At 44.4% G+C, this 144,179-nt stretch overlaps 1 protein-coding gene across 1 annotated transcript; it reads right to left on the minus strand.

The window, feature by feature from the left end:
- Positions 1-22,493: 22,493 nt before the first annotated feature.
- Positions 22,494-107,088, minus strand: C1QTNF7 (C1q and TNF related 7). The gene is made up of 3 exons (XM_087817054.1): positions 106,848-107,088; positions 29,600-29,845; positions 22,494-23,483 (listed from the first exon to the last, which is right to left on the minus strand). The coding sequence occupies exons 1-3, from the start codon at positions 106,867-106,869 to the stop codon at positions 22,852-22,854; spliced, it is 900 nt and encodes a 299-aa protein (XP_087673180.1). The 5' UTR covers positions 106,870-107,088; the 3' UTR covers positions 22,494-22,851.
- Positions 107,089-144,179: the final 37,091 nt, after the last annotated feature.

Raw genomic sequence — 144,179 nt, forward strand, 5'->3', positions numbered from 1 at the left:
GGCAGGTAGTCGTTGCACTGTTATCTGTTTACAGGTCTGTCTTCCTGTAAACTCTGAGCTTCTAAGCTGGCCTGCGCAGTTTAAGCTTCGGTGCCCTGCCTGGTGCACTGTTCATGCTCGATGCATGTTTAATGGATGACTCCGCAAATGAGCTCTAGGAGACAGATGCAGAGCCCTTTGCTCTGGTGCCGTTTATCTGCAGAAGTTGTATGAAATGTAATATCATACATGTGTCTTCCATTAGACTGTATGAGCTTTTCACAGCACCTCTTTGCAGTGGATGGAGGCAGTCTGTTTAAATCGCAGCTGGCAGATTTTCCTGTCTTGTTTGGGGGGAGAGCAGCGATCCTCACTCAGCCCTTTGTCTGTCGAGGGCCCTTCTCTGTCTAGTGCCAAGAAAAGGGCAGTTTGCAATAACCGAAACTCAGCCCCTTGAACCAATCTGAGCTGAAAGGCCCAGAACGCAACGTGCCGCAAATGTTTCCGGGGCTGGGATGCAACAGGCTGGCTGGAGGCCCTGGGAAGGAGGCGGTGACCGTCCCCCGAGGAGGGAGGCGCTCTCTCAGGGGCTGTGATGAGCCGCCTGAACGTTTCCGCAAACCAGCCTCCAGGCAGCAGCTCCATCAAAGCGACCGCAGTCCTGCTCCACGTTTCCATCCCGGAAAGTAGAATGCGGGGCTCATGAGGGGGCCCTGTCCTGACCACTCATTAAATCTGCCCAGGGCCCCAGGGCAGAGGCTGGGCCCGAGGCGGGAGCTGGGAGCAGGACCCCGTGGCTGCAGCCCTGCTGGGGGGCTGATTACCTGAGGAAGCTTTAGGGGGCGCCGGCAGGTCCCGCCTTCTGGGAGCCAGGGGGTGCAGGGAGCGGTCTCCCCCGCGTCTTCGGAGCCCGAAGGAGGAGGCTGAGCGGGACGGGGCGGGCTGCCGGGGGCCGCCTCCAGCACAACTCCCACTTGGCAACCCGTTCCTAAGGAAGGCCACTCGGTGGCTTTTTTTCCCTTTAAAGCGACAGGTTTCCCCTACCAGTGGGGCAGAAACACGCTGAGCAGCGGGGCACAGCCTGCACCCAGGGACAAGGAGACACGGGCCTGGGGGAGGAGCTGGGCAGAAAGTAGGTCAAGCTTCAAGAGCCAGGGCGCCCGTGTCCTGTCCCCGGGTCACTGGGAGCTTCTGGTGGGAGACAGGCCACGCTCGGGGCGGGCAGATTAGAATCCTGACCGCAGGGTGAGGGTGTCCTCTCTGCAGCGAGGGCTCCCCAGGGGGGCTCGGGCCCCCGGGAATGTTGCTCTGGAGGGTCTTTCAGTTAAATGTGGGAGGCTGAGTCTCCAAAATTAATCTCGGCTTACTCTCTGAATCCCACTGAAATAGGATGGAAAAGTTATGGCTCAGAAAAGCAGAGCGGGTGAGAGCAGAGGCAAAGCAGGTGGGAGAGTGTGGAGTGAACAGACCGGGGGAAGCTGCACGCCAGGTACCCGTGTGTGTGGGGCGTCTATGCCTGTGTGTCTCTGTGTATCTGTGTGTCTGTGTCCGTGTCTATGCATGCCTGTTTCTGTGTATCTTTGCATGTGTACATGTACATACGTGTCTCTGTGTTTGTGTCTAAGTTTCAGTGTACCTGTGTATGTGTGGTGTGTCTGTGCATCTCTCTGTTAGGTGTCCATCTGTGTTTCTGTGTCTCTCTTTGTGCGTTTCTGTGTGTATATCTCTGCATGTGTGTTTATCTCTCTGGGTGTGTCCCTGTACATGTGGTGGGCAGTTCCACAGACGTGAGCAGAGCAAGGACAATGGGCCAGGTACAGAAGGTCACCAGGGTGGAAAGCCCCAGGTGCCTAGCAAAGGACAATTGTAGGGTGGGACCTCGCCCCCAGGGTGAACTCCCCTCCCCTAGCATATCACAGGCAGTTTGGGCCCCCTGACCTTTCCTCCCTGGAGATAACACCTAGGCCTCAGTTGTATTTCAGCTCCAGGCCCAGAAAAGCAGCTAAACCAGCCACAGCTGCCCTCAGGCCCAGCTGCCTTGGATAATGACCCCTGCCCTGGCCCCAACCAATCAGTGGGGACCCAGACCCTGAAAGGACACACCTGGAAAGGTGCTGAATATTCTATTGAGATCTTCCCCTGGGGCCTCCCCTAAAATCTCCCTTGAAACCCTTAGGACGGGGCCCAGGGTCCTCTCCCCCTTTCCCTGGCCCCTCCTCCTCCCATCCCCCAGGCGCACTAGCATCACCTTCCTCACTCCCAAGCTCCAAGGGCCCTTCCTTTGCCTCTATAACTTGTTTCCTAAGCCTATTTCTTCTAGGAATTACTTTTTCTACCTCTGTGATTTACCAAATAAATGTTCTCCTGTAGTTTGGGTCTTGGCTCTGAATTCTTTCCTAGTCAGAACCCGAGTACTGAGGTTGCTGAACCTAAGACCAGTGTGACCCCATTGGACCAACCCCCAGAGCCGTCCCCTGCTGCCTACGACATAGTGGCACCGAGACCCGGGTTGCGTCATCACTGGTGAGCCAGTCCTCGCCACCCTGGCGTGAAGAGCATGGCTGTTCCCTGTCCTCCCTGCATGTTCTCCCCTGGCCATGGGGTTTTCTCTCTCTGTGGTTTGCCGCTCCGTGCCGGGTCCTCCCTGCTGGAAGGCTCCTGTGACTGGAGGAGTTGGTCCTGCAGAGGGAAATTTGCACTCGGTACCTCGCTGACTGCGAGACAAAGTCCCTGAGCCCAGGAACACTGTAAAGTCACACAAGGCCCTTCCCCGCGGCGTTTCCCTGTGAGGTTACTAGTTCCAAGGAGAGAGAGATCCTCGCCGTTTGGCTGGAAGGGTGCTCTTTTCTTCCCTCGCCCTTCCTTTGTGTCTGGAGTTAAGCTCAGGCTGACTTCTTTAAGCCTTTTTGAAATCCTCCAGGTGGAACTAAGGGTTGTGGTTGAGGGACCCTGGGCTCTAGGTGAGGGTAAAGATAACTAAGGACAGGAAAACAACAGATGCACGGCTGCCTTTTAACTTTGGCTTTTCATTGGAATTGCTTCCCGAGGGTCTAAACAAAACCTTTTGCTGGGTAAATGAGCCCAACCTCATCAGGCTTGGAAAATAAGGGACACCTGGCAGTTTCTAATCTTCCTAGGGAAGGCGACAGGATTTGTCCTCAGGGCTCGAGGTGCTGTTTCTGCCTGGCCGGCCCAGCTACCACACATAGGTCACCAGGAAGCTTCTCTGGTCCCTGAAACCAACATCTAGGAGAGCCTCAGGGTTAACTTAACAGGGACTCCCCTTCCCTTCGAGAGGCGGCTGCTCTCTCGCTCTCCTCGGCCTCCTAAAGCATCGGGGCTTTGGGGAACCTGAAAGGCAGGGCAACAGGTCACTAGCCCAACAATTGGAAACCAGAGTTGTGGGATGAGAGTTCTCCATTTGAGGGGACAAAGGTACTAGGCACCCCTTGTATGGACAGATACGATAGGGGGGACCTCTGGTAAGGCTGGCTAAGGCCGGAGGCAGACAAGCAGGGATGCCTGGCTTGGGACTGGCTTTGTGCAGAGTGGAGCCTGCCTGTCTGAGCGGAGTGAGTCCATCATTACAGTGCCCAGCCACTGTAATCCTTGGTAAGCCTGCCCTCAGGACACGGGGTCAAACTCCACACCCTGGGTATTTCCTGGGCGAAAGGGACCCTGCACTACTGAGGTGCTCAGACCACAGGATGACGGCCTGGGACAGCCCAGAGTCTAGCGAGGACCCCTCCAACTCTCGGCTGGGAATTCATCCGCCTTTGTGTGTTTCTGTGTGTATATCTCTGCATGTGTATTTATCTCTGTGTGTGTCTGTGTACATACATGTGTCTCTGTGTGGGGGGCAGGTAGGCATTAGAGTGAGGAAATGAGCTGGTCATTCTGCAGAACCCCAGGGAGGCCCAGGATTGGGCTGAATGTGTGATGGGCTGGCTGTGTCCCTCTAAAGAAGGTATGTTGGTGTCCCAGCCCCCAGTCCCTTATTTAGAGATGGGGACTTGACAGAGGGAATCAAGTTAAGATGAGGTCATTAGACTGGATCCTAACCATTATGACTGTGTTTTTATGACAAAGGGGAGTTTGTGCACAGAGACAGACACAGGCAGACAGAGGGCGATGTGAAGACGCGGGGTGGGGAGGGGCACATCTACCTGAGGCCACCAGAAGCTGGAGAGAGGCACAGGCTCGAGTTTCCCTCACTGCCCCCAGGAAGAACCAACCCTGCCAATGCCTGATTTCTTACTTCTAGTCTCCAGAATCGTGAGACAATACACTTCTGCTGTTTTAAGCCACTCAGTGTGCAGTACTTTGTTATAGCAGCCTCAGGAAACTAATACAGTCAGATACCAAGGAGAGTGGGGAGAGAATGGGGCTGAAATGCAAGAAGATTTGAGTCTGTTACAGAGGGGCTAGATCCTCAGGACCCTCCCTTACTCCCGGCAGCCTGAGGAATAATGCCCATCCCCCCACCTCTTCTTCTGCCACTTGAAGGAGAGTAGAGGCTTCGAGGAAAGTTGAATGACAGACACTCTGGCCCCAAGGTCCCAGGTATGGCAGAGGCTGGGTGTGTTTCAGCGCTGAAAACTGAAGACTAAGTGGAGAGGTGGACAGGGCACGCTCCTTCTCACAGAACCGAGGCAACCAAAAATACACCTTACGCCCCCCTGTCCCACCTCCACCAGCATCGCACTGGAACACATGGAAAGTTATTTTCTGGAGAAAATGAACAGTCACAAAGAAGAGATCTCAGATATTGACATTTCTAGATCCTCCAGTGAAGAAACTAGCATATCACCCTTACAAAACAGCATTCCAGAGAAAATGAGAGGATCTCAGGTTAAGAAATTCCACACCTGTAGCTATAGAGAGAATAAAAATGAAAAGGTAGAATTTATCAAAGAGATAATATAGGAAAAACTCTCAAAAGTGAAAGAATAAGTCTTTAGATTGAAAGCTGACACAAGGAGGCAACAAACACACTTGTCTGTCTCAGTCTGTGCTCCAAATGTGGTGAGAAAAACATTCTCCAGGGAATTTATAACCACTGGCTGTACTATGCTGTCTGTCTTATTTATTCTACTTACGTCTTTTAGGAACCCCTGTGTGGTGCCGGGCAAGAGCAGACGCAAAACATTTCTGGAGAGACATACCTTCAAGGAGTCAGTTCAGGATGGCCGCAGCTAAACCTGGCTGAAGATGAGCTCACAATCCAAAATTAGACAGCACAGGAGGAAACAGTCAGATCTGCAGACCACAGGAGGGCACTGTTTGATACCCGAGAACTTCTGATAATACACGATCAGAGGGTGAACGTAACAAAAACAATGACCATAAAAGAACTTAAAAGGAGGCTTTGAAAATATGAAAGAAGAGTGAGATACCATCAGAAAAATCAGGCAAGTGGGAAAAAGAACCAGCTAGAGTTTTTAGAAATGAATAATACAGTTGTGATTTTTTTTTTTTTTTGAAGCAAAGCATGGGTTAAATTTCTGATGGGAGAGCTAGAAAGAGAATTAATGATGTAAAGAAGAGATTTTAAAAAATTAAAATATGACACAGAGAGATGGAAAATGGGAACGAGTGGATGAAAGTCATGGGGGAGAAATTGAGGAGATCTGTGGAGTCCCAGGAGGGGAGAAGAGAGAAAGAAGGTGAATGCTGGATCTTAAAAGTTGAGGGATCTTTGTCAAATTCCTTAACTTCCCTGGGTTCCAATTTCCTCATCTGTAAAATGAGATTAATAATAGTAACTACTGCAGAAAGTTGTTACGAGGTTTATTAAGTTAATGCTTATCAAGTCCTGGCAGACAAGAAATGCTATGAGATTTATTAAGTTTTAAAAAAAGATGAATGTTATCTTAACTCAGAGTTTTACTAAAATACCATAGACTGGGTGGTTTAAACAATAGAAATTGATTTTCTCACAGTTCTGGAGGCTGGGAAATCCAAGGTCAAGGTGCCAGTTGATTCGATTTTTGGTGAGGGCTTTCTTCCTGGCTGGTCGATGGTTCTCATCTGGCTGTGTCTCCACACGGCCTTTGCTTGACACATTCAGATGGAGAGAGAGATAACTCTCTCTTCCTATTGGGCATCCTCGATTGGATTAGTACTCAACTCTCATGACCTCATTTAAACTTAATTACCTCCTAAAATCCCTCTCTCCAAATACAGGGCAGCAACCTGTGAGTTTGGGGGGTACACAGGTCAGTCTGTAGCAGATGCTTACTGTAGGAGATCATTCACTTGAAGTGATCAACCGTTGTAAGAGATGGGATTTGTTTGCCACTCTTGTGCTTATTAACCTTCTGATTATAACTTTCTTTATCTTTTAACATTAACTAAGCTAAACCAGTTCATAAGAATTATAAACCTCTTCATAATGTTCTGAAATTAGTAAAAAGCATAATTCAAAAACATAATTTCTTGCAAATATTCTTATGCAAGCAAAATAAATGAATCTAGCAGATTTGCTTTAAATCAAAATGCAAAATTCTCATTCTTATAGGTTAAGTGTTCCTAGCGGGCTAAAGCGTTTTTAATCAAAAACAAGTGTTGAATCACATAGCACAAGCCCTTTTCCCTGCATCTTCTGAGATAATCAAATATGATTTTTCTTTTTTCATCTTTTAATGTGGTGAATTACATTAGCAGGCTTTTTGATGTAAAACTTTTCTTGCATTTCTCGAATATACTAAACTTGGTCAAAATATTTAAAACGGGTTTCAACACCAAAAGAAATATTTAAAAAATAATTGTTGGATTTAGTTATTAATATTTAGACCTTTTATGCTCATAACTGAGATCGTATTATTGTTTTTTCCTTTCTTGTATTGCTCTTATTTTAGTATAGAGGATATTTCAATCTCAAAAAGCAGATTAATCTCTTCCTCTCTTTGTATCTGGCCTTCTGTCTCTCTGTCACTATGTCTCTGTTTCTCTCTCTCTCTCTCTGTTTCTCTCTCTCTCTCTCTCACACACACACACACACCCCTGTACCGTGAACTTGTCTATAAAACTGTGGATCTGGTGAGATTTTTTTTTTTGGTGGTGAAATATATATAACATAAAATTTGCTATTTTAGTAATTTTTCCAGATAAAATTGACACATATTGTATTAGTTTTAAGTGTACAACATAAAGATTTGATGTATGTGCATATTACAAAATGATTTCCACAATAAGTTTAGTTAACATCTGTTGCCTCACATAGTTACAAATTATTTATTTTGTGCTGAGGACATTCACAACATTGTACAACCAGCCCTACTACCAATTTCCATAACTTTTTCATCACCCCAGATAGAAACTCTGTAGCCATTAAACGACTGTACATTCCTCCTTCTGGTAATCCAGCCCAACCCCTGGAACCTCTAATCCACTTTCTGTCTCTATAAACCTGCTTATTCTAGTTATTTCATGGAAGTGGAATCATGTAATATCTGCCCTTTCATGTTTAGCGTAATTCACTTAGCATAATATTTTCACAGTTTATCCATTTTGTAGCCTGTGTGGGTACATCATTCCTTTTTAAGGCCGAATAATATTCCCTTGTATGGACACCACATTTGCTTATCCACTTGCCTACTGAAAGACACCATCCGGTGAGAGAGGCAGGCCGCACAGAAAGGCCATGTGGACATGCTCTGTTGGCAGTCCTAGTCTTTGAGTCGTCCCAGCCGAGGCTCCAGACAGGTGCATGAACAAACCTTTGGATGATTCCAGCTCCTAGACATTGAGTCGCCTCCCAGGGTTCAAGTTTTCTCAGCTGAGGCCTCAGATATGGTAGAGTAGAGATCAGCCAACCAGCTGTGCTCTGTTCAAACTCCTGGCTCACATAATCCATGCGCATAATAAAATGATTGTTTTAAGCCACCGTGTTTTGGGGTCATTTGTTATGCAGCAATAGTAACTGTGACAGTCACATTTTAAATAAATTAATATATATATGAATGAATGAAATATAGTCATTGTTTTTTTACATGGGATTCTGAGGCATATGATTTTTACATCTTTACCTAAAAAATAGGCAACTGCCTTTAATGCCTTCAAGGGCAATGCTATGAAAGCATGATGCATTTGAAGCCTCTTTGGGAGATTAAGACACTGGAATAAACATGGAAAAATCGTAGGACCCGAAATGAGACGACAATGCTACAACGGTGTGTTATTTAGGTCAATAAATGGTAAAAATGTGCTTTTCACACCTGACCATGTGGAACATGATTGTAGCTTTAGAGGAATGTGTCCTTACTCAGTCCTTCGGGTTTTATAATGGCTTTGATTGCGGCTGATTCATTCTCCATGAAAGAAAATCGCATCACAGGGAAAAACACATCACTAAAAATAGGACTCTACTCGGGAGCTGAGGAATCACCTTTGAATCATAAATTTTATAAAACCACGCTCTTTAATATTTAATTTATATTTTCAAATTTACTGAATTATTTACATCTTCCCCTAAAACAGAACTTGAACTCCAGCAAATTGGAACCTCTCATTTCTATAGTAAATGGAGAGAAACGCTTATTGTCTCAGAGATATTGGTCGTGCAGTCTATTTTCATTTTATACATATTAAGGCATTTAATTTCCTTCCTCCAGGGCTCTGATTTTCAACTTGTTTTCATTTGTAACAACTGTCTTCTCATTTGCTTCATTTCACAACATTTTCACTTCCTAAGAGGGCCGTCTGAGCTATTGGGAATGAAATGCTATAAGATTCATTTTATTTAGAGACTCATGTCATCATCTGAAATAACGAGACACTCTTATGTAGAGGAAACTTCTGCTCTAGTGTAAGGAGTGGACTCTCGTATTTTTCTTGCTGAAAAGGTTCTTCTACAAGCTTTACTTCTCTCCAGCTACTTGCCTTAAGTGGGTCTCATTGGGACGACCTGCTTCTCCAGCTTAGGGAACAAATATCATCACAGTGCTTTCATTTTCTAATTATTGCTTGAAAAAATGCTTGTTTTTATTAACAAGACACCCAGTGCCTCCTCCTTGAAGGCTCATTTTCACATGGAGTTGTTCATGAATCTTGAGAGGCTTACTCAGTACAAAGGGTGGTCCTGCACCCAAATGCCAATGGAGAGAGGCAGGTGTGAAGCTGGTGACTGCAGGAAACGGCTCCCTAGGAAGCTGGGCATCTTTGCCTCGGGTGCCTGGTGGGTCTGAGAGTCCCAATGCTCATACCAGACTCCTCCCATTTGAGATTCTAGGGTTACACACCTCAGTTCATTCCAGGGCTTCTCAACCAGTGTGCAGTTTGTCCACCCAGGGGACATTTAGCAAAGTTTGGGGACATTGGTAGTCACAACTTGGAGGCACATGCCACTGGCATCTAGAGGTCAGAGACCAGGGATGCTGCTAACCTCCTACAGTGTACAGGACAGGGTCTCGCCCACCTCACCCCACAATAAAAAATTACCTGGCCCCAAATGTCAATAGTGTCGGGGCTGAGAAACCCTGGCTTCTCCAACATGGTTTACACTAGTGGCCATAGTCTCCGGTCCACAGTCCACAGCCCCCTCCTCACCTTGCATTCCCCTCCACGATGTCTAGTATCCCTCCTGGCTGGTCAACACAACTTTATCAGAGAGTAAGCTCTCTCTGATGCTGTTGAAATTCAGTAGGAAAGAGGCCAGTGTCTAAATTCTTTTTTCCCAGGAGGCTCCATTTTGCAAATTTATTCACGGGTGTCAAGGACTACAAGAGATATTGGAAAGAGCAGCATTAGTCTTGTCACAGAAAATCCTGTTACACCCCCATTTCCCAGGGCAGTGGGTGTCCCTTTGTCTTAATTTGCACAATCAAGAAGAGTTGCTCAGATGACCCTTCATTGAAACAAGATCTTACCCAAGGAGACGAGCTGGGCTCACTAGACAGAGGAGCAGTTTACACTATCTCTTGATAAAAAATACTGTGCTCACTGGGCACTCTGGTCTACCTCTCATTCTCTCGTGTTCTGTGATGCCACAAACTGTTCTGCATCTCCTTCCGAAGCTCCAAATGCTGAAGATACTGGGAAGCTTAGGCAGTTTGCTCGAATCAGGTTAGAAACGATTTCTCTCCTGATTGCAGGTCGAGGATGCCCATGTCTTTGCCATCTGCAGATGCAGCTCCTTGGAACTTCCTTGGACTTGCCTCTGATTTCAATCACTGTTGGTTTGTTGTTGTGTAGTTTTGTTTTTTGGTTTTTTGGGGGGTGGGGGGGTGGAAATGCATGACACAATCCAAAAAACTGTCTAGCAGATAGATTTCTGGAGTAAAAGCGCTCTGTAAATTGATAGCTGTTTGTGTTCTCTATGTTTGAGAGATGGCATTTGGACCAGAGAGGTGAAGGGACACTTGTCACTATGCACTACTCTGCTCTCCTGGGCTTGGACTCTGAAGGGCTTTGACCTACTTGAGTGTCCTGGGCTAGACAAGGGAGCAATCCTACAGCAGCCTGGCCAACCTCATGAGCGTGCACCAGGGCCCGTGGGTCCCCAGCGCCATCATATCTAGTTGTTAGCGTTTAGTAACTGATCTCATCCTCTGACCTTTTTCTGGGACGTCAGTAAAATCTTACAGTTGTTCCCACACAGTCCCATCTGTGCTGCGGGGATTATAGAAAGGGGCAGAAAGGTAAGAAGAAGAGGAATTTCAGGGGGCAGAACGGTGGTATTAGTGGAGATTGCAAATCCTCAAAAGGCAAGTGAATTCTAGAAACATAGTTGTGGGAGGGGACATGAGTTTTGTCACCACAGGAAGATTCTCCCCCTTCACTACCAACCTGGGTTAATTTCCCAAGGGGACCTGAGGTTTCTGATCATGCTCTTTGAGGTCCCAAAATACACTTGAGACCTTGAGGCCGTGTCCCGGTTCGCGCCCCCGCCACCGGGGAGGGCTCCATCGTCACTCACGGGGCTCCCCTCGGCCTCCCCCTTCCAGGGCTCGGCGCCAGCACCGCCGCGTGGCCTTGTCCTTCCCCCGGGCTCCCGCTGCTCAGGGAGGCTGCTGGCACTAGTCAGCGCTCCGTGGGTCTGTGCTGAATGGCTGAAGGAACAGAGGGAACCAGCCAGTCGCGAGCTCCGGGCCCACCCTCGTGGCCACTGAGAAGTTCCTCCTTCTGTATGTGAACCTCTTTGCTCTGCGGGGACATGAGGTGAGTGGAGAAAGGGCATCTCGAAAGCCCCTCCAAGCGCGCACCCGAGCGGTGGGAACACGTGCTCCCGGGGGGAGTCGCTCCTGCCGCTGGCCGCTCGGGGTCAGCCCCTGAGGCAGGAGCTGGCCGCCCCCGGCCGCCAGAGCGAACCTTGAAGCAAAAGCAAGAGCACCATGTTCCTACCTTGTTTGGAGAAGGAAGAATTGCTCCCAGGGAAACCGTTTTCCCCTTCGGATCTATCAGAGCCTCGGTCTTGACACCCCCAGACTCCTTCTGCTAAACACTCGCTGCAGAGTTTGCTGGCGATCTCAGTGCGAGAGATGGAAGGGACGAAGACAGCCCCGTGAGTGCAGCACTGAACCGACTGTGACACTGACGTCTGGGTGACAGGACAGAGGAGGAATGGCAAAGATCTTGGTGGCGCAGGCCCCCCGCAGATCGAGAGCTGGGCCTGCTGCTGCGCAGCTACCGAGAGTGACAGGGGGACAGCTTGCAGATCAGCTCTTCCCTCCTGAGTGTGGGAGGGGGCCGCCATCATTTCTTGTCTCCCTCAGTTCCTGCCACCCTGAAAAAGAAGAACTTCTCATCTCTTATTGGCTTTAAATCGCCAGCGACTTCTCTCTGCCTTTATGATCCCTTCCAGTGGAGGGAGGGCAGAGGGCTCATTTCTCTGACTGGAGAGATGGCAAGAGCCTAGAACCCACTGGCCTTTATGTCACTCTTGGGAGGGGGTGGCGTGTAAAGGGCTTGTTGCAGGTGCGGCCGATCAAGGGTTTTGTGAACATTTATTTATGTATTTTATAAAACAGGACCATACTGTATACATAAAAAAAGGTGCCGCAGTTTGCTTACTGCGGGTGCGAACCTAGGTAAGATCTTGGCTGTTGGAGTTGAGTCGGAATACAAAGGGGTTCAGGCTTTCGTTAGGGCTGGAAGGGGAACGGAAGGCTCATTTGATTCAGGGAAGGCAAGTAGGTTTCGTCTCAAGGGTGGACCCTTGTCTACCGCCTGGACTTCAGCTGAGAAGAATCCCAAGGCTGCCCCTGGGCCCAGTCGGGGGAAATGCGGGGATCCGTGAGCAACGTCTGCCCTGAGCTCCGAGACAGGAAGGCAACCAGTTACTTCCCACCCCAAATCTAATGTGGAAACAGACTTACAGGATGTAGGTGACTTGTCCCAAAGCCACACAAGGCTGGTTACTGGAATTGCTGGGATTAAATCTTAAGTCTTCTGACTTCCCAGCCATCTTTTCTTAGGTCTTTCTGTTCGGTGAAATTGGCCTCTCTGAAGCTGTTTCGGGGAACTAAGAATGCATTGTCCTAATAAAAGCTGCTCCTTCTCACGTGAGACATTCCACGCACAGCCCTTCTGAAGGTCACCTGAATTCATATTATGTCTTTGCAGGTGAATTCCAGGGGAGCAGAATTGCCACATGTAGCAAATAAGAACATAAGGCACCCACTTAAATATTTGGGACATCCGTATACTAAACAATGATTTCTTGTGCTATCTGAAATTCAAATTTGATGGAATGTCCTGAATTTAATCTGAATTTTATGTCTGGGGGTAGTCAAGTGGGTGAGCACTTCTTGTGTGTGCACATCTTGATACATCAATGCTCGTATGTCCTGGGTCCTGACCATCTCACCTACCAACCATATAATCTTTGTTTGCCAGTAGTGCCACCGTCTGGAACACCTCTGGTAGCTGGGCTTTAGTCTGAGTTCTGAATACAGCAAGACTGGGTGTTTCTCTAGATAATCCTTGCAGCTCCCTATCCTTGCTCCAGAGTAATTTCAGTAACGATAGGGATGCACTGCAGAGCCTGAAATGGTATCTGAAGCTGGAGAAGGGACAGATGACAGACTTTGCTCCTCCCTGTTTATCTCAGTCCAGGTAGAAGCTCACAAGCAGTCTTGGAAAAGAGGGCACTTTTGTGTTGAAGAGCGGGTATGCAATGATTTTCCCCGTTTCAGGGCTTTCAGATCATTTCCTGGAATTCTGACCAGACTGGAAAAGCTTTTTCTTTCATAAATTCTGCCACCTCCATGATGGCACTGGAGCGAAGCCCCGATTCAGCCTTTGACATCATGCTGCTTGGAAACACGTTGGCCATCCCTCGGATGCATTGGCTCTGAATGACTTCATCCTTGGCTAAGCCATCGGGTTCAGAGCTCTGGGCTAAGAACTCAATAAAATGATGTCAGTTCGAGACTCATTTCCTTCCCTATTTAAGTGAGGGTGGGATAATTTTTAAAATATATATGTAACCCAGCCGGGCGTGGCTCAGCGGTTGAGCGTGGACCTAGGATCCAGGCGATCGGGGTTCGATTCCCAGTCAGGGCACAGGCCCAGGCTGCGGCTCGATCCCCAGTTGGGGGTGTGCGGGAGGAAGCTGATCAATGACTCTCTCATCATTGATGTTTCTGTCTCTCTCTCTCCCTCTCCCTTCCTCTCTCTGAAATCAATAAAGATAAGTTTTTAAAAAAATAATAAAATGAAAGCAAAGATCAAAGGGTAGAAAATTTTAAATTCCTATTACTTATTTTTACCCAGATATTTTTTATGCACATATGCAAACACACTTTAAATATGGGATAATAATTGAAAGTGCTTTTTAGTGCTCTCTTTTGTTCTGTTACTAGCCTTGAACATCGTATGGTGCCAATGCATTTTCATTCTCATCACTTTTTTAATGACTATTGGACGGATGTCTTACAGCTCATTTAACCAATATTCTATTATCAGACTCCCAGGCTATTTCCCAATTTTCCATCTTACAAACTCTGCTGCAAGGCTCTTTCTGTAATTCAACCTTTGCTCACATTATTAATTATTTTCTTGGAATACATTCTTAGAAGTTGGAGACGCCTGAGTTTTGCATCTTAGACAAAACTAAACAGATGCATTTTGGCCTCGGAAGGGGGAGTTGGGATGAGGGCATTTCCTCCCTGCTTCTTCCAAGAGAGGGTGTGTTCAGCTGGGGGTTCTTAGAAGGGAACGGATATCCTGCCCCAAATGGTGACCAGCCATGTGGTTATGTCTGGGAAAAAAAGCAGATGGAAAATGGCTGTGGGCCAACAGGTAGATTATGGAGACTGAGTAGGCTCTTCCACCATGACCAGATTGCAGAGAAGTTCTCTGCTGGGGACAGTTTTGCTCCCCCAGGTCATTTGCCCTTGACTGGAGATATTGGTCATTGTCATGACTGGAGGGGAGGAGCTACTGGCCCCTGCTGGGTAGGGGTCAGGGATCCTGCTGACTCACCCTAAGGTGCACAGGACAGACCTGCAGAACAGAGAATGATCTTGCCTGAATGTCAATTTTGCTGAGGTTGAGAGACCCCGATGTAGACCAAAAAGACAAAGGAGGCTCAATGTGTCTTTGGAAACCCTGGCATAGCATTTAAACAATCTGTATCACAAGTTTTATGTGTGTTTTTTAAAAAAATTTTCTTCTCCAAAGGACTCTTCAGTTGTCTGAAGTATTTGGCAAGTGTAGGCTCAACCTGAAAACCACTCTGAGGGACACGTGGGGCCTGTGGGAAGTGTGGACCTGCTTGCTCCTGGCCTTTGTTAGGACTAATCCTGTGATGAGTCTGTGTGTGTGTGTGTGTGTGTGTGTGTGTGTGCATGTTTACTATAAGAACTGTTTTACTGTCATGCAAGGAAAACTGAAAGCAATTCAGGCTGCCTGATAATTTAAGCATAATGATATCACTGATGCCACTGACAGTCTAGCCTGGGTTCTTCTCGGTGCAACTAACCTAGGCTCACAGATGGGCACTGGTCCTGAGGGTCAGTCTTTGTTTCTTGGACAGAGCGAAGCAGGTCGGTGCAGTTTTGGCTCCGTAGGGTCTGCAGAGCTGCCTGGTCAAGCCACATGGAATGTTTCGATCCTGCACAAGCTGGTCCTGATCTGAGGGCCTTAGCTGCCAGCTGAGGTGAGAGGGAGACAGTGTTTACCAGCTTTGAGGGGGACGGCTGAGGGGCAGGCTTTACCCCACAGCGCAGCCGTCTGCTTGGGAAGCCTCGTCTTAGGGGCTGCTCTTGAGAGGCACGTGTGTGTGCTCACGACAGCGTGGGCGTTGGGCGTGAGTGGGCAGGCGTCAGAGCCCCACGCTTATTAACTTGACTGTGGGAAAACTGCTCAGTGGCTCGGAGCCTCACTAGTCTCATGGCTAACTGGGTGAGAGGAGCGCTTCTCTTGTGATGAGCTGAAAGCTACTTGGTTAGAACCTTGAGGCCCTGGACGCTCTACCAGCTGCCTGTGGCTGTGCAAGTTTAGGGGGGACTTCCGTGCATCACTGCAAGGCCTTGGCCCCAGACTCCCGTGGATTTTCTTGTAAGTGGAGCTGGAGCTGGACCTCTCTGAGACCTGAGGGCATTCTTGTGCATACATTACAGGCAGCCCTAAGCAGCTCTGGATGGTGTCCCTTCTGTCCTTCTCAAATTGGAGCACCAGTTTTATTGTACCTGTTGCACTAGAGAGAATCTAGAGAGAGAAGTGGTCAAGAGGGGAGCTGTTTAATTTCCACGTGCTCCCACCCTTCCTGGCTCCCCAGTTTCTGTTCTTCTCTGCACTACTTTTTGCCCAGGATGCCCATCCCTGTGCATTGCTACACTCAGCCTCCTTTGCCCTCAGAGTCATTGGGTTTGACCAGTGGGAGGTACGGATAGGAGACTGGGGGATAGAAGGAGAGTGTGGCCGGGAGATTGATCACCCTGGCCTGCTCCCTGCTTCTGCATGGCTCGGGCAGTGGCTGGGCTCTTCTCCAGCTTGATTCTTGGAGGAGAGTCCTTCCGCTAAGTCTATAGGTCTCTGCTTGACTCAGCAACCACTCAGCAGCCATGACAGCCTCCTCCCCTTCAGGCTTTAGAGTGGTGATGAGTTCGTGCTGTTGTTAATCCTTGGATACCTCAACACCCCTACTTGATTCCTTTAACCCTGTCTGCACCTCTTAATACAGTCCTTCCATTCAACTCTTCATGGTGGAAGCCTTTAGAATGTGCACTGATGTTGGACCCTGAGTGGCACGTGCCCAAGAGAGAACACATAGAGGAGGCCTTTCCTTTGATCTCCTTGTCATGCTTGATCAATACCCCAACACTGAGGCTCCTGACACATTCATAGCAATGTTCCTCCATCTAGGGGGAGGAACACTGCTCTTCCTGAGGATAAAATAAGGTACCATGCTAAAAGGACTCACTCAGCATGGTGCCGGTTACTAAGAAGGCACAGAGCAAATGGTCGCTACTGGTCACTAGGCACCCACCGCTTGATGTCTCTCAGGAAACCAGAAGTAAAACATGGCACCAGTGTAGTCCATGCCTAGGATGGCTTTTTAACCCCCACTTTCAGATCTGTGACGATGTTGGCCAAGGAATGAACTGCATTTACTGCCCCTTCTTTGGTTCCACAAAGAGACTAATTTCCAAGAATGCTTCTTTTTATAATTATCAAAGGCAATCCCATGAATTGTTGCATATTCTAGGTTATTGATGTAAAAATCAGAAAGTTGGAGGAGAGGAAGCATTTAAGTTGAGAATAATACGTTCTTTCAGGAGAAGTCTCAGTTGGGAGCGACTATCGTGACAGCCGGTAGCGTGAGATCATCGCAGATGCTGGGTCCATGCAGTGCAAAATAGTCAGTTCTGAGTCAATATTATAGGAATTAGACTATCTCAGAGAAAAGTCATCTAGCAACACGTTTATTTTGCCTCATGCAGACAAAAATAAATGTGGTTTTGATTTTATATGGAAATAGCTTACAGAGGTCACCTGTTGCTTTTGACCGTCTATCAACAAAACTCTCTTTTTCTATACCTGCCACCTTCATTTTCCTTTGGGGAATGACCTCACCCCACCCCAGCCCATGTGACTTAGGGGACTGATCCTGTTTCTAGTTCCAGGGGTAGACATGTGGCGCAGACATGGCCAATGGGAACAGCACATCCCTCTGGCCAGTCATTGATTGAGGGATGACTTAAGGGGAACCCATCAGAAGCAAAAGGCTGTCATCCCCAGGACTTTTGCCAGGACAACTGAGAAAGAGAAAGAGAAATATATATATTATTTTCCTGGTGGCTATCTTGACCTCAAAGAGTCTGCCTGAAAGTGAAGTCTGCACTGGAAAGAGCTGATTTGTGAGATGGGAGATAAAGTCCTGGTGATGACAGGTGAGTACCCAGATCTGGCTGTAGAATTTTGTTATTTCAGGGGGTGTCCTCCTTCTTGAGCCAGTTTGAGTTGTATTCTGGCAGCTGTCATCTGAAGAGTCTTGGTCAATGCACAGGGTGATCATAGGCCTTTTAAAATAATTAAAGATTTTTTAATTGATTTTTAGAAAGAAAGGAAGGGAGTGGGGGAGAGAGAGAGAAACATCAGCGTGAGAGTGATACATTGATCAGCTGCCTCCTGAATGCCCCCTATTGGGGATGGGGCCTGCAACTCAGGCATGTGCCCTGATCAGGAATTAATTGCCAACCTTTTGTGCCTGGGATGTTGCCCAACCAACCGAGCCACACCGGCCAGCGTCATAGGGCTTTTCTATTGAGAGCTCTCTCTCTCTCTCTCTCTCTCTCTCTCTCTCTCTCTCTCTCTCTCTCCCCCTCCCTCCCTCCTTCCCTCCACATGTAAAAATTGTGACTGAAAAGAACTCATCACTGATTAATTCATCACATTTTTATTGAACATATATCATGGCAGGCATTGTGTGCAGTCCTGGAATATAAAGATAAATAGAACAAAGTCTCCATCAGATGGACACATGTAGAAATGTATAACAATACAGTGATGGACTATTGTGGAATGAGAGTGAAATAGGGTAAGGACCTGGCATGATAGTTGGGAACACGGGCTCTGGAGCCAGACTCCCTGGGTCCACTGTGCCATTTACTATTTACTTAAGACATTTCTTATCCTCTCTGTCTCTCCATTTCCTCATTTGTAAAATGGAGAGAATATTTGGAAGATCGAATTGAGCTAATACACATAAAACACTTGAATAGCACTCGGTAACTGTTCACTGTTGCTACCGTGACTATGTTCTAAACCCCAGATGACAAGGGGACACACAAGGCCACCTGCGATTCCTGTGGGGCACAGGGCAAGAGAAAAGGGAGTAACTCTTTTTTTTTTTTTTTTAATCCATACCCAGGGCCTTTTTCCCATTGCTTTTCAGAGAGATTGGAAGAGGGAGAGAGAGAGAGAAAGAAACATCGATGTGTCATTGATTAGTTTTTCTCCCACATGTGCCCCAACTGGGGCTGGGGATCGAGCCTGCAACCCAGGTACGTGCCCTTGGCCAGAATCGAACCCCGGACCCTTCAGTCCACAGGCTGATGCTCTAACCACTGAGCCAAACTGGCCAGGGCTGGGAGTAACTTTGAGCTGATCCTTAGAAGGCGAGCTGGTGAGGCAGCCAAGGAGGCGGCACGCGGGGAGGGTGCGAGGCGCCGAGGGGGGCGCCCGGGACGGCAGTTCTCGGCAGCCTCTTGGCCTGTGGGTTGCATGTGGGTGACTTCTGGAGATGTGACTGTAAAAATACGCAGAGGCTAGATCCTAAAAGGTCTAGTGTGCTTTGCTAAACAGTGTTTGTGTTAGTATTAGGTAGGATAACATTTTTTTTGCAAATGACAGAAGACCCACCCACCTCAAAAAAGCTTAAGTAAAAATGGCATTTAATGAAAAGTCCAAATGAAGAGATGGCTGCAGACATGTGTCGATCAGGGTTCACAGGATGACTCCAGGACCTATCTCCCACCTCCCTTATCTCTGTTTCTTTGCCTCACCTGTCCACGGCTCCATTCGCAGGTGACACTATGCTTTGTGATGGCAGGATGGCTGACCGAGGTTCACAGGCTCAAGTCCAGTCGAAAAGAATGAGACTCTCTTCTATAAAAGTCCCAGCAAAGTCTCCCCAGCTCCGATCGAGTCACCTGAGCCAGTCATTTTGGAGACTGGGCGCTCTGCCCTGCTAGATCAGGCCTGAGGGTTACATATGGCGGGAGTCAACGCGTTAGAAGCCCAGAGGCGCAGCGTGTGCAGGAGGGTGGGCCTTCAGGGGGAGTGGGGGACGCGTGCCAGGGAAGCAGATATGGAAACCGGGCTCCATGGAAAAGCCCGGAGAAGCTCTGGGCACCTTTTTCCGTGTAGGCACTGGAGGACCCCTGCTGGCTTTCAAACCGTGGTGTGACATGACCAGATTAGCACGTTAGAAGGACAGATCCAGCCTAATGTGCGGTGTGGACTGGAGGGCTGTGGCTGAAGGCAAAGGTCAGCCAGAAGGTTTTTTACTAGTCCAGGGAAGGGATGCTGAGTATGAATGAAACCTCGGGATTGGGGGCAGAAAGGTGCAGTGATTCAGAAATGTCCACGTAGGGTCTAGGGACATAAGGATTTTATGCTGAATGAATTCGGTGGGGAAGGGAAGGAAGGCTTCTAGAATGGGCTTTAGGTTCTGCTTTGGGGACAGTGTGGGTAGGGATGCCGTTTACAGAAAGTGGAGCTACCGAAGGCGAAACAGAGGAAGGTATAAAACAACAGATAGCTGACATCTAAAGTGGAGTTATGTCCACGATCATTTTCACAGGGTGGCAGAGAAAAAGTATATTCAGAATTTATGGAAACTTTCGCACCATAAATAATGTTATTCACATGATAAATGATCTGGACACGCCCTTGGCGTGGACAGGTACAAGGAAACACATGTGTCCTATAAGTGTGTAACACAGGTACGTGTGCTCCTGTACACGCAGCTTTGTATTACCCTCGCTCTTTCCTTTTTTAGCTTTGTGCTGCTAATGTATTCTTCTCGTCTTTTGTCTATTTTTGTAGGTGGCTTTAGATCATTCTGGAATGAGGTGGCATCTAGTCAATAAATGTTTCTTAATGCATATCCATTCCAAGTCAGCCCTTACAAAGAATGATCGGAATGAGGCTTGGAACGTTTTAAACCAAAATTGCTCTCCTGTTTCCTTTCCACAAATATCCATAAATGTGGATAAATTCTATTCATTCTTTTTTTTTTAAGGAGTAAAAGACACCTGCATTTGCTTAAAAGTTTATCACTTTAATATTAAAATAGCTTTTCATTTTTCATGTTAGTGCTCTGAGCCCCGTCACCATCATATCGGGTACTTCAAAATGAAACTTATCTCTGGGCCTAGAACCAACTAGTTTTTAGTTTTAAAAGCTACTCAAAATAGGCTTTATAATGAAAGACACATGTAAAAGTTAAGCAAGTAAACAATGTCCCAAAAATAAATGCATCAATGGATCATGATAAAAAAATTTAATTGCATAATAATCGTATGGGTCATGACTATCAACAAAAACTTCTCCATTGCCAGTTTCTCCAGCAAATTCCACAGTCTTCAAGCGGCCCATGTTTCCACGCTCCCCAGATTGGCTTCTTCTGTTGGCTGTTTTTTATGTTTTCTAGCCTGGAATTCCAGGTTCAGGTGCTATCAGAGGCCGGTGACTACCTCAGAGCCCCTTTGCTCAGTGCTCTGTCTCAGGGTTATTGCTCTTGGTCTGCCAGACCCATGTCTTGACTCAGAAAGAGAGCAACCAGTGGACAAAGGAGAAGAGGCAAAAGCAGGTGCTGGAAGCAAGACAGGTCTGGGAGGCGGGAGAAGCAAGCGTGGCCCTTGCACACAGCTCCTTGGTAATTCTGGATTCCACCCCTGGTCATGGCGCCCAGCTCTGGAGCACACAGAGGCTCCACACCCTCTCAGGAATAAAGTCCCCAACCCTCAGGTTGGCGTTCAAGGTTCTTGCAAATATGGCCCATGGATTCCTTTTCTGGGTCTCCGTCCTCACTTTCACAATTTGTCCCATGATTACCTCTGTCTAAAGTGCCCTTTCCCTCATTTTGGCCACTGCAAGTCTCACCCATGACTTCAGGCCCAGGGAACAGAGAATTCCCCAGCTCTCCTCTCCTCCGAATTTGGGAGTAACCCCCCCCCCCCAGCCAATTCCTTCCACAGCATTGTCTTTATCTCCAGGTTAGCACTTGGCATATTTTAGCAAGTTTGCTTTCAGAATTCTAGGTGTCTTGTGTGTGTGAGCATGTGTGTGTACGTGCACGTGTGTGTGTGTGTGCGTGCGTGTGTGTGTGTGAGCATGTGTGCACGCGCATACCATTGCCTTTCTTGTCTCCTTTCAAATTGTCTCCTTTCAAAGTTGACGGCAGGGCCTGTGCCATATTCGCACTGATGTTCCTTCGCCTTCAAAGAACGCGCCGCGGTGACCCACACATAGGAAGCACTAGGAGCTTTATTGAATGAATGATCAGAGAGAGGAACGCCTGGGAGGAGGCTGGAAGACACCAAAAGGGAGAGGATCTGGGAGCACTGTGACTACCAGCCAAGGGAGCGGCGATGACAGAGTTATGGGCGAGTCAGCCGAGGGACTGCAGTTCACTGGGGAACAGGGGGCTGACACTAAGAGCGTGTGGGACTAGGGAGGTGGGAGACTTGGGAGAGACAGACGCCTGGTCTCTCCCTCTCTCCTGTTCACTTCTCCCATCAGCTCACTCGTGAATCAGTGGGCATGTGCTTTGCTTTATCTGAATTCGATACCTAGACAATCCACCAGCCACAGTGTCCTTACCATAGTGTAAAGTAGTTTCCTTATTTGGGAAAGCTGAGAGGACAAATATTTGTCTTGGGAAACTATCAAGTGGACGGATTTAGGAGAACGACCTACTGGTCGGCCTCAGTAACTCGATTCTTTTTATTGCCATTTGGCCTCCCAGGCTCCTCTCTCTCCAGGTTTTCAGCCCTTCCTGATTGCAAATATCAGTGTGTTTTGAAGATGGTCGGGCAGAAAGCCACCCCTGAATTCTTTGTTTTCTTTGCATATCTCCCATCTGCTTGAAGACACACACCTCAGCACACATCACATTTGTCCATGTTCTCTGGCCGCACTGAGCCAGTCTGTTTGCCTTGGTGCTCAGTGCTCTGAATGGGGACACTATACACTGGCCTGTGTGAGGGGAGGGACTTGGTCTGAACTCATTAAACCCAAGCCAGCATCATAGTGTCTGGTTTACACAGGCTTCATTAAAGAGTGGTTGAATAAATATACAAGGTAGGGCAAAAGTAGGCTTATAGTTGTATCGACTTTTGAATACAATAATTAATAAATACATGACATACAAGAATAAACTTTGAGTTTCACGTGCAAGCATGAAGGAAGAAATAATAAAAAAAAATTATGACTTCACTTTAACTTGCTTGGAATTACTCAGCATCACTTACCTTTGGTTTCTGACTAACTGCAGCCTTTTGAGAATTATCAAAGACTTTGTCTGGGAAGTTATGATTCTTTTAAATAATAGGCAAAAATGTAATTTCATAAAGATTTAATGAGACAATATCATTGCTGGCTAGTTTTATCACTCAGGGAATTTAATAAAAAAAATTGTTAACGTTGTCTTGACTTTGTTTAAATATTTATGAACACTGCTTTCAAGAGAATTCATATCTGGGGTTATTGTTTTATATAATTCACCTTGGTGTGGTTTCAACAGTTTGCTGTCTCATCTTGTTTTAATCGATGTTGCTAGAACTGCCTGTAAATACTCTGGCATCTGAGTGGTAGTGTCTTTGGATCTTGTTTCTGTGTGTTCCACCTTCCAGGGTCCCCAGATTAAATCAAAGAGTCTCCCAAAGGGTTTTGGCACATGCTGGTCAGCTGTCCTGGTCACAGCTCGTCGTCTTCTGATATGGAATCCAGATAATCTGTGTCAACGTACAGGAGAAACCCGGAGAACAAGCTGTCCGCCCAGCCTGGGTCCGAGAAGAGGCCGTTCTGGTCAGTGAAAAAGATCTCCAGCCAGACTTCATCTTCTGGCTGTAGATAGATGACCGTGGACCCAGAAGCCACGTCGTGGTTCCCTGTGTTGGCGTCGAAGGTCTTTATCCGGTACTGCCCATTGTGTACCAGCCCGATCGCCAGGTGCTTGTTTGCCAATGTGATATCATAAGAAAAGTAATAGATCCCTGGGAAGGCGCAGATGAACTTCCCCGTGGCGGGGTTGTAGTGCTCTCCCTCATTGAAGAGGACCTTGTTGAATATAATCGGTAGCCTTTCTTCTGGGTAGCTGGTTGTGATGCCAACAGAAAAGGCAGATTTGAGCACGATGCTTCCACATCTACAAACTCCAGGCAGCCCTGGGTCTCCTTGTTCTCCTCTGTCTCCCTTCTGTCCAGGAGGCCCAGCTGGACCAACTTCTCCTTTCTCTCCCTCTGGTCCCATGGGTCCTTTCTTTCCAGTTTCTCCTCGGTCCCCTTTCTCTCCAGCAAGGCCCAGTGGTCCAGTCTTACCTTTCAAGCCTTTAAGAGAGAGTTTGCAGTTTAATGAACAGCTCTTCTAAATACAGAGTGACTAACAGCCCACATAGTCCCAGCATGCCCAAAATTTGTCTTTTCAGACAACTTTCAACTGTGTACTACTAAACAATGAACCTTTTACGTAAACACTGATACACTAAAATATGGAAATAGGAAATTTTCATCAGAATTTCAAGTAAATTTTCCAGAGTATGTGAGAAATCATTTAATCCTGACTAATTTAAAATAATTAATTATCATTCTGACGATGGATCTCCTGTCACTAAATTAGTTACAAACAGGTAGTCATTCCTACAGAAAGAGCTGAAGGGGAGTGATGTTGGTATCATTCCCCAGAGTGGGGTCATGGGAGCAGACAGAACCAGGCGTGTCCTTAGAGGCTGTTTAATCCCATGCCCCATTTTTTTTTTTTTTTTTAAATCCTCACCAGAGGATATTTTTTCCATTGATTTTTAGAGAGAGGGGAAGGGAGGGAAGAGGGGAATAGAGAGAGAGAAAGAGAGAAACATAGACATGAGAGACACATCGATTGGTTGCCTCTGGCATGTACATACCCTCGAAGGGAATTGAACCTGAGACCCTTCGGTCCAAGGGTCAGCTCTCTAACCACTGAATCAAACTGGCCAGGGCTCATGCCTCATTCTACTATTAGTTTTGATAATAAAAGAATTAATCAAAATGAGATTAGCTCATACTTATTGAATATTTACTATGTACCGGGAACAGCATTTTATTTACGTACATTACCTTCTTTAAGTTTTGCAACTAGGAATTATTATTACTTCCATTGTAGATGAAGAAACTGAGCCATGGAGAAGTTCTTTGCTCAAGGAGACAGAGCTAGTGAGGAATGGAGCTGTGATCTGAACTCGCGTCTGCCTGACTCTGGAACCTGGGCATTTCTGGGCAGTGGCTACAGTGTAAATTGGAAAGGGCTCCTGGCACCTCGTGAGGGCTCAATATGCTCCGATATCCCAATAACAGTGACTGTTACCACTGAGCAGTCAGTCTTTTTTGGAGGAGAAAACTGAGCCCTGGAGAGGTGGAGCAAGGCCAGGACTGGAATCCAAGTCTCAGCTAATGATGCTTCCCCGTCATCAAAATCTCTCTCACCTTTGGGGCTGGAATCAAGAATCCTAAATTCTGTCTGGCTCTGTAGCTAAGTAGGCTTTATCATTTTTGGCAAGTCCCTTAATTTCTCTGGGTCTCCTTACATACAGAAAAGACATAATAGCTGTGAAAAGATTTCAACAAATTCAAAATCACCATAGTGGAATATTTTCTGTTTGTCCAATTTTTTATGTCTACAGATCAACCATAGGCTAAATGCAGAGAAATAGTGATAGTGGCTCAAAAGCAATAAACAACATCTATTTAATTTTTAAATCAACTGTGTAACAGCAATGACTTAGTAGCATAAAAAAGGTCATTCAATTTCATGGCCAAATCCATTCCGTAAATAGTGCCTGTGTAATGGTACATTCTCAAAAATCTCCAAGTTATTGGTCATTTGTAATGTACTTTTGTAGTCAGGGAAAATATATTGTTGATATATGGTGCAGTTTATTCTCAGAAACTTTTATTAAGCAAAGCCTTTTTACCTTGACAGTGCTTTGATATCATCTGTTTGAATATATTACATGTGCATTGGTGTATGAGTTTGATAATTTTTCATTTATTTGGCAAATTTAGCAATAGAATGCTCTGGATAATGTACATTAGAAAAGAATTAGAGCTTTATTCTTAAAACATCAAATGTTTTGTTTCTATAATTTTGGAAAGACACTGACAATTAATGCTGCATAAAAGATGCTAGTAATGAAAGCAAGTATTTTTTGGCAACTAAGATCAGCATTATTACTGCTTATAGAACTGTTCTCTAGCTGTAGATGACATTTGTTCTTTTCTTTCTTTTTAAAAATTCTCACCCAAGGATATGATTTTATTGATTTTAGAGAGGAAGGGGGAGAGAAAAACATTGATGGGATAGAGACACATCTATCAGTGGCCTCCTGTATGCACCCTGGTAGGGAATCAAACCTGCCACCTTTGGGTGCACGGGACAGCACTCCAACAAACTGAGCCACACCAGCCAGGGTGACATTTGTTCTTAAACTGAAATTCCACTGACTCCAGCCAGAGCACAATCTGGTATTTATTTCTTGAAATAAGGTGATAATAGTCTGACTTCTTAATGATTGCTTTTTTTTTTTTTTGCTAGAAGTATAATATATCATTTTGCTAATAAGTTAATTGTTGAACCAAAGTCAACAACTTCTAAATTGTCATTTTATCTTCAATAGGAGCTTAACTTTTGCTGTCTTCACCGGTTGACTTTTGATGCATCAATTAAAAAAAGACATTTGGCATCAGTAATAATTTGACCATTAAGTTTCATTATGTACTCAAATCCCTTTGCCTCTGTGACTTTGGGAAAGTCAATTCTTGTCTGAATTTCAGCTGCCCCATTTGTACTATGAAGAAATTGGATCCAAATCCACTCCAAATCTGGTGGGAAAAGCAGTAAACAGTGACTCAGCAGGCCAGGGAGAAGAGCCTCGTCCAGCCAGGAGTGAGGAGGATCTGACAGAGGGGCTTCATCTCTCCAGCTTCAGTCTCCCAGAACTGAAAATTCTTTGAGATCGAAGCATAAGTACTAAGGTGCAATTTTACAATGCGAAGGTCTTCACAATTTCAGCGTTTGGATTTCCTGTAGCTGTTTACTATTCTTCCTGCTGGGAGTTAGGTAATCGGGGACTAGCTGTAATAATTTAGTGAGTCTCCCTGCTGGGAGTTAGATAATCGGGGACTAGCTGTAATAATTTACAGCGAGTCTTCCTGTTTGTGTCGCAGATTTTCCCTGTGCTAAGGACTCATGAATAAAGAATAGAAAGAAGGGACAGATCATTCTCTCTCCCCACTCAGTCAGAAATATGACTGTGTATAGAGAATTAGGGAGAAAATATTATCTATGCTTAAGTACTGAAGCTTGGAGAGAAAGTATTTCTTCTTAACTCTCCATCAGATGGGCTTACAAAGATTTTTTTTCAGTGCCATTTCTTTCTTGCATCCCACCCACCCATGGGAGGACTTACGAATGCCTGCATGCACCTGGACCATCTAATGTTGACTGACCATCGCCACAGGCCAGGCACTGTACTAGGGGCTAAGTGAGACCTTGACATGAATGACACCTTTCCCCGCCTTCGAGTTAGCTGTCATTGTGTATTAGACTGTCACCTGCAAATACGGGTCTTAGCTAAGTTCATAAGTATCCAAAGCCATAGAATAAACCAGCATTATCTACTTCATGAGGGGCCTCTAGTGTTATGTGAAGATATTCATTCGGATGTGTATTCAGATTAAATTAAATGTTAATAATATGACACAACAGTAATTGCCATAGACCAGTAAAGGAGACACATATTTTAACGGAAAATGTATAATTCAGTATAATAAGTTCTGTACTTGTAATTTGGGAAAGTGGGCGAAAGTCATGCTTGATCCTGCGTGCACTCGGTAGGGGTAATTGTGGCAAAGAAGACCTTCGTGGGGTAGCAAACGCGGGAGGAGGGAAGAGAAGCTGCCAGCTCCGTTGTGTCCTGCTCCGGCCACTCTGAAAGCATGTCCCCAGAGCCCCAGGGCCTGTTCCTGCAGTGTGTCCGTGAGGTGTGCTTCCCTTCACCCATCACAAGGCATCTCTACTTTTCCTTCTTTACTGGCATATATCCTTACGTATGTGTATGTGGATATTGATTTAAACAATCTCAGGTTGGGAAAGTCATTTTAGTTTTAAATCTCCATTTTTTTTCATTTGTGACATTGTTATTGCTGATTATAATAATTGCCAATAGGGTTACAGTGGACAATGAGTATTAGTGTAAAATTTCTGATCATAGGTGTAGTGAGTTCTTAATAAATGGCTATGATGATGACATACAGGGTGGGGCAAAAGTAGGTCTACAGTTGTTTGTATGGAAAACAATGCAATAATTAATAAATTATACTACAAGAATAAACTGTGTTTTGCATACTCACAACTGTAGACCTACTTTTGCCCCACCCTGTATTGTGACTGTATTTTTCTGTCTTGGCCTCCCCCACCCAGTGCTTGCTTATGAAGGCAAGGCCAGGCCTCATTCAGGCTTGTGTTCTCAGGATCTAGAACCAGGTTCTCAACCAGAAGCAATTTTGCATCGCCCACCGAGGGAGAGTTGGCAACTTCTGGAGACGTTTCTGGTTATCACAATAGGCAGGTTGTCACTGGTATGTAGTGGGACACTGCTGAATGCCTCACAATGCACAGGATGGTCATCCCACAGTAGATAAGTTTTCAGCCCAAAAGGTCATCAGTGTGGAGGTTGTGAAACACTGGTCTAGAACAATCCTGGTAGCCATAGTTGTGCAAAAAGCTTATGGAATGAATTATACACCAGTTGGATGGGCGAGTAAGTGGGTTGATGGGCACGGGGTGTAGCTGGCCTCATACGTGGTTGAAATTGTAGCAATCATGAACATTTGATGTAATCTGAATGCACACCCATAAACACATCCTTAAATAACCCTAGAACTAGCTTGTAAAACAGAGCACTCATTTCTAGTTCATTATGTAGCTTTGGATATTCACGAACTTAGCCATGACTCACATTTGCAGATCACAATGCCATGGTAAGAGCAGCTAGCATTTACTGAATGCTTAGCACATGGCGCTCATTCTAGTGCATGTTTTACATGTATTATTGTCCTTAATCTTCACAACCACCCTTACTACCCCCTGTTTACAAATGAGGACACTGAGACTCAAAGAGGCTATTTGCCCAATGATACTAAGTAGTAATGGAAGGAGCCAAGATTTCAGCCTAAGTCTTTCTGACTCCAGTGCATGTTAGTTTAATCACTATATCATTGCTCCCAGGCTAGCAAACGAACAGGGTTGGCAAGACCTAACTATGACCCTCGTGTTGCGATGGTATCTCAAGGCCATTCACGATCATGACACAGCCGTACGTTGTGTTCACAGGTACTGCTTTTAGAAGGATCTGAAAGGTAAGATTTAAGCTCCAACGAATGGTTTTTTACCTGATGTTGAACTTCCACCTAAAGATTCTTTATCTAATGTTGAACAGCATTCATGCATTTGGTAGCTACTGATTTGCCAAGTATATTCAGCATGGCAAATTCAGAAATGAATTATTAGCCAATAATTTGCATATATATATTGTTTCATATACTAGCACTAGATGAGGTGCAATGACTAGAGAGATTCACATTTCTTACATCTCTTGACATTGTCTGCCTATCTTTTGTCCCAATTTTTACATTCAGACACGTGTTTTTGAAGATTGATTCTAAATCACTCCCTTTCAGGGTTAACACCGCCTCTCTAGAATTTTAATCTGTTTTACTCCGAAGGGTCACAGAATCTGGCAAGCTTCCCGGGCCAACTTGTTGTGGGAAAGAAGTGAAAATTACTGAAAGGCTGGGGGGCGTTGTGTTGCTGTAAAGAGCAACATGAAATCTAGTTTTTCTAGCTTTTACGGGACAGGTATGAGAGTGGGAACCAGGAAAGGAGGCTACACAGTACTATTGCCATTTCATCTTTGAAGGAGAAAACCTAGAGCCCCTTTTTGTGCCTTTGTTCAGGATTAGTGCAGAACAGGATGCGTTGGGCTCCTAATCCTGCCTCCGCTTCATCTCCCCCCGTCCACCCGTCTGTCCATCCATCGCGCCCTCCCGCGGGCAGCCACTGCCTGCCGCTGGCCCAGCCCGGGGCGCACTGGCATCCGAGCTGGACCCAGCTCTGCCTGTCACTAGCAGCGCCCGCCCTCGGCGGTAACTCATTTGGTCCTGGCGCCGCTCAGTGTCCCCATCTGTGAAGCGCGATGGCTTCCACCTGGAGGGCTTGTTGTTTCAATAAAACGAGAGCCCACGAGCAGAGTCAGAGCAGCGCCTGAAGCAGTCCAGGTGCAGTCAGTCCTTATGATCGAGGAGGGTGAACAGGGGAGGGCCTCAAGGGACAGTTCCCGCAGGAAAAGCCGCAAGGAAAGGGAGTTTCAGGTGGAGGGAAGGAGGGGGTACGGAACCCCGTCGCTCGTTACCTGCAGCCCCCTTCTCGCCTTTCTCGCCTTTCCTGCCATCTCTCCCGTCTCGTCCTGGAAGGCCGATCCGACCGTGGGGCCCCGGGGAACCGCTCGCTCCAGGGGGGCCCGGAGGCCCGGGTAAGCCAGGGATGCTACAGATATATCTCGGGGAGTAGCTGTCTCCTTTGAACTGGTTACCTCGAGGTTGTCCACTTGCACAAATGGCAAAACTTGTGACATAGAGCAAGACAAACATCTTTGGCTCTGCAAGAAAAGCACACAGACATGAATGCAGCCTCTCAGGTGGGGCTTTAGTGTAACTGAACATGAGAACGGGCATTTACAGGCAGCCACTGCAGTGCTCACCTTTCCATGGATGTAAAAAATCACTGCTCACCCTCATAATTCCATTAGAAACGATTAACCAGTTACTGATCAAGTTCTCAGTGCCCCACACAGGGTTGGCGAAAGATTGATTTTAAAAGTTTCAAAATAATCCCTTTGTTGCATATTTTCTGCAGGAATCAATGATGGACTTTGCTAAAATGTTTTCTTTTTGCCAAAGTAATGCATGGTTTTTGCAAATTGGAGATACCAATGAATAAGCTAAACATGAATATATTCTCACCACCCTAAGATAATTACTCTTTACATTAAAAAAATTATCTTTATTGTTGAAAGTATTACAGATGTCCTCTTTATTTCCGCATTGACCCCTCTACCCTGCACTCACCCCCTACCCAGCCTTCACCACACTATGGTCTGTGTCCATGGGTTGTGCATATACGCATATAACTTCTTAGGTTAATCTCTCCCTCCCGCCCCCCCACCTTCCCTCTGAGATTCGTCAGTCTGTTCCATGCTTCCATGTCACTGAGTCTGTTTTGATACCTACATCCTTCCAGTCCTTTTTCTATGCCGTAAAGAAAAGTGATAGCGTGTCATTCCTGCTATTCTTCAACTTTTTCCAATTAACAAGATATCACGAGCATCTTGCCACGTCAAAACTGATTCATAACATTAAAAATTGTTGGATTGTCTCTGCTACCCTTTATGTACAGAATTCCCCACCATGGACATTTGTTTCCAGCTTTCTGCCAATATAAACACCACGCTAGAATCCTTCCATCGAGTCTTTGCATGCATCCCTGGTTGTTTTCGTAGAATTTCTGGGCTTTTTAAAGCAGCAGAAAGAGGTATTTTCAGGAAAACCATGTTTTTCACCAAATAATCACGTGCAATGCCAATTAGTGTTAATTGGAGTACTCTTCATGTCCTGAGGGGGGTCTCAAACTTTAATTTAAAATCTGCAGGATATAATGCCCTGCTGTCCCATTAAAGCTGTGAGCACTGGGACTCAGTTAAAGAGCTGAGTGAAATCAAAGCATGCTTAGTGCCACGTGCTCTGAGTGAAGCAGGCGACGGGTCTCTTCAGCTGTGATCTGATAGGACTTGATTTTTCCCTCCATAAAGCCTGGCAGCTGAGAATGATGGATCATTTATTGATTGATTTATTTAAATGTCTTTATTGATTTCACAGAGAGGAAGGGAGAGGGAGAGAGAGATAAAAACATCAATGATGAGAGAGTCATTGATCGGCTGCCTCCTGCACACCCCCTACTGGGAATCCATCGAGCCTGCAACCCAGGCATGTGCCCTGACAGGGAATCTAACCTCCATCTCCTGGATCATAGGTCCACGCTCAACTGCTGAGCCATGCTGTTGGGGCTGATGGACCATTTATTACCATGACATTTGGCATATGGTCTGAGGGGTGGCCAGTGTAGGCTGGGGACACCTGATTTTCTATGCTAAATGGTCTTTAGCATCAGCAGAGTCTTGGGTGGGAGAATGTATACATGTCATTCTGGGGCATGAATAAGTAGTTTTTAGGTAGTTGGGCCTCTGCTTTAATAGGAAATCTGTACGATGCTTGATATAGATGCCTGATCTATACTTACCCAAAGGAAAAAATTATACAATGTGGGAACAGCAATCAGATAAAGCTTCTTTGTTTTTTTTTTGATAGTCACATTGGAAAATTAACCAGGCACACTATACCACTTTTATGGTACCCATGGGGAATTTGAAACATCTTGGAATTAGACCCAGAAATTTGCCAGAACAAAGGAATGACAAACTGAGAAAAACAGTGTGCACATATGGTTTGAAACAGATCTGATTCCTAGAAATCTTATTAGTAAAAAACTGAAGCAACTTATCCAAACATAGGCTCTATGTCCTTGACCAAATCTCCATGTTACCAGTGGGCCCTCCCCCCAGCATCAAGGAGAATATCCTTGCCATACCCTGTCTGTTTGATTTGTCATGTGGCACAAACACAAAATTACTGATCCTATGGCTCAACTGGGATTAAGTCACTTTCTGAAAAGCCTAGAGGATCTGATAAAAATGTAGTCCTTTCAAACATGTCTCAGATGAAGGAAATGGAAAGAGCCTTCTAACCCCCCCCTTGCCACAATTAAAACAAGATGCAATAATTACATTGCTAGTTCTTCTTTCTTGTAAAAAACAGATCAGAGGAGGCTTTGAGAAGGGTTTTGAGAAGATGCTCATACAAGACAGTCATAAAAAGGCCTTTCAACCAGACATTGGATGGGAAGCTGTAGCTCCTAGGAGCTGGTTCTAAGAGGGACTTGACATTATCTGGAGAGAAGTCGCTTTGGGCAGTGGAATCTCAGACACTCTGATGAAGCTGACATCACAAGTTAGGGGCAAGTCTATGAGGAAGCGCGTGGTGAGGTCTAGGTTATGGTGGATGGAGAAAGCAGAAATTTTAGATGTACTTGGAAGAAAGGGTATTAATATTTCCAATAGCCAGACACCAAAGTGCTCAAAAGAGGAGTACATTAAAACAGCGGAAACAAATGCATTCATGGAACAAATGGGCTGCTTTCATTGACAAGTGCACTAGGATATTTTCTGTCTAGTAGTCTAAATGCTGGAAGAATCCTCGGTTAGAGTTTTCTGAAAGGCACTCAGAGTGATTATCCATGAACAGTCCTCATCAGAAATGAGGAACAATGGGTTGTGGTGCCTGATGCGTGATGATGGCATGGTTATGAGTGGCCGATAGAGTCTTGGGACTCAGTTTGTCAGGATGACAAAGGGGTATGGATTATAATGGGAAACTACAGTGGCATCACCCTGTAATGGTTCTTTATTTCACTTAGAAGTCAACAGCCTCATGGTAGATGGTCTACAAGGCCCTACTTGGCCTGGCACTGTACCTCCCTCTTCCCTGAATTTATCTTCTATTCTCCTTCCCACTTTCTCAGCTCCAGTCACACTGACTTTCTTGATGTTCCTCAAATAGACCAGGAATGCCTTGCCTTAGGGTCTGCCCACTGTCCTTCCTCTCTCTAGAACTCTGTTCTCCAGATGTCCATATGTCTCCCTCTCTTATGTCCCTCCTCAAGTCTTTGCTGAAATGCCACCCTCTCATTAAAGCCAACTCTTACCACCTTATTGAACATTGAAATCCACCTCCTCCTACCTCCTGACCCTCGCTCATTCTGCTGATTTTTTATCTTCTCTATTGTACTTGTCCTCTAACTCATTAGATTATTTTTTATACTTAGTGTTCTTTTTCACACCATGTACTTTATCTGCTAGAATGTAAGCTCTGTGAGGGCAGGATCTTCGAGTCTTTAACATCTCCAATCATCTAATACAGTGTTTGGCACAATCTCAACTCAGGCTGGGGGCAGAGGAGAAGATATTTTTGGTGGAAGATATGACTTTTGTGAGAAAAAAAATGAAACAAAAAACAAAACAAAAAAACAACAACAACCAGAGAGAATGGGATATGACAGTATTACAAGAGAAGAAGGAAAGAGAGGGTTTAAGGAGACATTCCTGAAGTCTATGGGTCCCTTCTCCAGAGTTTGAGAAACGCAAATAAAAGACTTGAATTATTTTAATTTTTTATAATCTAAAGCATTTAAAATATTTTCAATATGTATTTTTGTATAGGTAGAACATGCACATTCATAAATTTAAAAAATAGAGTATGTAATGAAAGACAAACTTCTCCTTCCTTCCAGCCTCCCAGCCCTGCAGTTTCCTTTTCTAGGGGCAGCCGCCGCTGCTAGTTTCTCGTGGGCCCTCCCTCCCCATGTTGGCCTACGGTACGCAACTTTCTGTACTTTGGTTTTCCACATGGCGCGGGGATCTTTTTGTTATCAGTGTGTATAGTGTTGCCGTTTCGTTTCTGTTTTTTAGTGGCTGTGGAATATTCATCGTATGAATGTGTCGTATTTAACTAATAGTACACTGATGGATATTTGGGATATTTTCATTCTTGTACTGTTACTAACATAGTGCAATAGTGCAATAACTATCTCTGTACAGTGCAATGGGTATTTCCATATATTCTTTACACATTGTTTATGACATGAGCATTAAGAAGCTTTGCCTAGTTTGCCTTTTATTTTGTTCATGTATTTAAAAAAACATTTTTATTGTGAAACCACGTTTTTGAGGTTCAATTTATTATGTTTAAAAGACCCTCCTTACTTAAAAATAACAAAGAGAATCCTCCCACTTTTCTTTAAGTTATTTTCTTGTTTTATTTGTTCATATTTAAAATTTGATCCATTAGATTTTTTTCTGATGAAATATATAAGATAGGGATCCAACTTCAGATTTCAATTTATGTGGAATAATTCCTCCTTCACCCACTGCCCCACTGGTTTGCAATGAACAGGTTATTTTTGGTGGGACTGACCTTTGCGTGTCATGGCTTTATAAAGATCACAATATTTTTTAACAGCTTTATTGAGATTTAATTTACACAGCATAAAACTGACCAACTTAAAGTATACAACTCAATGTACATCACAATCTAATTTTAGCACATTTTCAGAAAGACTCCTTATTCGCAAGAGATTGCATTGAATTATGCAAATTGATAGACAATGTGCTAAAATGTATTTTTCCCACCATTGTGCTTCTTTGGAGTTAGAAAATCAAAGCTCTACAGACATTGGCCTTCTTGAACAGATCTGTCCTTGATGTTAACTGTAAATGACCTTCTATTCTACTTTTCTGTGGAGATTACAACGTAACAGGTTTTTAGTTTTTTAAAAGCATATTGAAAAAAATTACTTCGTGGTACTGTGGATTTCAGAACCTTCATGTTGATGTGTGTTTTGAATCTGTAAGACAGGAATGCAGTATACAATGTTTTGTAGATATTTTTTAGTGATGAGACCCTTTGTTCTTGCTAAGCTAGCCATGGAAAACACTTGGAGAAATATTGAATAAGTCAGTGCAAAAATTGAACTTCTAGGAAATGTGTCCACAGATTGAGATACTTCTGTAAACAGCATTTCTTCCATTTATTTAAAAAATAAAACAAACCCACGCATGTAGAGTCAACTAATATTTGACAAGGGAGCCTAGAATACTTAGTGGGGAAAGGGTAGTCTCTTCAGTAAACAGTGGTAGGAAAATGATATTCACATGCGAAAGGATGAAACTGGGCCCCTAACTTAAACCACTCAAAAAGGTAACTAGAAATAGACTAAAGACTTCAGTGTAAGACCCGAAACTGTAAAACCTTTAGATGAGAACAGGAAAAAGAAATCCTTGACCTTGGTTTTGGCAACAATTTTTTTAACATAGCATGAGAAACACAGCCACAAAAGCAAAAATAAACGAGCGGGGCTACAGCAAACTAAAAAGCTTCCACACAGCAAAAGAAACAATCAACAAGATGAAAAGGCAGCTTACAGAATGGGAGAAAATACTTGTAAACCATGTATCAGGTAGGGCATGACTATCCAACATATGTGAGGAACTCATACAACTCAACAGCAAAAAACAAGTAATCAGATTGAAAATGGGCAAAAGATCTGAACAGACATTGTCCCAAAGAAGACATACAACCTGCCAACAAGCACATGAGGAGTTGCTCGGTGTCACCAACTGTCAGGGAGATGCAGATGGGAACCACACGCGGTATCACCTCGCACCTCTCAGGGTGGCTCTTATCAAAATAGATGTGATAACGAGTGTTGGTGATGTGTGGAGAAAAGGAAGCCTCATGCATTGGTAGAGCCACTGCGGGACACAGTAGGACAACTCAAAAACTATTCAAAAAGTTAAAAATAGAGCCCTCACATGACTCAGCCAGGCTGCTTCTGGGATGAAGTGAAAACAGAATATTTAAGAGGTATCTGAGCTCCGTGTTCAGAGCAGTATTATTCACAGACGCCCAGGTGTGGAAGCAACCTAGGTGTCTATCGACAGACAAATGCGTGAAGAAATGTAGTATATACATACACAGGAATGCTCTTCAGCCAGAGAAAGAGGGAAATCCTGCCATTTGTGACAAAACAGATGAATCTGGAAGGCAGTATACTAAGTGAAATAAATCATACAGAAAGACAACTACTGTATGATGTCACTTATATGTGGAATCTAAAAAGCTGAACTCAAAGAAACAAAGAGTGTTGCCAGGGGCTGGAGGAAGGTATTGGTCAAATGGGCAAGCTTCCAGTTATAAAATGAATCAGTTTTGGGGATCTAATGTACAGCATGGTGTCTATTATTAACAATCCTGTATTACATACTTGAAGGTTGCTGAGAGGGTCAATCATTTTTTTTTTTTTTTTTAATATGTCTTTATTGACTTCAGAGAGAGAAAGGGAAAGGGAGAGGGAGAGAGAGAAACATCAATGATGAGTTATTGATCGGCTGCCTCCTGCACCCCCCCCCCCCCCCGGGGATCGAGCCCGCAACCCAGGCACCTGCCCTGATGGGGAATCGAACCTCGATCTCCTGGGTCCTAGGTCGATGCTCAACCACTGAGCCACACCCAGACGGGTGAGAGTCCATCTTAAATGTTCTCACTATACACACAAAATGATAATTATTGGAGGTGATTTGATGAATGTGTTAACTAATCTGATTGTGGTAATCATTTCACAATAACCAGGATTATAAATCCACAAGAGACTGTATCAAATCTTCACATTGTGCCCGTTACACTTACACAATGTTATATGTCAGTTATATCTCAGTAAAGCTGGAGAAAAACCTGTAGTTGGTAGATATGTACAAGGGCACAGCTGCTGTGCAAAACAGTATGGTGATTCTTGCAAAAATTTCATCTAGAATTACCGTTAAGAGCCCGCAAATCCCCTTCTGGGTATGTACCCCAAAGAAGTAAAAACAGGGACTCCTCAAAAAGATATCTGCACACCCATGTTCCTAACAGTGTTATTCACAACAGCCAAGAGCTGAAAGCAACCCAAGGGCTACCAACAGATGAATGGATACACAGAATATGGTACATGCAAAACAATGGAACATTATTCCACCTTTAAAAGGAAACAAATTTTCACACATACTGCAACATGAACGAATCTTTTGTAAAACTGAATTTATTGGGGTGACACTGGTTAACAAAACTATACAGGTTTCATGTGCACAATTCTGCAGCACATCATCTGTACACTGTATTGTGCGTTCACCATCCCAAGTCAAATCTCGGTCCATCACCATTTATCTCCCCCACCCCCTCCTCCCCTCCCTTCCCCACTCCCCCTGGCAATTGCCACACTGTGGTCCTTGTCCATGGGCTCTTTCTCTATTTTCTTATTTTTTTGCTCAATCCCTCCAGCCCCCTCAGCCTCCCTCCACCCTGCCTGCTCTCTATCTATGAGTCTGTCTCTCCTCTGAGGAAGAATTTTGAAGACTTTATGCTAAGACAAATGTTGTATGTTTCTACCTACATGATGTAACTTGAACAGTCAAAATTGTAGAGACCGGAAGCAGGGTAATGATCGCCCGGTGGTGGGGGAGGAGGGAGGGAGGGGCCAGTGTTGAAAGAGTATGGAGCTCTAGCTGGGAAAGAAGAACAGGTTCTGGGGATGGACGGTGCTGTGATGGTTGTACAGCACTGTGAATGCCCTTAATGCCACAGAACTGAACACTTACATGGCAAATGCTCTGTTCTGCATATTTTACCACAATTAAAGATACTAAATAAGAAATATTGGGGTGGTGGAGAAAACATACTGGTTTTCTTCTTACTGTGCTAGGTGTTTTAGAGACAACATATTCATAATCCCAGCACCACTTTCATTTTACAAATAAGAAAGTGGAGACTAAGAGCTCAAGTCCACACGGCCATAGACGCGGCCCAGGCAGGATCCCAAACTGAGCTCTTTCTGTTTCCTAGCACTTGAGTTCTGGCCTATATCACGTGAGGGAAACTGTAGCATTGCTTCACGACAACGGGCTGGACTTGATTATTAATTCAAGTTGAAAATGTGTTTTGTCTGGAAGTTGTTAGGAAGAGGAAAGGTAACCAGGGGCAGCCAAAATGAGACGTATCCTTGGCCTGCAGAGAGAGAGACTTCACAATAGCAGGCTTTTCCTTCTCTAGCTGCATGGGGAGTGGCCCTGGGAGAGAGCCAGGGTTGGGGCCTTAGGTGTTCGTGCCCTTCTGCCTTGTGGTCCCTCATCGCCGATTGCAAGGCTCCCGCTTTCCTCTCCAGAGCTGCTCCTCCTGTTGGCCACGCACCACCTCCCCTTGCCCTGTCACCACGCCTCCTGCAAGACCACTCACCACACTGTTGTGGCTCTTTACCTGCTTTTTCTCCACCCACATATCAACTCTGTATCACCAACCTCTAGGACAAAGACTGGCCTAGAGCAGAGGCCCCACAAAGGTTGAATGAAGAAAAATATTCATCAGCATTTATTTTTATCAACAGCGTTGGCTGCTTTATGTAAAGAGCCATGATGACACACACGGCAGTGATAAATATTGACATCTGCCCAACATATTGTAGTCAACAGAGCAACATTAAGTCCATATCATCTTCCCAAAGACCCTTTTGTGGTGGATTGGACAGGGAGCTGATGTCCAGGGAAGTCAGGTCACTTCCTTATGGTCCCAAAGCCCGTGTCAGACCATAGATTTGAACTCAGGTCTTCAGTTTCATGGCTTGCTCTTACAGAGCTGTCTGTTAAATACACTCAGAAGCTCCCATATGACACGGGCATGGTACCTACATTTGCAGAAATTCCCAAAGAAAGGACAAGCACCATACCTTGCGCTGGGATGGTGGGTCGCTTCAAGATTCTAAATCCACAGGAGACCGAGGATCTTTTCATGAGAGCTCAGCGAGAAACTTGCTCTGGTACCAGACAGAAAAACAGATCCAAGTTCTCAGAGGTTTCCAAATAGTTGTGCTAAAAATAATGTTCTCCTTTAGTCCCAAAGAGTCAGAGGCCCTGGAAGTCATTCATCAAGGGAGGTGCAGCCCAGGGTTGGTTAAAACTACGGTTTTGTTTGACATAAATCTTGAGTGCCTGCTTTTGTTGACCAAGTTGAGAGGCGCCTTCATTGCTGTGTGCAGGGGCCCCCTGTTCAGATTTGTTTACCTAATTTTCACAGCTCTTCATTTGTTTTCCACGGAGTGGATGTTTCAGGAAAAACATTACTCACTGACTGGAAATTAGTCATTAACTTAGAAAAAAAAGAGTCATTTTCTATTTGAGAATTTTCAAGGTAGGACCTTCAGACCCTGGACGTGGGGCGGTGTCTCGGGCAGTAACAAGGAGAGGTGTCCCTATTCTGGTAAACGTGGCAGGAACATGGCCCTCGCTCTACATGCTGCAAAGTGAAGCAAAGTTATGAGCACGGTGCTGATGTTTTCTTTGTTCTCTGCTGAATGGAGAAATAATCGGGTGCTCTTAGCAGACTAACACGTCTTTGTTCCCCTAGAGAGCTGATCGGTACAACTCCCAGGCAGGCTGGTGCCTCAGATCCTTTGCCGACTTGTCCCTGATGCCCTCGATTTCTTCGTTTCCTTCTGATCGGTACTGAGAGCTCCTTAGCCGCAGCGCTGCGTAATCCATGATGTCATTTATGGAAGTGAAGTGACTGAAAAATCTTGTTTTTATCTTGCTTTTCCCACCACTTTTTCTCAAGCAATTGAGAATGCTAATTGGGAGAAATATTCCCAAAGTTGGGGAAGTGGACACGGGCCGCAAATTTGACCCCGAAGCTCGGTGGGCTCCCCGTTCCCACGAGCTTCATTTCCTTTGCTGTCCACCCTCCCCCTGGAGGAAACGGCCTCGTGAATTTGTGGGCCGACCGCAATCTGAAGGCCATCACAGGGTGGCAAAAACAACCCCTTAAACACAGAAGTGAGGCACAGGTTTCTGTCAACTTAGAGTAAGGTCTTTTTTATTTCTTAATTAAATATATTTGACATGTAGCCTTATATATGTTTAAGGTGTGCAGAGTGTCACCTTGAGAAAAATTTATATATTGTCACACGGTTGCCATTGTAGGCTGTTTATCAGGTTACGCAATTATAGGACATCATTATTGTCGACATTCCTCATGCTGTGCATCAGATCCCTATGGCTTACTTACTACTCATTACAAGTTTGTGCCCTTCAACCCCATCCACTCATCTTCGCCCCTCACCCCCTGGTAACCACCATTTTACAGAGTAGGACCCTAATCCGAAAGAGCCCTTGGTGTGTTTCCTCACTGTCAAAATACAATGGCTGTCCTTGATTATATCTAGCTTCCCTCACAGCTCTGAATATTCTCCAACAGAGTGCTTGTGCCTGATGCGGTGGGATTTAGGAAACGGAGGCACCGGTCTCCTGGAAGGAGATTTTTGTTGTTATTGAGAGAAATCCCTCCAATGAGTTCTCGTGAAAAGCCCACCCCTGGAGTTTGATGTCTTATGTGATCACAGAAACTGGAGATGTCTGAAGGCAGGGGGCTGCCTGGAGAAGGGGAGCGGCCTAGTGGCAGCTGGTGGGGAGACGCGGATGCGTAAGTTTCCCCAAGAGGCAGGTGGCACCGAGGCTGGCAGCTGGGGTTGGGCCATTTATGGGAACCTGTTGAGCCAAGAGGGAGTCTTTCCAGGGTAAGAAAGCCAGTAAGAAGCCACTGAGTACATCCCTGAGTACGGAAGCTGAAGCTGGTGTGGGGACAACGCAAGGTGTCAAGGAGTGACTCACCCATGCCAGGAAACTGTGCAGGGCGGAGGTCCCCCAGAAAGCCCCTCATGACCCTGGGAATGTGTTCGACCAGAGAGAGGCAGCATTTAAAGATCTGGGGCACACAGCAGGCATCGGCAGCCAGGGGAGAGCCGTGCAAAGAGCAGCTATTCAGGAAAAGTACTTTGGTCATGTGTTTCTAATTCCCCTACCCCCATCTGACTCTGCACATGCACCAAGTGGAAGGAGGGTGGGAGAAGGTGAGCATGAAAAGCGCAGCACAGCCTGAGCTGAAGGCATGAAAAAACAAAAACAACAACAGGCTTTGCACTGGATGTGTAACTGAAGTCTCAGCTTAGATTTATCGTTTTTAAATATCTGAAAATAAGTCACAGTTGACTAATACGATTGTTCATGTGCCTGAAAGCGACCAGATAGTAAGGAATTTGCCCAAGATCTCATGAAAAGGCAGGAAAGAAAGGTCCAACCGAATTTGACCAGAAGATTGATAGGAGAAAAATGAAGTTGTTTCTTACTTACATCCTATGAGACCATTTGATAAATTCAGTAAACTCTGGAGAGTGTACTAAGGAAAAGCAAAGGGTGTTATGCGAGCGTTTAGCAGGAAGACTTAGTTGAGACTATGGGTCCAGCTTGCCTAAAGAAAGGACATCTGACCTGAAACAAGAAAGCGGAGCAGGCGTTAGCCAGGAAGAGGGGTGGGAAACGCCTCCAGGCTGCGGAAATGCCACGCGCAAAGGCCCTGAGGTAGAATGGTTTTGAAAGAAGGCCATTCATTGAAAGGAACAAAAGAGAACATGTGCCTGGACCAGGCAAGGCTCTGCTCGCCATGGGAGGTTCTGGTTTTGATCCTGGGGGTAGTAGTGATACCACTGTAATTAACCAACTTGTTAATTAATTAAGAAGAAAGGAGCAAATAGAGGCATACCATTTGTGCCAGAAAGCTGCAGTTTAACACTCCCAGGTCTGTTCCCCGCAGATCTGGGGGAAGGGCCTGGACGAAGGAATAATAGACACATGCCCGGTAATGAAGTTTAAAGGACCCAAAGAAGGTGCTTGTCTGTCAGTCAGTCCCACCTGGGAATGGGTCATTGGCTAGAACAGATGTCGCCACTGCAAAGGTGCAAAATCTGAGATACATAAGCTCCTAAACCAAAGGAATTTCCTCTCTAGACCCTCTTGCTCCCTTGGGTCTCTTGTCGCAGGGGGTGGCTCTCACACTCGGCACCTGCCCACATGCCCACAGCCATGTGGACCCCCGTACAAGGGACTAATGGATTACAACTAGCCTGAAGCTCTGCCAGACTCAGCTTCACCATGGCAGGGGAACTGGACACGGGCTTTGCTTTTAGCTCTGCTGGATCCCCAGCTGCACCTTTTCCAGAACTGGTTTAAGGGAAATGGGACTTTGGAGACTGAGGGATATAACCCTACACAAATAAAAATCACCCATTCTCCAGTGCGAGTCTTAAAAAATTCTTTTTCTCAAGATATTGTATGAACCCCACTCCCATTAGCAACAGATAAATCCCACCCCTGCAATTCTCTGATCACAGAAGGAGCCCCTGAAAAGCTGTAAGTGAAGTTTTACGGGTCATGCTATCAACTCCCCCTTAACCCTAGTTCAGTTACAATAACGAAGATATAAGTAGAGGTGATGCCTGTTTCCACTTTCCTGGCTTTTCAAGGTGAGTTAAAAAAGATATAAAGACTCTGTGTGGTTTCTGAATGGAATCTGCTTTCATTGTAGGGAAAGATGTGAGTCCTTATGAGAAAAGCAGTTTGCATATTTAGAAAAGAAACTTCACCCATTCTTCCAATGAACAAATGTCACAGCCCTGCCATGTGCCAGGTCTGCCTCACGTCCCGGGGGGATTTCATATCATTAGGGAAGGAGGAAGGCTCCGAGGTCATCGGCCTGATGTCCCCATTTTGTAGATAGGGAAACAGATTCAGTGAGAAATGATTTGCTCCAAGGTCACTTTTATACACAAGGCCATAGGTAGGTCTTGGGTCTCTTGTATTATTTCTAAGATTCCTCTGCAGAGCAGAGCAGAGCAGAGCCTCTCCCCAAGACCCGATTCCTAACTTCACACGGACAAGACACCACAGTATCTATTTAAAGACATAAATATCCATTATTGTGCGCAGTTGGGAATTAACAGTATAGCATCATCCCAGATATAATACTCGATCTTTGTCTTTGTGCCCAAAACATCACTTCTCATATTTTATCTCATAAGAAATTTTTAAAAATTACAGACAGTTTCAAACATATATCAAAATAGAGATCAAATGAACGGTGGGTTCCCATGAACCTCCCACCCAGCTTAGCAGTCGCCCACGGGAAGTCGTGTTTCATGGATGCGCCCATTTACTGGTCTTCCCTTTCCCCCCAAATCCCACACATCGTATCATTTATTCTGTAACTATTTTGGGAAAACCTAGACATTTTATCATCTTGGATAATAACAGAATGATGGACACCATCCATCTCTGACAGCCCTTGAGGCCTTTTAACCAAAACGATGGGCATACTTTTCAGATCAGCAAAAAAATGTCTTAAAAGCACTTTAACACAAGCTGCTATATTGTGCACTAAATGCTCCAAAATGTAATTTTATGTGGCTGTCAAGATGTGTCAGTGAAGTTTCCAGAGAGCAGGGGGAGCTCTCCAATGGCTTGTTGCAGAAATTCCAAGAAGACCCGGGTCCTGGGCAAGAGGCTGCAGAGAGGCCCTCAAGGTCGCCCTGCGAAGATGGGGGGTGGGCCCGGCGCTCCGGCTGTGGGCTCACTAACAAACCTGCCTCGCCGCCAAGGTTCTTCAGGAAACACTGCAGAACCGGGGCTTCTTCAAACTCCTAGGCAATCCTGGAGTCTTAGAATCGGAAAGCTAGCAGGAGCATTTTCCTGAGAAATGTTTGGCACTTGAGAGAGAACTTTGTTATGCATGCGTGTGTTCTTTATTTTTTAAAAAAGAGAGAGATAATCAGCCTATAACATTATATTAGTTTTGGGTGTACAGCCTCTTGGGTTGATTTTGTGTACGCTGCGAAATGATCACCACAGTAAGTCTAGTTCCCATCTATCGCCTCGCATAGTTACAATTTTTTTTCTTGTGAGGAGGATTTTAAGATTTACCTTCCTGACAACTTGCAAATATGCAATACAGTCTTATTACCTATAGTCACCATCCCGTGCATTATGTCCCAATGATTTTTATAATTGGAAATATGTTTCCTTTGACCACCTTCACCCATTTTACCCCACTCCCTCAGCCCTCCCTCTGGCAACCACCCATCTGATCTCTGAGCTTGGTTTTTGATTTTTAAAAAAGATTAAAGATTTAGCATGTAAGTGAGATCATATTGTATTTGCCTGTGTCTGACATTTCACATAGCATAACGCTCACAAGGTCTATCCGTGTAGTCACAGATGGCAAGATTTTATCTTTTTTATTCAGACATCTATTGAGGGACTCTACGGCTGTTTCTGAGTTGCTGCATTTTTTTTTTTTTTTTTGAGTTGCTGCATTTTTGAAGGATGAAAAATAAAAAGTAGTTAGCATTCATCAAGGTTTTATCATGGCGAGACACTTTCCATGCATTTCTTCTTTATTTTTACCATGAGCCTATGAGGTAGCTGCTACTGACACAGTTGTAATTAGCTAATTATTAATAACAGGAAAAGAGCAAAGGGAAGGCCAGACATTACAGGCATGTTCCCTGCAAAACACTGGGGGAAGGGGACTGGACAAAGGGAAGATAGACACATGCCCAGTCAAGTTGTGATGACTGGGGATAGTGTTCGCTGTCAGGCACACCTGGGAACAGAGGTCATCGGCCAGGATGGGCTTGGCCACGGCAGGCAAGTAGAAATTTGGGATATATAATCTCCTGAACAAAGAGTTCTCTCTTGTTTCCTCTTGATATGCTTGGCTCATGGCTCACACTTGGTTTCTTGCCATTCTCCTGTGTGGCCCACAGCCATGTGGACCCCCTCCCCCCACAATCCACTAATGGACTGAACTAGCCTGATGCTGAACTGGACCCGTCTCCAACCTGGAAAAAAACTCTGGACACCGGCTTTGCTTCTAGCTGTACTGAAACCCCAGCTACACTTCTATGAATGGCCTAAGGGAAATGGGACTTTAGAAATTCAGAGATTTAATCCCACACAAACCAAAATCATTCGTTCTCCTGTGTGAGTCTCAGAAAATTCTTTTTCTTGGGATATTGTAAGACGTGCACCCCCAGCAGCACCCAGTGGGATCAAGGACCCCCGCCTTACCACCACTTTGTCCGATATCGCTATGACTTCTCCATGATAAGTGAGGGGCCTGAGGTTAGGGACAGGTTGGCACCACAGGTAAGGGCAGAGGTGGACTCCAAAACCCTAGTTTTAGTTTATTTTTTCTGTCATTTTTTCTTCTCTCTGTGTGTGTACATAGATCTGTTGTTCAAATATTTGTAATGTTGCTCATATACGGTTGCTGTTTGCTTTTTCTTTCTTTTTTAAAAATTGAAATATATTGATATATAATAGCGTGCAATTTAAAGTATACAACACGTTGATTTGATATTTATGTATTACAATATGATTGCCATTGTAGCAATAGGGCCTCTATTACATAATTACCATTTCTTTTTTGTAGTGAGAATAATTTAGTTCTAGTCTCTTAGCAAGTTTGCTGATACAAGACTGTTGTCTATATTTACTAAACTGGGCATTAGATCTCAAGGACTTATTTAATTAGTTGGAAGTTTGTACCCTTAAATAACATCTCTCCTCTTCTCACAACTCCAGACACTGGTAACCACCACTCTGCTCTCTGTTTTTGTGTGTTCTTGGCTTTTTAAAATATTCCTCATATATGTGATATCATGCACCATTTATCTTTCTCTGCCTGACTTATCTCACTTAGCATAATGCCCTCAAGGTCCTTCCATATTGTCACAAATGGCAGGATGGCCTTCTTTCTCAAGGCTGAATACTATTCCATGACAGAGACCACCTCTTCTTTACCCATTCAACCGCTGATGGGCACTTAGGTTGTTTCCGTATCTTGGCTATTGTGAATAGTGCTGCAGTTGACATGCGGGTGCAACTATCTCTTCAATACCCTATTTTCGTTTCATTCAGATATATACTCAGAAGTGGAATTGTTGGATCATCTGCTTGCTTTTTTTTTTAACCTAATATTACATCATAAGCATTTCTCCTCTGTTATCTTCTGGAACCATTAATGGCCAAACAATATATCAATGTACTATAATTTATTTAATCTCTTTCACTCTTATTATTGGACAATTAAGCTATTGTCATTTTTCTCCTATTATAAATGAGATTACATTGAAAATTTTTGTGCATAAGCCTTTATTCCTATTTAGGATTATCTCCTTAGGATAAATTCCCAGAAATGGAATTACTAGGTCAAAAGATGTGGATATTTTATGTCTCTCTCGGTACATGCTGCCAGACTGCTTTCCAAAAAGCTGCATTTACACTGCCCATCCTGTGTGAAAACAGAATCTAGGGGCAAGTAAGCTCCGCAATAGGCAACAAGTAAGCTCCACAATAGGCAACAAGTAAGCTCCGCAATAGTCAGCCACATCCCGTGGCTCTAGAACACAGACAGAGCCACGGGATGTGTGGTCTGGAAGTAACTTCAGAGGTCGATGAAGCCGACCTCCACTGATGCTTGACCACAGATGTGTGTTTTGTGGAGTAAACATCAAAACTTGTTCCCAGAAGTATCGCCAATTGTACTGCCTCTGGGTTGGGTGGCTCCAAATTCTCTGCACACCCTCAGCCAGGGGTTGAGCCCTGTTCATTGGTAATTTCACAGAACTAGTTCTGTGCTAGGAACATTAAGGTGCTCAACCTACCTTGTCAGATTGGAGATAGGTGATGAGACACCCTGCCTGGGTTGAAGTAATCTCATTGTGTCCCTGGGTAGACAGCTCAGGAGGACACGAGAGGCAGCTTGGTGTTGGGACAAAACTATCACCCCCTGGTGTGGCTGGGGCTCAAGGGCACCAGAGACTCTCTGTCATCAGGCTCCTCTTCTATGGGGTCTTCGAAGTGTGGAACATTATTTTTTCCCCCCTTACTATGTTTTTTGGTTTGTTTTTTATTTGATAAGTATTCTTTTTCCCCCCTCAGTTGATGGGTTTATTAAGATTTTTTAAAAATTTATTTTATTGTTGAGAGATCTATAGATGTCCCCATGAGTGGATAAAAAAGCTGTGGGATATTTACACCATGGAATACTATGCAGCTGTAAAAAAGAAGAATCTCTTACCCTTTGGGACAGCATGAATGGACCTGGATAATATTATGCTAAGTGAAATAAGTCAGTCCGAGAAAGGCAAATTTCACATGATCTCACTTATATGTGGAATCTAAGGAACAAAATAAATTGACAAGCCAGATAGGAACACAGACATGACAACGTGAAACAGATTGACAGATCTCAGAGGGAAGGCGGGAAGAAGGGAGGAAAGAGATTGACCAAAGAAAATGGGGGACATTCTTAAAAAGCTTTCCAGGAGTCCTTACTCAAGGATCAAAGAATCACATGACCAAGGAGGTGGTAGAATCCATTTCTATCTCTTCCGCACCCAAGCTGTCAGCCCTACTAGTCCTCCACTCAAGGCTCTGCACTGACCCAGACCTACTGGTCACCTTTTCCCTGGACATTTGTTGCAGTCTGAACTTAGGCTGTCTAGGACCTACCACTTCTCCAGGTCCAGCTGAAAGCCAGTTCTGCTAACTCTAGGTGGTCTATTCATTCCATGCAGGTCTATCCAGCATCTCCCTGTCCCAGGCACTGACCAGGCGTGGAGGCCCAGAGTTAGATAAGACCATTCTGGTCCTCACACCTACTTCATTTTCTAGGAGCTCTGTGACTTTGCATGTTGTTGCTCTCTTTCAACCTGCAAGATCTTTCTCTCTGTTTCTTCACCTGGTTCAACCCCACACTCATTTATAAAATCACCATTAATCTTCGACTGTGTGCCCAGGCATTAGCCAATACCTTTGAGCAGACTCGACGAGGCCTCTGAGTCTGCAGTGGGCTAGGGAGCTAGACAGCAGTCAGGATTTTCACTATTATTAGTTTTGTTTTATACACAGAAAAAACTGAGGCACAAAGAGTATCTGTCTGAGACCACACAGTGTTAGACTCTTAACCACAACATTTTATGACCTCTTTTCATTAATTTTATACACACAAAAGACAGCAAGTGCTACAAAGAAAAAGAAGAGGGTTGGAGACAGAGACTAAAAAGGGGGACCTAGTTTAATTTCAGGAATCTGGGAAGGCCACTCAAAGGAAGGGGCATTTAATGGGATTCCCTAGGATGACTTAGCCAGGTGAAGACAGCAGAGGAGCTCTCCAGGAAGGGAGAACAGAGCAACATGTGTAAAGGTCCTGGGGCAGGAGAGGGCTTTGGGAATTCTAGAAAATGAAAAGACAGTGGGTTGGCACTTTAGTATAAGGTGATCAGCAGAGGAGGTCAGAGAATTAGGCGAGGTAAAATCACTTCAGTGCTTTGAAGAATGTAGATTTTATTTTAAGAGCAATGGGAAAGGAAATCATCATCTTTATGCTTAAAATGGTGGCTTTGGCTGGAGCACTGAGAATGGGCTGGGGAGGCTGATGCAGCCAAGCAGGCAAGAGATGATCATGGTTGGTCACTGGTGGCAGGAGATAAACAGAAACATAGAGAGATTTTGAACATATTTTTGTTTAAGTTCTGATGGATCAGATAGTTTCCTATGGGAAGCCCCTTCTACACTCATCAACGCCAGCCACCTCGAGAGCACCTTCTCTCTGTTCTTGTGACCTCCCACCTTAGATCTTATGGGTGACAATCTCCATTTATCTCGTCTGCTTCCTCTCCAAAGCAACCTCTTATGAGGTTTCATCCCCATTTTGCAGGTGAAGAAACAAAGGCATGAAGGGCCAGTTGCCTTTATCTCACTCATGTAACTATAATATGCTAAACCTCTGGCTTGAATCCAGTTCCAAAACATTTTCATTATTCCCCAAAGGAAACCCTGTACCCATTAATCTGTCCCTCCCCATTTGTCACTCTCACCGCCAAGCCTTGGCAACTACCAGTCTGCTTTCTGCTGGTGACAAAAGACTGAGGGAGAACACCCAGCTACGCTTTCTGTCTGCACCTCCTACCAGCTTGCACACTAGAGGAGCAGGGCCTCAGTGTGGATCATCACCGAGTTTAAAATCCTGGCACAATGCAGGCAGAGCAGGTGTGCAGGGAACTGCACCAAGCCGTCAGACGGCGGGGACAGACAATGGGATGCTGTTCCGCCAGGAAAACAAACAGGGTGCTGATGCAAACTGCAGCATGGACCTCGAAAATGTTATTCTGAGCGAAGGAAGCCGGACACAAAGGCCACGCAGCGCAGGAGTCCATCCGTGTGAAATGCCCGCAGTCGGCGGATTGGCAGAGACAGGAGGCAGGCTGGTAGCTGCTGAGACTGGCGGCCGGTGGGAGTGAGCAACGGGAGGGTCTGCTCCACGGGCCCGGCTTTTCCCTGGGGCTGAGGAAAGTGTTTCGGAACCTGATGGGCGTGGTGGTTGTTCAACATTGTTAATGTGCCAAATGCCACTGCAGAGTACTCACTTTAGGATGGTGCATCTTCTGTTATGCGAGTTTCACCTCAATAAAAAATAAAGCATTGGAATGAGCTGCACTAGCTTCAGATTAGTGTTTGAGGAGAAAGGAAAGGGTCAGTATGGAGCTTTAGCTAAGCCTATAATTTTTTATTTCTTTATAAATAAATAAATAAATATTTTAAAATTTCTTTATAAAAGATCACAAGCAAGTCCCCCAAACCTACCATTACTTGGATTATTGCTGAAAATTCTCTGTACAGAGAAAGGTAGCTAAGACAGGATAGGGCGCAATCGCTGAGCGTGAAGGCCAAGTTGGCCAAATTTCAGCCTAATTCTCCTTCCACTAGAGCCTGTGATGTTAAAAGGAGGGGCTTCAAAGTCGTGAGAGCAGATGCGCTGTGCTGTGGCCACCCTTCCTGTCTTAGAATGAACGCCATGTCAGGGTGAGCTCTAAGAAGCCGCAGAAATCAGCTTCTCATAATCAGTCTCTCTTCCCTCAGATGGAAAGGATGCGCCTGAGACGCCGGCGCCCCCCAGGGTGGAGGGGGGCCCCCAGCTGAGGCTGATCTGAATGCCATGGGAAGAGCTGGGGCTGCGATGGGGGAGTTGCCCAGGCTTGCGGGGAAGTGGAGCTCAGGCACCGGGGCTTACCGCGAGGCCCCTGGACCCTCCCCTGTGCACCTGTCCAGGCAGCTAACTTTCCGAATCGCCTCTTGGGTGAGTGTGTTGTAGCTGAGAAAATAGAGGCTCAGGTGAGGAACATGGCCAAGGCCACAGAGGGACCAAGACAGAGCTGGGACTCCAACCTGGCTTGCCTGGCGCCAGAGCCTGTGCTCACTGCGGCGCCTGCGGCCCAAGAACAGACCGTGGCACATAGAACGTGCTGGGTAAGCACTTGCTCAATGAATAAATGAATGTAGCGAAGTGAAATAATCCTTTAATGGCTCTGTAGTTGGGTAAAGATACACAGAATTCAAACCAGGTAGGGGGCAGGCATGTTCCCAGGTTATTTGTGCAAACACAAAGTGACACAATCTTTTAGCAGTGCAAAATTTATATTGACAAATACGTATGAAGAGTCTGAAAATTGCGCAAGCCCTTTGTCTCAACAATTCCACTCTTATAATTTAATTTGAAGAAAATAAAAAGAATTGTAGGCAAAGCTACATACACAATGGTGACGATCACAGCATAACCTACCTTTTATTTTTCCCTTATAAATGATTTGTTCTATATAGACTGGTTAACTCAATGGCACATCAACTGAAGGACTATTTTACAGCCATTAAAATTTATATTCTGTAAGAACAGTTAATGATGAAGGCAAATGTTTATAATATATTAAAGAAAAAAAGTAGGCTACCAAACAGTGTCTCTAGTGCTGGAACATTCATTCCGGCTTAAAAAATAATAGATGTATCAAAAAGATGAGAAGCCTCAATACCAAAATATCAATGTGGCTATATCACCATGTGAAGGGTTATGGATCATTTATATTTTCTACTTTCATTTCTATTGCTTTTCAATTTTCTGCCAGGGGCAATAAGCATTTTTCTTTGGGGTTCGAAAAGTCAACAAATGCTACATAAAAACAAACAAACAAAAACAACCTTCGCTCTACCCACCCAATGGACAATATCCTGTGTAAATGAAAAAATACCCTTTTTCTCAGAAGATAAAGCACTGATAATATAAAAGATCATTTTGTGGATATGTATCTCAGTGTATTTTCTCTCTCTTTCTTCCCCTTTCTTTCTTTCTTTGTTTGTTCTCCAATGTATAGTTTTAGCTCCCCTCTTCCTGTAGCCAGATTTAAGCATTTGGTGAGAGTCCCACATTTCTCCCCTCCCCCTTCTCATTAAGGAATCTGAAAGCTAATGGTCTTGGATTGTAGACGTCTGGGAATGGCCACAGCTTTGAATTTGTTTTGTGAAAAGATGTATTTGTTCAGTGGAGCGAGTGTGAAGCAAATGCTTTCAGCGTGTCTATTAATCTTAGTGGCCTGAGTGATGTAAGGCTATGCTCGCTCATGTTTTATGATGTTTGGTTTCATGAAAATATGTTTGGTTTCAAGGCATTGGCCCCTGTTCTCTGTTGACGGGAAACGAATTTGGAGTATGGAAGGCATCTTGATTTTTGCCCAAACCGCGTTTGGTTTTTAATCATCAACTGGAACTCTGTGATGGTTATGACTAATACATTTTGTGAGTTCATGAAAACATTTATTTTAATCAAAAAACCCCAATAGAGCAGCATTAGAACCGGAATGTTCGACACTATGTTTTGCCAAAAGACTCCCCCTGGAGGGTGCTAGGGATAGATTTGGACGCCTGTTGCTGCTTATCACTGAGGAGAGGTGGAGGCATCTCCATTTAGGCCGCAGATCTAAGGGGTAAAGGAGGGAAAACTAGGGGAGATTCTAGTAGAGCTGAGGAACGGAAGGCTGGTTTATAATGGCTGAGACGCAGGTGGAATTCTCTTGGAATTACACCAGAGTTGAGGTTACTAATGTGCATAAGGATATAAAATTTGTTTGTATCCCCAAGAGTCATGTTAGAACATTCTTTATCTTCAATCGGCTTCAGAAATATGAGATGGGGCAAAGCTCGTGTTACAGTGTTTAGTGAAAACGTCCTAACACACAAATATGCTCACAGGATTTTGTAAGGAGAAAAATTAAAAGAAAACACACACACAAAGAAGATCAGAGAGACATGTAATAAAATACTTTGTTGTATGATCATAAAAATATTTGTTGCTCTCTACCTTTCTCTATTTTCTGAAATTTTAATAATCACGCACCCTTTTTTATAATAAAGGACTCGTTCATTCATCCAACAGGCAGGTGCCAATCCCTAAGGTTAGAGATTAAAAGTTGATTAAGCCCCTTATCTGCCATGAAGAAGCTTTTATTGCTCTTGGGGAGAGAGACAAATAGATAAGAAGTGAATGGTTACCGGGGTGGGGGGAGAGGTATATTTGAGGTCAAAGCGTGAATCACAAAAAGCAGTGGCCATTATACTTATGTGCAGAGACAAAACTTAAAAATAATTAAGTACACATGACCATCATGACAAGGTCCTGTGCGCCTGAAAGAATATCATCCCTTGGAGTCTGGGTTGTTCTCTTTAGTTACGTGTGTTTCAGAGGATGCGACCTAAGACTGAAGATGACCCATTTTGTGGGGGGCTGAGGGAGGAGCCTCAGTTTCCTCGGCTCTGTTTCTCAGGCAAGCGCCCAGAAATGTGGTCCTTCAGCCCCCTGAAGCCTTGTCTCCCTCTGCAGCGGCTGTCATTTCGCCGACCACTCCCTGGGTTCTGTGGTGTTGATGCAGTTACCTCGCCCCGCAAATCATGTTTTAGGTGATCTTCCTTTGCAATCTTCACTATAGCTGGAGGGTGTCCCTAATGGGAGGAAGCTGAGTGATAAAGGACCAACAAATTGGTTAGAAGAGAGAAGAGGGATCTGGGCTGGGCCTCCAGGGGTCTTCCAAAGAGAGAGTGCATTCGCTTGGACTTAGAGTTGTTTATTTTGGATGGTGAGAAGTCTTTTTGGGGTGACTGTTCATTTTCAGCATTCCATCCATGTTGTAAATGGTTGATTTTGCTCACATGGGTTATCTCCGGGTTAAAGGCGTGCTCTTTGTTTCTTACACAAACATTTATTTAGTCTCTACTATGTCCCTGGCCTGTTCTCAGGGCGGGAGGGATAGCAGTCCACAGCAGATAAGGTCCTACCTTCATGGAGAGATGGAGGATAACTCCCTAGGGAAACCAGTGATAAGGTGCTGTGAAAGGGGTGGTGACGGAGGGGCTGCATGTGGAGGCCGCCTCCTCTTACTGTAAGTCCCCAGTGCTGCTGCTGCTCGTTTTCACCCGTTTTGGTGTCTGTTGTCTGGGTAGGTGGACACCTGGGCTTTGGAGTCAGAGCCACCTGGGTCCTAATCACAGGCCTGGTGCCCACCAGCATTGCTGTGTGACCTCAAGGGAGTCACATAACTAATCCGAGCCTCAGTTTCCTCATCTGTTTTTCGGGCAAGCATGCCCCCTGCCAGGTTTGCAGTGATGGTGAAATGAGTTCAGGCAGGTGAAGTATGTGGAACACATCAGGTACTCAAAACTAAGGGGGGTTGGTATTTTTTTTTTTTTTTAGTGCTGTTTCCGTTTCCTATTGCTGGCTCTGTGGGGACTGCTGGGATTCTAAATATATCAGCTTTCTCCTCCTGTATTATCTCCAGAAAAGTAGCCATACAGGTACATAGTGTCTTTGCAAGCTGTCTTACAGCTTTATTCACGTCCAGGCATGGTAAGCTGAAGAGTGTCCACGGCCTAACCCCCAGCGTCTGTGAATATGGGCTTTGCAGATGCAGTTAAGGTTCAGATCTTGAGATAGGGAGACTCTCCTGGCTTATTCAGGTGGCACCCTGATCTTATAAGAGGGAGACGGGGGTCAGAATTATAGAGAGAACGTGATGTGAGGGCAGGGGCAGAGGGAAACAGAATCAGAGAGAGAAGATGCTACCTGATGGTTTGAGTGTGGAGGAACGGCCCGTGAGGCAAGCAATCTAGGCCCCCTCCACAAGGCAGAACAGGCAGGGAAACAGCTTCTCCCGAGGGAGCCCAGCCCTGTCACCCATGTTAGTCTTCTGACCTCCAGAACTGTAGGCTAAGAACTGTGTTGTGGTAAGCCACTGTGTTTGTGGTGATTTGTTACAGCAGCGATAGGAAACTAACAGGTGAAACCAGGAGACCCTGCCTGAGCCCCAGGTGACAGTAAGAACGAGGGTGGGGGGATCTCTGGGGCTGGTTAACAATGATTTCTAGGTTGGTAGCCCTACTCTCCCACTTACTAATTGTTGATCTTGAGAAAATGACACTCTCTCTGTGCCTCAGTGTGTCTTCTATAAAATGGGATGAAAGTTAGCATACGTTTAGGATATATTAGGAAATTGTCATGTGGTAAGTGCTCAAGGAATATACATTGTTATTAATAGAAATGAGTTCTGGCTGAAACGAATTACCTTCTCTCTGGAGTAATGCAAGATGAATGAATTATTGCCATCAACTTGCTGGTAGAAACTTACCAGATAGTGGCTGAGCGAGATCAAAAGACTGTTTTAGTTAGTATACATGTTCATTTCCATGGAGACTTTCTTTTCATGGGGACCAATGGCAGTTTCTTTCCCTTCCTGTTCACATGTGGAAAAATATGCAAATTGGGTGACAGCCACAGATGCTTCTCAAAACTCTGTTTCGTCTCTTGGTTATAATTCAAAATTGATGTTGAAGCTGTAGCAGCCAAGTAGATGGTGTCCTTTGAACTTTCTGTAATTCTGTTCATCCCTGTTAGAGCACAAGCCGCCTTGTTGCTGCTTTGCTAAAAGTTATTCCCCTGATAATTCTGAAAACCAGGGATAAAGCATGTTCATGTGAAATCTTTATGACTTCTCTCAGTTTATCTGGTTAGGGCAAGACTGTTCTCTAATATAATTTTACATTTGAAAACCAGAAAAATTGCCATTGTGTGAATTTGGCCTAAGGATATAGTTTTTAATTCCACAAAAATATCTACATACAAAGACGTTCATTGCAAGATTATTAAAAACAGCAAAAAAAAAAAAAAAAAAATTTGGAATAAATAAAAATGTTAGAAAATAGGGAAACTGTTAAATATATTGCAGAACTGTCACTCAGTGGTTATAATTACTTTACTATAATAGGGAAAATATTTGCAATATACTTTTAAGAGAAATTGAGAGACAAAATTGTGTTCATTGTAAATATAATGCTTATAATGTTTATAACTCACATGTTAACAGACCAGCAGAAAGTATACCAAAATATGGACACCCATTGGGTTAAGATGGTGGAATTATGATTTTTCCCCTATTTTCCAAATATTTTGTAATGTACTGTTGTTATTTATATATCTAAGGAAAAATAGTTTAAGAAATATAAAGCAATAAGCCAAAGCTTCAGAATAGTGTGGAAAAGGTCCAAGAAAATTATGAATGCATCATTTACAACTTAAATGAAACTGCCTAAGGAATTCTAATTTCCTAGATCCATGCTAAAGCCAAGAAAATCAGGGTGGGAGATCTTGGCCATTAGTACTTAGCAGTGCATGTGGAGACCTTTTTAGCACATGTGCTTTCTTGCTTTAAGTTAACTGATTTGGCTTCATGAAATAAAGAGGAGTTTTGCTTTCCAAAATAACTCAGTTCTGATGGTATCAGTGACCTCCATCCCAGCACAGGGACTATTACGGAGGGAAATAAACACCCAGAATAATATTTATTATTTATTGACCGCTCGCTCTGTGCCGAGCTCTGTGCTAAGCGCTCTACATTTATTGTCTTCTTTCATCCTAACAGGTCTGTTAGGCAGGTCTTACTGTGTGAATTTTACAGACAAGAGATACTCAGAAAAGTGAACACTAGTTGTTGGGGGCAGAGCAGCTTCAGGGCCTGGGCTGTCCGGCTCCACTGCTCATTATTGCAGCTGGACCTCTAGCTCGCTGGGCTGCCCGAGGCCCTCAGCTGACTCTCCATAACGCTCTATTTTAGGAGATCCAACAATGTGTCACTATATTTGTAGCTGCCTACTATGGCTGTGCATGGGGAATTTTTAAGTTTAGGTTAGTTGTAAATACGCAGTACAGAGTGGTGTTTGAAAACGTCATATAATAAAAAGCATATTACTCTATAAATCTTTCTTTCACATCCACCCATCATTCCTCAGTCTGTCTTCCCTCAGAAAACCCACTGTAAATGGGGATCCATTCTCAAGTTTTAATGATGTAGAATCTCCTAGGTTTCCCCCGGAACCTGGACTTTTAACAAGCTTCCCAGATAAATTGGAGGCAGGCGTGGGGCTGAGGACCATTTGTTCAGTGATGCCCAACTGAATTAAGAAAACACACCCAGGAGATTCATTTTGTTTATGTGAACAGTATCTCAGTCAGCCTTTCTGGAATATAAATGTTTAATACAGAAGTTTACCTTTTCTTGGTTTTGTAAAATCAAACAGTTTTGGAAAGTGGCACATTTTAGTTGAAAATGTTTGAAAGCAGAAGTGGAATTGAAAATCAATCTGAAAATTCCATGTGTCCTCGGGCCCCAACTGGTGAACTGGAACGAGCGCTGGCCTGGGGGAGACGGGGTATCTTAGCTTGGGCTGCTATAACTAAACATCATAGACTGGGCGGTGCAAACAACACACAGTTATTTCTCACAGTTCTGGAGGCTGGAAGTCTAAGATCAAGGTGGCAGACAATTGGGTTCCTGGTGAGAGTGTTCCTCCTGGCTTGTAGATGGCTGCCTTTTAGTTATATTGTCCCATGTGGAGAGACTCAGCTCTGGTATCTCTTCCTTTTTTTATATAGACACTAATTCCATCATGGGGACTCCACCCTCATGACTCATTTTAACTTAATTGCCTCTTAAAGGCCCCACCTTCAAATACCATCACATTGGGGGTTAGAGCTTCAACGTATGAATTTGGGGGGAACTTGTTCAGTCCATAACACTGGGCTTCTTGTCCACTCTGCCAATGTCCAGCTGAGTGCTCTTCGGTAAGTTATTTCAACTGTTGGGCTTTAATTTCTCCATATAAAAGGTAAGCTGGTTGGATCAGCTCAAGAGTATTCAAAGTGTTCCCAAGGAGATCCTAGAGCTCTCTTTGGGGCTGAGATGGAGTGAAGTGTTGGTGATTGAGCAATCAGGTTTCTACCTCAATAGGCCAGTTCCCTCCTCACCATCATCATTTCACAAGAGAAGCTTCTATCTATCTATCTATCTATCTATCTATCTATCTATCTATCTATCTATCTATCTATCTACCTACCTACCTATCTATCTATCTATCATCTATCTATCTATCTATCTATCTATCTATCTATCTATCTATCTATCTATCATCTATCTATCAATCTATCTATCTATCTATCTATCTATCTATCTATCTATCTATCATCATTGATCATCTATCTAATCTATCTGCTTACCCATCTATCATTATCTATCATCTATTTATCTATCTATCAATCAACATTTTAGTATTCAATTCCAGACTGTCTAGATTTATCAGCTTTTCCACTAGTGTTCTTTGCCTGTTCCAGGACCCAATCTAGGAGACCACATTGTATCTAGTGTCTTATTTGACTTTGTCTCTGGTTAAAATGTTGTTCAAGCCAATGGTTCCAGAACAACAACAAAAGTATATGTTTGATATCCACTGGGTTAATTGCTTGCTAGATGCCTTCCACTTGCTTGGGCTTGAGGCTGACATTTTATGCGAGGGTTAACTGTGGTGCGGAGGATAAGCAAGGTCTTCAGAGTCAGGCAGGGCTGGTCTAACTTTTACTTTCTGGAGGATATCAGACAAGCCACGGAGACTCCCTGAACTTCAGGGTTCTCGTCTGTGAAATGGGAAAGGAACATCTAAGTTGCATGTTCTGAAGATACAGTGTGTTTGACAGAAGGCGTTTGCTTTCTGGCTATGGTGATTGTTTCCTAGGTCCATATGGTGTCATTGGCCCTCAACTGAAGGGCTTCCTAGGCCACCCAATGGCTGTATCAATGGTACTGGCTTCCCAACACTCTTGCCCCATGCCTGGTTGAGCTTTTTAAACATTTGCATGTGCCTGGAGTGAAATTTAACAGCAGCCTGCTCTTCTGCTCCAAGGAAGGACCCTCTGATATGTAGTGTTTTGATCATACTGTTGAGATGGAATTTAAAACACACATCACAGTTTAATTATTCCAAATTGGAAAAAAGACTACACTATTAATAATGCATGCTATTCATAAGAAAAATTAGACTATATGGATGACAAAAGGAAGAAAATAAAAACCGGCTGTAATCAGACCACCTACAAATAACCCTGTTATCATTTTGGGATCTACATTTGGAAGGGTGCGCATCTTCTCTGTTTCTTTCTTTTGAAATTGCACTATCCTATGAGTTACTGTTTTTGGATCTTATTGTCATTACTATGTACGTGATCATGTTTCCATGTAATAAAATACAATTCTGCAATGTAATTTTTAAATTGCATTATATAGATGTATTGAAATTATCTTAACTAATTCCCCATTGTAGGACGGTTGGGCTGTTTTTAATTTTTGCTTTTGCCAATAACATTGCAATAGGAATCCCACCGGTGAAATCTTCATGCACCATTCTCCAGTTTGGAAGCCGGCAGCTGGCAGCTGGCAGCCGTCACAGTCTGCCCACACCTTCTTTCCCTCTCCCTTCTCCTTACAGAAATCCTGTATTCTTCTGGCTTCCTGCATGTGCTGTGTTCCCAGGTGGACTGTGTGCTCCTTTGAGTGAGCACACGTTGTTTATCCAAATCTCTTCTCCAATACATAGCACCGTGAGGGGCCCTCTGTGTTTCTGCTCTCAGCCTGTTACCCTGAGCTTGCACCCCTGGTGCTGGTTCTGCTTGGATATTTGACATTTGGTTTCCTAACTCTGGTCCATACCTCAGTCACTCAACAGAGATCTACTGGGCACCTCTGACATGCAAAGCGGGGATCCAAGCACTGGGGAAACAGAGAGCAAGTAAGAGAGAAATTAGTCCTGTCCTCAGGGACTGGTGTTGTAGAGTGACGGGCAGACATCCACCAAGAGAACAAATGCAGAGATAATTTCCAGTGAAGGTAAGTGCCAGGAAGACTGGAAAGCAGTTAGGTTAGAGGGATGGCGAATCTTGGGGAGGAGATGAGAGGAGGTTCCTCAAAGGAGGTGTGACCAGGGAGGGAGGAGAGGTCCCTGCGTAGGAGTGGCTGCTGTAAGGACACTGCGGCTGGAACAAGCCCTGGAACAATCTGGCTGTTTCCAAAGCAGCAAGAAGGGGATGAGTGGACCAGGGGGAGAGGGGGAGAGGGAGTGGGAGCAAGGGCGAAGGTTTTAGGATGAACCCTGAGGGGCTGGAGAGGGGCTAGATCGCGCTGGGTCTCTGAAGCCATGGAGAGGAGTTTAAATGTTATTTGAAGTTCAATGGGAAGCTCTTAAAGGAAGCAGGAGAGAAACATGATCTCATTTTCATTTTTTTTAAAAGGCCACTCTGCTCAGATTTTATCCTGAACCCAAATTAGCCGGATGATAAACTCTCACCGGGGAAAGTGGTAGCCTCTCAACAGATATAGGCTGGGAGGAAGGAACATGGTTTCCGAATTTTAGTTTCCTGAACTTTTCACGTTTCTTTATGCAGCAGATACTGTTATTAAATCAATACCCATTCCCCTCTACCTTTGCTGCCAGAATTCCGATTTTGTCAGGTGGCATTATTATATGCCCACTTCCCAGCAACTTTTGCAGATGGCCTGGGGAGGCCTGTGGCATAATTTTAGCCAACCAGGTATAAGAAAACATTACGTGGAGAATTCTGGAAAGGCTCTGGCTTTCCCAATGAAGGGACACAGACAACTGGCTGACAGAGGTGCTGTCTCAAAGCACAGGGCCATCTTGCTATCCTTTGGTGACAAGCATGAGGATGAAAGATAAAGCGCTAAGGGTGAGACAGTGCGAGGAGAGAAGCAGCCTGGGCCTCTCGTGGTGTAGTGAGCAGGGGGACCAACGTCAGCGACCCCCTGACATTCTGTTATGTGTAGAAATAAAAAGCCTGTTAGTTTAGGCGGCTATTGCTCAGGCATTCTGTTGATTGCAGCCAAAGCATTCTTAACCAATGTGTTTATCACAGAGGAAAAGTGTGAACTGACTCCATTAGCAATTCCACAGAATATTCGGCAAATCCTAAAAATTCTGACAATCTCAGTGTATTTTTAAATTGAAATGATTACTGAACCCAACTTGGGAAGCCTGTGTGTTGTGGATTAGAGCTCATGATCTCAATGCTATGGGGACGTGCTATTAAATGGTCACGTAATATAGGAAAGATTTCTATAGTGCTCTGCACACATGCTTTACCTGAGAGGTGAGTCCTGCCAAAGGTTTTGCTGCAAAGACGACTGGGCTTTCTTTCTCTCTCAGATTGCTTGGTTCCCATTATCTCAGTTCCCATGAAAGATGGAATGACACCCCTGCTTCAGGCACCTGCCCTGACTGTGCCAATTTAAAGTCCCAAGTGCATACCTGAGATCAGAGAACACACTGCTAAGTGATCCTGATCACTGGTTCATTCCAATACCTTCGAGTCTCAGCCATCCCCTCTTCCATGATCAAATTACTGAAGTGGGTCCCCTGGATAATCCATCTAAAGTATAACTTTCGATATGAGCATCATAAACACCAACTATAGCCTAGGCAATTTATGAAGCACTTTATAAACATTATCTCTAAAATCATTTAATCTTTGCTATGATTTTCAGGCTAGAGAAGATTTTCCTGGTAAAAATCAACACTTACAAAAGTTGTCATTTGCCCCAACTCATATAGCTAAGTAAGTGGACAAAAAGAGCTTAAACTCAGATAGACCTGGCTCCAAAGCCTGTGCTCGTTAGAGATTCTTGGGCCCTATGCATTGTGTGAAACCCTCATCTAGGGGGCTTCTCAGTGCTTCCATGAACCACAGAAGCAGCACATGGTCTTGGTTTTCACATCACTCAGAAAGCATTTATAGGGGGTTGAATGGTGGCTCCCAAAAAACATGTCCACCCAAAATCCATGAGTATGGAAAAGGGGTTTTGAAAATGTAATTAAGTGAAGGATCTTCAGGTGAGATTGTCCTGGATTAGGGCAGTCCTGAAGCCCAATGTGTCCTTAGAAGAGAAGGGGAGAAGAGGGTGGAGGCGGAGATTGGAGGGATGCGTCTACAAGCCAGGGACTGCTGGTGGCCACCAGAGGTTGGGAGAGAGTCATAGGAGGGATTCTCCCTCAGAGCTTCCAGGAGGAACCAAATCAAGCCCAAACCTTGATTTTGGACTTCTGGTCACTGGAACTGTGAGAGAATAAATTTCTGTTGTTTTAAGCACGAAGGTTGTGGTGATTAGTTATGGCAGCCACAGGAATAGAAAACCACACTACTTTTGTAAGAGGGTGAGACAGGATGAGGCCAACACTCAGCATCTGAAGTGAGAAACTCAGAGCTGAACTGTTGCTCACTACAGTAAGGAAGAGCTCTGCTGGCTCTTCCCAAGCCGAGAGGACTGCTAGTCTTGTATAGGGTTTGGGGGACTCATGGAGCTAGGAAAGAGGTATCTGTAGATGCCTGCTTACGTGGTTGAAACTGCGGCAATCTTGTGAAAATGTGTGTGCTTTTTACAAAAATTTCAGAAAAATTTCAGGAGAGCAAAGGAAAAGCAAAGCAAAACAAAACTTCCATCTCTCAGAAACTATTTTGCTGACATTGATGAACATCACCCCACACTTCCCTCTAGGCACATATTTAGCTAGAAGCCTTGGTAGATGTAATTTTACAAAAATAGATTTAGGCTATGCGTACTATTTTTTATAAGAATTATTAAACATAAGTTTACTTGAATTTACCAGAATCGAAAGAACTGGAGTCAAACTGAAGGAATTGTTGAACGTCGGATATTTGTTTTTAACAAGAGATATTGGTTCCTAAGAGATGTTTCTAAGGTTAAAAGGCAATTATGAAACAAATATTAAGAGTTTGGCAGTATTTCACTTTTAAAAAACTCTGTTTTTGCTTAATACGATATGCGTTTACTTTCTGTCATAAAAAAGGATTTTATGCGCTTTCTTTTTCCTTCCACCCCAGCCTCCCAAGTTTTGCTAGTTACATTATTATTTTTGGATTGCCTGGAATTAGAACATTTATATTCTGTTCTGTCAGCTCTTTCCCACTGTTACTCAGTCTCCGTTCCGTGTTTAAATGGATCCAGCGCTTACTGCTGTCCTTTGTGGTGAGGTCTCCATTGCTGGGTGTTGAATTTTGATTCATGCCTTATTATACTGGATTTTATCATCAAATGTTTTTCACGAAGGGCTTTGTTACCACGGTCTCTTTCACAGTCGCAGTACAATTTAGCCGAGTGGAAGGCTCTTGGGTCACCCTTTCCTCCCTTGGAACCTGGCCGATGCTCTTGTCTCCTAGTGAGGAGTGCTGCAGCGAGGCAGGGGGACCCGGCGACCCTCGGCCCTGCACCGATGGCCTCGACATCTCCCCTTGAGTTTCAGTGTCCTCACGGCACGTTTACTAAAGTTGCCAACTTCGCTTGTTTTTCCTGGGATACGGCGTGTCCTTTAAAGGCAGAGGTGTCTGGCTTTCTTTACTCCTAGAAACTGCTTTGGGTTGTCTTGTTTCCTCTGTCCCCTTCTGCTCCTCTGTGCAGGGCCCCGATCCGTGCGGGCCGCGGCCTCTCCTGCGGCTCCGTGGTCTCTCTGTCGTCGCCTCTATCTCACGGTTCCTCCCGTCTCCTTTCCTGTGATTTGCAAGCTTGGCACGTGCTTCCAGCAGGATTTACCTGTTCTCTGTTGCTTCCGAGTTGACTTTCATCTCTATAACTGCTTTTTTATAATCTTTTGTTTCTTTCCTGAGCTCTGCCAGTCTACTTCTCGACGGCTTTGTCTTTATTTGTTTTTTGATCCCATATTTCTTCTTTGCCCTTTTCTGCAAAGCCGTGTTGCTGATTCACTTAGGGGCGGCGAGACTGATCTCTGTGCTCTCAGGAACGGGTCATGTGTGACCTGTATGTTCTGCGCTCTGCCGGAGGCATTTCTTTCCCTTTCTATTTGCCTGCTGCTATAACCCACGCTGGGGCCCTTGGGGCCGGGTGTATTATTTCACCACGAGCAGGTGCATCCAGCTGTTTGACCAACAGCAGTCCCGGGGGGGGGGGGGTAGAGAGGCTGCTTAATTGGGCTCCAATTAGCTGGTGGTCCCTGCCCTCCTATTCAACCCCGAAATGCCTCCCTCAGGATTTGGCCTCCAGGGGCTCAGTGTGGCTGAAACCCATGAGGTTATGGGTTCTATCTCCCCAGCCCTATAGATGCCTTTTTCCACCAGACAGGTTCACCCAACCAGAGACTGTTCCTAAAACACAAACAAGCCGTGTCTCCTTGCTTCCTCCCGGTTCGTTTGCCACTCCCGCCCCCCAGCTCTCTGCAGTGTGGAAACAGGCTTTTACAGGGATAGCCCGACTTGTCCTATGTGAGACGCACAGCACTGGTGTCCACCAGTGTTTCTGGTTCGAGCCTCTTCTGACACCTGCCCACCTTCCTCAGCAACTGTGGGTGGAAGTAGCCTGAGCAACCTGCCTGCTCTCTTCCCTTTCCGTGGGAGCAAGGCAGCCTCGTGGAATGACGGTGGCACAGGAAGCTGGCAAAGTTGGCCAGGTTCCTGAGCGCCAACTCTATTGTCCCACGTTAAGCATGTTACAATGACAATATTGTAGCAACAGCAGTAGGTAGCAGTGATAATAATAAACAGTGCATAAACTTTTGCTGTTTTAAGCCACTGAGAGTTGGGATTTGCCTGTACTCTGCTTAGCTTAGCTTCTTTGACTAGTATAAGGCAAGAAAAGCCAACTCTTTCCGTTTGAAACGTGAAGCAGCCTGGATATGAAGGCGATCGGAGGGCTGGCTGGAAGGTGTGCCTCAGGGCAGACCACTGATCGCCCGTGTGGGAAACGGACTGGCTTCAATGGCTTCCCTGAATGTCGGAGGGGAAACCTTGTAGAATCTGCAAAGTGAAGGCGCCTTGTTGCATCTTCTCACTTGCATCAAATTGAGTGCTGTTGACAGCATCAGTTTCTACTTCTGAACAAGCTCTGCTCCTCTCTGATGGGCTTCACTGATCATATACCCTTCAAAGAGCCTTGGGAGCTGCTGCCTTCAGGGCCTCTTGTGATTTACAGCCCAGAAATGTTTTCTCTTTTTGAGTTATTTCTTTTCTCTATAATTAAAAAAAAATGTGTGCACAATCCTGCACATTTTCTAAGCGTAAAACCTTACATCTTTGATTTGCTGTTCGACCTCACGACAGCAGAAGATGGCCCAGCTCTGGTCTGGTTTTCCTAAGACCCAGCATGCGTATTAGCAACAGGGGCGTTTCCTTCCCAGAACCCGACAATCCAGGCTCAAATCCCTGCCTTGCCAGTCTCTAATGGCAATGGCCCTGGAAAAAACTGCATAAACTATCTGAGCTCATTTTCTCATCTGTGAAAATGTGATAACAACGGTAGACGGTTTAATCCCACAGGGTTGTTGGGAGCAGCAGACAAACTAATGCATGGGGAAGCCTCTGGAGCAGTGCCTGCTTTCACATGAGCCCTCAGTTCATGTTACTTGTGAGCACCTTGGGACTCTTGCAAGTGACATTATCAGTTAATTTATCCATGAGCTTAACACCTACGTAGTTAACTATAGTTACGCAAGACATATGTAAGGAGGTGAGAGTGAAATGAAGGGAACAGTTGGAATAAGTGTCACCTATATCCTGAGATGACAGTAATTCACATCTGAGTTCTCACTATGTGCTCAAGCACAGGGCTAAGTTTTTACATGGGCCACCTCGTTTAATCCATGCAACAGCTCTACATGTATTATAGCATTACCCCTGCTCTCAAGAGAAGGAAACAGGCCTGAGCTGTGAAGGACCTGGCCCAGGTCACAGAGCACAGGGCTGGAAGGGGCACTTCAGGCAGCGTGACCCAGAGAGTATGTGATCGACCCTCATGTAGAGTGCCTCGAGATACTCACAGGGGCTGGGAGCAGGCTGCTGCCTCAGGATGGGTGGTGAAGAAGAACTTTTGGAGGAAAGGATGCCTGAGCTCAGTCCAGACATTTGAGTAGGGGTCCCACTCACAGGAGAACTGAGCATGAGCACAGATCCGCACAGAAAAGCCATGCTGCAAGCAGTCTGTGAGGGTCAGCGTCAGAGGCAAGGCTGGAGTCCCACCAAGAGGCTTAGAGGCCAAATACAGGAGCCTGGACCAATGAGTGATGTTAAGCATTAGTCTGATATGATTGGGTGCAGGTTTCTTAGCTAAGGCCCTTTGGGTACCTTGGGTAAGAAAGTGCCAGAGCCAGTTTTATGGTTCATGATCCATGAACTTCCCCACAGTCCCACCTCTCATCCTTGAAATGTGAAATTTGGATCAACACATATTTTGTATTTTTTTAAAATGATAAAATAGATATATTTGCTGTAGAAATTGAAAATGATATAGAAGTGTGGAAAGCAAAATGAGTCCCTCTTCGCAAACTTCCTCCTTTGAACTTGAGATTTGGAGTCAGTCAGACCTTATCTTATCTTAATTTGATTCCTTTATGCTTCGGTTTTTAAATCCAGAAAATAAAAATGGGGAAAAGAATACCTTCAAATCCTGCTGATTTTGAGGCCCAGTAACAATAGTTAATATGTACAGAACCCTTCGTGGACGCCTAGCGAGCTACCTGTATTAACACGTAATCCTCACAATTTTCCTGTGAGGCAGGCACCATTATTATTCCACTTTACAGATGAGGAAACTGAGACAGCGAGAGGTTCAATAACTTGCCCAAGGTCACGCAACTAGTAAGGAACACACCTGTAACTCTCACTACTCTTACCTCAATTCATTCTCAACAGATGGGAATTCCGAATATACAAGGGATCACCTGCCTTGACTATGTTAACAGAACAGAACAAATCTCTCTTTCCATGTGGGTAGCTTTGCCCAAATGGTGGGACTGTTCCCTGCTTGTTTTCTTTCTTCCTCTTTGCAGTGCAAACTCAAGCCTCACCTTAATAATAAAGCTATAATCATAGTAAATAACATAATGTTTATTATTTATAAGGCACATTTGCATATGTCTCATTTGATTTTTTTAAAAAAAATATCTTTATTGTTGAAAGTATTACAGATGTCCCCTTTTTTCCCCCCATTGATCCCCTTCACCCCAGATCCACCCCACCCTCAGGCCTTCCCCATACCAATGTCTGTGTCCATGGGTTACACTTATAGACAAAAAAGTTCTTTGATTAATCTCTCCCCACCCACTCCCCCACCCCCACCTTTCCTCTGTGATCCCTCAGTCTGTTCCATGCTTCTGTGTCTCTGGATCTATTTTGTTCATCATTTTATTTTGTTTATTATATTCCACATATGATTGAGATCATGTGGTACTTGTCTTTCTTTGACTGGCTTATTTTGCTTAGCATAATACTCTCCAGTTCCATCCATGCTGTCCCAAAGGTAAGTGATCCTTCTTTTTCACAGCTGCATCGTATTCCATGTTGTAAATGTCCCACAGCTTTTTTATCCACTCATCTACTGATGTGCACTTGAGAAGAATGTATATTCTGCAGCTTGGGGTGGAATGTTCTGTAAATGTCAATTAAATCCATCTGATCTAGTGTGTCACTTAGGATCATTGTTTCCTTGTTGATTTTTTGTCTGGAAGGCCTATCCAGTGAAATCAGTGGGGTGTTTAAATCCCCCAGTATGACTGTGTTGCTATCGATGTCTCCCTTAAATTCCTCTAGAGGTTTTTAAAATAAATTTAGGTGCTTCTGTATTGGGTGCACACATGTTTATCAGGGTTATATCTTCTTGTTGGATTGATCCCTTTAGTATTATGTAGTGACCTTTCTTGCCTTTTGTTATGGTCTTCATTTTAAAGTCTATTTTGTCTGATATGAGTATTGCTACCCCAGCTTTTTTTCATTTCCATTTGCATGGAAAATTTTTTTCCATCCCTTTACTCTCAGCCTGTGTGAGTCTTTTGTTCTGAGGTGGTCTCTTGTAGACAGCATATATTTGGGTCATGTTTTCTTATCCATTGAGCCACCCTATGTGTTTTTATTGGAGCATTTAATTCATTTACATTTAAGGTCATTATTGATAGATACTTAACTATTGCTATTTTAATTCTTTATGCCTATGTTTCTCTTTCTCTCTATTTCTGCTTCTAATTACAGCAGTCCCTTTAACATTTCCTGCAATGCTGGTTTGGTGATGATAAACTCCTTTAGTCTTTTTTTGTCTGGGAAGCTCTTTATTTCACCATCTATTTTGAATGATAGCCTTGCTGGATAGAGTAGTCTTGGTTTCAGATCCTTGCTTTTCATTACCTTGAATACTTCATGCCATTCCCTCTTGGCCTGTAGAGTTTCTGATGAGAAGTCAGCTGACAGTCTTATGGGAGCTCCTTTGTAGGTAACAGATTGCTTTTTCTAGCTGCCTTTAATAGTCTCTCTTTGTCTTGAATTCTTGGCATTTTAATTATGATGTGTCTGGGCGTGGGCCTCTTTGGATTCTTCTTTCTTGGGACTCTCTGTGCCTCCTGAACTTGTGTGACTTTTTCCTTCACCAGGTTAGGGAAGTTTTCTGCCATTATTTCCTCAAACAGGTTCTCTAACACTTGCTTACTTTTGACCTCTTCTGGCACTCCTATAATGCAAATATTGTTACATTTCATGTTGTCACACAGCTTCCTTAGACTGCCCTCCTGTTTTTTAATTGGTTTTTCTTTTTGGATCTCTGATTGAGTGATTTTTTTTCTACCCTGTCTTCTAATTTGCTGATCCAATCTTCAGCTTCCTCTAATCTGCTGTTTATTCCTTCCAATGTATTCTTTATTTCTGCTATGTCATTCTTAATTTCCTTCATAGTTTCCATATCTTTTTTCATGCTGTTGAGCATTCTTACATCAGTATTCTGAACTCTATATCTGATAGACTGCTTATCTCCATTTCATTTAGCTCTTTTACTGAAGACTTCTCCTGTTGTTTCATTTGGGGCTTTTTTTTTTTTTTTCTCTCCTCATTTTGGCTGCCTGTTTGGGTTTGTTTCTATGTATTAGGTAGATCTGCTAGGACTCTCAGTCTTTTTGGAGGGTCTCTGGTACATGCCAATATCAGATGCAGTTTGTGATTGGCCCTGAGTATCATTTAGAGCTATCAACAACCCAAGGCTTGAGATCCCCTCTCTTGGGGCTGGGTGCATTTGGACAGGACCAAGACGCACACCAAAGTCTTCTTTTTCAAGGCTCAGTTCCAGAAGCAGATCAGGCAAAGACTCAAAGCACCCTGAGGTCTGCCTCTGCTTGCAGGCTGATTAATCTGATTCTCTTAATGAGCCTCAGGCTGTAGAAACTCCACAGGGTGGGGCAGCTGGTTGTTATCAGTCTCTTAATGAGCCTCAGGCTATAGAAATTCCTCTGGGCAGGGCAAGAGGTTCTCCCCAGGATGGGGCAATTGCTTCCTGCCTCAGGCAAAAGCAGTAAATTGTCTGCCTGAGAAAGATGTCCTCTGCAGTATGGGGGAATGACTTGGCACAGGAATCCAGACGGGTACCTTCTGATCTCAATCTCCAGAGCCCACAAGCCTAGGTTCTCCTCACGCAGCTCCAGTCCACTCTACCCTCCCTCTGCTGGAGCCCAAGGTGAGTGGCTGCACATGACACTTTGTGGGTTAGCTCTTTAAGAGGGTTTCTGCATTTCCAGCCATCTCTCCCTGGCAGACAGAAACCCAGTTGCTTTTCACAGCCAGATGTTATGTGGGCACCTTTCTCAGTTCTGGTGCTCTTGGCTCAGAAGCCCAGCCTAGGGTTTAGGCCCCAGAGTTCTCAGTGGGAACCCCCCACAGCTGAGATATCCCTCTGGACCTTCAGCGGCTGCTTGTGGGACCCAGCCAGTCCTCTCGCGCCTCCCCATGTCCCACCAGTCTCTATGCAGTCTCCAGTTTTCCTCCTTGGTTATGAGAGTGCTCTCCAGCTCGTCTTCAGTTGCAGTTGATTATTCAGGATGGTTTTTCTATATTTTAGTTGTAATTCCAGTTTTGTCCTGGGAGAGTGTCAGTGTAGCTTTCACTCAGTGCACTGCCATCTTTAATCTCTCCTATCTCATTTGATTTTTAATAATATTTGTTGTAGCCATGAGACAGACATGCTAAGTTTTGTTATTAGCCCCTCTTTACAGATGGGGAAACTGAGCCCTGAAGTTAGGACAGGACACCAGATGGGAGTCTCAGTGCTATTCTGACCTGTACTAGTTTCTCGACCTTGAGTTGGGATGTTCCTGTAAAGGCCCTGACTTTTGTTGTCTACTCAATAGCTATTCCTGCTTCTGGAATAGCGTCTTGGGGATCTTTTCTTTACTCTTCTTAGAACTTGTGGGTCAGGTGGGGTCTCCCCAGCCATGCTCCAGGCCCTTGAGGTTACCAGATGGTTCTGATCACAAGGATTCTTTCATGGAAGAGCTAGTGACTTAAATGAGTCCAGTGAAACTTAACCCTGAAACTTTTCTGCTCCAGGATATATGCCTGGAGCTGTTGGTGACCTTCTCTGCCAATGTAAGGAGATACCTGACCAACAGTGAAGCCAGCTCAGAGAAGAGCAGAACCAAGAGATATAGGAAGACGAGAGTTCAGAATATATTCTTAGAGTACCTGGAGCCAATACAACCTGAAGCCAGCTCTATCCTAGACTTTACTTCTATGTATTAATGAATCCCCTCCCCATATACCACCTTGGTTTTTTTCTTTGCTTTGAAGCATCTTGAGTTGCTTTCAGTGGAAAGAATGGAAACTGATGGACTCCCTAAATGGGCTGCCTCTTGGGGAGGAGAAGGAAATGTGGCTATTTTTTTTTCTATTTTTATTAGAATGCTAATTAGGTGTCCATAAATATTTGTGAATTCATTAATCATGGATTCAGCAGAATTAGGATGGAATAGTTATTGGGAATTTTGAACTATTATTTAAGAATCCTTGCACACTAGACAGATATCTTCTTTCTTGAAACATGCAGGGAAGTTTGGAATAACTTTTCTTTGGGGTTATTTCCAACTTGCTTTACTTTCCACTGAGACCAACTGTAATTCACATGGACTTGCACTGGAGAAAGTCATATTTTATTTTTAGTACTGTCTGCTGGAGTTCTCTTCGAACTTTGACCACGTAAGCATGACCTGATCTTACTGAGACTCAGGGTGAACCATCTTCCTCCTTTCTCTATAAAGTTCCATGGGTTCCTCCTTGCTCCTAAAAGGAACTCCCAGTTATGGATCTTCAGGTTTTAGGGAATATGCTGACGTGATCAGTTTTATGTATCAACTCAAATTTTATGTATCAGTCCCCAGTTTTTCACCAAGCACTCATCTAGGTTTTTGCCTAGAAGGTATTTTTTAGATGTGATTATAGTCTATAACCATTTGACTTTAAGTAAGGGAGGTTTTTGTAGAAACTCTGAGTGGGCACAGTTTAATCAGCTTAAAGGTCCAGGAGAGCTGAGGCCCCCCTAATAAAGAAGCACCACCTATGCCCTTTGGCATTAGCTCATGCCTAAGAGTTCCAGTCTGTCCTTCCTGAAGGTCTCCCTGCCGATTTCAAGCTCTCTAGATAATCTTAAATTGCACAGTCCAATTCCTTACAATACATCTCTTAATGTGTATTACCTCCCACTGGTTCTGTTTCCCTGCTTGAACACTGACAACTGACAACTTCCTAACTCCCTGAACTGTAGACACAAAAGATATGAAGGGAGTAGAAAGAGACCACAATCTTCATGGTTCCCCCCAGGCCCCTGTCCCAGCTCAAAGAATAAGAACCCTGGTGTGTTGGGTGAAGGCTGAGGTCTTGAACACGATTCTCCATAACCTGCCTCCTACCCCATCCTGACCACCCCACCTGGCCCCTCCGTCCCACTTACAACCTCACCACCACCCTCTGCCTGGAGAGCATCCGGGGAATCTCATGACGCCCTTCACGTCCTTCAAGCTCCCAGGTTATCATGCATCCTGTGGACTCTCATCCCTGTGGCCCCTTCCCTGGCCCATCTCCCGCCCCTTCCTGATTCCAGAAGTCCTTCCCTGGTGTCCCTTAAAACTCAAGGTCACTCATCAGCAGAGTGCTCTGCATCTTCACCCTCCTTTCCAGATGTTCTCCCACTCTCTTGTTCTGACTGAAGCCTGGCTGTCCCCAGAGGACCTCTCTGTCCCTGCAGCCCACTCAGGTGGTGGCTCTCCTCACTCCCTGGGGGATGCCTCTGTGGTTGCCAGGAAAGGCAGGTCGAGGGAGAACAAGCACTAACAGACAGCTTTCTTTCTTTGCCTTCCTTTTCTCTTTGCTTTCCAGGTCTGGTTTTGAACACAGCAGTCTGGTATTTGAGCTTTCTGGCTGGTGAAATAGAATGCCACAAATAGAAATGTTAGACCAATTGATTACATTTTATTGCTGTGCTGGGATGGGGTTGGTCTGTCTTCAAGCTGAGCCGCGGAATGTGAAATATAAACTGTAAAAGGGATTGTCGTCAGACTTTTATGTATGTCCCTCTAATTCCACAAGCGGGTTCTTTATCACGTGAGCCTGCTATTGTTGTTGAAACAATAATAGGCCTGGCAAGCCTACTGAGAGCTAAGCCTTGCCTCTCGACAGTCCATTTTCCAAACAGCAGTCGGAGTGGTCTTTCAGAATTAGAGTCAGAACCTGTCAGTCACTCTCTTGCTCAAAACCCTGCAATAACCTCCAACATCTCTCGGGGTAAATCTCAGAGCCCTTGCAAGGCCCGAGATGTGCTGATGCCCACTCCCTTCTGACATCCTGCCCCATGCGTGCACTCCAGCCCCCGGCCAGCCTCCTGTTCCTGCGGCCGGCCCAGCACCGTCAGTCCTGCTTGTTACTGCTCAGCCCAGAGTGCTCTTCTCCCAGATGCCCATGTGGCTCATTCCTCTCCACTTTCAAAGGCCAGCTCAAATGTTGGCTTTCCGTGGCCCCAGCCTTCTCTGACCCACCTGTCTAAAGTGCACCTGCCCCTCACTTACCCCACTTCCTTCTTCATGGCCCTCCTCTCCACCCGACACACACATCTTTGGGTTGTCTTCATTTGTCTACCTCGCAACTGGACTGGAGGGGCCTGGCAGGAGAGAGTTTGTCTGCTTTGATCACAGCTGTGTCGCAAGAGCCTAGAACAGTGCCAGGTACTTTGTAGGTACTTAATCCTGGCTCCCTATGACTGTACAGGTGCTGTGGGTGACCAGAATTCCTAAGAAACAAACCAAAGAGACCCATATTTACTTACAAGAACAGAGAGAGAGAGAGAGAGAGAATCAGTCAGTGTTCAAGAAATCCCAAACTCCAACCCCTTGTTCTTGCACAAGAACTCTCCTCTTGGGAGCCCCAAAGCACTGGTTGAGCCTGGACCTGGTCCATCCATGTTCGTGGTCAAGGGCAAGGAGAGGCCTGAGCTTTCCCCAGAGGCCACTACCTGCTGTGGTCTGTCTGCCAGCTGCTCTCAAGTCTGAGCATAAAACAAACTGACCCTTATGATTTCAAACAAAGGAAGACAGGCTAAATCTGAACCATTTGCAAGCTAAGATCTTGATTTAGCCCAGGAAACCTGATGGTTATTAAAATCTTCAAAGGCAGTCCCAAACAATCCATGTTTTAGATTATCTCCCTAACATTTGTCGTGTCTGGAACCATTCTCACAACACTGAAATCAAAAGCTCCAAGAGTTCAGTGTTCTTCCGGCACACACCTCTTCGCTGGCGAGGTCCCAGAGCATTCTCCAGGCCTGTGGGTCACGGAAGGAGCTCTGTGTCGTCAGAGGGCTTCTCTGACAGTTGGCACCTGGGCCAAGTTATTTTCAAAACTGAGAAGAGTTTAGAGAGGTCATTATATTTCTGGGTTTAAATTAAGAGTTTCAAGAAGGCTTCTATGTTTCATTTACGCAAAATATATGGTTGGTGTCATGGTGGCTAATTTTATATGAGATCTCTTAGAGACAAACATTTGCTACAAATGGCAGTCTTTCAAGGGGGAAAGAAGCGAATATAATTTTTTTCTAGTGTTTATGACAAAAACTGTGCTGGGTGCTTGCAGCACGTGCTTCATCAGCTCACTCTCCTTATCTTAAGCAATCTTCCTGTCTCAACCTCCTAGACAAAACCAGAGAGCGTCATCATGACCCCCTCAATTTCCCTACCATCCCTGATTTATTCACATTTCCATCCATCATCACTTGCTTCCTAGCCATCTCAAAGAACAGAGGCGCGAGTAAGAGCCCAAGCTCTTTCAAGACCAAGCACTCTCCTTGGTGGTTGTTTTGAGCAACCTCTTTTCTCTCCTAGGTTACCTGACTTGTTGATGACTAATTGCTCTCAATCGGTACAAATGTTCAGGTCTTTTCCATTCCTAAGTAACCTTGACTTGGCTCCCTTGACCCACCTTTAACTACTATGCATCTCTGACCTTCCAAAGAAAGTGGACCTGGTAGGTTAAGGCATCTTGGAGAACCAGTGAGGGGTGAAGGAAACAAGGGAGCTTTTCCCAGGGATGCTTCAGAAGCCACTGCCATCCCTGACAGCATTTAGCTGTGCCAGGCCACTCTGTGCTTGGGAGTAGATGCTCATAACTATGTCCAATCTATACTGATTTAAAGAATTTTATTGAACTTATTGGGGTGACATTGGTTAATAAAATTATATAGGTTTCAGGTGTACAATTGTTTAATACATTATTTATTTGTATATTGTATTGTGTGTTCACCACCCCAAATCAAGTCTCCTTTGATCAACATTTATCCCCCCCGACCCTCTTTTACTTTCCTCACCCCCCTTTCCCTCTGGTAATCTCTGTACTGTTATCTGTGTCTGTGGGTTTGTTTTTTTTTCTTTGCTTAATCCCTTCACCTTTTTCACCCAGCCTCCCAATCCCCCCTCCCCTCTGACAGCTGTCAGTCTGTTCCCTGTCTCTATGAGTCTGTTTCTATTTTGTTTGTTAGTTTATTTTGTTCATTAGATTCTACATATAAGTGGAATCATACGGTGTTTGTCTTTCTCTGACTGGCTTACTTCACTTAGCGTGTAATGCTCTCCAGGTCCATCCACGCTGTTGCAAAGGGGAAGGTTTCCTTCTTTTTTATGGCCGAGTAGTTTTCCATGGTGTAAATGTCCCTCAGCTTTTTTATCCACTCATCTACTGATGGGCACTTGGGCTGCTTGCAGATCTTGGCTATTGTAAATAATGCTGCAATGAACATAGGGGTGCATAGATTCTTTTGAATTAGTGTTTCAGGTTTCTTTGGATATAGTCCCAGAAGTGGAATTGCTGGGTCATAAGGCAGTTCTATTGTAATTTTTTGAGGTAACTCCATACTGCTTTCCACAGTAGCTGCACCACCCAGAATTCCCACCAACAGTGCACGAGGGGGTCCCTTTTCTCCACACCCTCAACAGTGCTTGGTGTTTGTTGATCTATTGCTGACAGCCCTTCTGACAGGTGTGGGGTGACATCTCGTTGTGGTTTTGGTTTGCATTTCTCTGATGATTGGTGATGTTGAGCATCTTTACATATGTCTGTTGGCCATCTGTATGTCCTCTTTGGAGAAGTGTCTACTCAGGTCCTTTGCCCATTTTTTTAATGGGTTGTTTGTTTTTTTGGTGTTGAGTTGTTTTTTTTAAATTTTGGAAATTAACCCCTTGTTGGGTGTATCATTGGTGAATATGTTCTCTTGTTCAGTGAGTTTTTGCTTTGTTGTCTTTTCATTTTGTTGATGGTTTCCTTTGCTGTGCAAAAACGTTTTAGTTTGATGTAGTCCAATTTGTTTATTTCTTCTTTTGTTTCCCTTGCCTGAGGCAATATATCAGAAAAAATATTGCTATGAAAAATGTCTGAGATATTACTGCCTATGTTTTCTTCTAGGATTTTTATGATTTTGAATATTGCTTTTAAGTCTTTAATATATTTGAGTTTATTCTTGTGTATGGTGTAAGTTGTTGGTCTCGTTTTACTTTTTGCATGTACATGTCCAATTTTCCCAACACCGTTTCTTGAATAGACTATCTTTACTTCATTATATGTTTTTGCCTGCTTTGTCAAATATTCATTGACCATAAATGGGACAAAACTTTAGATAAATTGACTAGATTTTATTGGTTTCTACAGTGTTCTATCTAAAGCCAGCTAAAAGTTGGAGCTCGACTGTTAAAGGTGAGAGGCGTGAGGGCAGGTATCTGAATGGTTAAGGGGATAGATAAGGAACAGTCAGTAGAAAGTATAAAATTGTCTCTATTCTCTGGCCAGGGACTGATTTTAAGTCTTTATAAAGAGAGTTGTTAATGTCAGATGCTAAAAGGAATTTTTCCGGGAAAACTTTTCAGGAAGACATTTCCAGTCAAGACTTGAGTCTCCGGGGAGAACACAACTACTTTGGGGCCAAGTGACTTGACATGGGGCGATGGCTTTCTCTCTATCTCTGTCTGGAACTTAGCAACACTCTGGCTGCTTAAAGATCAACTTTGGGGAAGACAGGAGAATACATCCTTTATGGGAATGTTACCGTTCCCAAGAAGGACACCATTCAGGTCCATGATTTGCACAGAGGACTAGGATTGGACCATGATTTACATAGTGACTGTTGCATAAAAATTCATGAACATGGGTGGGCACAGTGTAAAAACACTTGGGGGATCTCAGTGATAGGAGGGAGCATGACACTGGTGTGTTGATGTTTGGGTGTCCATATCAGTATGCCCAGGCTGGTGAGGCCAGAGGGCAGAAATGTAATCTCCAGGAGGGCAGGGATTTTCGTCTGTTTGGATTACTCCTGATCCAATAAAATGTATGCTCAATGACCTTGAGATGAGTCTGGCTGCATTCGTGTCTGGAAAAGGTGACACAAATTCAGTCCTGCAGAGAACTGAATATTTAGTCTGAACAGCTAGAATTGGGTAGAACGCAGGAAGAATTGGCTAAATTCAGATGAAGGGCGTGGAAGAGAGAAGGAAGGAAGAGCTATGGATTCTTGTCAAGATAGTTTGGCTGTAAAACTAAGGTGAGAGTTCAGATGGAAGTCTGAGTAGGTTTGGAGATTCATCATGTGGTATAGCACGGTACAAACTGCACTGTCATCAAGGGGAAAATCCAAAATAGGTTGAGTGTAGAATTCATTATTTTGAGTGGTGCATCTAGTACATTATCTCAATGACCTTCCTATCAACCAGGTGAAGTGGGAGGGGCAGGTGTGTGCATTCCTTCTTCCAGGTGAGTATAGAAAGAATTAGGTTCGAAAGGTTGCTGAAGGTCACAGAATTCAAGCATGAACAAGAACTGGTGGCTTTGCATTGCAGCCTGTCATTTTTTCCCGCCTTACCATTGTGAACAAATGCGATTTTGGCTGATGGGTAGATTTGGACTCTGCAAATCTGTGGACTCTTTTTGGTTTGTTGTGTTTCCTCAGACTTTGCAATGGTGACACTGAGGTTAAGCTTTAAACATCTGTCTTTGACTAGAAAGGTCAGAGGGGCATGGGGAGCTCATGAAAATGGAAAGAAACCCAATTTAAAACCTGGCTTCAGGGGTTAAGATGAGGATCACGTCTTGAAACAACTGAAAGTCCCTGCGTAGGCTTCATTTCACATCTCAACAACATAGAACAAATTGCACAAATTCTAGGAATTATATCTCTTGGTAACAAACACTGAAGTCACTTTGTAAGATGTCACCAAATGGCTCTGCTGATTCTGTTTTGTAATAAGTCACAAGCAGATGGCACTTTGAAGCGCACGATGCGGTTTGGAAAACAAGATCGCTTGGACATTTTCGTCTGGCTTGCTAAGATAATGTGCTGAGGCCCCAGATGAAAGGTTCTTGGCGGGCGCTGATACAGAAACTACACACCATTCAGAGAGTTTGTTCTAACTCTTTTGCAGTCAAAGAGCTGATTCCTCTATTGTTGGCTCTGGCTGAGTTGGTTTCATGAAGATTTATGCACTTGCTGGCTAAAAGGTGCAAAGCAAGGAAAAAGAGAGCTACTATTTCTTGAATACCTATTATGTGTGAGACTCTTTCCATGTTATTTAATTCTAACGCAATTCTATGGTAGCCTTATTACCCCTATTTTAAGTATAAAGAAATTGAGGTCTGGAGACATTCCACACTTAATCAGGTCTAGAGCTGGAATTCGGATCTTGATCTGACATCCGGGTCCATTTCTTTCCACTACCCTGTGGTACTACAGCTAGAATGCTGTCCCTAACTACCTCTTATTACTTGATTTAAAAATATTTGTCTGCTCACAATTAAATATTAAAATAGATGCAGTTAGCAAAGGTCTATGTAAAATAGTCTATGTACGTATCAAATTCCAAATGTATTGCTTTCATATTGGAATCTATTGCACATTTTGACAAGTACTGTAGATTCACTCACCCCAAACTCATTCCAATCTACTTTTCCCCTGCCCTTTTTTATATTAAAGACTGCCAAGTAGAATACACAAACTCCCAGATTCCCTTGCAGCTAGGGGTGGCCATGGGACACAGTTTGACCAATAAGTTGCACATGAGAAGTCCCAGAAAAGGGCTTCCCTTCTCCACCCCCAACCCCCAGGCCTCCAAAAAGAAAAGTTTGACAAGGAGAAAGATTTTGCCTTCCTACTTGGAATATGGATTCAGCACCTGGAGGTGCAACAGCTGTCTTGTCACAATAAGGATAAAAGCCACATGCCAATCCTGGTGGAGCAGGAAGATAGGAAAGTCCAGCTCTCTGGTGACATCTTTGAATAGATACACCATCTTTGGATCACCTACCCCTGGGCTTCTTGTCATGGGAGAAAAAGAGACCCCTTAGATGTGAAGGAAACTAGGCTTTCTGATCAGATCAGTGCAACCCTAACTGTTCCACACAATAGCCAGAATAAAAAAAAATTCCATTTGTATGCTGTTTTGTTCCCAATATATAGTTCTGCAACATTGGAAGTACACTCACCAAATTAGATAAGAGTCATTGGAATAGAATTCCTTTGGTTGGGCACACACTGGCACAGAGTTGGGCCCCCTTCCTGGTTGTGGGCCAAATGGCCAGCAGAGCTTGCGATCTGAGTGACTATGGATCTTCCATGAAGTCTGGACATCCCTTCAGCCAGAGTGATCAGCACGGAGTTGGGAGGGAGAGTAGAATGGCCGGGTTTGACACGTCACCACCAAGCTGCCTGGATGTAGACTTGGTCTTTGGTTGGAAGAATGAGAAAGGAACTTGAGGAATCATTTTGTCTATCTTTTCACCCTGGGGGGGACCACGCTGAAGTCATACTAGATGTATATAATAACCGACCTGGTTTAAATAGACCTCCAAAGAAGACATTTCACAGCTTCTTCTCTCAGGAGGCTATTTCAACATTTAGAAACTTGCAGTAGATTATTTGTTTTTAACTTAAATAGAATGTCTATTATATGTGAAAAAGAGAAAACAAGCCTACTATCTTTCTAAGGTAGAGTGGAACATTTATAGGTAGAGGAGTAGGGCAGTCCTGGGTTCAAGTTGCACTTCAGGCATTTCCTAACTGCAGAACTTCACTGTTACTTAACTGCACTGAGCCTCAGTTGCTCATCTGTAAAATAAGCAGAGTAATAGGTATACTACACTTGGGTGTGGCGAGGAGCTAATGTCTTTAAAATGCAGGGAATATTATTTGCCATCAAAGTAAGTGAAGTGCACAAAAAATTTTCATTCTGGGTTGTGGATCCATCATTGAGGTTTACACTATGGTGATAAAGGCAACATGGAAGAGTAAGACCATTATCTGGATCGTTACAGTCAAGAATATTCTGACCACACATATGTGCCTGATTGAAAGACAAAGACTCCTCTGGTACAAGTTATCTGCTTTATGACCCTAACGTTGGATAGATGCTGTCTCAGACCCAAGTGATGTCTGCTGCACCATTTTAAGAAAGGAAACATTTCAGACCATGGATTGTTTTTTTAAGCCATACGCATGAATCTTGGCTAATAGAGTGTTGGATCGGCTGACTTTGGCAGCTTTGCCTGTTGGCTCCACTAACATATAAACAATTTCAGACTCGAAGCCACACATGAAGTCATTGTGAGGCTGCACAGATCATCCTAAACATCTGCCGTGTGGTGGTTCTTGTCTTCTCCAACAGTGTCGTCTCTAGGAGTTGTGATGATTAGTGCTCTTAAGGAACTATTCATTAATCTTCCTTTGCTTATAATCTAACTTATCTTTGATGAGGAAGAATATTTTGAAAACAATCCAGAAAATGGAATAAAAGAATACAATAAATGCAGTACAGTTTGGTTCAGAGATGATTTTTTCTTCTTTACATATAATTATGCATAGCATAAGATGCTGAGCCGAGGAAAGAAATCACAGGCATAAAGGGAGCCCCACAGATTCACCCCAGCTCTCTGGTTTTGAAGGGATAAAACAGACCTAAAAAGTTTCAATGGCTAGTCTAGTGTCCATGGTTAGTTGCTTGACCATGGCTTTTGTAGTTTTCCTCTTGTGACTCAAGTCTGTGCTAAATACCACTTCCTCAATGAGCTAGTCCCTGACCACCTTAGCTGAAGAAGTGTCCCCTCCCCACACCTGCCAGTCGCTCTATCTCATTACCATATTTTATTTTCCTCCAGGCACGTCAGTCTCCAAAGTTACATTCTGGTTTATGATTCTGTTGTCTTCCCCTTTAGAGGTCTGATGGCAGAGACTTTGGCTCTTGCTCACTGCTATCTCTAGAATAATGCCTGGCACATAGTAGGAGCTCAATAAATATTTGTGGCTTGAATGCTGAGTTGTTTATGTCTGTTACATGTGCTTGAGAAGTAAGCACCATATCAGGGTCTTGCAGTTAGAAGTGGGGAAGCCAGTAATCAAAGCCAGGGGTATTCCACTTGGAACCTTGACATCTGACACCACAAGAGATTGTTTTCAGCATTCAATGGTTCCTATTCCACTACGCCCTCCATGACCTCTTTCCAAGGCATCTAGCATTCCCAGTACGTTTTTGGCACCTTCTTGCTGGCTCATAACCTATCTCTGTTGTGGTAATTCTTCAGAGAAGTCAATCTGATTACATTTTATTCAGCACAGTAAAGACTGCATTGCTGGTTTCTCTTTGTAAAATTAGTTGAGTACATTTCTCATATTACAGATATCATCCATGTTACTCTAATATGGTGATGAATTCTACACAGTTGTACTGATTCACACTAAAAAGCCTACAAAGGGAAAGAAATCTACCCATCTACTGATCATTGAAGCCTGATGCAATCAAAGGGGCTGATGTCAAAAAGTTCAGATGGCCAATGGGCTTAGAAATTGACATGTGCCAAAAGATGAGGAAAGCCCTGGGATATAAACAAGACAGCAAAATATCCAAAACAGTGTCGACTCTGACCACAGGGTAATCCAAAAATTACAATTGGGGTAAACGCCCAATCTCCTGTCTTTAACAAAATTTTCACTTTTTTCAGGTGAAGGTCACATGGGATACGGCAATCCACATTTTCCTGGATTGCGGAATAGGCTGAGGAGAGTGATGGTCAAACTTGGATGCACATCTCAATCCTCTGGAGCATTATTAACAAAGGGGCGGGGGGCTTGGGGCCAAGCGCTGAGGGCTTCCTTGGCGGTGAGCATTATCAGCCTTCGCTAGCTCACCCTGCCCTGCAGGGGGCAGGATGGGCCTGGCCCTTTCAAGAGCATGGAGTCAGGAAAAGAGCACTGGACTTGGGTTTTGAAAACCTGCGCTTAGCTCTCAGCGCTGCTAATTTCTAGGTGTGTGACTTTGGGTGAGTTAGTTCATGTCTTTGAGCTTCAGTTTTCTTGCCTGAAACCTTCATGGTCACTGGTCAGTAGCATTACCTAGAAGGCCACTGTGAGCACTGGGTAAAGGGGTGCATGTGAGAGACTCAATACCAGGGAAGGAGGCGGTGGTTTAAAATGTGTACTTTTTCTGTTATGTTAAAGCCAGACCTTCTTTTACTTCCAGATCCCACCCTGCCATCACCTGTGTGGCCATGGGGAAGTTACTTAGTCATTGTTAGCCTCAGTTTCATGAGAGAGATAAGAACAACCCTTTATCTATGTTAACTTTCATGCTTCACACGAGTCCTGCTGTCATTGTCTTTATTTCATAGTAAGGAAACTGAGGCACACAGGAGTGAAGTCATCAACCCTGAATCACAGAAGGACCATCTAGGACGCGTCCCCAGGTGCTCTGGCTGCAGAGCCACCACCTCTAACCAGTGAGTCACCAGCTCTGGAGACCCTATAAGACAGGCAGTAGAGGGCTGAGCCCATGGCCGGTGCTCGGCAATGCTTCCTAGCATTTGAACAAGCTCCTTTCGCATTCCAAACGTGCCTCCCTCCAATTTATGATCCATGGCACCGCCTGGGCCCAACAGCCAGCGCCCAGACTCATGTCATTGTTGCCCATGAAAAGGAAAGCTCGCTTGGGCTGCGTAAACGACAGGCACATTTACGCTGGGGGGGCGGGGGGGACATTGTGTCACTTTGGTTTTACTGCTTTCAGAGCATTGGACATATATATTTGTTAAATAAATGGTAGGGTCACCTGAGTCTAAAAGTAGAGATGGCTTGATTAATGGAGGGCTGCATAGGACACAGGCTGTGCTGAGCTTCTAATAACTAACATCCCTTCCTGCCTAAGGCCTCCTGGCCCTCGGAAGCACCTTACATGTGGGCTGACCATCACCCACCCATCAGGAACAGGACCAGTCCTATCCTCACAGGACGTTAAAGTGCAAACCAAAGTTATTCAAGAGAAGAGAGGAAGTCAAATGTCAACTAGAGTTCAGGGCAATATTCTTGCCATTTTGGGAGCTGTCTAAGGTCTCAGGAGAATACGTCCCAGCCCGAGGAGACCAGGCCTTCGTATTCAAACCAGGAACCAGGCCACATTGGGAGAGGCATAGTCTGATGACAGGCAGAGTGTGGGATCTTGGGACACAAGTTTCCTGCAGCCTTAGGGCTCCCGGTGAAGGACCCTGGAAAAGGGCACTCAAGTTCCTTGGCAAGATTTAGGGTTTCACAGAACAAAACTTGATCAAAACAAAACCATTTCCTTCAAATTAGCTATATTTCCACAATTACTCCCTAGTCCTAAACCAATGATTTGAAATACCTGTGAAAGAAACATCCTCTAGTAGAATGCATTGTTTATGCAATTCATTCATATAGTTACAATTAATACAAACCCAATTAATACAAACACATCTAGGCTGTGTTTTAGCAGCACAGCCTAGATGTTTACCATCCTACACTGCAAGGAATGCGTTTCACCCCCACAGCCATGTGGAGTGATCAGTACACTTGTTTTTAAAAATAAACAGTAAATGAATCAGCACCCTTAACCCAAAATAAACTGAGCCTGAGATTTATACTACAACAGGGAAATCTCCAAGGAACAGCATTAGTTTCAATGTGTTCTTTCCCTCTGTTAAAATCCTGCAGCCTATCAACTTGAAAGCAACACCTTAAATTTGAATTATGTAGGTGCAGACTTGATGACAATTCTGTTTTTCTGGGTGAGGCTACCGAGCCACTTCTGTTTGCTCCAAGTGTCCCTGTCAGCCCTGCACTCTTGAATATAGATTTATAGCCATGAAGGAGCCTAATCACCCAGGGTTGTTTTCAAATCTATCTCTTCCCAGCAAGGCCCATGCTGAAGACTTTCGCTTTCAAGGGAGACATTTCGTTGAGTAAATCCCAGTCAGTAAACACCCCCAAACCTCATAGAAGAACAGAGAAAGAGTAACACCAACCTGGGCCAAAAGACTCATCTCCGGGAGAAGAGAAGCCCGAAGAAGTTCACTTCAATCGGGACGGCGCTCTCATTCCTTTTTGCTTGCAAGACCTTCCAACAGCTGGAACCCTTGAACAGCTGTGGAGCTTTCGCTTGAAATCCCCTTCCCTTTTGGCAGCAAGGCGTGCTCATAACTCTTTGGGGCTTCAGACTGATAAGTAATTTCCTGATTTGTTTCAAAAGCATTCTCCCAGGCTTTGAGCAATGGCAGGGAGAGAGGGAGCACGCAAGGCCCACAACCTGCAATGACGCTGAGGCCTACACAGATCTCCTATTTGTTTGATGGAGCCCCAAAGAAGTATTTTCGATCTCAGGAGCAAAAATAAATATCCTGCTCTATCTGTTGGCTCGTTCCCCAGATCATATTTGAAAAATAACACAAAGAATCTGGATAATATTTGTTCTAAGTATGAAATTCAAGTTGGACGTTTTCTCAATTTTCCTGTTGTTGGGGGAAATCGGGGCACCTTTGGTCTTGAAGGCACATTGTGATTGCTTTCTTACCAGTCAATGGACAGGATGTTCCTAAAGACCCTGCAGTTCAGCCCCTCCCATTTATGGTGGATGGAAATGAAGCCCAGGGTTACCGGCTTTGACCAGGCTCACACAGGAAGTGAGAGGAAGGGTAGGAACCGAAGAGCCTCCTGGTGGTCAAACCAGAGTTCCATCCCCTACAGGGAAGGAGGAGACGGACACAAAAGCCTGAGATCCGGCTCTCGATCTTTAGGAAACATGTCATTAGATGAGGTCCCTAATATTTCAGTTCTCACAGCTGCAAAATGGGGATTATAATAAGTTTCCCCTGCTTGGTCATACAATGTGGTGATTGATGAGGAAGAGCTTCATCGAGGGCGAAACCAATTATGTCATGTGAAGGAATTTTTTCAATAGGTCCCAATTTACATCTTCTCTTTTCAGACTTTCACATTCCACTTAATCTCTCTTTTTTTTTTTGGGGGGACATGGGTAAAACTTCAACCTTGGAAAACCAGATCAAGATCAGATGAAAAGGTATGTTTTGGCATTTGGCATGGAAAGGACACTGGGTCTGAAATCAGAAAATCAAGGCTTACCACTGCCCCTAACACCAGCCAAGGGAACCCTGTGTAAACACCCAAACCCATAGTGTCCTCACTGGGGGCTAGTCCCTGTCTGCTGTGCTTCGCTCATTCTGCCCGAGTGAGGTTCCAATGAGGTCTTAATTGAGATCACGCTTGTCAACAATGACAGGCTTTGAAACTGTGAAGTGGCACTTTCCAGCATCCAGTACAGAATTTCACACAGAAAACATTGTTGATGGCATGTGCCAGGACCATTTTCCATTTCATCTGTGGCGCTGGTTTACACCCCTCAGTGCCAGGGCTCCTGGGTTCTTGGCCTTCTTGCCCCCTCTTTTAAAGGAGTATTTTTCACCTTCCTTCCCTCTCATCCCAGCTCTTAGCACTTGTCTCCCAACACTAGTCTTCTTTCTTAGAGTTTAAATGTCCTTCTGTTCCTCATGCAACAGTAAAATGAAAAAAAGGAAGGAAACATTTGCTCAACCACACAGAAAAGCATCAGTAGAGTTTTGACACAGACGGGCTGTCTTTACCCTGGAAGTAGCCACAACCAACACCAAGTGTTTGAGAATGCTCACGCTCCAAATTCAGCACATATTTAATTATTCCATTCACTTCCTTTGCCCTTTTACAAATTCATCATTCAATTGTCATTGCAGTTAAGATTTGCACTTTGTTATCTATATGAGCAGTTATCTAATTCAGTCTTGTCTTAGTCGGCTTGGGTTGCTATAACAAAATACAGATTATGGGTTGAACAACAGTCCCAGGAAGCTGCCCTGGCTGCACCAGCTTAGTCTATCTAATTAAAGGAAAGTAAATTTGTAGGAAAATATTAGGTAAATACATGGCTCAGGTGATACTGTGCAATGACAAAAAAAATATGAAAGTGATGTGAATGGTAATATTTGGGAAACCCAAATGTAGTGCAAGTACCAAGTAAGGACCCTGATTTATAGATGGAAACCTTGCCGCGAGGGAGCAAACTGATTTGTCTCCAAAGTGGAGTTAGTTCTTTAGGACTTTTAATTAGGGCAATAAAATGCACATCACTCTCAAAGGTATCTTTCAGAAGACTCTGCTTTCCCCAGTGACAGCACTCCCTTGAAGACTATAAATTGTCTTCTTTCAACTTTTATTTTAAGATTTTGAGAGAAAACATTCAAATGTAAGCCTGGCTTCAAAGCATAGTTTGTAACCAAAAAGGATTTTCTGGTTTACATTGCTGAATTAATAATGATATTGATTCAAAAGAAGAAAGAGTTTCCTAATCTCAAGAATTTTTATTTTTAGTAAATGCAACCTCTATGTAAACAGTTAAACCAAAATGTCCCTCGAAAGAACTCAGTCTCAGGCTCTTTTCCAAGCTCCACTCTCCTCATTCCACAGTCATCATCTTTTTTGCCCCCACCCTCCCCAGTTTTTCATTCTTTCGTTCAGCATCATGACCGTGCAGTCTTAGGGACACCATCGTCATTGCACATGCATTTCTTATCTTAATCAACAATTAAGTTTCCACTTATTTGGTAGATTATGCAGGATAAGTGTATTTACCGAAGCCGGCTTGTTTTAGTCAAACAACACATAATAGCTCCTTGGAAGACCACAGAGGAGATCTAAGTCAGATGTTATTTGAAAGGTAAACATGTTGCCAAAGAAGAAAGTAGAGAAAAAAAGAAGAAAATGGAAGGAAGATTAAAAAAAGGAAGGAAGGAAGGAAGGAAGGAAGGAAGGAAGGAAGGAAGGAAGGAAGGAAGGAAGGAAGGAAGGAAGGAAGGAAGGAAGGAAGGGAGGAAGAAAAACAAAGAAAGCAGGGGAAAGGCAAAGCAAAGGGACAGATCCTGTAACTGCAAATGAAACACGTGGCCTGTGCGTTTTCCACGGACTCCGTGGTTTTGGATGCACCATTCCACACCATCCTTCCGTGGAGGCAGCGACTCAAAAACTGACTTAACAAGACCTCAGCTGCAGCTAAGATCTACACTTAGAAGTGCCATCTTTGGGCAGGGTGACCAGCTGTCCTTGTGTGTCTGGGACTGAGAACATTCCCCAGATGTGGAACTTTCGGTTTTAAAACTCGGACAGTTCAGACAAACCAAGATGGTTTGCTTGCGACTGAGGAGGTTTCCAGGGCTTGATTTATAGCGCTAACACCAAGAAAGTCCTGGGCAAACTGAGAAAAGTCGGTTGTGTTATCTTTGCGTGGAACAGTAAATCTGACCTCTTATGTTTGAGTATTGTGTAAGATTCCAGCTAATTTTAGCACATCTTCTGTGGGCCAGAATCTGTGTTGACTGTTGTACACAATGTAGTAAACATTTTTTTTCCTGCCTGCCTACCACCCTGATGTTCTTTGGGTAACTCTCTCCCTATCTTATGTGGCTCTAATTAGTCTTTCATGTGTAGTGCTCTTTATTTCTGCCACCTCCCCTTAGGTGAGAAAGGCACCCAGGCTGGGCCGAGCATAGTAGGCCATCTGATGCCTCTGGAAACAGTGAGTATTTGAGGGGTGAGCATGTAGCCCAAGAAAGACAGGCTTTGGGAAAGAAATGTCTATTTCACTTCTAGTGAAGACTGTCATGGGTCACCTAGTTCATCATGTATGACAAAGTCAACAGACACAGAAAGAAGTAAGCAGGTGGGTGGGAGGGAGGAAGAGAGAGAGAGGTGCATCCTTTGAGCCCCAGGATCCTGCCATGAGGAAGCTAACACCATTCATAGAATAGCAGTCACATGGGCTAATGCATTCCTCATTTCCTTAAGCTGTCTTGAGTTTGGTGTCTGTCATGTGCAACAAATGAGTTGTGACCAGTAGATATACACGGGCTTAGTCTTCTGTTTCTGAATTCAGTCCTGTGAAACAGAGATAGGTTGAGCCATATAAAATCAACAATATTCAACTTCTTTTGACTTCATATATGGCAATTTCACTGGGTTCAACTTAAGTATTATTTCCGGTTTACAGGTGAGGAGAAAGCTCTGGGGATAAGCAGTGTGCCTAGTGATGCTCATTTATCAGATAGCAGACCTGGGAATCAAATCCACGCCTGTCTGATTCTAAGGAATGCAAACACGTTGTCCGCTGTTCATGCCGCCTGAAAAGCAGAAATCTCTTGAGAGCTATCTTTTGCTATCTGACAAATGCCTTGAAAAGACACTAGATTGTGACTCACACCCTATGTATAAACTTACATGTGGTGCCAAACACCTGCTTGTTGCTCCCCAAATTCCCGTTTCACTGGATGTCTCATGAAAAGAAGTCAGATACATGAGTGTGTCAATCAAGATGGGAAGCTGCCCTCTACTCTGGTGAGTATTGAAAGTTGGGTAGGGGTCAAGCTCCAGGTGACCAGGTGTCATCTTTCTAAATTTACTCCAGCTTTAGTTTTTACTGGCAATCAAAGGATGTGATTTTTGCCTTACAAGGGAAAGATCCTTGACTCATTCTGTTCTTGGTACAGGAAGATTGTTCAGTTGTCCCCATAACTCAAACCTAATGCATTTATAATGCAGCTGTGTTGGCCAGATAAGCATTTGGGCTATTTTCTGTTATCATCACCATCCCACGTGCTTGCCCACTGATGAAACAAAATGATACTTGGCCAGAAAACATTTATTTTCCATGGTGGTGTTCCATACATGCTCTAAACCCCTCAGAGTATGATTTGGGGAGATTTGTGGGTTTTTTTGTTGTTTTTTTTAGTATTTATTGTGAGGTTATTAAAATTTAAGATTGTAAATTTTAGTGCATGCTGGAGAAACAATGTGCTTTCCTACAGCATGGATGCTCCTCTGTCGTCAATGCCTTGGCATTATCTGCTGAGCATTTCTTTTCCGTGAATTTCCCTCCCCAGGACATGATGACAGGCTGTAGCCATCGGCTATTGCAGCTCTAATACTGCACCACAGTAATAAAAACTCAGATCTCAGTGGCTTGAATATCAAACATTTCTTTTTTTCTTTTTAAATATATCTTTATTGATTTCAGAGAGAGGAAAGGGGAGGGAGAGAGAGATAGACACATCAATGATGAGAGAGTCATTGATGGGCCGCCTCCTGCCCAAACATTTCTTTTTCTCACGCAGGACAGGTTATGAAACTTGCCTAAGCTCACAGAGCTGGTGAACGGTGAGGCCAAGGTTCATTCATTCACTAGATATCACTGAGCTCCTACTAAGTGCAAAGCATTATAAAAAGGCTGATAAACCACCAAACCAAAGACTATTTAGGGTTTAGCTGATGAAAGTAAAAGTGAGAACAATTTCACTATAGCTTTGAAGAGTCCATGGAAAAGAAAGAACACATCAAGCAGGAAAGACCTGGCGGGATCTTGCAAAGTCTGCAGCGCTGTGTGTGCCATGGGTTGGAAGGGTATGGACAGAGAAGTAGCCACAATTATTAGATCATGACAAGATTAATTAGACAATATACACAGTAAGGCATTCTCAGTGAAGGCTGGTGTTGCGTCTCTAATTTCATTTGAGAGAGAAGACAAGGAGAGGGGAGACGTTTGAAACCATTTTGGGGCATCCTCTCTGTGCCAGGCAGTGGCCCATGCGAAGAATCCACATAGGGACCTTCTGAGAAAAGCACATCTCGTTTCACACTTTACAATTCTCTGGACAGCATTTTCTTTATGTCTAATGCATGGGAAGTGTGATTTCTCCCTCAGCGTGTCTCAGTCCATGCCTAACACACTGCAGGCCTCAGTGAGCAGCAGTTCTCTTGGCAGATGGTGCTGCTCCCCGATATCATTTTGTCCTATCTTACTAATAGAGGCCTCGCTTGTTTGGGGAGCCCCTGTGACCAGGTAAATAGCTACCTTCCCTGACTCCCTGTGGCCAGGGAAGGCCATGCGACCCCCAGTCTGGACAATAATATTTAAGCAGAGGTCGAATGAAGAGGTTGCTGGGGAAACTTCCTACAGGGGAAAGACAGCTGGTGTCTGTCACCTGTTCAGATTTTGTTCTTTGTATTTTGCTGTTCACCCAGAATGCAGTCTGGGCATTAATGTGGCACAGACATCTTGTGATCACCATAAGGAGAGCTACACACCAAGACTAAAGAGCAGAAAGGTAGAGGAACCTGGGTCTCTGGTGACACTGTGAAGCAATTGCACCCACCCGTCACTGCTTAACTCCATCAACTTCTTTTTAGACGAGAAATACCCATCTTGGTTTGGCCAGCTCACTGAAGCTGGGTTTCTGTCTCATGAATTAAACACATCCGCCGACAGCTACCCCACATCTCCATCCTGGTCTCAATATGGCAGACTTTCAGATTTGTATATATTAATACTTCACTGTTGCAAAAGGTTTGGCTTCTTTCTGAACAAACTTTCTAAAAATACTCCATTTTTCTTACTTGAAGAGCCATTTTTTGGCTATAATATAGCAAAGTTCTGCTCGAAAGAAAACACCAATTAAACATATCTTTAAAAAAAAAAAAAAATCGACCAACACACAATCATTACAACCTTCAGGAACAGCTTCAACCTCGCGGCCTGCCTACCGGGCTCCATTGTACCAACCATGCCAACACCAGAGGAAACAGAAAAATCAAAGCTTAAAATGAAAAGAAAATTCCAGTGGACGTGATGCAAGCAAAGAATGAATGAGGCTTCTTTTAAGGTCTGCACTCTTTAATCCTATAGCTTTAGAAGTGACATTGGGTGGGAAAAGCACAGAATTTCAAGGCAGAGACTCCAAGTTCAAGTCCCTACAGAGTCCCTTACCAGAGGCATAATCCTGGGTAAGTCTTTTTATCTGTGTAGGTTTTAGTTTTTCACAACAAATTTATGATAATAACAGCACCAATAATGATAAAACCTACTTACAGAGTTGATGTGAAGAGTAAATAAGGTGACATGTATAAGGGACCTGTGAGTATTAAAATATTACACAAGCTGTCATTGCTATCGAGAAGTAAAGAGACAAGTGAAATGTGAAATAGAGCAAGTTTGTCTAGTGACCGTCTGGCCAAGATGCATGGTCTAGAGGTGTGAGGCCGAGAGGCTGAAAGATATGCAGATTGTAAGGTCTCTGCCGAAGGTGAGCAATGAAGGCCTTTCATGTACTCTCAGAAGGATGAAAGTCTCCCTAATCCCAGGTTAAGGAGACTGAGCTCTGTTCATCTGGAGGGAGAAAGGGAATGGAATTTCTGGCCATTGAAACCGACATCAGCTCTTCATAGACACACCTCTCAGCTAACAATGAGGGGGAACATTTTGCCGTGTGGCTGGCATTGTACTAAACACTTCAAATTATTAACTTATTCATCCCTCACAACAACCTTAAGCAAGTTCTATGATTTTCCCCACTTTACAGATGAGAAAACCGAGGAACAGAGAGGTTAAGCAACTTGCCCACAGTCATCCAGTTGGACTGGAATGGAGGCATCCTGGCCTCAGGGCTCTGCATTTGCGATGATGCGATTTCACCCTTCGAGGGGACAAGTAAATAAAACGGAACATCTGTCAGACAGCTGGGCTGTGGCTCTCGAGAACTCAGCTCCTGGAGAAACTCAGAAGAGCTCATGTGTTTTCTTCATGGAAGAAAGGCTGCAGCCCAGCCCAGAGATCCTTTTGGTGTTTCAGTGAATTAAAACGTAACCATCTACCCATAAATAGCAATGTCTCTCCTATTCTAACGGGGGATTTAGGGATTTGGGAAGACATCTGGAATCTATTTATGCCATTTGGGTTTTAAAATTTAATATTAAATTTTTATAATGAAAAAGACAAAGAAGTCAGAGTAGATCATACGTATTAGCGAAATCTGACTACACAGGGCTTATGTTTGCAAACCGGGCTTTAATGTCTAGTAAAATATTGCTCCCAACACCCTAGGTCATGCCTCTCAAAAGGGAATCATTTTGCGCCTCTGTATGTAAGACAATGGAAAGGACTATATATCAGGGCTCTTTTCTCCCCCAGATATTGTTGTAAATAGCATAAGTGACTAACTTGCCTGAGATTAAATATGGTACAGAGATCTTACGATGACAGTCCCAGTTTGTCACTGTGATCCTGGGGGCGACATCGTGGGTTTCAGGGACAGATGGACTGGTTTTGACATTTTGTGATCTGTGTAATTTTAGACAATCTCCCTGATCCCATTTCTAAACCGAGAGGACATCTCAAGTAGAAGTGGGGAAGCAGTGACACAAATCTGGGGAATTTCCGAAAGTTCATCATGGCCAAAGTGGAAAGTGCTTGCGAGGACTAGTAGAGATGAAACCCAAGAGGGTAAGATTGTAAAATGTCTAGTTTCCCAAGCCAGGGTGTATGGACTCTTCCCTGAGAGCAATAGGGAACTACCAAAGGGTTGTTTTAATTTTAATTTTTTAAGCACCAAACAGAATCATTTTTCCATATTACTAATGTAATGGTTTATTGTAGGAAAAAATTGATAAAGAAGCAGGAAAACACTTGAAACAGACTCACCCTTTGAGAGCTTTTGTTAACCTCTTGAGAATGTTGTTCTTTCTTGCGGACAGATGTTTTAATAAAAAGTCTAGTCAGGTTGTGCCCACTCTTTGATAATCTTTGTTTGCATTCCGATTATGGAAATACCTATGGGAGTCAATGTATTGTCATTTTAATGGCCACCTAGTATTTAGTGGCTGTATGGATGTGCTGTCATTTCTTTAATAGGGCTTCATTCTTGGATGTTTTGATTGCTTCCACATGTTGGAATTATAAAGAATCCAGCAATGAACATTCTCCTAACTAAATCTTAGCGTGATTATTTCCTTAGAATATGTTGCTATGTGGAGGGATGTCCTTACTTTCAGGAATTTCAGGTACATTGCCAAATTAACCCCCAGTGAAGTTGTGTAAATTAACTGTCCTACCAGCTGATTTTGAAGCTACTTATTTTATTCCAGAGCCTAAGCAGAAGGTGGCAGTTAATTTCTGATAGATTAGAACATTGTTCCAAGAAAGCGACAGAGACAGTGAAATTATGAGGAATGGGGATGTCACTTATGGGCAATTGCCATCTTGGAGGAGGGGATGGGTAGGACCTCAAATATTTGAGAGACCACCACGTGGAAGAAGGGCTGACCTTGTTCTGTATCATCCCCAAGGATACAGCTCGGATCAATGAGTGCACGTTCCAGAAACAGAGTCTGCCTTCCTATCAACTTAATGCTAAAATATGAAAGTTACCAATCTCGGAAAGTTGTCTCTGTTTGGGATCTGTGTCTTTTTGAGGGGAAAAAACCCAACTCTCGAATAAAACATTTTATTTTCTTTGACAACCATGGTGTCCCCTGGGCTAGTTAATACTTGTGGTTTTTAGATATAAATGAAGCTGGTATGCATTGACTGGAGCCCTTACAGACCGTGTTTAAGTGCCAATGTTGGGTCTGATACATAAGTGTGTGAATGACTTTTGGATGCAGTCAGTGCTTGTCATTTGCAGATTCTGTATTTGCAAATTCAACCACTTTGTGAAACTTATTTGCAGCCCCCAAATCAATATTCATGGTGCCTTCTGCTCATTGGAAGATGTGCACAAGACTGTAAAAAATCTGGGTAGTCGCTGTGCACAATCCCAGTTGAGGTTAAACAAGGCAACGCTTTGCCTTCTTCCAGCTCTCATAGTATAAACAAGTATCCTTTTTACAGTCTGCTTAGTGCCACGTGTTTTGCATTGGTTGGGTTTTGTTGGCAATTTTGCTGTTAAAATAGCCCCAACCAAAGAAGTGGTGTCTAGAGTGCCTAAGTGGGTGTGGCCGTGTGCTGTGCGTCATGGAGAAAATACACGTGTTAGATAAGCTTTGTTCAGGTACTAGTTCTAGTGCTGCTGGTTATGAGTTCAGTGCTAATGAGTCAACAATATACATGAAATAAGTGTCTTTAAATAGAAACACATGTAAAACAAGGTTATATAGTGATCGATTGTTGAAAATGTTGTCACCAGAGGCTTGCAGGACCCCAGTCCTGTGCTCTCCTTACAAGCAATGGTTCAGTGTTGCTTATTCAGTCTTGAGAATGACTTTAAAGAAAACGTAGCTACCGCGAATAGCAAGAATTGACTAAATGTGCCTTTAAACTCCTTACTGTGAGTGCGATCCTGTCATCGATATAATTTCACCTGATCCTCGAGGTTTTATTACTGTTCTGCAGCTGAATGAATTTACTCACATGAACTGAGATTCAGTTGAGTTCTCCAGCCCCTTTTCTACGTGGCCTTCTGGAATTTCTACAACCTGTAAACTGTTACCCCCACCAAAAGGCCTGGTTAGGACATTCCTCAGGCACTGACCTCTGAAGATTGCTCTGATGAAAGCAAGAATCCAGGGGTGCAGGTGGGGGTACTGAGCAGGGGCAGGGGGAGGTGGCGCTATTTCTATGGAAAATCCTTTAAGTACTAGCAAAGTCCAAGTGAGCCCTTCACATTCTGACGTTTCTGCTTGGGAGCTACCGTTGAATTTTGAGTCCCACAGGATGGGAACAACTCCTTAAGAGGCAATCACACTCATTCCCACAGTGGCACCCTCTCCATCTGCTTCCTAAGGCCAGTATGCTTGTAGGGGGCGCTCCTTCTTTGGATGGGTGTCACTCTCTGCTGAAAGAGTTCTTGGAATTCACTCACTGTCAGGACATTTCACACCAAAGGCCACAGGACTTACGCCATTCAAAGTGAGTCCATTAGGTAGAGTACAAGCAGCCGAAAGACGCCCCTTCATCCCAACAGGACCCGGCAGAGCCCAAGTGGCACACAGGACGTGGCCCAGCCATGGCCTTCCGGACGTCCTGGAGTTCCCCCGAGGAAAGCCCCCAGCTGGCCTCCCCCCTACAGTCCCTCCCCCGCACTTGGTCAGCGCCATCCTCCCGAAACCGTTTCCACCTGGCTCCACTCCAAAGCCTTCAATGGCTTCCCCTTTCCCTGAGAAGAAAGCCAAACGACCTCCCCTGTATCCTGAGTTCTTCCCAGCTTGAACCCGTATCCAACCCTCATCTAACTTTTTATCTCACTGCTTTCCTTCCAGAGCGGTCTTCTCTGGGCAAGTGGGGATCCTTGGCCTTCACTGAGGACCCTCTGCGAGTCTTTTTCCCTGTTCTCCACTGGATATGGGTCCTCTCATTCCTTTGAGACCCTGTCCAAGCTTCTCTCCTTTGAAGCTGGAACCTTCTGGGCCGCGTTCTCCCTGGGCGAAGAGAGAACATAACCAGAGCTCCACAAACTGCTGTGAGGAGGGGCGCCGATGCTCCCGAGACCCACCGATGTAGGGGTGCACCTTGACTGAAGTGTTAGGCTCGCAGGAAACCTCAGCTTCCAACTTCCAAGGGTGGAATGGACAGGGGTCCATAGAGTCCTGGAAGAATCTGTTTCTTCTTTTGTTATGTTCCAGGATTCATTTGTTCACGGAATCAAACAGGTTCGGACAGAGAATAGTTTTAGCCACACTCGCCGACCCGTGTCGCACCCTGACCTTGCCCTGCTGTGTCACTCGGTGCCCTCAGCCTCTCTTCCTTTCCGCTGAGTGGAGATGATACCCCTCAAGGGGTGATGAAAGGACTGAGTGAGATCGTGTGTGTCCAGCCCCTAGTTAGGATGGATGGCACATGGCAGACACAGTGGGCATCCAGCAAACACACCACTGTTCCTTTCTTCTGGTGACTTTTGTGACCAATTAGAGCCACATAGGCAGGGGTCTTGTCTGAGTCCCTGCAAACTCCCTGGACTGTTTGGGTCTGAGATATAAATTCTCTTTAAGGTGTTCCTGTCCTATCAGTGCATCACATGGCTTCTTTCAAATGCCTGTGTGACTAAATTTTGAAGAAAACCTGAGAGTAAGAGCTGAAAGAAAAGTTCTCAGCTGGTCCCCCTTTTTATGGGCATGTTGGCAATTTGTCCGTCCAAACTAAACAGTCTCTGGTATGGTCTTACCCAAGTTTATTCTCGAAGAATCTAAAACTTGTCCTGGAATGAACTTGCCGGCCAGCTTCTTTTAAGATACATTATTCAAATATTTTCTCAAGAGGCAACACAAAATGTCACTGGCTCTTTCACGCAGACATTACATCAGCAGGTTCCAGGCTTTCTGACTGGCAGGGAAAGCCGTGTCTTTCTCACTCCCTTATCTGAATGCAAAGAGAAACTAGTAATAATATCTACAGATGGCAGCCCAAATGGAAACCATCTCTTTGACACAGATTATATAGCTATTTGTCACTCATTTAATGTTTTTATTAGATTTCACTCTCCTTTAAGCTAATATCCAGGAATCAAAGTAGCCCTCTGGACCATGTGTGCTAGGAGGAAAGCATGCTTGCAAATGGGTCTGAATCCGTTTTCAGGGGTCATCAAGGGACGTGGGGAATCAGTCTCAGGAAGAGAAGACCGCCAAGGGAGCTGACACTGGTCGGATGACGGGTCAGGCAGGAGTCAGCAAGGCCCCGTGCCCGGGGAAGGAGGGAGGAGTGGGCCCATGGCGGAGAGGAGCAGTGCTGAGAGTGGCCGGTCCCGTCCAAACCCCACTGCGCCTGGGCGTGCAGCTCAGGACGCTGCGTTTTCGGATTAGTGTCAGCTGTGGACAATCCCGATTCTGGCTGCCCCTCCACCACCTCCTGGCCATCGGTGTCCATGATGACAAAGGCCTCATGCCCACCCCTTTCAAAAATGCTCTGCACCTGGCTCAAGCCCTTGCAACCAAAGCTGGAGCAGCAGCCTTTGAAACTTTTGTACTTTTTCATTCATTTCATATTTGAGGCCCTGGTGCTGGGACGAGACCCTCCAGGGCAGTTTTTGTCATTTGGTAGGTTTCGATGGAAGCACAGAGCTCTCCAAGGACTCGATTGTGCTTTCTCTGGACGCACGTGGCCGGGGTAAAAGACCGTGGGTTTGGGGCCATTCAGGTCCAGGTCTGAATCCTGGTTTTGCCGGGACTGACTCTGGGCAAACCACCGAACCTCTGTACAGTTCATCTCATCTGAAAAGTCTCCTTGTCCATTTTATAGGATTTTGTGAGGATTAAGAGAGGGAATCGAGTGACATATTTGACACAACAGAAAATATAATAAATGGCAGTTAAACTAAAATGATCAGTGACGTATAAAACAGAGGCAGTGTTTGGTCAAGATACTGTGATGGACCTGACAGCATCGAGATGAAATGTATGGGAACAAGGAAACACTTTCTCACTAATTTCCAACATTGAAATTGCAAGTACACAAGGTACGGCAGACTCGCCTTTGGGTGGAGCATGCTCAGGTCTCCCACGTCCTAAAACTCGATTACTGGGCTTTCGCTAAGCCCTCAGGCTGCCTCCTCACTGTCCCCCGCAGGCTCCAGGTTTGTGAAGCGTCAGCCATGCCCGCTGTGGCCGTGTCCTAACCACCCAGCCCTCCCTTCCACAGCCTAATTTCTGTTTCACAGGTCTCCTGAAAGTCCTTCTAGAGCAGCGATTTTCAACCGGTGTGTCTCAAGAATTGTTAAAACATGCAACACCTGACTCTTTAGTCAGGGGCACCGGCCTCTTTTCCCTGAGACTGTCAAATAAAAAAATGACAACAGCCAACACAATAGCCATCCGGTGGGAATGAATAAAGAAATTATACCTTTTTTTTTTTTTTTTTTTGTCAGATGGGCAAAAAATATAATATAGTTTTTGGTGGGTATTGCAGAATTTTAGTAATTAGTTTATGGGCCATGAGATGGAAAAGGTTGAAAATCGCTGCTCTAGAGTCAAGAAAGCCAGGGAGGTGCTCACGCTGCGCATACGGCCTTGTCAGCCCTGCGGCTTTTCACCCCGTCAGCCCCCACTTCCTCTACAACAGTGATCTCGGGTTCGACAGAATTATTTACGCCTGGATCCCACCGCCAGAGAGTCTGATGTAATAGTCTTGGGTGCAGCCTGGGCTCTGGGATTTTTCAAAGCTCCCTCGTTGCTGACTAAGGAGCAGCTAAGTTGAGAACCACCTCTAAACTCCTCTCCTTGATTTATGTGCTGTGGCATCGCTGCCTCTCCCGCTCGCCAAGCCTTCTGCATCTCTTTCCGGGGCCTCACTCGGACCCTGTGTCGAGTGCGGCCTTGTGCAGTAGAGAGTGCAGATGCTGGATTAAGGCACCTTAGAGCTGGAGCTGTTGCTGCGGTATCCTTAGGGGATTCTGCAGCTTGGTGGGTGGGAGAGCCTACCGAGCGTCGGCTCAAGGTGCGGCTGGCCGGCTGGGTGTGGGAGAAGGGGGAAGGCAGGCAGGAGGCAGGCGGGGAGGGACGGAGGGGCTCATGCTGTGTGCTCCCAACAGCTAAATAACCTTGTGTGTCCGATGCGTTCTCTTGTATTGTATTTCATTAGAAGTATCAGGAATATTAATCTTAGTGATGGTTGATTGAGCACCACATTCTAGCCTCACGTGGACGGATCACATGCATGCACAGCTTTAATGAGATGGGAACTCTTAGCCTTGTTTTACAAGAAATGGAGATGGGGAGAGCTAGTTATCCAAGGACACAAGCCTGGAAAATGACAGAGCTGCGGTTTTAACTCAGGTCATATCCTCTCTGGATTAGAATCTTAAGTAATTGATGCCAAATGTTGGGGAATTGCTCAAGAAGCCCTACTTGAGGGAGATATTCAAACACTCGGAATCAGTCTTGCCTCTGCCTTCAGTGTTCCCCTCTCCGGGCAGGACCCTGCGATCTTTCTTCCTGTGCTTTGGTTTTAATGCTTCTCAACTTCTGGTTGCCTGGGCCACCCTTAGGTCAGCTTGACAATGGCCCTATTGGCATGGGTGTCCAGAGTGAGATGACAGCGAGAGTCTTAGGCACTGTCCAGTTATCAAGTGCGTTCTGGGAAAATGGCGAGGTCGGTAACAAAACTAAATTTGTGATGGTGGTTAGATTTCTCCATTCAGGAGAAAGTGTTGGAAATAAAGCACTAAGTTTTCACTGGGAAGGAGTGGCCAGGGATGGAGATGTGGGTTTCTCTGCAGGCCTCAGAGGGAAGGCGATGGTGACGGGAAGAGGGAAGAGCGCAGTGTGAGGAAAGCGGAGGAAAATGGGCAACTCTAGGGGAACATAGAACAGGATTTAAAAAACCCTTTCCTTTCTCCCTCCTGCCTTTCTTTCCCTTATCTGATACCTTTCTCCCAGAACCACCTGGCTGTCACTTGAGCCTGCATTCAGCAAGCTTTCTGATTAATCAAAAATTTCAGATGTCCTCGAACAACACCATAGCCACAGCAACTGAAAATTGCCTTAATGATAAGATCTGCATTCTTCACTACACAAAACGACACTCTAAATAGGATCTGGGTGAGATTTTCATGCAGCACTGGATAGGCAGGGGGAGATCAGCGAGGTGCTGAAGAGCACGCTGTCAGACCGGGGAAACCAGTTGTTCAGGGCAGGACCTGGTCAGGGCGACAGCGAAGGAATCCAGTTCCTGCCCTCTGGCCCTTCACCCTGAGCTCAGCAGAGAGCCCCCGGGTCACTGTAGGTCTGAAGAGGCTCCGGGGTCTGGCTGCCAGAGGTGAAATTTCATGCTCAATCGCAGTCACCCTGCGGAGCCTTGTGCTTCACATATTTTGTTCTTCCTCGGTCTCATGGCTTTGATATTCTTCCTTCCACTTCCACAACTTTATCTTGAGCATTTCTCTGCCCTCGCCTGGAACTGCGTGCGGAGGGGCCCCCGGCATTCTCGGGGCTCCTGCTGTGGGGCGGGCACTGCGCTCCAGCTCTCGGGGCGCGTGCACCGCAGGGTATAGGGTGTCAGGACAGAGAGGGCGTTTCAACTTGAGGGGTCTCAGTGGAGAAGGAAGGGAGAGGGAAAGGCTTCGGAGGAGACGATGGTTTGGAAGGAAGGGGTCGGGAAGAGAAAGCAGAGGAAGAGAGGAAGGAGGCTCTGCGAACAGAGGGGCTCATGGACAGTGAGAAAGGAGGCGTGGAGAATGGTACGAAGAGTGGGGTGAAAGGAGGGAAGTGGCTGAATGAGGGGGACCTGGGGGGCGAAGACTAAGGGCGAAGGTTGGAAAAGAGAAGAAGGCAGGAGGGGCTGATTCTCCATAGAAGGGATCTGGGGTGTTATGGATGCTTAACTGTGCTCCCCCAATTCATATGGTGAAGCCCCAGCCCTCAATATGACCATCTTTGGAGATAGGACCTTTCAGGAGGTAATTGAAGTTAAATGAGGTCATGAGGGTGGTGGCCTATCCAAAAGGACTGGTGTCCTATAAGAGGAAGAAGCGCCAGATCCCTCCCCCCCACCCTCTCTCTCAGGTATAGCTAGAAGGTGGCATCTGCAAGGCAAGAAAAGGGTTTTCACTAGGAACCAATCTACCGGCACCTTGATCTTGGACTTACACCCTCAGAACAGTGAGAAGATTAATTTCTGTTACTTAAACCACCCAGCGTGTGGTTATTACTTTGTTACGACAGCCTGAGTGAACTCGTACAAGGGATATGAAGATGTCAAGTGACCCAAAGCGTCCAGAAGGATCGATGTTCTACCGCTCGCCCCCTCTGGGGGTTGGCGGTGGGCGTGGGCAGTCACATGCATTCTGGACACAACATTCTGCTTCTAACACAACAGGCACGAGGGCACCGGCTCTCTTGGCAAGGGGATTACATATTCATGTACATTCGTGTCACTCCTAGCTGACGGTGAGTCTTTGGGTCTCATTTGAAAAGTAGGGACAAACAGTGCAAATTTTATAGGGATGCCGGGAAGGTTAAATGAGGGCTTGCCTACACACATCCCTTCTGTGTAGGGAGGGTGCCCTGCCAGCTCTTGCTGTTAATACCGTGTAAGCATGTATGTGCATGTTTATTCAGGACAGCTTTTGGAAGGGCAAGGAAAAGGTGAGCCACAGGCTCGTTCCCTCATGCCCGGGTCCTGCTTTGTCCTATGAGAGTTACAGCTTCGGACTTAGTATACTGCCTGGAACTGTGGCAATGCGTTGCTAATGAAGTACCCTGAGAAATGGGTATGTTTCTTTTGCAGGTAAAAGCAACGTAGATTTGAGTTAGCAAATGGTGAGCGCAAAGCACCTCAAATCCAATGTCTGAGGCCCCGGAGAGTTAAAATAAACCAGGGAGCGCCACTCTGGATCTGGTCATTCCGCCTTGAGGCATCATGGAAACACTTCCAGCTAGGCTGAAATTGTTCCCCTCGATGTGTTTACATTCACACACAAGTCCACTCACTGTGTGTTCTTTTTTCCTGTGCATACTTTTCTTTTTAATCATCTACCAGATGTCAATTTGTCCAGTGAGAAGAAATCCCCTAAAACAAAGAGGTCTATGAAAATATTAGCCAGCTGGCTGGCCAAAAATATCAGGCTCTTACCAGCAACTGGCATTAGTATTTCACCTTCTAGCTTGTGTACTTTTTCTTATCTAATATCTCATTTAATACCACCGATGGGTCTAGTGAACTAGGTAGGGATTATTCTCATGTCAGTGATAGACTCCAGAGGCTCGGAGAGATCAAGTAACTTGCTCACAATCACAGCACCAGGAAGGGTTCGTGCTGCAGCTGGCATACAAATAGATTATAATTCCAGATTCTTGATTCTTTTTGGTTAACTATGAAGAAAAGCTGCGCCATAACATGGGTGAAAATAGGCTTTGCTACAACTAAGTTTAAAAAAAAAAATCTGAGCGTCTTAGTTTGTCTTTTTATGAGATGAGCTTACTAGCAATGCAAATTTAGCATTAAGAAAAACAAGGTATTTAAATCAGAGACAGCAATAGTTCCCCTGTAGTCTGGGGGTCAGGCCGTATCCAGATCAGCAGCGAGAGCAGCCCTGGAAAGCACCTGGTTCTCCTTGGGTGTCACTAACTGAACTCTACCTTCTTTCTTACTAACCCGAGGCTGGGTTCAGGTTCTTTCTCAATACAGGGCTCACAATCCATCCCGGGAAGCTGACGTGGAGTGAGCAGTAGGTGTGAAGTCACCTGGAACAAGAGGGGCGCGGCTATTCCTGGTGAACCACATGGTGTCCAGGGGCAACTCCTCCCTGTAAGTCAGGGAGACCCTGGGGAGCTTTGGGAAGACAGACGGTGACCGTCTTAGGGTATTTAAAATGTCAGAAAAAAGAGGTGGACTTCTCCTTGCTCCTTTCAAAAGCAGAACAAGGACCCATAGAGAGACATTAAAAATGGCCAGATTCTGGTATAATAAAGAACATTCTGGAGGCCAGTTGTGTTTTAATGGAAGGGGCTGCCTTAATAAGTATGAGCTGTGTTGTACTGTCGGCATTGAGGCTAAACATGAGATCTGCAGTGTAGATAAATTCTAGAAGCTGGTTTGAATAGCCTTCCATCTCAGCCTCAGGGACAAACAGGAATCTGATCAACAATTTCTGTGACATTTTAAGGGCCAGGCACATAAATTGTCTTCAAGAAATGAGAGTTTTTGTTATGTCTCCTCACTATATTGGAATCATATAAATTTGCTATTTTTTGTAGGTAGTAAAATGGCTGAAGGTCAGCAGTTTTACATAGTTCAACATAATTCATACAAAAGCAAAGGAATAGAGTTGATTCTTTAGACTTGTGTTACACAGAGAAAAGAGATGCCCAAGGAACCGTGAGGAGTTCACTGTGCATAGGTGTTGTGTTGTTCTGGGCTGAATTGTGTCCCCCAAATTCATAGTAGTGGGGATAGGAGCCTGATAACTTCTAAAACTGAATTTCCTGCAGACATAGACTCTTGGACTCAGATTCAAGTTGCATGAAAGAAAAGAAATGTGGCATTTCTTGCAGACCTGTGTTTTTAGATTGGGTGACACCTGCTATAGTTGTAAGGCACTGGAGAATCTAAAGATGAATGAATTTCTCTTTAGAAACTTACCACCTATTTGGGGCTGGAGGAGTTCATGAGACACCTAGTGAATAACTCTCATTCAGAGCAGGGCAAGGTCCTGACGAGGTGTGAACTATAGTAAGACTTCTCGGTCACAAGAGACAGACGGCTGAATGTTGCAAAAGGCAGCCAGCCAGGGTGATGGATAAGACTGTCTCCTGCAAGGATGTATTAAAATACACTCTCCTGATCAGCGCATGCCAATATCACATTATGTAACTGTCATAGCTGTAAGCTCATAAAATTTTCTAGACCCTAATGTTCTTTTGGAACTATTCCCTCTTGATGTGAAGGAGAAGTCCAGAAACTGGTGACGGAATAAAGAACTGGAGAGTTAATGATCTCCATTAAAGTGCTCAGGGCTTTATCTTCATGGAGCCTGAGAGCTGAGAAGGCCCCCGGAGGTCAGCTAGCTCTTCCCTTCCCATCTCTTCCCTTCCCCACCCCCTTCTATTCACAGGGCCTAATGGGATTTAGCGAGGCTATTTGAGAGACCGCTATCATGGACAGGGCCTTGGTGTAGCGGGTTTAGGAGACTGGGCCCGATGTTCATTTCCACTCCTGAACTGCCGTGTGAACAAAGGCCGCTATTATCTCTTGCTTGGACAAGTATCTCTTCCTAACTGGAGATTTCATTTCTGCTCCTCTTGTACACTCATTAATCATCTTAAATCATTGTTCTAATGAACTGCCCAGGAGTTACTTTCTTGTTTACAAACTCTTAATGATTACTCTATTAAAAAATCCAAACTTTGTGGTTTGGCATTCAAGGCCTTCTTATGACCTGATTCCAACCAAGTCTTTTTTCTTTTTTCCCCCCCAATCAAGCCTTTGAAGCTTATTTCCCTTTGCTCTCTATGCCTGCACTTGTTGTGCCAGGGAAGCTCTCCTGCTACTCCCCACACTGGTCTCTCTCATGGTTTTCCTAATATTCTTCTCGCTGCTTGGAACGCCCCTGCCACCAATCCTTGTCTATCCTTCAAGGCCAAATGGCATGTTACCTCCTCTGAAGAGCTGCCCTGAGCATCAGATGGACCCGAGTTTGAGATCACCCTGTGCCACTTACTTCTTAGAAGACTTCAGGTAGTTACTGAATTTCTAGGGCTCAGTTTTCTCATCTGTGAAGTGGGTAAGTTAACCCACCTTATAGCCTTACAAAGTACACATGGGTTAGTCATATTGTAAAGTACTTAGCACAGTTCCTTGACCATGGTGAATGTCAAAGAATGTTGCACATTACTCTGATTTTTCCAGGGACCCGAAGTCTCCTTTTCTCTGAATTCCCATTCACTTTGAGCCTCTCTTATATTCTTTCTTGTAGACCTAATTTACGTTTTACATGTTTTATTTTCCCCATGGGAATGATAACTCCTTAAAGGTGGGATCATGTTTTATTCTGGCTGGTGTCCTTTGCAGGGCCCTCTATACAGCAGGCCCCCACACTACCCGCCAAGGCTGACCTTTAGGGCGTGAGACTGCGAATGAGAATTTGCTTAGCTGTCACTTTTCCTTCTAAAAGCTGGCAATGCTCGAAAAAAGCTAATTTCCTTAGATATGAGAAGCCCAGTGGTTGGGTTTCTGTTTTGTAGAAATACGGGAAGTCAGTTCGTGAAGTGCCTGGTGGAGATGAATAAGTTTTAATTAAATCTTGAGAAACGTCATGGGCTGGGAGGCCATGTGGCCTGAGCTCAACCTCACGTTTCCAGCTCGCGCTCCACATTCCAAGGTGTGTATGACTCTCCTTGGGAGAAACTGGTTTCATGTTCTAATGAGTTTGGAAAACATTAGAGTCTAATGACCCACTCATGGAAAAACAGACTTAGGAACCTCAGAGGGAAGGCGAGGGTGGGATTAACCAAAGAACTTATACGCACAGACGCATAACCCATGGACACAGATAGTGTGGTGAAGGCCTGGGGCGGGGGATGGGGGTGGAGTAGAAGGGGTCAATGGGGAAGAGAAGAGGAAATCTGCAATTCTTTCAACAATAAAGATAAATTAAAAAGAGACAGAGGACACATTAAGGAACAGAAACATGGGAAAATCAATAATGCTCTAGCATGTGTGATGATCAGAAAGCTTTGATTACTGGTGCTCCTTATGAAGTTACTAACAGATAAATTTGAGATAAATTTGGGCTACAGTTTTCTCAAAGTATAAAGCAAAGATTACAGTAAAATCCGGCTAACGATAGTCCCAATACATTGTGAATTTTAAATGAAACTATTCAAATAAAGTACCTAGAATGGTGCTTGACACAAAATAAGCGGTCAATAAAATGTTATAAATTAATATGTTTTTATTAGTAAAATGAATGCAAATTAAGTATTCAAAACAATAAATAAAATAAAAAGCTAAAATGTGTGAGAAGTTCTCTGGTGAAGAAAGCAACATTTAATAGCCAATAAGAGCTCAAATTCATTGAGTTCTTACGGGCCAGATACTTGATAGTAGACCCTTTGCATGGATTCCTAATTTAATCCTCAAAATGCCTCTATAAGAAGAGATATAATTATTATCCCCATTTAACAGGTGAAGAAGCTGACGGTGGAATGGGTCTGAGTGTGCAGGGCCGTTAAGGGCTGGAGCTGTGTTGAAGTCAGATGTTTGTGACCCGAGAACCTGAGTCCTGCTCCACTGCGGTGTGGCGCAAGCTTTCCACATTTCACTGTTGGTTACCCTCTTATTAACAACCCATAGTAATAACCCGGGAAGCTGGTGTGCCTTAGGATGCACTTTGGGAAACAGAGCCTCGCTACCCCCGATCTTCTTGGTTCATGGGAGCAGCCACGGTCTTTCTACCTCTGTGCCTTTGCTCACTGGCCTGGACTCTCTTGCCCCTCTTGCCTCTCTCGTGATGTTTTAATCCTACTCCAAGGTCTAGTTCAGACGCATCTCTACGAGAAGCTTTCTTCGGCATCAGCAGGCTGATTTCCAAAGCCCCTCTCCACGCTCGTCCTACACTGTTGAGCATGGTTGGTCTCAGTCAAGGGCCCCATTCAGAGCCTTGGTGAGGTTTCTGGCACCGAGCGGACACTCAGTGAAGGGTGTCTCTTTCCCAGTCCCTCTAGCCTTTGATTCCTGAGCCCGGGGCTTTCCAGCTCCTCGTTCACAGACCTGGGATGTGAGATGCTGGCTGGCAGTCTGGGCTAAGTGGTTTAAATTCGAATGCGTTCCAGGTTCAGACCGCATGGCTCCCACACTCCCCGGCAGGTCACTGGTTAACGCTCTCTTCCCTCCCACCTCCCTCCCAGCCTCTCCTAGGTGAACAGACGTGATTAGGCCACTTTGGGGCCTTTCCTCACCGTCCTTTTAGGGACAACCGTGACCTGTCCTTTCCAGGGGCCCATCCAGGTTTCATCACAAAGTCCCCCTGGTGGCTGCGCCTCGGATGAGTCAGCTGGCTTGGGTTTCGTTAGCAACTCTATTTGCCTCTCGTTTCTGTCCTCACTGGGGCCTCCGAAGGGCCCAGAGGCGGGGCCTGGCGGGTCTGGCTTCCAGAGACGCCGCCAGCCTCCGTGGGAACCCGTGATGGAAAGTCCTCGCTCGGCCCCCAGCAGCCACGTCATGCCACACGGCGCTTTCCTCGGCCGCACCCGTCCCCGGGGTGCGCTCAGGCGCCACGGAACCGCTGGCCATCCCCGCTCTCCAGCTGCCTGCGATGAGGTCATGGGGTGGGGTCCTGGAGACCCCCTCCAAAATAGGGTGGGGGCTTCCCCCACTGGCCTGGGAACGGCTGAGAGGCACGAAGATACTATTCAGTGTCCAACCCACTGCTGCCTCTCTTGACACTGCATGGCCGACGTGGGTGGAAGTAGAGAAAAAAGGAGACGAGAGGGCAGGGGAAGGAGGCCTGGAGCTGGGAGCAGGGTTCCGCGTGCCCTCCATTAGCAACTGTGGGTGGGGAAAGGAACGAACGGGTCCCCTTGACCACCTCGCATGAGCTGATTGAATTGCCGTCTCCCTCTCTACAGTAATGCCCTTCCTCTGATCTAATCTCTTTCTTTGCACCGAGACCACAAAAGGCAGGGGAAGCCACTATAATCCACGTTATGGAATCAGAGCTTAACACAGAAGGCAAACTATCCCAGACACAGAGCAGCAGCTGGTACAGCAAAGACAGGTAGAGCCCTTCTCAACCCAAGCCCAGCGCCCTGGGGGGCACCCCGCATGGCATCCAGGCCTAGCCTATCGGGCGTGTCTGCTGGTGTCTCTCCATCGGTGGGTTTTGCTGACCGAGGTTGCTTAGATGCCCCAAACCACTCAAAAGCTCGGTCAAACCCACAGGGCTTTTTTTGTTTCTGCTCGAGAGCACACATGTGTGCGTGGAGGAATGAGTGTGCGTGGGGCTCTGCTGATCGCAGCCTGCTGGAAGAATCTGCAGACCTCCGCAAATAGCTAGGGTTTTTTGCACCTGGAAATCTGCCTCGGAAAGATGGGAACACTGATAACAGACTTTTTCAGGGAAATTGAAAGAACACATCACACAGTTATGTGCCCTTCCTCCTAAAACCACAAGAAACTTCTCATATGGCGAGCGCATGGAAAAACAAGGAATCCTCTAGCCTCCCTGCTCGCTACCTGATTCAAAGCCACCCCATTTGGAGAATAACCTTGTCGGTCAACTGAGACCTGAACGAACAAACTTGGAGTTGAACTCCCCTCCCCCATCCCGCCCCAAGACATAACAACTGTAACCTCCTCTCATGCGGTTACAAAGGAAAAAATCAAATGATTTATTTAACTTTTAAGAACACATTCTGCAAAGCGAGTTTATGAGAAGTCATAGTAACCATATTTAAGAGAATTTTTGGAATGTTATTAAAAGCTTCCCTGGGAAGGATTTCTGAGTTAATAGAGGGATCGTAGCTCTGGAAGTTGAGTTGCATGTAAGAGAATCGGAAAATGTAGATACTCTGACCTTGCAATATGTTCGCCCGTCGCCACGCTAGCCCATGCCAAGCACACCGGGGTGGAGATTTTGAAGACCTGCACACATTTTCTAAAGGAAATGGCATTTTTTATACAATCAAAAGACACTTCACGGAGCTTTGCGCGTCAAGCAGAGTAGAAAGCAGGAGAAAGCAATCTCTGATCCATCTCTTTGATATACTTCCTACAAGTATCTCACTCCTTCACAAGCAGCCGTCTTAAGCTCCTCTAGTAAATATTTTTGATGAAGGCCGAACAGGAGGGAGAGAGAAACGACGCAGTGAAAATGCTAGCTTACCTTTTCTAGGCATTGCTGACATCACACGTTCCCCCAGAACATGAGGCTCTCTGGCTTTGGTTATCCCATGAAGTTAGAAACCCTTAAAAAATGCACAGCAGGAATACGTGCTTATGATTCAAAGCTGCTTCAAAACAATATAAAAAATAACCTGATGAGAAACGAAGCGCTCGTCTGAGCACGAGAGCGCGTTTGAAGCCCGGAGCTCATGCTGTAGGAGGTTCTGCAACTGTCTTCCTCGGTTTAAACAACCTCCTGCTCCTCCCAGGCACTTGCCAACTCCTGTAATTTAAAGCAACTGCGATCCTTCCCATAATACTCACATTTCAAAGAGCTCAATATATACTCCCGTCCGCAATGAGCAGGGGTGGGTGACGTTCCGCTGCAAACCCCGGGACCGAGGCAAGGGAGCGGCAAAGGGTTCAGGTGTCGAAACACTTCTGTTTCCTTCTTTTCTTCCAGGGATCTTCTCACCGTGTTACTTCCAGTTGCTTTTGCCTTTTCAAGCGATGCCTGGAGACCGAATGGCATCCCTTCCCTGGAAGCAAAAATCACGTAGGAAAGTTTATGTCCCAACTCAGGGAACTAGGATGCGAGTGAAGTTGTGTTTAGACAGCGCTTTGCTATCACAGTTATTTTCATGCATTTCTTCCCTATCTGCTTGAACATTTAAAGGTAGCATACATTATATTTTTTAAGAGGGGAAAGTACTTAAAATGATATCATTTGCATTGGTCTTATTTTAACCTTCATCCTGTTCGCAGATCATCACCTCCAGGGAGGTTACTTGCTTTGCAGAGTCTGTCAGCGTAGCTGAACGAGTTATCTGACATTTAGTCTAACCGATGTCACCGATTTTACTATTTCCGTCACCCTTCCCCAACTGCCATTAATCTCTCTCTCCTCTCCCTCCCTCCCTTTCTCTCTGTCTCTCTCTCTCTCACAGACACACACACACTTGTGAATTCAAATTACAGACAACTTAAAGTGTGGTCAACTGAAAATGGTGATTAAAACATTTTTTATAGTATATCTTTTAAAAAACTTTTACAGTGGCCGGACAATCACGCATTCTACAGTGTGCCCCCCCATTCCAAGCACCCCCCTGGCCCCATACATAGCCATTACCATATTATTGACTCTATTCACTATGCTGTGACGACTCTGTAACTACCAACTTACACTTCTTTTTTTTTTTTTTTAACTGTCAGATTCTGTAGAAAATTTCCACAGCATGATTTATTACATTAATTACAGTCATGTGGTTTGTTTTTTACTAGTTTAACGCATCTTTTATTTTTATTTATATTTATTTTAAATGTTATCACACTTCTTAATCCCTTTGCCTTTTTCACCCAGACCCCAAACCCCCTTCCCCTCCGTCAAATGTTAGTCTGTTTCTCTGTATCTATGAGTCTGTTCCTACTTTGCTTGTTTTGTTCTTGAGATTTCCCATGTAAGTGAAATCATATGGTATTTGTATTTCTTTATCTTAAAGCAGGCATTGCTCAGTACATAGTAAATAATAAGTGCTCAAGAAATACTTACTGAACGAACAAAAAATTGCATAGATTCAGACCAATCCACACTTTTGATCACCTTGGTCTGCAGATATGTTCCCACCAGACAAAGTTAATAAGTCAAAGCTTCTACGGACAGTAAAGGTCAGGCAGTGTATATCCTTGTTAGATTTAATGAATGGTTATGATATAATGAAACTCCCTAAATGACTATAGAAAACAGTCATTAAATAAATAAAACCATTTGGTGGAGAAAAGAAATGTCAACACAGGCACAATCTATTAAGTGTGCTCACTGTGTATATTTATGCAAACACGTTATAGCACAAAAACCTCATTCATCAATTAAAAAGCTATAGATTATTTCCCACTGTGATTTTTGAGTCACCCACAGGAACTATTATTCTGTGGAGAGAGGATGACACCTGCGGTTGAAACAGTGCAAAGAGAAAGAATCCCAGCCTACTGGGAAAGGTCAGGTTTCAGACTTAATGTGCTACCCAAGCAGAGACAAATGTGGAGTCTGTTTTTGCTCTGGCTTCTCCTGGGGAGATGTCTGGAGACACAAACAGGGGCAGTGTCCTCCACCTGGATCCGCCACACCCCAGTTATGTGATTTCCTATGTTACTTAATTTCTATAAACCTTGGTTTTCTTAGTAGGGAAAGATTTAATGCAAGTATGTAAAAACAACCTATTTACATATATATCTATGCATATGCATATATATCTACATAACACTGCATTTATTCAACAAAGGTTAATTAAGCACCTTATTGTGTATTTGGTGCCTCCAAGACCTATTTGTTAGTCACTGTGATTAACACCAGAATTGCTCACGGACATGGGATCCTGCTCACACAAACCTCAACTCAGTGGCACTGACCTGGTAGGAGGTGAGAGGCAGGGAAACTGATACCACAGGCTGGAAGGGTGAGATGCACGCTTTGCAACGGTGAGACATTTGGTGCGACTGACATCGGTGACCACTTGGGAGGCCACATGTGCCAAGCAGCCCCGTAGGCCCAGGAGAGGAGCATGCAGAGAGGTGGCGGTGTATCACGGACGGCGTTTGCCAAGGTCTTTCGAGAACGAGATGAGCCTAGGAAAGGAATGTCTAAATCACGGACAGAAATAAAAGGGGAGAGAGAGACAGCACATAAATTTGATGGCTTGCAGAAGCCTGCTGATTTTTGGCAGGACTTACGTTGCTAAAATAGCTATAAGCTTGTACTAAAAATGTCTTTCAGGACTGAAAATAGCTTCTTCCTCTGCAAGGAAGTGGACCGTCGGCTGCATGGAGGGCCAGCCCCCCAACAGGCACCTCAGAGGGGGGCACGGGGAGCCTCTCGGAGGGAGGAACTGGTGGCCACAGAGACGATGGACAAGGGGGTTTCCCGGAGAGCAGAGCCAGGGCCACGTCCAGAACCTTCCCCTCCCGCAGGGCCGGGCACCTCTGCTGTGTCTGCCTGGCCACTCGGGGCATCAGTGGCTGCTGGGCATCTCCTGTTCTTTGCTCTCATTTTCTGAACGGGACGTTTCGTGGGCTGAGGTGGCCCTTCTTCTCTCCCCTGCCACGTGGCAGGAAGCAAGTGGCGTCGAGGTGCTGGAGCCCCGTAATCGAAGGTGCCCTGAACCCTGAGGCATCCCTTAGGGATCAGGCCTTACTGAGTAACATACAAACCTATACTGTGTTCCCTCACTGAGTTTGGGGGTGTAACTGTCAGAGCTAATGCCAGTTGCTCTAGTACAGGTAGCTACCTAAAAAATGCTTGGAAGGTTAAATTATATATAAAGAATGCAGAACAGGCCTGATACAATAACTGTTCGAAAATGGTAGTTATTTTTCTACTAACCATAAATTCCAACTATTTTGCTCTAGCAAAACTAATCTAGCTAAATTCCAGTTGCGAGTACTTCTATAAATTTAAGTTTATAAGCTGCGTGCCAGTGGGCTAAGTAAATTGAAAACCATGGAAAGATTAGTGACAGAAACAGATGTCAAAAGCAGAACTTACTACCCATCTATCAAATCCTTGCATTTATTAAGAAAATTGCCCAATGGGCTACTGTCAGATTTTACAAGCAACCTGCAAAGCAGGGGCTAAAGGAAGTTATAAACTTCAAGGTACTAGTTAAGCTCTCTCCTTAGCATCTAACTAGTATAAACCCACCTACCCGAACATTTGTCTTCCTGTGTGTGCAGAAGAAGGCCACGGTCCTGACACTGGCTGCTCCAGGCCGCTCCTCAGCACAAAGGGGTAAACATCTATTAGTGCTAGCTGAGCACTGCTCTTTCTAAAAACTGTCCTCCACTCAGACCATGTGTTTTTCCCTACTGCTTTGAACTGCTCTAAAAGGAGGGACAGAAGGTTCTAGTTCACACATTTTGTTTCTACCTCAGGCATTTGGGCACTTCCTACGAGAAATGTGACTTCCTTCATTCCACAAACTCTTTCAAAAGGGTCGGACCCTTTTCTCTCCTACGGTTTTAAAGCAAAAATGATAATAATGACATTTGTTGAGCATGAACTATGTACCAGGCACCGCTTTATGTGCTGTGTAACTATATTAACTCATTTTATCTTTTCAACAATTCTCTGAGGTAGACACTAACGTTATCATCATTTTACAGATGAGGAACCTAAAGCACAGAGAGGTTAAGGGACTAGCTCAAGGTCACCCAGCCAGTAATCAGCAAAGCTGCGATACAAGCCTAGGTTGTCTGATTCCAGTATCTGAACACTTAAATGCTGGTTAAAACACACTCTCCATGCCAAATGAAAAGAACATGTTTATACTGCGCATTTTCCTTACCGTCCATTGCATCTGAGATGATTATAGATTCCTTCTGAAGCGCACTCTAACCTTATCAACAGCACGCTGTTTTTTTGGAAAACATGCACTTCCCCTTTCTGAATGCAATTGTGAAGTTCGAACATTTTTCATTCTTAAGCCTTGTGTTCCTATAGCTGACTTTATTTCTTCTCCTTTGCATGCATGAAGCCTCCAAGTTTCAAATTATATCCTGAAGCCCAGGTGGCTTCATCTGGATTTTATGACACAGACTTTTGCGAATTCTATTAAACGTGACAACGTCGAGGAAGGGGCCAACGGAGGAATGAACCTGGCTGGGAACTTCATCCTTTCATTGGGAGAGGTTATTAAACATATAAAAACATCAACTCTCTATGTGGTACACCTGAGAGTCATATAATATTGTATGTCAACTATAGTTCAATTTTTAAAAATGTTTGCAGATTGGAGATCAAATAAAATGCTCTTTATTGAGAGTGGTAGGAAATAATATAACCCAAACTTCAAAGTGAAGCCATTCACAAGAGACTGGCCCTCCTTTAAACTGTCAGATGGTACAAGGATGCCTACTGTGTGTGCTCATCGCTGTTGGGTACCAGGGGCTCGAAGGGGCAGAGGCCATTTCTTTGAGTTTGCAGTCTCTGGCTCACCTTTCTCAGATTTTGGTCATGGTGAACAAATCTGAAGGCCCCGTTTTACTTTCTTGGTAACTTAGGGAAGCAAATCAACTTATTGAAAATAGCCAAAACTAGGAAAGGAGATGACCTATTTGTAGATGGCCGGGCCATGGATTTGGAAGAAGACTTGCAAGTGTTCTAATTCGCTCTCTCTATTCGTGATCCATCTGTGTAGCCTGGGCAGATGGCCATGCCACTCCTGCCTGCTGGCTCCCAGGAAAAAAGGGAGCCGCAACTTCACAAAACACAGAAGGATTTTCTGAGCAACAGTGACTATTCCTGCGCCACCTTTCACACATAAGCGCTTTTACAATATCTGAAGGCAATGCTTCGACTCCTTCCTTCCCAACAACTTCATCTTCCTGTTTCCAAGTTGAATGTGTCTGGCTCTTTCAACTGTTCTTCATGCAACATGATTTCAATTAGGTTGTCATCTTGGTTGGTTGGCCTCCAGTGATCCACTATTCAATTAATGGCTAAGTGACTCAACAGCTTTGAGTAATGGTCTCAACTCTGCTATTGGCCTTAAGAAGTCATTTTCCAGCTCTTGGCCTCTGTATGTCTGGCCCACCTCTATCTCAGCATTTTGAGGTGCCTCCCTTGGCTCTGGATTCTCTTCCCTCTGCAGGATACTCCTTTACAAGTTGTCATTCACCAACTCACAAAATCTACAGAACCAATCTAACCACTCCCCTCTCCCTGGCATCACTCTTGTTTTTCTAATGCCTGCTGGATTTTACTTCCTAGAGATAGCACATTCCCGTCAGGTTTAATATTTCTAAAGCAAAACTATTTTCCCTCAAACCCATTTTCCCTGAGTTGCCTAATTCTGTCATTAATCCCACAGCCCTCTCAGATTCTCAGGACTTTAAACATGTGTTGTTGCTTTTACTCCCTCTTCTACTTCCCTAAAACTTTCCACCATCAAATCCTGATTGTCCTTTCTTCATCATGTCTCTAAAATCTGGCATCCTGGGGCACTTACGCTATCGCAATTTATTTATCCCAGCATCTCCCTAGACTGTTCTTGGAATTACATTCTGAAATGCTCCATGGAAAGAGAATATATAATAGTAAATAATTTTGGATGATACCGGTTCCATATGGCAATTTTAATCTTAGTTATAAAATGTCATCACAAAATACCATAAACAGGAGGCTTGAGCAACAGACATTCATTTTCTCACAGTTTGGAGGCTGGATGTCTGAGATCAGGGTGCCACTATGGTCAAGTTCTGGTGAGAGCTGTCTTCCTGGCTTTAAATATCTACCTTTTCACATGGTGGGAAAGAGAGAGCTCTGGTCTCTCCTCCTCTTCTTGAAGACCCCAATTCCATCATGAGGACCCCACTCTCATGACCTCATCTATACCTAGTTATCTTCCAAAGACCCCATCTTCAAATATCATCACATTAGGGGGAGGGCTTTAACATATGAATTCTGGGGTGACACAATTCAGTCCATAACAATCTCCAAGAAGGATATGTCATTGAGCTATTTCTATGCTAAAAAAACAAAACTTAGTGGCTTAAAACAACAACCATGTATTATTCTTCAAGAATCCGTGAGTTGACTGAGCAGTACCATTGACCTTGGCTGTGCTGGGCTGGGCAGTTCTTCTGGTCTTGGCGGTGGCTAACACATGTGCCTTGCAGTCTGCTGGCTGTGGCCTAGTCTAGGATGGGCTTAGCTGGGGCAACTGACTCTGCTCCATGTATCTCATTTTCCAAAAGGATGGTCTGGATGCATCCTCAGAAAATTATAAGAGTTCAAGAGAAGAAGTGGAGATGTTCAAGTGCTTTTTAAAGTTTTTGCTATTGACCCACTGGCCAAAACAAGTCACATGCTCAAGTCCAGGGTCAGCGTGAGTTACAAGAGACATGGATACAGGAAGGCATGAGAAAACCGTACTATGGGTACAATCAACCTTTCACTAAGGGGTACAATATTCTGTGTTTTCCAAGGAAATACTAGATTCAAACACTTCTATTTTGAGTCACAAATTATGGTACAAATCTTGTGTAGAGCACATTCAGGAAGAGGCTGTTCTAAGGTAGTGACATGTGTGGGGAGAGGAGGAAGGTTTTATCCCTGTGCTCATATCTCCTCTTCAGCCCACAGGAGAGAGAAAGACAATGGAATTACCTACCTTCCCATAGTCTTTCTTTCCTTGTATAGTTTCTCTCTAATGAAGAAGGAGCTATAATCTACTTAGTGGAAGACTGAAATTTACTGGTCTCAGTTCCACTAGTAGGTGTAGATTCAGCCTTGACAGCATGTAACTTTTCTGGCTGAGCCCCTTCTGATTTTAGGGTAGACCAGGGAATGACTTATCTCCGCAGGGCTGGTCAACGACAGTTCTCTTGTCTACCCTTTCACTTCCTGTGCCCAGGAGAGGTGTGTGACTTTCAATTTCTGCATAGTCACAGGGAAGTCATCTCCCCACGTGGTGGGTCAACCATTCTTTCACTGTGTTTTAAATTTTTGGTCCATAAAGTTGGTTAAGTAAGTGGACTCGGTGTTGAACTTGTGAATTTTGGGATGGAGAGTAGCAAAGGTGACTCTGAATTGGGGCCTAAACCTATGCTTCACACCATGAATCAGAAAAGATCAGCCTTTATTCCCTCCAGCCAGGGGGTAGCTTGAATGGGCACTTGCAAAGCTATTAAGCATCATTTTATCCCATACTTTGCTAGTAACTCTTGCATGCACGGTTCTCCTGGCAGGGAAAATCCTGCCAGGACCCTCAGTGCTTTCAAGCTACAGTTGATTACGTTCCTCACAGGGTTATCAGTCTCCCTTTTATGTCATCATTCTTTATGTGAGTGCCTTTTTTCATACTAAAGTTGAAGTTTTTCAAAGGCTGGGATTATGTCTCAAGCTTTGTTGTAACTTTTTTATTATCCATGGTGCTTCATCGAATATCTTGTGTTTATGTACATACTAAAAAAGTTGCCAAGTGAAATCACATAAGGACACAGCCACTTGGAAGTTTATGTTGTGAAAATGTGTTCAGAGTTATGAAGCAAATTGAGGTACCATGCATGCATGCGTTAATCCATTTTCAAACAGTCATGAAGAGCTACCAGATAGAGTGCTGGAGACTCGATGTTATCATATTGTGACTCCTAACAAGGAAAGGGGTAGACTATGTGAGTGTAAAATTGTTACATTCTGGTGGAAGTTTATTGCCAGGATGAGAAAGGAAAATGGGAGGAAGTCAAGAAAACGTGTGCTTGGATTTGGCTTCAGGGATAGACAGAATCCCTGGCTCAACTTTTATTTTGCCTTCGTGGAGAAACTTGTACCTGATTATGAAGTGTAATTTTTTCAGTTCATAAAAGGTCAAAATAAAATGTTAAAGGATAAATCTTCAAACTTATTTTAGAATTGGCCGGAACTTGAAATAATATATTTTCATTGAAAATAGTGGTTCTTTAAGTTTGCAGTGTGGTGTATTTTCCACTAAGATATTCATTCTTCAGTTTCATTCTTCAAAGCAAAATACTAGACTGGAAGAGAGCTAATAGTTTAATAATATGATGCATATAGTACTGGGTAGATTTGAATGTTATCAGAGTTTATAATAACTGTTGCATGAATGTGATGGGGTCTCTTTGGGGAACTTCTGCTCTTGATACCTGACTTACAAACACAAATGTGATTTCAGATGTATTGGTTGAGAAATGGAGATTTACTTCAGGTTTTGTGAAGACAAGGAGGAGAAAAGTATATCACACACTCAAAAGCAAAAGTTAATCCAAATTACAGGGCTCCTATGGAATATCCCCATTTTTAAAATGTATATGCTGAAACCCTAACCTCAATGTGATGATATTTGGAGATGGGGCGTTTAGGAGTCAATTAGGTTTTAGTTGAGGTTAGGAGGGTGGGGCCCTCATGATGAGATTAGTGCCCTCATAGAGACAACAGAGAGCTTGCTTTCTCTCTCTCTTTCCATCTTGTGAGGACACAGAAGATGATCATCTAAAAGCCAGACAGAGAGGCATCATTGGGAAATCAAAGTTGGCCAGAACCTTGATCATGGACTTCTTAGTTTCCAGAACTGTGAGAAATAAGTGTATGTTGTTTAAGCCACCCAGTTTATGGTATTGTGTTATGGTAGCCCAAACCGACTAAAATAGGGGTGCTATTGGTAATTACATTAAAACACTAGGTATAAACCAGGACTGTCCCAAACATGCTGGAATAATATGTTAACTCTACCATTAGCCTTTTCTCTTTGCACCTGAGTCCAGGTACCCTCTCTTCTTACCTTAAAAAATGTCTTAAGTGCTCATATCACCAGGGAAATAAAAATAAAAAACACAGTGAAGTAACACTACACACATCCTATCATGGCTAAAAAGTATAAGACTGATGGTGCCAGGAGTCAACAAGCATGTGGAGCAACTAGAACTCTTGAACAGTGCTGGCAGGAGAGGAAAACAGTGCAAACCCTGTAGAGAACTAGTTGGCACCTTCATGTAAAGTTAACAATACCTTTATTATAAAACCCAGCAATTCCGTTTCTAGGTTATTTACCCCCCACTCCCCAAATGAAAAAATTTATATACAAAAAATATTCATAGCAGTCTGTTTCATGATATCCAATAAATGGAAACAAAGTATCCATCTATAAGTGAGTGAATAAACAATTTGAAGTATATGCATATGATAGAACACTACTTAGCAATAAGACTGGAGACAACCCAAGGGCCCATCAATAGGTGAATCAATAAACCAATTATGGTAAATTTACACATTGTAATACCAGACTCACACACACAAAAGACGAAGGGCTGATATATGTCACAACATAAATGACTCTCAAACACTCTGCTGAGTCAAAGTAATTAGATACAAAAGAGAATATACTGTGTGATTCCATTTCTAAGAGCTTCTAGAGCAGGCACACCAGTCTATAGTGACAAAGCAGATCAGTAGCTGCCTGGACTGGGGTGCACGTGGGGACTGAAAGCAAAGGCACTGCAGGGAAGAGCTCCAGGGAAATATGGGGGAGTAATAGGAATGTTCTATATCATGACTGGTGGTTACAATGGCTGACAGTTGTCACGACTCATTGAACCATTCACATAAAATGGTTGCATTTTACTGTATGTAAATTTTACCTGATTTAAAAAGACAAAATACTAAAAATAATTTTTGCAGTCATTTTGAGAATTTTGACCCTTCAGCTTGCATAATCGCCTTAAGAAATTGAATGCTGCAATTAGGCAAAAATTATGACTATTTATTGATGTTCAAACATGCCCTGTGTTGTTTTCAGTTCATTGTATCATAGATATATGTCTGGTAAATGTTAGAGAGTCTTGAAATACACTGTGATTTGGAACTTGTTTTATTATCTGTAAGCTGACTTTATGTTTATATATTTATTGACATTTATTTATCTAAGCACAAGTCTCTAAACTAAAAATTGTACAACTTTTGTTGGCTTCAGCCACCCTATCCTTGGGATGATTTCCCTAATCCACCTTTACCTTCTTTCGTTAAGACTTCTGTAGTCCTGGATTTAAATGCCACGTAATAATAAAAGCCCAGCTTGGAAGTAGCTAGGCACCAACTTAAGTAAGGATGGGTGGTGAAATTATCCCAGCTCTAAGCTGCCAACGCAACTCAAGGGCTGAGGACTGGCATCTGGTGGCCAGCTGTTCAGACTCTTTAAAAAACAACAACAGACTTTAAAAGTCTTCCAGATGAAACAAAGTATGCAGGTGGCATCATTTAACTGGATGACATGACTCATCTGCTTTAGAAACTGGGTCCCCAAGAGTTTTCCATTTGAGCTGTTAAAATGTCAAGGGAGAAAGTGGCTGATGGTGGGCATGGAGGATCCGGGTCAGTGACTTCAGCAGGACTCAGTCCCCCAGCTGGAAGCGACCCACGCCGTACCGAACCCAGCTGTCCTCCAGGCCTGTGGTGGGACCGTGTAGAAAGTTGTCAACAGCAGAGTTTCCCCCAGGCCACTCTTCTTGGCTCACTCTGATGCCACCAGCTGTCCTGGCTTTTGCTCAATGATTTGCATCCAGCTTTCCACCCGGCTCTGTGAGTTGAGAGCAGAACCAGGGCTGGGATGTTTTCTAAGACATGGTTTCTAGATATTTGGTCCCCTCCTTTCAAAAGCTCCCCTTTATACCTCACTGCTGTCTCTAGGGCAGCATCTTTGAACAGGAGGATTATAGAGTTATTTTATCCATCAAGGTTTCCCAAAAACTGAGGCTCAGAGCTAGTACATGATATTCTCAATGGCAGCTGCTGATGCCGGGTTAAGGACCTGTGGTCTAGGTCCCAAATTCCCTCCAAAGTTTTTTACCTTGTACACACAGGTTCAGCAGTATGCCTACATCACCCCAAGTTGTGGTCTGAAGGATTTCAGAAGAAAGGTCCCTGATCTAAAAACATCTCCTCAAAAATACTATTTGGGTGCCCTCTTTTTGGATTGCATAGTCATTAATTTGCAAGGCACTCTGGAAGGAATTCCAAGCCTCTTGGATTAGATTTGAAGCTCTCACTGGCACCCTGAGCCCTCAGCTCCCGGAGTGCCCTGTCTGCTAGCTGTTGACGTCCCACTTCAGTGAAGACAGATATTACAGTCAGCCTTGTTCACCAAAGGACAAGCCTGTCACACACCAGCAAGTCACTCACTAAATATTAAACTAATTAATTAGTCAGTCTGTCAGTTTTTTGTGCTTCAGCAAAAATGAGCTTAATACTAGAGTTATTTTTTTAATACTAGGCGAATGCTAGCCCGAGTGTAGGGGAGTATTATTTGGAGGAAGGAGGAAGGGAAAAGCAGGCTTGATGTTTAAGCAGGAGTTCAGGTTCAAATACCAGCGTTTTCATGTTCCTTCTGTGCATGTAGCCTTCGCAGAACACCCAGGCCCTCTGAGTCTCAGCTTCTTCATTCCCAGAAGGGAAGCTTCCATCACACTATGCAAGCTACTGGCAGAATTAAATGAGGTAATGCACATGCAATATAAAATGAGCTATATATGGCTTCTTGGCCATACATTTTAAGAACTGACAGTGTGACTCACAATTCTAAGTAGTCAAAACAAATTCTCTATCCATCTATCTATAGATCTAGCTAAATCTATATAGATCTATTAATATATAGATCTCTATATAAATAGATAGATCTATATATAAACCATATATACAGAACAATATATTACATATAACTATATTTGTATTACTTGTATGTACATATATACAGTTATATATACATATATGTATGTATATACACATACACACAGTTGGCTTTGAACAACGGGGTTTGAACTGCGTGGGTCCACTTATATGCAGATTGTTTTCAATAAAGGCTATCAATGTATTTTCTCTTCCTGATCATTTTCTTAAAAACATTTTTTTCTGTAGCTTACTTTAATGCACAACTATAATACATATAACATAAAATATGTGTTAATTGACTATGTTATTTGTAAGGCTTCTGGACAACAGTAGGCTATAGTAGCTACGTTTTTGGTGGGAGCCCCCAACCCCAGCATTGTTCAAGGGTCAACTGTATACTTATGGACATTGACACAGATATAGTTTTCTTTGGGTTCTGTTTCACTAGAGAACCCTGACTGATACACAGGGGTTAAGAGAAATAATGGCGCATTGGTGGCATGAGTAAATGTTTATTATTATTTTTAATTTGTATCTGTCCATGTAGCAGTAAAACAGATGGAGGGATGTACCACAGGGAGAGTTTATTTTGGATTCCCATATTTCACCCTCTTATTTGGTCACATCTGTTGGTGATGTGGTTAATTCTTTTCCTATCCCAGGGGTGGGTGGTGGTGGAGAGAGTTTTTAATAATTAGATGATGGAGGTTATTATAATTGACATAAACAAATTAAGGATCAACTTATAATTTTTCTGTGAAGGGAATCTGAAAACAATTCTGGGGCTGGATGGGCAGGAAGGAAGTCCTTCTTCTGAAATCTTACCGGGACTGTGATGATGATGGTGCCGGTGTTTCCCTTTGAAGTCATGTCTCTGATTATCCACATCTGCCTTCCGATGGGCTTGTCAACAGCTTTCGAAAACTGAAGAAACCGCGGATTGGTTGACAGTTCTGGATATGGACAGAAGAATCACTTATGTGGGAGGAGACTGGAAGTTCAGGGACTGAAAAAGAGCAGCAATCTTGTGTATTTGTGTAGTTTTTGCAGCATAAGTAGTGCTTTTATTTCCATGATCTCATCTAACTTTTACAAGTAGAGTATTGCTGCCTTCATTTAGATATGAAGGCATGGAGGCGCTAGGCTTTGACTGCAAGCCAAATGCAAAGTCCCAGTCCATCTGGCTTGGGGAAGAGTCCCTTTTCCTCTGCACGAGCCATCTCGTTATGCTATAGGTGCATTCCAGCAGGTTGCAAAGATCACTGACATCTGGGGGTGACAGAAACTCTTTGATCTCTCCTGTGGTGAGTGGAACAACCTAATAATTAGAGAGAAACTCTTGGAACATGGGCCCTTCAATGTTGGAGCCATTGTAAGGTGACCGAGGATAAGAAGGACGTGATGTTGGCAGAGAGGATGATCACCAGCAAATACATAATAAAGCTAAGTTATTCGTGCCCAAGAAATGAGGTCAGTTATGATAGGAGCAGGATTATGAATTCTTAATGTAGACCAGACAAGGATTTTCAGAAATTAATCTTCTTGGTGATGAGGTGCATTTACTTTTATATATCTAATGCTTCTGGGGGCCAGGAAAGTAAGATAAGTGAGTGAGCTGGCTGTGTACAGGACAGTGAAGAACCAAGGCTACGCTGGAGAACCGGGGAGTCTAGCCAAACAAGACATCTGAAGGCCAAGTTTTTGGGAACACTAGTTTTCTATCCCTATCTCTAGAACCAAACCTCCCCAGTCATAAAGCAAGAGCTCATGTTCGCTCTCCCCGAGGAAACTGGAAGACCACCAGTTGGAGCTCAGCTCTCCCCTCTAAGTGAGAAAGGGAGACAAGCCTATGACATTGAGTGGATTCCTATTGTTACAGAAATTTGTCCAACACAAGAACATGTCTAAGGGAACTGAGGCCTAAGTAGTGAAAGCTCATCATCTCGATGGTTTCAAAGTTGAAGAGGCTTAATCAGACCAAAGGCTCAACTCCTGGTTCTTCTCCTTCCCCTCCACTCAGAGACCCCAACCCCTCATCTCCAACTGTGTACAGTTTTGATATAATTTCTGAAACTCTTTTGGAGTTTAAAATTGGTGTCAGTGTCCACTCAGTTCGTAGAATGGTAGTAGAGGCAGTGTCCTGAGTAGGTGTCTGACATTCCCCTTCTCTTCTGGCTTGAATAATGTCCCCCCAAATTCATGTTCACTCAAAACCTCAGAATGTGACCTTTTTGGGAAATAGGGTCTTTGAAAAAGTACTTAAGTCAAGGATCTTGAGAGGAAGAAATCATACCGGATTATTCAGGTGAGCCCTAAATCCAATGACAAGTGCCCTTATAAAAGACACACAGAGGGGAGACGTAAGGAGAGGAGGAGGCCATGTGATAAAGGAGGTAGAGATTGGAATGATGTGGCCACGAGTCAAGGATTCCCTGTAACCACTAGAAGCTAGAATAGGCAGGGAACAGATTCTCCCTTAGAACCTTCAGAGGGAGCATGGTCATGCTGACTCCTTGATCTTGAGCTTCTAGTCTCCAGAACTGTTAATAAATGTCTGTTCTTTTAAGACACACAGTTTATGGTAATTTTTTATGGGAGCCCTGAAACAAACACACTTCCTTCGTGGTCATCACAGGCAGGAGCCCCAGTCTCTCCGTGGACGCCTGGCAGTGGCAAGCATCACCTGCGGGATGCTAAACCAGGTGAACGATCAGAGATGAATTCCCTCCCAGACCATCTGGGTCCAGACAGTAACTCCACTGCTTATTTAATATCATTGGGCTTAAGTTTCCTCATCTTCAAAATAACAATAATAGGACCTGCCTCCTAGAATGGGCCCAGAGAGGCCAGAGCATGCTGCTGACAAACCCAGCCCCACGGCAGAGATGGATATTTCTCTGACAGTGCGTCCTCATGGTGGGTTGGCTGGGGCCTCTGCTTGGCCTTGTCAGAAGTTCATTATTATAATTACTTACCTTGTTTCTACAGAGTAGTTTTTTGAAAAGGTCTCCAGCCCTGGCCAGTGTGGCTCAGTTGGTTGGGCATCAACCCATGCACCGAGAGATCAATGGCTCAATTGCCCGTCAGGACCCATGCCTAGGATGCAGGCTCAGACCCTAGTAAGGGGCTTGCAAGAGGCAGCCTATTGATGTTTTTCTCTTTTCCTCTCTCTAAAATCAATAAAAACATATTTAGAAAAATGCCTCTAATTACTATCATCCATGTGGCCTTGAAAAACACACTCAGTCTCTCTGAACCTTAGTTTCTTAGTCATGAAGATAGAGGTTGTGTTGGAGGATTGAGGTAAAGATAAAATGAGAAACTGTTTCTTAATGAAGCGGTTGGCATCTCAATATTGCTGGTATCCGTGGGTCTGACAATCAAATGCTCCTCCTGGAAGGCACACATATTACTTTCCTTACAACTGATAGGTCAGAACCAGCCACACGACCTGCCTGACTGTGGGGGATCTGGAGCTGCCAGTAAGGTGGAGAGCTGGAAGTATTTGGTGAGCATAATTAGTGGCTAATGCACAGGGCTGTTTTGAGGAAAAAATGAGTCAATACCTGTACAACCTTTAGAACAATGCCTGATACAGAGCAAACGCTCGATGGTGTTTATCAAATAAGCTCTCTCCTCATCAGAGGCCACTCCGATGGCACAGAATAGACAGAGCTGGGCTGGTTGTGTTAAGGACAGGAGTCAGTTCCAGCACCACTTCTCCTGTGCCTGTGGTCCTGAGACAGGGCTACGAGGCCCATGAACATGGGATCTATGCAGGTCCTTCCCTTTCTGTGCCCTGATGTCTTCTTGCAGTGCAATGAGAGGGTTAGGGATCATACACCCTGCAGGGTCCTTATCAAATGGGAAGTTCAAGGTCCAGGGAGTGAATGGTGCCCTCCAGCTCTTTTGGGAAGATATGGGATTTTGAAGGAATTTCAAAGGAATCAGCAGGAAAAAAGTCAGAGGTCAGAGCTTAAACAGGCAGGGGGCCCATCTGAATGGCTAACTGGTCACATCTGCAGAGGTTTGCAGTGGAACCCACATCCAGAGTCCAGAGAGGGCCGAACACCCAATTCCCAAAGAGGTGATGGACATAACATCACAGGGCAGGCCTCCTGTGTTACCCGGCCTGCTGGCTCTCCCAGGGGACGTGCCCTTGGGCCAATTTTTGCTTTCAGTGAATAATCTCTTTGATTTCAAAAGTATTATTCGCTGGATTTGAATACTTGATTTCTCAACTTTTTTTCCTAAGAATAACTTCCCTTGATTTATCTGAAGTCACGTTGCTGTTGATTAAGGGACAATGGCTGTGCATGTAAGTGCTGATGCGGGGAACGAGGTGCTGATCCAAAACACAGGCGGACTCCAGTTTGTTCTTTGAGCCGGACTGCCAGGAGAAATGCCATGTTCATTCGTCAAGGGGCTGCGATGTTGACACAGTGTTCTAGGAGCTGGCGATCTGGCAGAGATCACACAGCCTCTTGTATCTCACCCTTCCCGGCAGTGGTGAGAGGGAGGCAGGGAGACAGCCGGCTGCATGCAGAAGCCCGTGAATTCACGTGGCACTCTGTGTACACGGCTGGAGGGAGCAGCCGTTAAACTCAAATTTGGCCAGAAGCTTGGAATTCTTGGGAAGGCTCATCCCGATAGAACTGTGATAAATCTCCGACCCCTCTGAACTTCTAAATAAGAATGATTATTTATTTGTCTTTTCACTTGTTTGTCAAACAGTTATCAACCACTCATCTCGGGGCAGGCTCGGCCCTCAGCTTGAGATACAGCGATACACAAAATAAACAAGGTTCTGCTCGCCCGGAACGGATGTGCCAAAGGACAGAGGCAGACCACGAAGGGGAGGTGATCAAAGACCCAGTTCCTCCACGTCTTAGATGAGCATTTTCAAAGTTGCAGCAATAAGAAGAGAACTAGAAAATGTATGCATCTGACCTATGTACGGACACACAATGTTTAACAAACAAACAAGACCTGGCTTTGTCGCATTTACTCGTTTCCATGATATTCCCCCTGCGGTTGATTTTACGCTTCTCACGTGGAGCTGGGGATGGGTACAGTAACTGCAGCTAACATGAAGAACATGGGTGATAGTGAAATGAGGTAAAAAACGAGCATGTTATGCCTCTTGTATATTTGTGACCTTTATTTTTAATATGATTCGTTTGATTTTAAGTTTATATAATTTTAGTGACGGTTGGTTAACAATGGGCTCACAGAATGCCTTGAAATTTAAAAATGAGATTTCATGAGCCAGGACGGCTGTCAGTGTTGTGCCACACACGCACACACATGCACACACACGTGCACGTACACACGCACATACCCATGCATATGCACATACATGCACATTTTGGGGATCATGAGTGTACACTGACTACACCGTCTAAGTCCCACCCAGTGGTTGCTTTTGCCTTCGCCTTTCTCTACTTAAATTTCTCGTCTCATATGCTTCGCATGTACAGGGTGGGGCAAAAGGCGGTTTACAGTTGTGAGTACACAAAACACAGAGTTTATTCTTATATTATTATTTACGAATTACTGTATTATTTTCCGTATAAACCATTGTAAATCTACTTTTGCCCACCCTGTATTCCCCCTGAAATGTTCAGCTCTAACTTTGAACATAATATTGATTGTTGTCCTATTTGTCCCTTTTATCAGAGAAAAAATGGAATTTCTGACTAGGTGTTCCTCTGTAAATTAAAGAGGATCTCAAATTGTCTTTCGAGGAAAGGTTTAGAATATTCATTACTGGGAGAAAAAAAGAACAACAAACTTATAGACTTTAATCTAAAGAACATAACAAACTAATGAACAAAATAGATTCAGTGACATAGAAGCAGGGGAGAGACTGATGAGTCTTGGAGGGAAGGTAGGGGAGTAAGCCAAGGAATTTATACCCATAGAAGCATAACCCACGGACGCAGACAATAGTGTGGGGAAGGCCTGGGGCGGGCACTGGGTGCGGGGTGGCAGGGGTCACTGGGGAGAAAAGGGGGCATCTGTAATATTGTTAAAAATAAAGAGAAATTTAAAAAAAACTTACTTTAAAAAAAAGAAAATCCCTGCCTGCATTTTAGAACTGCAGAGTTGTCTCACTGGTTTGTGTTAAAACACTTAATAAAAATCACTACTGTACGGGCCTGCACGGCCCAAAAGGAGTAATGAAAGCAAGCTGCCCGCCCGTGGCGGCTGCGTCCCCCTTCACGGGCCGCAGCGCCCTGGCCTGTAAGCTCGGGCGTGGGCACCGCCTGGGAGGAGAGGCTCCGCTTCTAATGCTCCCATTTATCACTGAAAAATCAGGAAGACCATTTATCAGGAACTTGAATGGCTCCGGGAAAGGAAGCCCATGATCTAGTTGTTTATAGGAGTCGCCGTATATGAAATAAATTTTTTCCCAAGGGCGGTGGAGAGGGATCTGGGGAATGTTCGCGGCAGTTCAGATTGTCAGTTTTCGAGACAGGTTTTGCTTGAGTTCTGGCGCTGCCTTCACTAGTCGTGCGATTTTAATAAAACTACCCCACCTCTTTGTAAAAGATAGATAGCGATCCCCACGATTAGCTCTGTAGCTGGTGCCAGAAGTATGAAGGGTAGGTAATAATCCCTGCAGTAGTAATAATAACAACGACAACTGTTATTTTAACAGCAAGTCCTTCTTTAGCCCCTGCTCCCTGCCAGGTGCTGTTCGAAGCGCTTCATATATATTTTTAATAATCTAATTGTCTTACAACCCTGTGCGGAAAGCTTGGCTCCTTACTGTCTCACAGGTGAGGAAACTGAGACATATTATGAGAGTTAAGTAGTGTGGCCAGAATGGGAGCTCCCTGAAGGTAAGATCCTTTGTACCTCTCTGTTTCCCCACTGTCGTGGCCCCGATCCTCACACCCGTGCCCAGCACCTAGTAAAGGCTTCGTAAAGCTCACTGAGTGAATGCGCGCTTCAGCAACCTTTGGAAGACTTGTCTTGAATTGAGTGCCCGGTAGTTGGCTAGCCCTGCCCACCCCAATGTCCACCTGGCTCTGTTGTCTGGTGGTCATTGAGTGGCTCCTGTGGGCCATGCAGGGAGCTAAGCGTGCTATCTTTATTCCTTCATTTAATTCTCGCTGTAGTTCTGTGCAAGTGGTGTTATTTTCCCATTTTGCAGATGTGAACACTGAGGCCCAGACATCTTACTTGTCCAAGATCACACTCTTAACAAGACACACAGCCAGGACTCAAAGGCAGGTCTGTGACCGCAGAGTTCCTGTCCCCTTTACCATGCAGCAGTGTTGTGCCAGGCTCTCATCCTTGAGATTGAAAAGACAAAACAGAGCTCAACAGAGACGAACATAGCTAAGCACTGATGGGAGGAAATCTTTAGCTATGTTTTAGTTTGATGGCACATGTTCTCTCCCTTTCCTTTGTGTAGCTCAGCTCTGACTTCGGCACCCTGTGTAAAAGCCCTTCCGTGACTACACGCATCCCGACCTACTGTCTAAAACCCTTAGCGTGCTTTCCAGGCGCTTCACAGAGTAGCCACAGCCAGCTCACTGGCACGTTGCTGATGGCCAGTAGATATTCGTTTCATGAAGGGACCTAGTCACTCAGTAAACTGATGACTCAGTTTCCCCACAGGCAGCCATGATGAAGTCAGCCTCAAATGCATTGCGCTCACCTTGAATCCCTTGGGGTGACCAGGACAGGGCCTTGGGGACAGCAGGCCTTCATTAGCATTTTGTGAAAGAATGATAAATTTGTAAACTCTGAATGTTCAAATGTGTTCTGATAGTAAAGTTCATTCATTTATTCATTTATGTGGTATTTATTAAAACCACATTATTTCAGATCCTATGCTTGCTAGTAGGAAAAAAGGGATGAGTAAAATATCATTCTTATCATCTACTTGCTCAGAGCTACTGTGAGGAACAGTTGACTAAATAATAAACTTAAAAAAATTTTAAATTTGAAAAGCCCTAAGAGAGATGCGTGCATATACTGTGAGCGATTTCAGCAATTCAGTTGTTACTTCTTCATGAAACTTTCTTTTAACTGCATCCTGGGCCAGGACTCCTTACTTTGTAGAATGGTTGACTCAAGACCATCCAAAGAACATTTCCAGCTTCTGTACTCTGCAGGTTCTGTTTGCAATTACACAAAGGAGGGAAATTGCAACCAGATTAGATATTTTGGTGAAAAATCTTGTAAATAGTAATATATATTTTCCCTATCTGAGCAGCCAACCATCTACCCAAGCACCTCTCTATCCATCTATACATCCATTCACCCATCCATCCACACCTACATCCATCCATCCACCCGTCCATCCAACCATCCATCCTATAAACCAGGAGACCGAAGCCAAGAAAGATAAACAGTGCCTGGCATATGGTGATAATCATTGGCTGTTTTTATTATTAACTTAATCAGTCAACCTTTACTGAGTACTGCTGATTACTCTGCTATGCCCTGAGGATGCAGAAATTTGCCCAGAGCTGGGGAAGCAGACATGTAAAAACTTCCTGAGAGTGGAGTAAGTACAACAAGGAGAGGCACTTGCTTTTAAAGGGTCTTCAGAAGACCTAAGGCCTTTGACTTCTCTGAGACAACAGGCTAATTTGTTTCCCAACAAGCCTACCAGAGAAGTAAGGGTTACCAGAAAGAGCTAGGGCCTTGGAGCAGGGAGACCTGTCCTCACCTTTTTAGGCCATGTGACCTTTGGCCTCAGTTTGTTCACCTCGGAAGGAAAGACTGTCATCCTAACAGTAATAGAAGAGACCCTCGCTCGTTGGGCTGCTGCCAAAATGAAATGAGATAAAGTATGTGAACGTGCTAGGGAACCATGGCAGATAGCAGGTGCTGAATACAGGCTACCTCCCTCCTGTTAGTATCCTCATACTTGATACTTGGAAGAGTGGAGTGTGTGGCCCCAGATTATCACTCATGAAGTCACCAGATTTAGCTATGACTGATTTTAATTATTTCCAAAGATGAAAATGTTCCCTTCTCCCTGCCAAATTTCAAGCTCTTCTGTTAAGCAGACTCAGCAGAAGTGGTGGAACTGTAAGGAAGACAGCCACAGAAGCATGCTAAGTAAGTGTTGAGAGATGGCAGGGCCATTTTTCAGCAGGACTGTTCAGCCCCCTAGACTGACTGATCTGAAAGAGAAAACTCACGTGGTTGTGCAAAAGCTGCTGTGCTTATTAACAAATCTATCATCTTAAAAGCTTCTAGGCTTTCTAAGCCCACCTTTGCAACTTTATAGTTGTACCTATGACCATAAACAAGTTTCTTTGCCTCTCCAAATCTTAGTTTTCCCCACACATATCAAAAAGGATTTAGCTTAAAGTCTAAACATTCCAAAGAGATACCTCAGAAGTAACTCTGGGGCTGATAGTAGAGGGATGTGGGCAGGTAGATTCTGGGACTCACACCCTTCCCCTAATTGAGATGTTCCACTTTCATCTCCATTATATACAGGACTTTTGATAAGATTTCTTTTCAAATTGAGTTCTGGTCAAAGTGTTTGAGGGCTTTCAGAAGAGATGATCTTTAAGTTGCTGTCCAGGTCTTGACTTGAGGAATTCTGCTACCGGTGTAAACAGATGCTGACTGACTTCAAGGAAGCAATCAATGTAATTAAATTTTAGTATAACTTTTGGTTGTGGAGAACAGTATAGCTCAAAGTTTAGTGTGTGTTTGAATCATTTGCAGATCTCATTAAAGTGCAGATTCTGAGTCAATAGGCCCCCTGTCATTTTCTATTTCTTAGTAGGCTTCTGTGTGCTGCTAAGGCTACTGGCCCACAAACCCTACTGAGCAGCAAAAATGTGCACTGAGCTCACTGAGCTGGAGAAACAGTATTTCAGGAACATTTCCTGAAAGGCTTCCAGCAAAAAGGGTTTTCTGGTCAACCTTCAGTTAATCAGAAGGACTCCAAGTTCCCCTCTCTGGAGTAATTTCTGTTAATCCAGGCTCCATCTTTAATCCTGAAAAGATTAATTGTGGGAGTGTAGTGGTTTTCTATAGCTACTGTGACAAATCAACACACACTTAGTGGCTAACAGAACCCAAACCTGTTATTCTACAGTTCTCTAATACAGCAGTGTGACACAGGCTTCACTGGGCTAAAATTAATGTATCAGCTGGACTGCATTCCATCTGGAGGTTCTGGAGGAGAATTGATTCTTCCCTTCTCCAGCTTTTAGAGCCTGTCTGCCTCCTTATCTATGGTTGTTTTTCTCCATCTTCCAAGTCAGCAGCCACACTTGGAGTCCTCACATTGCATCACTCTTGCTTCTTTCCTTGCTCTCTCTTCCATCTGTAAGGACCCTGGTGATTACATTGGGCCTACTCAGAAAATCCAGGATAATCTTTCATCCCAACACCCTTAATTTAATCACATCTGCAAAATCCCATTTACTATGTAAGGTAACATATTCATAGGTGTTGGAGCTTAGGTTGTGGACATCTTCAGGAGGCCATGATTATTTCAGCCTCATTGAGTAGAAATATCAATAAGTTACAATTGAGAGAAGAAGGTAAAGATCCAGGCATAAGGGGAAATAGTGACAACTGGGCTTAAAGAAGTGGAGAGTTTGGACATTCAAAGCCAGAAAGTGATTGAGAGGTCCTGGGCGGTAGAGCAAAGTGAGAGAGCTTCCAGGGTGAGATGGGGAAAGCCACACTGGAGGGCCTTCCCCTGGACTGGATGGAGACGATGGCGGGAGGACAGAAGATGCCTAAAGAGCAAACACTGTCAGACGGGAAGAGAAAGTGCTTGCGGGTGTGAAGGAGAAAGCATCATGGGAGAAGCATAACTGCACTTGGCTCAGTAACTGGGTTTTCATGGGCTCCAAAATGAAAGGCCACCTCTCCTCTCACCATCAGCAGAAAAGCCCAACCAGTAAATCATAACCAAAGTGCAAAATGAGGGGGAGGCCTTGGCAAAGGAGACCTCTTGAAAACTAATGACAGAGATAGAAGTTGGAAGTTCAAAAGAAGGGGCTGTGGAAAATAAGATGATTTTCATGTGAAATTGCGGAAGAAAGACTAAGCAAGCACATATTTCTATTTGACCAGGTAAAAGAGGGAGAACCTGTCTAAATTAGGGCTGTGCGCAGCCCCTAAGGGCCAGGCCCTCCTGCTAAGAGGCCTGGAGGGTTCTTCTGCAAGTATTCCAGATGTTATAGAATAAACACAGACTTGAACCTCAGTTTCATCCCTCACCAGTAGTGTGACCTTGATCAGTTCATTAAATCTCCAAATCTCTAATCTATTAAGTAGTGTCTAAAGCACATGGAAATTATGAGAATTAATGAGGTTAAAGGAGAATATATATGAAGAGCTTATCTTATTACATTATTTGACATACAACACATGACAGTTGACACGTAATCCGAGCATGACTTCCCTTTCTCACATTGCATGTCACTCTTCTATTCTTTCTTTGTCCCTTCATCTCATGCTTGTTCTGGTAACAGTTTCCTTATTCCAGTGTCATGCCATTCATGCCAGTGCCCAGTATGACTCCTCTCCCCTCCACCCAGTAAGACACAGGATCACCTGGCGAAATTTCTTTAGAAGCTCCCTGTAGCCTTCAGGTTAGAAATCTAAACTTCTCAGACCGTGTTTCAAGGTCCACCGCTGTTTGAGCACAGCCTTCCTTTCCCCCCTCACTGCTCCCAAGCACCAACCTTTGACTTGAGTCCAACAATTAAATCCCTGTTGGGACCACCTCTTTTAGACAAGTGGCAGCATCATAGCCATAGGTGTGAAGAAACTCCAGCCATAGCTCACATGTGGAGGGCTAAGAACAGAACTGGGAGGGAACAGGACCTGCTGAGGACCACGCCCTGGGGTACATCTTCTCTGGGGAGAATCAAAACCTAGCACAGCCCACAGAAGTCTCAGGGATTGCCCAACGTCTTCCTCTCATTATGAAGATGAAAAATAGGACACAGAGAGGGGCTCGCTTGGTTTCATCTCATGGCCTCTGGGGAGTGTTATCAGAACATATCTGTCCCCAGGACAGGTCAGAGGAAAAATAACTCACTTGCTCATCAGCTTCTCTTGGACACTTTACATGTGCCCAGTACTGTGTTAGACTCTATACCAACCTGATTTCATTTGCTCTTCAGGCAAACCTAGGAAATCTGAAAGATCATGTTTCAGATGCAGGAACCCAGACTCTGGGCCCGTGTGCCCAAGCTCATGCAGTTAACATGTATTTCAACCAAGGGATTTTGAAAATGTCTATTTTGTTTAGTGTTTCTTAAATTTCCAAGGTGGAACAGTCATTTGGCATGAGACCAACTGCTCAACCAGTGAGCTTTAGTCATAATAAAGAAAATTACTCAAAAGGCAATTAGTTTAGTGTTTCTATAACAATAAAAAAGACCCCCTGACCCCTTTTCTTTCTGAGAATTTCTTTCAACAGCTAAATGCATTGACTTCTTTCACTTTAAATCATAGATTGGCATCCTTCACTAAATCTGGACATCCAGTCCATCTCCAGTACAGATGGAGAGTGACCTGTTTAATGTCCTAAAGCACACAGCCCACGAAACCCAAATCCATGATGTAATGACCCACCCCTCCCTAGAAATGCTCTCTGTGAATCCGGAGACATCTAGGGTCCTGATGAGCCAGCAAGCTCAGGGCACGATTTCAGGCACAGGTAAGGTTGCTTTACTTCTCTCTGAAGAAGGTAAGGTTGGGCACATGAGGGCCAAGGGCACATCTATTTCCAATCTTCTAGAAGCCTGTGGTGCTCTCCTTTGGGTCCTGCCTATTTGGCCCCATTCTCCAGGTTGGGAAAATACAGATTTAGGGTGTGGAGGGGGGGAGGCGGATATTCCTGGACCAGTTTGGTGGGCTCTGGCTTTGGTCCAGAGTATCTGTTTGGGCCAGGAATCCACTCTAAGTTGCCAGTTTAGTATGAGCTTTTATCGTAGATGCAACAATCTCCAAAAAATGCATAGGGAGAAATTTAGCTTTATGAGAAAAGAGGGTGAAAATTTCTCTTGACAACATTCCTAAAGAGGCCAAGAGGCAGGCATGCTCCAGGCCACTGAAAATCAAGGCTCTTACCAACACTGTTGTACCAGAGTGTCTCCAAGCAGCATGCTGATGGAAAGAGTGAGAGAATGGGCGTATTCTCTGGAGGGGAAGTGGGAAATTTGAGCTATGTTTTCTCTCTATCTTATCTAGAATTTATTGTTATCTTCAAATCACTTAACTTCACATCTCAGACTGCTTAACTATCAAGAGGAAAAGATGCCATAGGCCCATCCTCATAAGGATGTTACTAAAGGCCAATTAGTTTAAACCTAAAAATATTTTATGATTCTGAGACGCTGCATGATAGAAAAGGGATCGATACTCTTTTCATTTATGTAACAAACATTCACAAACTACTTACCAAGTATAAGGAGTTTTCCCAGGCACTGAATTATGGCTGTTATGTTATTTTATGCATGAGAATTATCTTGAGAACTTTAAACATGTTTAACTCAGTCTGTTGTTTGGCACCCACTCGCTGATGGGAATTCAGGGCCCTAAATGACACCATCTCTGCCCCCCACTTTTTATTCATTTATGGCTGTAACCTGGATATTACAGAATCTCTTCTAAGCCATCAGTCATAGCTGACAGGCTGGGCTGCTTTCCTGAGCCCCATTTTTCCATTTCAGTGAAGTCCAACTCATGCCAAAGAGCTGCCAATGTACAATAGCACCATGAGAAAGCTAACCTGTGACTTGTCATCAATGGCACAACTATGAACAACTTGAGGCTCGCACTCCCTCCTTCCTGTCCCTATCTTTCATTTTGGGGGACCGGTCTCAGGGATCCAAATGCACGTGCATCCCAGAAAATGGGATGCATGGTCCCTCCCATTGGCACAGTGTTCCCCTCCCACACAACACATGTGTGCGTGCTCCTGGTGACACACTCCAGTGGCTCACGGAGGGTGTGGTTTAGTCTTCATTTTCATCCCAGACCTGCTGTAAAAAGTTGAATGCTAGCCAAGTCCTCTGGAACACCACTTGTCATCCCCCCACATGCATTTTTCCATGAACATCATCAGCCATTATCTGCCAGGGAAGACCCAGCCACCAGTCTTGGGGCTCCAAGACTCACATGGCTTTCCTGATTGGCTATATAGCTTTTTGAAAGTCAATCATAATAAATTTGATAATCCCTTTGTCCACTCAGCCTCAATTATACTTTTGTCCATGTGCTGACTTATAGATTAAGGGGTCTTACAATTTATTTTGGGAAGGTCTGCAATAGAAACTGAATTCAAGTCTTTACAATTGATCTGAATTGATGATGTTCTAAGATTACGGTACAGGTTCCAAGACACTTTTCACTGAAATTTCTCAAAAAGACAGCAGGGATGCAATCACTCATCCACTCAGGCCTGTCAGGAAGGAAATTGCTTATGAGAGGAAGAGAGCTGTTATGTGAATTCCCATAAGATTGTGGGCCAGCACTATTACATGTCACTGCTTTTCAAATATTAAAAAAAACACCCTATCATTTCTATGGCTAAATGCAACCTGCTCTTTTATTTATCCATTTCACTAAAGAAATTGTATTCAGCTGCTTAGAAAATTACAAGACAATCTACCAGCAAATTCTATATTGGTATTATGTTTGGTCTGTGGGCACTGGCTCATGCTCCATGCATGTGCTTGAACTCACTCTGCCAGATGGGGTTTGAAGTATCCAGGGAGTAGGGAGGGTGAAGGGGAACATTCTCAATTAGTGGCTTCATTCACCTATTTTAAAAAGGGGGTTGCATCCTATAGTTTTCCCTGCTACATAGTCATTCTCTTTTTTAGGTAAAGTGTCTCTTCCTTTTGGAAATCACTTTTCCTCACTCTAAGGTCTAGGTACCCTGCCCTCTATTCAGAGATGCTAATCTGTCTTATGCCAGTCAGAGGACCATATTCCCCTGGCCACAGTGAATGGTTTAGAGATGGATGTATGAGCCAAGCAGGGCCGATCACGGTCTTTACTGTGATTCAGATATAGGATTATATATATGGTACTTCCCCCAGTACCATTAGTGAGTTGCGAGGCTGGAGGCCAAGGCTCTGTGGCCATCTTTTCAGCCATGTGAAGGAAGAGAACCTGTGTTGAAAAGAAGGTAAGAAAAAGCAAGTAGAGCTGGAGGGATGGAGAAAAGGCACAGTCCTGGCCTCCTCCCTTGAACACTGACTTCATCAGCCAAAACAGACTTGAAGTTGTCCAGAGAACCCATCCTTAGAAGGATGCTTGGTTGGTGAAAGCCATATGCCAAATCAACTCCACCTTTCATTGACATGGTCTGAATTAGATTTCTGTCACTTGCAATCGAAGGAGACATGCCTCAAAACATGATTACATGCCAGGCAACGGGCTAGACACCTTTCTCTCTGTATTTCTCTCAATCCTCACAGCAGCCACAGGCATGAGAGAATAGCATTCCTGTTTTGCAGAGGCTCAGAGAAGAGTGAGAACTCACCCAAGTTCCCATGATCAGCTTGACACTCAAGCTATCTAAGCTCTCCCCACCCCACCAGAGTGTCTCTGAGTCATTTCTCCTCATTATTTTACAGTTTCATCTCAGGGAATCCAACTAAATTGGTACACGTTGGAAAGGCCAGAAGGAAATAGAAACAAGGCTGCCAAAGTTGAAGCACACTTCAGAGTATGTGCTGCCTGAAGAGAGACCAGCTTCATTTCCAGACATCAACATTTCGTCTCTTCCTCGGACTCCTATCTGACCGTGTTTCATGAAAAATTAATGAAAAAATGCAACATGTTCTTTTTAAATTAGATGAGGGCAGCTTCATAAAATATGTCTCGAGGAGTTGTTACCCAGTGATAAGGAGAATAAATCATTTGGAACTAAAACCATTCCTGCATAACTAGATTAAGACAGATTAGGATTAGATTAGGTAAGACAGTTTTCAGGGTCCCCTTAGTATCAGAAGCATAAAACACAACCCACCGAGAGCTTTTGGAAAACTTCTCTGCATCTTTTTGTACCTACCTGATACCATTTTTCTAGCATTTTGGCCAATAAACATAAACCTGGAAATAGGAAATGCTAACGTGGATGTGTAGGCATATGTGGCATCTAGTCTACTCTAAAGTCTCATGTTCTACATGAAAATGACAACAGAAACTTCTAGACTCTGAAATTGCTATATGTGTTAATTAGCAAGCTACATTAAAAGTAATCCATTTTAGATTTACCTAGAAATAAGATGAATGATAGCTACTTCAATGAGCACCCAGTAGGTACTATATACTTGCTGTTTCCTAAAATCCTTATAAAGACCTTTCAAGGTAAGCATTATTGCCCCCATTTCATGGATAAAGACATTGAGGACCAGAAAGGGTAACTTCCCAAGTGAAAAATGTAGGTTCAATCCAAGAGCTCTCTGATTTCAATGCTTGGGCTTTTTCTGCTTTGCCTTGTGACCACTCTGCCCAGCTGCTGACCCCTGACCTGTCAAGTTCATTACTGAAGACATGACTTCAGTGTGTATACTGACAAGGACATAAATTCATGGTCTGAGGTGCCAGCTGTCTGGTCAAAACCAACCTCAAGTCATGGGCTTTGCCATTCCACAGATGTAGGTCAAAGCCCTGGCTCTGAACTTCAGCTGCTTGGCCTTGGGAAGCATCTGTCCCCTTCTGACCATTGACTCCCTTATCTGTAAAATGGGGATAATCAGTTACTTCACAGAGCTGAGGAAAGAATCTAATGAGATGACCAAATCCTCAGCACATAATCTGTCACAATGTAAGGAAGAGTCTGAATTCATTTTTGGTATTTGGCTGCTGACATCTTTTAAGCTTCACCCTTACCTTTTCCCTCTTTTGCCCCACATTTGGGCAAACTGATAAGAAAGCCAGGGTGGTCTCTCCTTTGGAGCTGATGGGAGATTCAAACTACACAAACCCCTGAAATCCTCACCTGGACCTGCCCCCTAAAACCTCAAGCCATTTTCAGACCAGCTTGGGAAGCTTGCTCTGCTTTCCCTAGAGTCTCATCATGTAAGTAATAAAACTTTTCACATTGCCTGGGTTTGTGTGTGGTGTCGTCAGTCTTGATGTTACCAGAGGAAGACCGAACTGAGGCGGGTCTGTCCTGGCACAGGATGGAAATAGGGTTCTTCTGCAGTGTCACAGGAAAGGAATTTCAGGGGCACATGCATAGAAGAATTCTGAGTGATAGTGGTGAGATCTATTAGTGTGAAAAGAGATAGCATGCCCTCGGAAAGACAGAGCAGGTGGGCTATAGCAGCAGCTGCGTGGATTCAGGAAAGGAAGCTACAGAGGCGAAAGGAGAGGCCTCTGTCACTGCTGCTGCTCCCCTGGTTGCAAGTCTTGTGGGGACTCTTAGAGTTTAAGAGAAAAGAAGGAAAAACCTATGTGCCTGAGAGAAGGGCACAGGCGTGCTCCAAGGAGGGCACACACTGGGTTCTTTATCTAGCTTCTGCATATTTCCTTGGGTTTGGGAAAGAGTCAGCTTGCTTTCAAACTATCCAATCTCTTTCCTGGTTTTCTCGGGGCAGTGCCTGTGTTCCCCCCACCCCAACCCCCATCCAATCACCTTCCTGGAACTTCCAGGGTTTCATGCTCTTATCCCATCCAATCTTTTCTCCAGATTTTTCTAGGCTAGTTCCTTCCCCCATTATGGTCACCATTTTGGCTTCTACTGTGCATGCATGCAGTGAAAGGAATTTTCCTTCGCCCTTTCCCCCTCCTTCCCCCATTCATCCAGCTGAACTCCCTGGGGTGACTGAAAAGCATCTTTCCTGCCAACTCAGATGTCTGGATGCCCAAAGTGTCCTTTCCTAGCTAGTCTGGCTTAATCAAATGTCTGTTTCCACTTGCTCCCTTCTTTTGTGTTGATATTTAACTAACGGCCTATTGTAACACACAGAGTATGTAAGCTATCATTATTTTTATTAAAAAGTTGGATTTTGGGTTTTTAAATTTTATGCAAGAACCTCATAGTTAATAGTATTAATTTGAACTTATATATTTACTTGACAGAGGTCTGGAAGGAATGGCACTTAAAGAGTTAGGGGGGATTTCAAAGAGGCTGGTGGGAGGGTCATTGGACAGATGTGGACCCAGGATGTGGAGGAGGGACAGGTGGATGTTCCTGGGCTTGCTGGTGAGTCCTGGCATTTTCCTAGAGTGGCCAGAAGTTGACTGAGATAAAAACCCACAAACATTGCTGATTTAGTAGGAAAAATGGAGATCAAGACTGAAGAAGAGGTTTCCATTGCCACATCTAAGGGGCTTTAAAAGTCTATAGCTAAGAGAATCTATAAGGAGTGAAGGACCGAGGAAGATCAACAGTTTAGGAATCAAAGTGTGAGGCTGTCAGAAGCAGGATGTTAAATTCACAGGCTCTCATTAAGGCGAGTTGGTTGGTTCCTTACGGATCTGCTCACTGTTTCCCTATTGTACACCACACTGGCTTAAAGCAAAAACAGCCAGGTAGATTATTTGTATGTTTTTTTCTCTAGCTATATATTAAACACTTAGCAAGTCATTCTCTTGAAGGGAATTTGGCCCAAACGCACCAGTTCTTACAAAGTTTCTGGGGCAATAAGTCTGATTAATTTTCCCTCTCCAGAAATTAGACACTGAAACATCCTAAAAGGATTTTAACCTGCCCCAAATCACCTGGCCAAACAGTGAATACAATTTTGTCCAACTGACAATATTTTTTATTTATTTAAGTGTTGTTGAAACACAAAGAATATAATTTATGTTTTTAGTCAAGTCAACACAGTAATGTGAAGCAATTTTGATAAGCTCTACATAAACAAAGCTATGGGGTTTGGGCTCAGAGTGACAGAGCTAAAAATGTAAAACTTGGCTGCTGTGTGCTTTGTTTGTGTGCAAAGACTCATATTTCTCGAAACAATGAAATAAAGGGTGGGAGTGCTTGACATCAGGCAAGCACACTAGAGTAAGATCTTTCAGAGTGAGTCAGCTCTCCCCAAACACAGATGATGATCTGTTACTCAAATGGGATCAAGAGACCAGTGCTGAGGGAAGAGCCCGAGGGAGGAGACAAGTGTCATTAAGTGCAGAAACCAAGTCCTCCAGGACCTTTACGACAGTGGTGTGTCTCAAGAAGAGACACAAATTACCTTAGCACCTTTTCAAGGACTTGGCTTTGATGCAAATTTTTTTCTGACTGCCTTAAATAATTTTTAAAATGCTGGTCCCTCTCCAAATTGGTTTTGCAAAATATACTTTATATGATATGATCATAAATATAGTTATCCATAAGAGCAGTAGTGTGGGGGTATATTTTTTCCCCCAAAAGATTTTTTTTTTCTCACTAGGGGGAGGGAAATCACTGTGAAGAGAGTGAGATTTCAACATTTTATGCCATTAGTTGCCTATGTTCCTTTTTGATAATAGACTGTCTCACCATTTTCACTTTCTTCAGAGTAAAGAAATGCGTGTACATAGCTCTTAAATCTCCAATCCTCCCTTCCTCCCTTCCTTCCTTCCTTCCTTCCTTCCTTCCTTCCTTCCTTCCTTCCTTCCTTCCTTCCTTCCTTCCTTCCTTCCTCCCTCCCTCCCTCCCTCCCTTCCTCCCTCCCTCCCTTCCTCCCTCCCTCCCTCCCTCCCTCCCTCCCTCCCTCCTTCCCTCCCTTCTTCCCTCCTTCCTTCCTTCCTTCCTTCCTTCCTTCCTTCCTTCCTTCCTTCCTTCCTCCCTCCCTTCCTTCCTTCCTTCCTTCCATCCTTCCTCCCTCCCTCCCTCCCTCCCTCCCTCCCTCCCTCCCTCCCTCCCTCCCTCCCTCCCCCCTTCCTTCCTTCCTTCCTTCCTTCCTTCCTTCCTTCCTTCCTTCCTTCCTTCCTTCCTCCCTCCCTCCCTCCCTCCCTCCCTCCCTCCCTCCCTCCCTCCCTTCCTTCCTTCCTTCCTTCCTTCCTTCCTTCCTTCCTTCCTTCCTCCCTTTCTTCTGTCTCTCCTTCAAGAAATAATAATTGAGGTTCTACTATGTGTCAGACTATGGCATAAAACCCAATTGGCTGGTTACTCAAAATGATGAAGGACTGAGTTTACTACTGAGTAGCTGGAAGAGGGACAATTCAACCAATTCAACCTCCCCTGTTGTTTTAAGAGGGGAGGTGAACCAGCAAAGTGATCAGATTCATGACCATTGTTGTTGGTCATCCCTTCCAGCTATGGCTTTATTGCTCTTTCTTTCTCAGGCACACTTCTCAAACCAGTCATCTGTAATCACCATTTCAATTTCAAAGCCACTTGAACCTGGCTTGGGCCATTGTCATCTACCAGAAGGCTCTTGCTAAAAGTCACCCATCTCCTCTAAGATGCTAAATCCAAAGAATACTTTTAAACTACAACCTCACTCGACATCAGAAAAATTCCATATTCTTAAAGAATCTCTTCCTTTTGTTTTTAATGATACAATGCATTTCTTGTTTTTGATATTCTTTCCAGGCTTATTCTCCTCTTTCTGTGCCTTACAAATTAGAGCTCTTTAAACTCCACCATAGATCATTCCCTTAGTCTCTACTTAAGCAACTTCATTACCGTCATGGCTTCCATTTCATCATCTGTATGTTGATGACTTACTTACACATTTATATCAATTAAGGCCTCCGTTCCAACCTCTCCACTCAACCTCTCCACTAGGGTGAGTCAAAGCATCTTATGGTTACCATGTCCAAAGCCAAACTCATGGTTTTCCTTCTGCCTTCAGACCTAAGCTCTTTCCACTGCCCTAATCTCAATGAACGATAACAGTGTTTCCAGATCAGTTAGAAATCTAGAGTGATCTTCAACAATCCTATATTCATTCATATTTGAAGTTTTAGGCATTTTACCTTGTTTGGATCATTTAATTTATAACAAGTAGACAGTAGAGATATACAGTCTATCCTTGTTATTAGTGGATTCCATATTTGCCAATATTAGATAAGCTTTGCTCAAGTATGTGTCACAGTGCAGTTGGCCATGAGTTCAGTGTCAATGAATCAACAAAATATATTAGATCAGGGATCTTTAAACAAAAACATGCATAAAACAAGTGCATGTCTTGATAAGTTGACAGAAATGTTGTGACCACAGGCTTGCAGGAACCTAACCCTTTATGCTCCCTAGGAGCAATAGTTTGGTTTTCCCCAAATTAGAGTTTATGATGACTTCATAGAAAATAACTCTTGTGACTAGTGAGAGTCAACTGTAGATACAAGAATGCAAGTTACAATGGAAGCACAGAGAAGGAGAAAGTGATCAATTCTCTGAGGTTAAGTGTCATAAAGGAGGTGCACTTTCTAAAAGATATCAAGAAGTTCATTAGGAAAACTATGTCCAGTTGCTAAATGCAGCAGAAGAAAGAAGAGTGACTAATATCCCAACATGTGTTCTTTAAATTGAGCTCTTTACCACACACAACATTTTCAAATCACAGCACAAATGTGCATAACATTGGAAACACATGTGTTACCCAATTGCATGGAAGCATTAGCATTTTAGGGAACAATTGGGAAGCTGTGGGGCATGCAAGGTCTATTGCTGCCCTGCTGATAGCTCAGCCCTGGGGAGATCTGCCTCAGCATCACTCTAGGGTCAGCCTCTTCAATCCCACTTACTTCTCTGGGTCTCTAAGATATCATCTCTCAGATGACAGTACCTGGTAATTTTCACAGGAAACTACGGTCTTACTACTAATAAAAAAATACCATCTGTGTATACCAATGATGAACCTTTGTACAGTGTTTAGAATTTTCCAAAACAATTTGCATCACAGCTACCATGAAGGTAGTAAGGTTCCTAATTTACAGATGACAATTGAGGCTCAGAAACGTTAACGGACTTGTTCAGAGCACACAGCTCAGAAATGTAGTGGCTGAGATTCAAACTCAGGCCTTGTGGCCCCAAAGTTTGTGTTATTTATGACACTTAGGTGAATTTTGAGTTGGGTTTCAGGGTGCTCTAGATTTGTGCTGAGATGTCTCAAAGTCTCACGAGATGGTGGCAATCACCAGAAGCATTTGGCAACACATTCTTAACTGCCCTTTTAACCAGACGAACTCTGTTTTTATTTTTTTAATCGTTAATCTATAGATTTTTAAGCTTATACTTTTTATTAAAATTATATGTAACACTTTATTTTAGGAAACAATTTCCTCTGCTTTCAGAAGTTTAAAACCCGTGGACAGCACTGAAAATACGGAAGGAGAACTGACATGAACAAGAAAAATCTTCGATCTGGGAGGAACTTTCTTGATGTTTCGTCCAACTTCTTGATTTTACTGAGAGCAAGAGAAGGGAATTAGGTCCCCAGACTATGCTATGACAAGAAAATCAGTGGTTCAAGTTAACTCAAAGATGGAGCATTTACTCTCTGGGCTGGCAGCATAGCAGGGAGGTCATGGGCTTGGAAGCTAAAGGGGTCTAGGTTCAGTTCCACCTTTTTAACCTGTTATCTCAACAGCCCTGGGCAAGTTACTTATCTTCCCTGAGCTTCAGATTCTTCATGTATTAAAAAGGGAATGGAAATGCCTGTTGCTGGGGCTTAAGAGGACCATTAAATAATGCTGTTATCTCCTCTCCAGTGTGTCTGGAACCTCTTGAAAGACAGCTGCAGGAATTACACAGATGGACATCAAAACTCAGTTTTATTAGCACTAAGGGAGCATTGAAGAAATGCATGGCTGTGTATCCACATGGGCTTCTTAAACTGTCCTCTCTGGATTCCGTTTCCTTTGCTAGTTCCAGGTGGAGTCTAAGACCGACTCATCTCTCAGGAAGGACAATATGCTCCCTTGTAAGTTCATGAAATTGAGGATCAGAGAGCACCTATGTCCACTAATGGAGGGGCACAGAGCTGTGGGTAAATTCTCTCAATACCACCCATAAGGAAGTCTTTACTTCTCCTTGGGGGGCAGGGGTGTTGGATAAAGGCCTGTGTGTTCAGACGCCATTCCCCTTTAAGGGCCTTTCAATGAGGTGTGACATGTAAAGTCCTTGGTTGATGCCCAGGGCATTGCATGTTTTTAGCATAAAGGGAATACAAGGCAGAAGCAAGCCCATAAACCCAGACCCTCAGTCCATTACCCTTTCCTCTGTGAGTAAACAAATGAGTATATTACACAGGGCTGGGCAATCTTCAGTGTGGTTTACAACCACATTTCCATCCACACTTCATTTTCTGTAGCATAAAACCTGGAGGCAACTCAGGATCAACAGAGCGACTGTGCTTCCTTAATTTATCCAGCCAGGGGGACCTGGACATTCTGTGTGTGTGTGTGTGTGTGTGTGTGTGTGTGTGTGTGTGTGTGTGTGTGTGAAGCTGGTGAGGTAACAGGAAAGAGTATAGCCTAGTAAAATAGGAACAAAAATACGTAGGAGTTAATCAGTAAGTGTCTGGTCCATATAGGACCCAGTGCTGCATTATATTTAGTTTTCACAGTAATACTGCAGGATGGATCCTTGAGAATAAAGAAACTCTCAGAAATTAGGTTTTAAGCAGGTTGTTTCAGAGTCTTGCCCCTCTCAGCACTGCATTCTGCTCTCATATCTCATCCTTTCCTGCTTGGAGGGGCGTGAGTGGAGAGGGGTGACTGCTCTTCAGGTTAAACAGGAGAGAGCAGCAAGCTCTGCCGGGATGGGAGGTGCAGTGGGGCAGGTGGACTTGACCTTGAAGAAAGAGCGGATTCTGGATGGAATGGAGGGAACAGGGGTCCCCAGTGCAGGACTATCTTCTCTCGCTCAGATAAAGAGAATCCAGTGTTTGAAGTCACAGGGCATCTTTCTGCTTAATGAGAAAAAGAGGGCCATCGGGAAGTTACCTAGACCCAGTTTCTCAAAGGCACTGTTGGGAAGCTGCCGCTGAGGGTTTGCCTGGCGCTGGCTACAGGGCTGGTTCCCAGCAGGCAGCCTGGGCAGGTCCCTGGCTCCCCCTTCTCCTCCTCTGGCTTTGATGTGGTTTCTTTCTCATGTCAGCACCTTTTTATCTAAGCCTCGATGTGACTTGCCTTCAAGCAGATCTGTCCCAAGTGGGACGCAGGCCTCCTTTTCTCCCTCCCACGCCCCCTTCCCGCCCTTCCCTGGTGTGGCCAGAATCAGGTCACCGCAGCCTCGGCACTCAGTCAGGGGGACACTTGGGGCCGAGACAGAGAAGGTTCCGAGCAGGGGCTGGTTCAAGTCTTGCAAACACCGGTCTAACATTTATTTTTTTTCCTGGCAGGAGACATTTCAACCTCTTTTCTTTAAAACTCAGACTTTTAATAAGGGCCATTAAGAAAGTAACATTTATAGGGCATGTTGATAAATGGTAACATTTACATGGCCCTGTCCTTGGTTCTCCCTGAACAGGAGTTGTCAGTAGGGAGTATATAGTTCTAGATTTATTTTCAAAGAATTATAAAAGTAAAACCCAATGGACAGTTGCAGCCTCCTCACTGCTGAACAAGGCCAGGCCACATCCACAGTCTCCTGACGGCTCAGGAGAGAACGGTGTCAACTCCAGCGTGTGGCCAAATGGTATCCTCTCTTCCATCTCAGCCGCTAGTTTCTCTCATCTGGTTGTCTTAACACTGCTGTCCGGCTGAGACCAGGGGAACTTTATCTGAAGAGGGAGGAAGGATTCCTCTGCCTGTTGGTATTTAAGGGTCTCGGTCCCATCAGGACTGAGTTAAAGTTTGGGGGAAACACTTTAGAAAAAAACACTTCTCCAGCTGTTGCGCGAGACCAGCCGCGATCTCATCGATGGCACCTTGCGATTCTGCTTGTTCCTCCCCAGCACCCCTTCCCCTGCTTCATCATCTCCTTCCTCAGACTGTGAGCTGCGTGATAAACCATGGCCTTCGAGAGGCTATCGGAACAGAAAGCTCTTGCTCTATTTCCTATTTAAGGTATATTTATTTTTGTTGTTGTTGTTTCTTACATTCCCTTCCTTCCTCTTGGGTTCAGATCCTCTCCTGTTGAATGTGGCTGACAGCTTGGCTCACCCAAGCTCAGGCTCCATCCTATTTCCTACGGCCACCTTCATTATAGAAGCTGTAGGAGTGAAATAGTTGATTCCCTGACCTCCCTTGTAGCTAAAATAATAATTTGACTCAGTTCTGGCCAATGATAAATACGTTGAAATTTGCAGAATC

This window comes from Miniopterus natalensis, chromosome 1 (assembly GCF_054644295.1).
Source record: "Miniopterus natalensis isolate mMinNat1 chromosome 1, mMinNat1.hap1, whole genome shotgun sequence".
NCBI lineage: Eukaryota > Metazoa > Chordata > Mammalia > Chiroptera > Miniopteridae > Miniopterus > Miniopterus natalensis.

What these genes read in the sequence shown, in the direction of transcription:
- C1QTNF7 (XM_087817054.1), bottom strand. Translation starts at nt 106,869, where the DNA reads ATGTCAGCAATGCCTAGAAAAG. An exon ending in GTCAGCAATGCCTAGAAAAG is followed by an intron (nt 29,846 to 106,847) that starts GTAAGCTAGCAT and finishes CTTTTCTTGCAG; the next exon opens with AGCCAAAGATGTTTGTCTTG. An exon ending in AGGCGAGAAGGGGGCTGCAG is followed by an intron (nt 23,484 to 29,599) that starts GTAACGAGCGAC and finishes TCTCTCTTAAAG; the next exon opens with GCTTGAAAGGTAAGACTGGA.